The 144,179-nt window shown below is 31.9% G+C and overlaps 4 protein-coding genes and 2 long non-coding RNA genes across 8 annotated transcripts; 3 read left to right on the forward strand and 3 right to left on the reverse strand.

The window, feature by feature from the left end:
* The first annotated feature begins 1,865 nt into the window (after positions 1 to 1,865).
* On the forward strand, positions 1,866 to 10,730 carry LOC127734082 (uncharacterized). Its single transcript, XR_007997408.1, has 2 exons — positions 1,866 to 4,705; positions 9,134 to 10,730. It is a non-coding gene; the product is annotated as an uncharacterized LOC127734082 (long non-coding RNA).
* Positions 10,731 to 15,227: 4,497 nt separating this feature from the next.
* Positions 15,228 to 19,321, reverse strand: LOC127734080 (uncharacterized). Its single transcript, XR_007997401.1, has 3 exons — positions 19,181 to 19,321; positions 17,303 to 17,356; positions 15,228 to 16,732 (listed from the first exon to the last, which is right to left on the reverse strand). It is a non-coding gene; the product is annotated as an uncharacterized LOC127734080 (long non-coding RNA).
* A 7,046-nt stretch (positions 19,322 to 26,367) lies between these two features.
* On the forward strand, positions 26,368 to 39,057 carry LOC127734076 (lysM and putative peptidoglycan-binding domain-containing protein 3-like). Its single transcript, XM_052243701.1, has 2 exons — positions 26,368 to 26,771; positions 34,759 to 39,057. Exons 1-2 carry the CDS (start codon positions 26,490 to 26,492, stop codon positions 35,320 to 35,322), a joined length of 846 nt encoding a protein of 281 aa, XP_052099661.1. The 5' UTR covers positions 26,368 to 26,489; the 3' UTR covers positions 35,323 to 39,057.
* A 4,809-nt stretch (positions 39,058 to 43,866) lies between these two features.
* Positions 43,867 to 49,189, reverse strand: LOC127734078 (DNA-directed RNA polymerase III subunit RPC7-like). Its single transcript, XM_052243703.1, has 5 exons — positions 49,008 to 49,189; positions 47,470 to 47,662; positions 46,399 to 46,538; positions 45,156 to 45,287; positions 43,867 to 44,509 (listed from the first exon to the last, which is right to left on the reverse strand). The coding sequence occupies exons 1-5, from the start codon at positions 49,122 to 49,124 to the stop codon at positions 44,420 to 44,422; spliced, it is 672 nt and encodes a 223-aa protein (XP_052099663.1). The 5' UTR covers positions 49,125 to 49,189; the 3' UTR covers positions 43,867 to 44,419.
* A 192-nt stretch (positions 49,190 to 49,381) lies between these two features.
* On the forward strand, positions 49,382 to 66,786 carry LOC127734068 (ATP-dependent Clp protease ATP-binding subunit ClpX-like). Its single transcript, XM_052243694.1, has 11 exons — positions 49,382 to 49,686; positions 51,415 to 51,633; positions 53,269 to 53,399; positions 53,896 to 54,070; positions 55,357 to 55,407; positions 58,856 to 59,002; positions 59,534 to 59,698; positions 61,457 to 61,716; positions 62,657 to 62,947; positions 63,651 to 63,743; positions 64,608 to 66,786. The coding sequence occupies exons 1-11, from the start codon at positions 49,614 to 49,616 to the stop codon at positions 64,740 to 64,742; spliced, it is 1,740 nt and encodes a 579-aa protein (XP_052099654.1). The 5' UTR covers positions 49,382 to 49,613; the 3' UTR covers positions 64,743 to 66,786.
* A 9,565-nt stretch (positions 66,787 to 76,351) lies between these two features.
* On the reverse strand, positions 76,352 to 110,640 carry LOC127734087 (neuronal acetylcholine receptor subunit alpha-9-I-like). 3 transcript variants are annotated; one of them, XM_052243709.1, is made up of 7 exons: positions 110,406 to 110,640; positions 90,660 to 90,770; positions 85,426 to 85,589; positions 80,790 to 80,834; positions 79,977 to 80,086; positions 79,200 to 79,735; positions 76,352 to 78,070 (listed from the first exon to the last, which is right to left on the reverse strand). In XM_052243709.1, exons 2-7 carry the CDS (start codon positions 90,730 to 90,732, stop codon positions 77,472 to 77,474), a joined length of 1,527 nt encoding a protein of 508 aa, XP_052099669.1. In that variant the 5' UTR covers positions 90,733 to 90,770; positions 110,406 to 110,640; the 3' UTR covers positions 76,352 to 77,471. The 3 variants fall into 3 exon arrangements, with proteins under 3 accessions (XP_052099669.1, XP_052099670.1, XP_052099671.1); XM_052243710.1 differs by lacking the exon at positions 110,406 to 110,640 and adding an exon at positions 93,192 to 93,249; XM_052243711.1 differs by lacking the exon at positions 76,352 to 78,070 and having other exon boundaries at positions 79,192 to 79,735.
* Positions 110,641 to 144,179: the final 33,539 nt, after the last annotated feature.

Consider the following 144,179-nt stretch of genomic DNA (forward strand, 5'->3'; position numbering starts at 1 on the left):
AAATTTTGTAAATTTTTGTAAATTTTTGCAAAATATTTTCCACTGTAACTACTGGGCCAAGTTCATTATAGATAGAGATAATAGTAAGGAGCAAGAATGTTCAGTAAAGTAAGATCTACAAACACATCACCATCACCAAAACACAATTTTGTCATGAATCCATCTGTGTCCTTTGTTTAATATGCACATAGACCAAGGTGAGCGACACAGGCTCTTTAGAGCCTCTAGTTAGATATTACTGTTAAATGATGCTGATTAAGGGTTGTTAGCTATGTTTAGCCATGACTATGATGTCATTTTCTATTTTAATATCTTTATGATGTATTTAAATGGGCTTTTATGGTTACAAAGGAATTTTATTTTTAGATATTACTTTAAATGTTGCTGATTAAGGATTTTTGTTTATTTTTAGCCATGACTATGATGTCACTTTCTATTTTAATACCTTTATGATGTATTTAAATGGGCTCCCATGTATTTAGATTTTTGATTATTTATACATGTTACCAAATTGGTCCACATTGAACAAAAACGGTCCAAATTTCAACTTTATTACATTACATCAAACATTGAATTCTACATATTCTTTGATATATTGAAATTAACAAACAATTTAGTTTATGGATATTCCACCATAATAGGTAAATTAATTTTTTTCCAGTTCTTACACCACATTCATCCTGTGTCAGAAACCTATGTTGTGTCAAATATTTAATGACAATCCAAAGTCATAGCTGTATCAAGCTTGAATTTTGTGTCCATACTTGCCCCAACTGTTCAGGGTTCGACCTCTGCGGTCGTATCAAGCTGCGCCCCAGCGAAGCATTTTATTCTAATTTCAGAACAATAACTTGTGTGTAAGTGTATGGATCTTTATGAAATTGTACTGCAAGGTTCCATATCACAAAGGGAAAGCTGGATTTGAGTTTGGGGGTAATTGCCCTAAACGTTTAGGAATTTGGGGTAAAAAAACAAGCATTTTTCTAGTTTCCAGACAATAACTTGTGTTCAAGTGTATTGATCTCTCTGAAATTGTACTGCAAGGTACCATACCACAAAGGGAAAGCTTGGATTGAGTTTGGGGGTGATGAATCATAAGGGGGTTCAAAAAATTTTGGGGTTTTTTTTTTTTTCCTTTTTTTTCTTTAAAATTTTCCATTTTAAATTGGTTATTTCTGATTTATATATAAAACCAAATAATACTGATATGGTTTGAATAGGTAAATTAAAAATGTTTAAGTTCTTAGACCACTTTCATTCTGTGTGAGAAAGCTATGCTGTGTCAAATATTTTATTACAATCCAAATTCAGTGCTGTATCAAGCTTGAATGTTGTGTCCATACTTGCCCCAACTGTTCAGGGTTCGACCTCTGCTGTCTTATCAAGCTGCGCCCCAGCGGAGCATTTTATTGTAACTTCCAGACATAACTTGTGTGAGTGTATGGATCTCTCTGACATTGTACCACAAGGTTCCATATCACAAAGGGAATGCTGGGATCGATTTTGGGGGTAATTGCCTCAAAATTTTAGGAATTAGGGGCCAAAAAAGGGGCAAAAAACAAGCATTTTTCTAGTTTCATGACAATAACTTGTGTGTAAGTGTATGGATCTTTCTGAAATTGTACTACAAGGTTCCATATCACAAAGGGAAAGCTGGAATTGAGTTTGGGGGTAATTGTCCAAAACATATAGGAATAAGGGGCCAAAAATAAGCATTTTTCTAGTTTCCAGACAATTACTTGTGTTCAAGTGTATGGATCTCTCTGAAATTGTACTGCAAGGTACCATACCACAAAGGGAAGGCTGGGATTGATTTTGGGGGTAATTGCCTCAAAATTTAGGAATTAGGGGATAAAAAGGGGCAAAAAACAAGCATTTTTATACGACTGCAAAAAAATTTTGAGGTCGTATATTGGTATGACGTTGGCGTCGTCGTCGTCGTCGTCGTCGGCGTCGTCGTCCGAATACACAATGGTTTTCGCACTCTAACTTTAGTTTAAGTGAATGGATCTCTATGAAATTTTACCATAAGGTTCAATACTACAATAGGAAGGTGGGGATTGATTTTGGGGGTTATGGTACCAACAGTTAAGGAATTAGGGGCCAAAAAGGGGCCGAAAATAAGCATTTTTGTAACTTCCAGACATAACTTGTGTGTTAGCATATGGATCTCTTTGACATTGTACCACAAGATTCCATATCACAAAGGGTCAATGCTGGGATTGATTTTGGGGTTAATTGCCTCAAAATTTTAGGAATAAGGGGCCAAAAGGGGGCAAAAATCAAGCATTTTTCTAGTTTCATGACAATAACTTGTGTGTAAGTGTATGGATCTTTCTGAAATTTTACTACAAGGTTCCATTTCACAAAGGGAAAGCTGGAATTGAGTGTTGTGGTAATTGCCCAAAACGTTTAGTAATAAGGGGCCTAAAAAGGGGTTTAAAATAAGCATTTTTTAGTTTCTAGACAATAACTTGTGTTCAAGTGTATGGATCTCTCTAAAATTGTATTACAAGGTACCATACCACAAAGGCAAGGCTGTTATTGAGCTTGGTTTGGGGGGAAAGGGGGGTGGGGGTGATGAATCATAAGGGGGGCGGGGGTCAAAAAAGGGGTAATTTTTTTTTTTCCTTTTTTTTTTGTTTAAAATTTACATTTTAAGTTAGTTATTTTTTATCACGAAGAGAAAGTAGGAATTGAGTTTTGGGGTTAATTGCTCAAACATTTATGAATAAAGGGCCAAATATTGGTCAAAAATAAGGATTTTTTTAGTTTGCAACAAAAACTTGTGTTCAAGTGTATGGATCTCTGTGAAATTGTATTGCAATGTACCATTCCACAAATTGAAGGTTGTGATTGAGGTGGGGGATGATGAATCAAAAGGGGGTGGAAAAAATGTGTGGGAGGTAGGATTTTTTTTTTTCCTTTTTTTTTCTTTAAAATTTTCCATTTAAAGATGGTTGTTTCAGATTTATATATGAAAGAAAATAATAATGATACGGTTATATATCATGAGGAATTGAAATTTAAAATTATGTATATTGGAAATTTAAGTTACATTGGAAAGTAATAATTGGCTTTGGGGGGGGGGGGGGGGGGGGGAGGGGGTGGTTATGGCTCTAATGTTTAAGGAATAAGGGGCAAAAAGGTTAAAAAACAAGGGTTTCCATTTTAATAGACAAATAATTGAGTAAAGAACATTATTTAAAAGCAGTGTAAGGTTGGTAATTCAAACTCATTTAAATATCTCATCTACACTGCTTTTAAATTATGTAAATTGGAAATTTGCCAATAACTTTATTGTTAATAAATGCATTGGATATTTGCCAACAATTTTAGTGTAATAAACTTCATTGGAAATTTGCCAATATAAAATTTTGCTGATGAAGGTTTTTTGTTTACCTTTAGCCTTGACTATGAAGTCATTTTCTATTTTTATAGCCTTATGATGTAGTTGAATTATTTAATACTTTTATGATGTGTTTAAATGGGGTTTTATCATGTTTATGGTTGCAAATTTATTGTTTTAGTATAATAAACTCCATTTAAAATTTGCCAATAAAAAAACTTTTTGTTTATTTTTAGCTATGATTATGATGTCATTTTCTATTTTACTTTTATGGTTGCAAAGAAATTTTTATTTTTAGATATTACTGTTAAATGATGCTGATTAAGGTTTTTGCTATGTTTAGCCATGACTATGATGTCATTTTTTATTTTAATATCTGTTATGATGTATTTAAATGGGCTTTTATGGTTACAAAGGAATTTTATTTTTAGATATTACTATAAAATGTTGCTGATGCTGATTAAGGATTTTGTTTATTTTTAGCCATGACTATGATGTCATTTTCTATTTTAATACCTTTATGATGTAATTTCCATTTTTAGCTCACCTGACCTGAAAGGTCAAGTGAGCTTTTCTCATCACTTTGCGTCCGTCGTCCGTCGTCCTGCGTCCGTCGTCCGTAAACTTTTACAAAAATCTTCTCCTCTGAAACTACTGGGCCAAATGCACCCAAACTTAAACACAATCATCATTCAAGTATCTAGTTTAAAAAATGTGTCCGGTGACCCGGCCAACCAACCAAGATGGCCGCCATGGCTAAAAATAGAACATAGTGGTAAAATGTAGATTTTGGCTTATATCTCTGAAACCAAAGCATTTAGAGCAAATCTGACATGGAGTAAAATTGTTTATCAGGTCAAGATCTATCTGCCCTGAAATTTTCAGATGAATCGGACAACCCGTTGTTGGGTTGCTGCCCCTGAATTGGTAATTTTAAGGAAATTTTGCCGTTTTTGGTTATTATCTTGAATATTATTATAGATAGAGATAAACTGTAAACAGCAATAATGTTCAGCAAAGTAAGATCTACAAATAAGTCAACTTGACCAAAATGGTCAGTTGACCCCTTAAGGAGTTATTGCCCTTTATAGTCAATTTTTAACCATTTTTCGTAAATTTTTGTAATCTTTTACAAAAATCTTCTCCTCTGAAACTACTAAGACAAATTTAACCAAACTTGTCCACAATCATCAATAGGGTATCTAGTTTAAAAAATGTGTCCGATGACCCCGCCTGCAAACCAAGATGGCCGACATGGCTAAAAAATAGTACATAGGGTAAAAAGCAGTTTTTGGCTAATATCTCTGAAACCAGAGCATTGAGAGCAAATCTGACAAGGATAAAATTGTTCATTAGGTCAAGATTTATCTGCCCTGAAATTTTCAGACCAATCAGGCAACACGTTGTTGGGTTGCTGCCCTTGAATTGGTAAGTTTAAGAAAATTTTGCAGCTTTTGGTTATTATCTTGAATATTATTATAGATAGAGATAAACTGTAAACAACAATAATGTACAGCAAAGTAAGATCTACAAATAAGTCAACATAACCAAAATTGTCAATTGACCCCTTAAGGAGTTATTGCCCTTTATAGTCAATTTTTTACAATTTTCATAAATTTTGTAAATTTTTGTAAATTTTTGCAAAATATTTTCCACTGTAACTACTGGGCCAAGTTCATTATAGATAGAGATAATAGTAAGGAGCAAGAATGTTCAGTAAAGTAAGATCTACAAACACATCACCATCACCAAAACACAATTTTGTCATGAATCCATCTGTGTCCTTTGTTTAATATGCACATAGACCAAGGTGAGCGACACAGGCTCTTTAGAGCCTCTAGTTAGATATTACTGTTAAATGATGCTGATTAAGGGTTGTTAGCTATGTTTAGCCATGACTATGATGTCATTTTCTATTTTAATATCTTTATGATGTATTTAAATGGGCTTTTATGGTTACAAAGGAATTTTATTTTTAGATATTACTTTAAATGTTGCTGATTAAGGATTTTTGTTTATTTTTAGCCATGACTATGATGTCACTTTCTATTTTAATACCTTTATGATGTATTTAAATGGGCTCCCATGTATTTAGATTTTTGATTATTTATACATGTTACCAAATTGGTCCACATTGAACAAAAACGGTCCAAATTTCAACTTTATTACATTACATCAAACATTGAATTCTACATATTCTTTGATATATTGAAATTAACAAACAATTTAGTTTATGGATATTCCACCATAATAGGTAAATTAATTTTTTTCCAGTTCTTACACCACATTCATCCTGTGTCAGAAACCTATGTTGTGTCAAATATTTAATGACAATCCAAAGTCATAGCTGTATCAAGCTTGAATTTTGTGTCCATACTTGCCCCAACTGTTCAGGGTTCGACCTCTGCGGTCGTATCAAGCTGCGCCCCAGCGAAGCATTTTATTCTAATTTCAGAACAATAACTTGTGTGTAAGTGTATGGATCTTTATGAAATTGTACTGCAAGGTTCCATATCACAAAGGGAAAGCTGGATTTGAGTTTGGGGGTAATTGCCCTAAACGTTTAGGAATTTGGGGTAAAAAAACAAGCATTTTTCTAGTTTCCAGACAATAACTTGTGTTCAAGTGTATTGATCTCTCTGAAATTGTACTGCAAGGTACCATACCACAAAGGGAAAGCTTGGATTGAGTTTGGGGGTGATGAATCATAAGGGGGTTCAAAAAATTTTGGGGGTTTTTTTTTTTTCCTTTTTTTTCTTTAAAATTTTCCATTTTAAATTGGTTATTTCTGATTTATATATAAAACCAAATAATACTGATATGGTTTGAATAGGTAAATTAAAAATGTTTAAGTTCTTAGACCACTTTCATTCTGTGTGAGAAAGCTATGCTGTGTCAAATATTTTATTACAATCCAAATTCAGTGCTGTATCAAGCTTGAATGTTGTGTCCATACTTGCCCCAACTGTTCAGGGTTCGACCTCTGCGGTCTTATCAAGCTGCGCCCCAGCGGAGCATTTTATTGTAACTTCCAGACATAACTTGTGTGAGTGTATGGATCTCTCTGACATTGTACCACAAGGTTCCATATCACAAAGGGAATGCTGGGATCGATTTTGGGGGTAATTGCCTCAAAATTTTAGGAATTAGGGGCCAAAAAAGGGGCAAAAAACAAGCATTTTTCTAGTTTCATGACAATAACTTGTGTGTAAGTGTATGGATCTTTCTGAAATTGTACTACAAGGTTCCATATCACAAAGGGAAAGCTGGAATTGAGTTTGGGGGTAATTGTCCAAAACATATAGGAATAAGGGGCCAAAAATAAGCATTTTTCTAGTTTCCAGACAATTACTTGTGTTCAAGTGTATGGATCTCTCTGAAATTGTACTGCAAGGTACCATACCACAAAGGGAAGGCTGGGATTGATTTTGGGGGTAATTGCCTCAAAATTTAGGAATTAGGGGATAAAAAGGGGCAAAAAACAAGCATTTTTATACGACTGCAAAAAAATTTTGAGGTCGTATATTGGTATGACGTTGGCGTCGTCGTCGTCGTCGTCGTCGGCGTCGTCGTCCGAATACACAATGGTTTTCGCACTCTAACTTTAGTTTAAGTGAATGGATCTCTATGAAATTTTACCATAAGGTTCAATACTACAATAGGAAGGTGGGGATTGATTTTGGGGGTTATGGTACCAACAGTTAAGGAATTAGGGGCCAAAAAGGGGCCGAAAATAAGCATTTTTGTAACTTCCAGACATAACTTGTGTGTTAGCATATGGATCTCTTTGACATTGTACCACAAGATTCCATATCACAAAGGGTCAATGCTGGGATTGATTTTGGGGTTAATTGCCTCAAAATTTTAGGAATAAGGGGCCAAAAGGGGGCAAAAATCAAGCATTTTTCTAGTTTCATGACAATAACTTGTGTGTAAGTGTATGGATCTTTCTGAAATTTTACTACAAGGTTCCATTTCACAAAGGGAAAGCTGGAATTGAGTGTTGTGGTAATTGCCCAAAACGTTTAGTAATAAGGGGCCTAAAAAGGGGTTTAAAATAAGCATTTTTTAGTTTCTAGACAATAACTTGTGTTCAAGTGTATGGATCTCTCTAAAATTGTATTACAAGGTACCATACCACAAAGGCAAGGCTGTTATTGAGCTTGGTTTGGGGGGAAAGGGGGGTGGGGGTGATGAATCATAAGGGGGGCGGGGGTCAAAAAAGGGGTAATTTTTTTTTTTCCTTTTTTTTTTGTTTAAAATTTACATTTTAAGTTAGTTATTTTTTATCACGAAGAGAAAGTAGGAATTGAGTTTTGGGGTTAATTGCTCAAACATTTATGAATAAAGGGCCAAATATTGGTCAAAAATAAGGATTTTTTTAGTTTGCAACAAAAACTTGTGTTCAAGTGTATGGATCTCTGTGAAATTGTATTGCAATGTACCATTCCACAAATTGAAGGTTGTGATTGAGGTGGGGGATGATGAATCAAAAGGGGGTGGAAAAAATGTGTGGGAGGTAGGATTTTTTTTTTTCATTTTTTTTTCTTTAAAATTTTCCATTTAAAGATGGTTGTTTCAGATTTATATATGAAAGAAAATAATAATGATACGGTTATATATCATGAGGAATTGAAATTTAAAATTATGTATATTGGAAATTTAAGTTACATTGGAAAGTAATAATTGGCTTTGGGGGGGGGGGGGGGAGGGGGTGGTTATGGCTCTAATGTTTAAGGAATAAGGGGCAAAAAGGTTAAAAAACAAGGGTTTCCATTTTAATAGACAAATAATTGAGTAAAGAACATTATTTAAAAGCAGTGTAAGGTTGGTAATTCAAACTCATTTAAATATCTCATCTACACTGCTTTTAAATTATGTAAATTGGAAATTTGCCAATAACTTTATTGTTAATAAATGCATTGGATATTTGCCAACAATTTTAGTGTAATAAACTTCATTGGAAATTTGCCAATATTTACCTTTAGCCTTGACTATGAAGTCATTTTCTATTTTTATAGCCTTATGATGTAGTTGAATTATTTAATACTTTTATGATGTGTTTAAATGGGGTTTTATCATGTTTATGGTTGCAAATTTATTGTTTTAGTATAATAAACTCCATTTAAAATTTGCCAATAAAAAAACTTTTTGTTTATTTTTAGCTATGATTATGATGTCATTTTCTATTTTACTTTTATGGTTGCAAAGAAATTTTTATTTTTAGATATTACTGTTAAATGATGCTGATTAAGGTTTTTGCTATGTTTAGCCATGACTATGATGTCATTTTTTATTTTGATATCTGTTATGATGTATTTAAATGGGCTTTTATGGTTACAAAGGAATTTTATTTTTAGATATTACTATAAAATGTTGCTGATGCTGATTAAGGATTTTGTTTATTTTTAGCCATGACTATGATGTCATTTTCTATTTTAATACCTTTATGATGTAATTTCCATTTTTAGCTCACCTGACCTGAAAGGTCAAGTGAGCTTTTCTCATCACTTTGCGTCCGTCGTCCGTCGTCCTGCGTCCGTCGTCCGTAAACTTTTACAAAAATCTTCTCCTCTGAAACTACTGGGCCAAATGCACCCAAACTTAAACACAATCATCATTCAAGTATCTAGTTTAAAAAATGTGTCCGGTGACCCGGCCAACCAACCAAGATGGCCGCCATGGCTAAAAATAGAACATAGTGGTAAAATGTAGATTTTGGCTTATATCTCTGAAACCAAAGCATTTAGAGCAAATCTGACATGGAGTAAAATTGTTTATCAGGTCAAGATCTATCTGCCCTGAAATTTTCAGATGAATCGGACAACCCGTTGTTGGGTTGCTGCCCCTGAATTGGTAATTTTAAGGAAATTTTGCCGTTTTTGGTTATTATCTTGAATATTATTATAGATAGAGATAAACTGTAAACAGCAATAATGTTCAGCAAAGTAAGATCTACAAATAAGTCAACTTGACCAAAATGGTCAGTTGACCCCTTAAGGAGTTATTGCCCTTTATAGTCAATTTTTAACCATTTTTCGTAAATTTTTGTAATCTTTTACAAAAATCTTCTCCTCTGAAACTACTAAGACAAATTTAACCAAACTTGTCCACAATCATCAATAGGGTATCTAGTTTAAAAAATGTGTCCGATGACCCCGCCTGCAAACCAAGATGGCCGACATGGCTAAAAAATAGTACATAGGGTAAAAAGCAGTTTTTGGCTAATATCTCTGAAACCAGAGCATTGAGAGCAAATCTGACAAGGATAAAATTGTTCATTAGGTCAAGATCTATCTGCCCTGAAATTTTCAGACCAATCAGGCAACACGTTGTTGGGTTGCTGCCCTTGAATTGGTAAGTTTAAGAAAATTTTGCAGCTTTTGGTTATTATCTTGAATATTATTATAGATAGAGATAAACTGTAAACAACAATAATGTACAGCAAAGTAAGATCTACAAATAAGTCAACATAACCAAAATTGTCAATTGACCCCTTAAGGAGTTATTGCCCTTTATAGTCAATTTTTTACAATTTTCATAAATTTTGTAAATTTTTGTAAATTTTTGCAAAATATTTTCCACTGTAACTACTGGGCCAAGTTCATTATAGATAGAGATAATAGTAAGGAGCAAGAATGTTCAGTAAAGTAAGATCTACAAACACATCACCATCACCAAAACACAATTTTGTCATGAATCCATCTGTGTCCTTTGTTTAATATGCACATAGACCAAGGTGAGCGACACAGGCTCTTTAGAGCCTCTAGTTAGATATTACTGTTAAATGATGCTGATTAAGGGTTGTTAGCTATGTTTAGCCATGACTATGATGTCATTTTCTATTTTAATATCTTTATGATGTATTTAAATGGGCTTTTATGGTTACAAAGGAATTTTATTTTTAGATATTACTTTAAATGTTGCTGATTAAGGATTTTTGTTTATTTTTAGCCATGACTATGATGTCACTTTCTATTTTAATACCTTTATGATGTATTTAAATGGGCTCCCATGTATTTAGATTTTTGATTATTTATACATGTTACCAAATTGGTCCACATTGAACAAAAACGGTCCAAATTTCAACTTTATTACATTACATCAAACATTGAATTCTACATATTCTTTGGTATATTGAAATTAACAAACAATTTAGTTTATGGATATTCCACCATAATAGGTAAATTAATTTTTTTCCAGTTCTTACACCACATTCATCCTGTGTCAGAAACCTATGTTGTGTCAAATATTTAATGACAATCCAAAGTCATAGCTGTATCAAGCTTGAATTTTGTGTCCATACTTGCCCCAACTGTTCAGGGTTCGACCTCTGCGGTCGTATCAAGCTGCGCCCCAGCGAAGCATTTTATTCTAATTTCAGAACAATAACTTGTGTGTAAGTGTATGGATCTTTATGAAATTGTACTACAAGGTTCAATATCACAAAGGGAAAGCTGGAATTGAGTTTGGGGGTAATTGCCACTAATGTTTAGGAATTTGGGGCCAAAAAAGAGCCTTAAAACAAGCATTTTTCTAGTTTCCAGACAATAACTTGTGTTCAAGTGTATGGATCTCTCTGAAATTGTACTGCAAGGTACCATACCACAAAGGGAAGGCTGGGATTGAGTTTGGGGGTGATGAATCATAAGGGGGTTCAAAAAATTTGGGGGAGGGATTTTTTTTTCCTTTTTTTCCTTTTTTTTACTTTTAAATTTTCCATTTTAAATTGGTTATTTCTGCTTTATATATAAAAGCAAATAATAATGATATGGTTTGAATAGGTAAATTAAAAATTTTTAAGTTCTTAAGACCACATTCATTCTGTGTCAGAAACCTATGCTGTGTCAAATATTTAATCACAATCCAAATTCAGTGCTGTATCAAGCTTGAATGTTGTGTCCATACTTGCCCCAACTGTTCAGGGTTCGACCTCTGCGGTCGTATCAAGCTGCGCCCAGCGGAGCATTTTATTTTTCCTGATAAGAAGATTTAAAGTCCTAGTTTAAACCTGTCTTTTGGTAACCCCTCATATGTTTAATTCAACAACATTTTCAAATGGATCTCCTTTAAAAAAAATAATATATACAAGATTGCACACGTTGAAATGTCTCGCCTGCTTTACCTATCCTGATTGAATGTACTAGTATGTTGAAAATCTGTAATATGAAGGTTTTACTACAAGTATCAAACTAACTTAACATTATCAATGATCCATGTAAATGAGGTAAATGTCAGATGAACCCTGCAAGACAGACATGTATACCTTACAATCATGCTATACACCAAATATAGTTAGCCTATTGCTAATAGTATCTGAGAAACAGACCTAATTACGAAAATTGAACATTAACCAATTAAACATGAAAAAGAGGTGAAGGTCAGATGAACCCTGCCAGACAATATGTACACCATGCAATCATTCCATACACCAAATATAGTTGACCTATTGCTGAGAAACAGACTTAACCATGAAAATTTGACGTTGACTAATAAACCATGGAAATACATGTAAGGTCAAGTTCAGTTGAACTCTGCCAGACAGATATGTACACCTTACAATCATTCTTTACACCAAATATAGTGGCCCCATTGCTACAGTATCTGTTTGAATAGACAAAACCACAAAAAACTTAACATTGACCAATGAACCATGAAAATGAGGTCAAGGTCAGATGAAACCTGCCAGTCTGACGTGTACACCTTACAATCATTCCATACACCAAATATAGTTGACCTATTGCTTATAGTATCTGAGATACAGACTTGACCTTTATCACTCATCTATGAAATGAGGTCGTGGTCAGGTGAACGCTGTCCAACAGACATGTAGACCTTGCAGGGATCCCATATACCATATACAGTTATCCTATTACTCATTAGTGTTTGGTTCCATCAAGACAAGTTCACTTATGATTTTGAATTTTTTTTTCTGCAGCTTAGGACTTGTTGGTTGTTGTAAATTTGATAATAACAAGCATAACTAATTAACAAATCCGGTTTTTTTGTCAAGCCTGCAACTTCTGAGACATAGGGATAGTTACCCAGTGGCAGCTTTAAATAACTACTTAAAAGCTTTATATTTCAGAAGGTAGAAGAACTAGATGATCATACTTTGTATATAGATGCCTTATGTTATGAAGTTTCTATCTGTCATATGTCCATTGTCCTTGACCTCATTCTCATGGTTCAGAGACTACTTAAAAAAAAGGTTATGATTTTTTGTAATGTTAATTTCTCTTATTATGAGTAATAGGATAACTATATTTAGTATGTGCGTACCTTGCAAGGTCCTCATGGCTGTCAGACAGTTTTCACATGACCTTGACCTTATTTCATGGATCAGTGAACAAGGTTAAGTTTCATGGTCAAGTCCATATCTCAGATACTATAAGCAATAGTCTACTAAATTTGGTGTATGGAATGATTGTAAAGTGTACCGTACATGTCCAACTGGCAGGTGTCATCTGACCTTGACCTCATTTTCATGGTTCAGTGGTTAAAAGTTAAGTTTTTTTGTTTTTGTCTTTTTTCCTAATACTATATGCCATAAGTCAACTATATTTGGTGTATGGAAATATTTTACGATGAACATGTCAGTCTGGTAGGTTTTATTTGACCTTGACCTCATTTTCATGGTTCATTGCTCAATGTTAAGTTTTTTGTGTTTTAGTCTCTTTTTCTTAACCTATAAGCAATAGGTCAACTATATTTGGTGTATGGAATGATTGTAAGGTGTACATGTTTAACTGGCAGGTGTCATTTGACCTGACCTCATTTTCATGGTACAGAGGTCAATGTTAAGTTTTCCTGGTTAAGTTTGTTTCTTAGATACTATAAGCAATAGGTCAACTATATTTAATGCATAGATAGATTTTAAGGGGTACATGTCTGTCTGGTAGGGTTTATCTGACCTTGACCTCATTTTCATGGTTCATTGGTCAATGTTAAGTTTTCCTGGTAAAGCAATAGGTCAACTATATTTGGTGTATGAAATGATTGTAAGGTGTACATGTATTTCTGGTTTGGTTTATCTGACCTTGACCTCATTTTCTTGGATCATGTTTATGTGATACTCGTAGTAAAGCTTTATATTTAGGACTATCAACATAAAATCATTGGTCAGTAAAGCAGGCGAGATATTTCAGCATGTGCACTCTTGTTTTCTGTAAGATTACTTATAATTTTCCACATAATGTTAAGATTCATTTAAACAAGAGTTAGGTTTTTTCCACCTCATCCAATGAAATTTTAAAACAATCTTACATCGAATTAAAGCTCCCTCTATCCCTTTCAATTTTTGTGTGTTTATGTATTATGCTGCCTCTATCATTATCACTCTATGGTAGACAGTGGACCCCGTTAATAAACATATTGTCTGCTAGTTCTTCATAAAGGCTCTTGTGAGTGTGTTGGTTATTTTTAGCATTTCTTGATCAATACAAGTTCATTTTACATATTGTATAGCAACATTCCACTTGCGTCCAAAAATTTGAGTTTCAGACTTTATCTATTTAACTCTCTATTGGTATGTGTTTATTTTGGAAATCAAGTAGTTCATTAAGTCATTGTGATTCCCTCTGAGGTCAATACTTTTTTCACATGTCCCACAGTAACTTGATTGGTGATTGTAAAGTCAGTGAGAAATATTTCATGCACAAGAACAAATAATATAATAGGTAGGCTCTGCAAGGTAGGTCATCCAGAATGAGGAGAAATTTAGACTACCACTGAAAACTGACAGTATGTTTGATATGGGCCAGGGTTCTTTAATGTGCAGAGAGTGTAGCACACTAGCTACACAAGGCTTCTGCATCACCATTCTGACTGAATGCCTTACTTTAGCAAGGGTTTTACTGCTGGAATGAGTGATGACCATATTTCTACCCCAGTCAACCCTTTGGGTGTGAGCTTGCTTGGATCAATTTATTTCAAACTGAATTTAGTAGTTGGTATTGGTCAAGTAAACCGTTTTCAGATTTTGACAATTTTCAATTTGTTTTTCTACAACTATGGGACTTTAACCATTAGACATTTTTTATACACATAAGGATACCCTTCCATATTTAAGCAATCCTGTTTTATTGACTTGATTGAATGTCTTCTACAATATTGAAACAAAAATTTCAATAAGCACAGATTTTAAGATAATTTTTTTTTAAAACTAAACAACATTATTACTTCCAATTCTGGACAGTAAGTCTTTTAAGTATTAGACCTTGCAATATCTTGTCAAATGACAAACATGTACATGTATTCAGATTCTAATACAATAACATTCCTTTAATCAATGATTTATTGCAAGTACTTAAAAACATGCCTAATCCACCATATGAACGTTGGGAGTATTTTTGTATAAATAATATTTGAATATAATAAATATGAAAATTCTAAAAAAAATCACAGAGACATAACTAAGAGGAAGAGTGTTAATTTAAGAATGAAACTGAAATAAAGGGATTGCAATGTAACAAGAAATCAACTATCGATTGGTCTATTATGAGAACTTCTATGCATACATATCAGATCAGAAGCCTAAACATTTCAGAACATTGAAAAAATTCAAAAGATACTGAGTACTTGAGATAAGCATTATTTAGTGGTTGGTGCTGACATATTCTACTTGAAACTGAAATAAATGGACGCTAATGTAACCAAATATAAATGATTTACCCGGTAGTATGATTAAAGTGGGGAGCTTCATAATCTTTTAAATCCTATATTTGTTTGACTGTATTTATTAATGTAAACCTACCTATTGGCAAGGTAGAAAAATATGAATGCTGCTTTTCTATTAGGTGAAGATTTACAACCAAGAAAGAACATTAAAAGCATAAACAATTCTCATGTCCATGTGGAGAAAAATGTTTAACACAGCTTGGTAACAGAAAATATTTATTATAACAAATTCAACAGTGTTCCATATTCACAAAAAAAGTTTATTACATTTCCCAGATCCAGTCTGTATATATAATACACATTAAATAAGACCCTCAACAGAATCAGTTGTGAGAGGGAAACAGCAATTTTCAATTGTATAATATGTGCCCAATCCATTTTTCTCAGACAATTAAATATGTTAAAACTTATCTCTTCCAATTCATTCCTTAATATTTTCATGCTCACACTGGATTTCAATTAATACTAGGAAATATATGGAAATAAATACAGTACACAGTTGTGAAGTTTAGTTTGAATCATTGGGTAGATATTTTCATTGATTTCTTCTCATATTGGAAATACACAATTTATTACAACAGGAAATTCTAACATGTTTGTTACAGACAAAGTCTGAAATCACAAAAAAATAACAACAAAAAACAAACAATTATAAATATATTCCCCTGAAACCACAAAATTAGGATTCCATCCTAAAAAATACTTGGGTGTAATACATTTGTATATGTAGGACTTGTAGGTGTGATGGGGATGCTGAAGCGCGATGGTCATGATGAAGCGAGATGTTCTTCCATTTTAACTTATAACATGGACGAAGTGTTTGAGATAGTTATCTGAGATGGAACCATCATGATAGAGCGAATATAAAAAGATATATCTTGTGTCAAGACAAAGAATTTCATATTTCCTCCAGTTGCAGTAACAAAATACTAAGTTTTCTCTTATTCTGTGCTCTCATTCACATCAGCCAAATATATTTGCTGCTTATTTTATGTCGTTGTGACTAAGCAAGTAGTATTTGAATTTCTTATAGCTGCCTAGTTTTTCAGTATTTAAAATTAGTACTGGTTTGAATGGACAATAAACCTTGCATACAGTGTCTATAATGGTCAATTTCTTAAGGCTTGTATGAACGTTGGAAGTATTTTTGTCGAAGCAAATTTACAAAGTAAACAACAACGTTTCAGTTAAGATACGAAATGTAATGACTATTTATCATGATACTCTCTGTGATTTACTAAAAAACCTGAAAAGCTGCTTCTAACAAACACATCGACATTGAAACATGAGGAACATTGAAAATACAATGTATGTAATCCATCGCACTTCAGCGTAAACACCAACTCACTTCAGCATGATCAAAAACTTTTTATCATAAAAATCAAAAATACACCTGTATGTACACATCACAATAACTTAATATAAAAAATTACAATCAATAGAGTTTTTTTTTTTAACCTGTCAGAAGGAAACAAATCATTTTTATCTTTCGCTCCATTCATGTTATATTTGACTTTAGATTACAACCATGAAGTTCAATTAGTAAAAATACGAAAAAATTATAGATGACATATAAAGGTGAAACATATTTTAGCTGACAATGTATTCTGATTGATAATTCTATAAAGTACAAAATAAATATCAGTTTGTTTTCTTTGTTCCCCCATCTCCTGCTGTTACTTCACTCTTACTGGCTGTAGAATTCTAAAAAAAAAGATATAAAATTAAACAATATATATATATATATATATATATATATATATAATTTTGTCAATGAAATCAATATATATTTTTGCAAATTTTTTCCAATGTGGCCTTCCCATTTAAGAAAAAACTTCATTAAATGGGAGGTAACTCTTTGAAATGAAATATGATTTATAATTTATCATTTTTTAAAGGAGACACTGAGATCTACGAAACATGTAGGCAATTTTGGCTACATAACATTATGCAAGATGACAAAACATTCCATTGCACAAAAAAGTCTTTGTTTTATTTACTGGTTGATCTGAAAAAGTAGTTAATTTTTTTTTGAAACAGAATCAAAATTAAAAAGCTTCTCAAAATCTGATATAAAAAAAAACCCTTTTTTGCAGAAATGGAAACCATATACATTAATATTGAATACAGACTGTATGTTTACCCCTGGATGTGTTTTGTTTCATTGTTTTGTTGGATTGCTGTCTCATTTATGTATGTCCCACATCTCCTTTTATATATACTATACAGAAATCCTTAAAACACTGGCACAATATTTAAATCTACTAAAAATACCTCATTAATTTGTGTATCATCTGTCTTCTTCAGTGGACACTTCCCTTTTGATTCCTACAATATTTAAACCATGTCACATTTGTTAAGATGGTAAAATATTAAATAAGGTTCTTTAATTTGCCTTTAACACTTGTTTTCAATCTCAAAACAAAATTTAAAACTTTATAGTTGATGCTTGAAACTAAGTCAACCATTAATATTAATAATATATCATACAGTCTGTGTCAAACTGTTTTAGGGTTTGTCTGACCTAAAAAAGAAATTTGAACTTTTCTTCTTTATATTCAACTAAAAAATCTTAAAATTTCTGTCTAACCGAATGAATTTTTGTCAGACATTTTGTCGGTCAGACAGAGTTTGGGCTACACTGATCATGTATATGTTTGTCTTTTCATTTGGTCAGTGTTGTCTTTTAAACTGGTTCGAGTTGTCTATAAAATAGGTCTGAGTTGTCTTATTATTGGTCAAGTTGACTTTGTCAGACTTGTCTTTGGTCCAAGTTGTCATGTTTTCTCAAAGAGTATTTCAACTTATATATATACTGATCATGCTGATGTATATCACATATTTTTTAGAGGATTATTTTGTAATGTTAATACTCAATCAGTCAGGGGTACTACTTGTACAAGTTATTTTTATTTATTTGAAGAAGTAAATATTAATATACCTATATAAGTATTTTATTTACTTATATAGGTAAATTATTTTAATGGCATAGTTACATGTATATATATGTCCCTTAGACATTCAGATTTTTTTACTTATGAAAGTAAAAAAGTCATACTATCTTCTTTTCTTGAATTTCTCAGGACTTCTTTGCTCTAATAGTTTTTTTAATTGTCTGTCCATTGCAGATGTCTTTACTAATCATTTTAAGTGTAATTTCATGGACAATGAAAATCTCCTTTTGTTTGTTATCTTCCAAACACTGCTCATTTACATTATAACAAGCCTCCAAGGGGCAATTTTTGAAGGCCTTGCACAATTACTTAAGATCTTTGCGCAATTAGTTTCTTTGCTGAATTAATGAGATGAAAAGTTGTAATCTAATAAAAAAAATATGAGCTAACCAGAGAAAAATTGTATAAGGCATGTTTTTATATCCCAAAACTTGAGAATTTTAGGGATTGTGAAAAAAATTACTTATACAAGTAATTTTTTTTAGAAAATTAAGGGGAGATTATTCAAACCTTATAAGAAAATATGAATATAACAAATTTACTTATATAAGTATATTTTTATTTACTTCTTCAATTATATAAAAATAACTTCTACAAGAAGTACCCCTGACTGTCAATGTAAACTACATGTACATGTACTTGATGGCCCCAGTTATATAACTAAGGATGAATTCATACATGTACATTACAAAACCCTCAATAACAGAAATAAACAATGAAAAGAAAAATCAATATACATGTACTAGTGAATCCAAAATTATTAAATTTTTTCATGTTTTTACTTTAGACATGTTAGAAATTGTGGATTACCATATTGACTGAGGCTGCCATGTTAATACAAATTAAATGATATCATATTCCACAAATTTATAATATCTTATAACCTAAAAGTATCAAGAAAAATACATGTACTAAACACAGGACTCGCATAATTTAAGATTCAAAATTGTTTTATAAATTTCATTATGAAAAATATAAGTTATGCTTTAATTATAAACAGACATCGTCCTCGTTTACAGATACATCTAAGATAACTATAACAAAGGTGTTATAGAATATAGTACAGAGTACATGAAACACGTGCCGGGATTTGGTATCGGATCGTATATAATTATTTATTTATTTATCCCTTATCAATATTTTTTAAATTGGGGCCTGATCGATATGAAAGCCCAGGATTTTATTATTATTTTATTACCTCTCCTTCATTTTTCGAATTTCCTGGTAGGTATTTTAGCATTGAAGGACAAACCTTCTCCATTAATGGTCTTAAATATCTGTGAAAGAACCATAAAAGGAAAGGTATAACTATACAAGGAACGCAAACCATTTTTATCTAGGGTGTGTTTTATTGGTCTCTTCTGCACATCTCCAGAATGTCTTCTGGTGAAGAGTCCAAAAAAATGAATCTGGACCTCTTCTGGAGATATTCTACGGAAGATCAATAAAACAAAAATTCAATTTGCCGTCGAATATAGCAGATTTTTGTTATGTTGGATGACATAAATGAAGTTTACGATGATTTTATAGAAAGTTAAGATACGTCCGGTAGACATGACTGCAAGTGTGTTCTGTTCGTGACATTTTTCTTTGTTCTTTCCTCTAAATCAACTTAGCTAGACAAATCTGGCTTAAACCCCCACTATTTGATTTTTAAGAATAATCTTAAACTGCACAAAATTCGTCAATGTTTGTCTCGAATATGATCAAAAAGGACATCTTGTCTATCCATTTTTTTTTAAAGTAACCAAACTGGATTATTTTTGTATAAAGCAAAGATATCGGAAAGTTCTCAAAATCATTATTCTCTGGTGGTCCTTGAAGAAAATCTTCTGGTCCTAACTATTATTTCTATTGCAAAATTTCGATGGTCAAAACCTTCGGACCACCACTTTTCAAAAATTTTCCTTGTATATGTATCAATATGCAAGTATACAATGTATACCAGACATTTCTCAGACAGTTTTTTTTTCTTTTTTTTTTAATGAATCCGTTGGTTGTGTACTGATTGATACTTCAGTCTGGGAGAACAAGATTTATTTTAGTACTAGTTGTTATTAGCTTTGAACAAACTTCCAGTAATTGCATACTCTTATTTCGGTGCTTTGTGTCTTTTGTCTTAATGTAACTTTTTTTTGTGTGTCTCGTACCGATCTTTTGAGTTAATCTAATTGCAATTGATTTGTGCAGGTTGTTCTTATATTGTACTGTTACACCACTGTCTCAGCTTCGGGAAGGATTAAGCGCTCACAAACATGTTCTTGTACTGTTACACCACTGTCCCAGGTTAGGGGGCGGGTTGGGCCGGATCCCGCTAACATGTTTAACCCCGCCACATTCTGTATGTATGTGCCTGTCCCAAGTCAGGAGCCTGTGATTTAGTGGTTGTCGTTTGTTGCTGTGTTACATACTTGTTTTTCGTTCATTTTTTTGTACATTAATTAGACCGTTAGTTTTCTCGTTTGAATTGTTTTACATTTGTGATTTCGGGGCCTTTTATAGACGACTTTGCGGTATGGGCTTTGCTTATTGTTGAAGGCCGTACGGTGACCTATAGCTATTAATTGCTGTGTCATTTGGTCTCTTGTGGAGGGTTGTCTCATTGGCAATCTTCGTTTTTATATCAACCCTGCCATATTCTTTGTGTGCCTGTCCCAAGTCAGGAGCCTATAGTTTAGTGGTTGTCGTTGGTTCATGCCTCGACTTTGATATTTTGTAAATTATTTTGTTATGTAAAATTAGGCCGTTAGTTTTTTCGTTTGAATTGTTTCTCACACTTTTCACGTCGGGCCTTTTATTGACGACTTTTAATACATTATCGGGTTTTGTCATTGTTGAAGGCCTTAATTACGGTTGCCTATAATTGCTTACATCCACTTCATATTTGAACTCCGGTGGATAGTTGCCTCATTAGCAATCATACATCTCTTCGTTTTTATATCATATGCCTGAATTTTAAACTCGTGTTTTCCTGAACCGAGTCCTGAACATGCATGACATTTTTGTCACTGGGCGTTAAAAATTAGCAACAAACAATCAATCAATTTAAACTTGTGTTAAATAAGAAGAAAAACCATTTGATATTTATTCATTTATTGGGGTGGGGGACAGGAGGATTTCATATATAATATAGTCGCCTGATAAGAGCTGAAAAATAGGCATAATTAGCGACAGATTAAAAAAGTTAATAATGCCCTCTTCCCTTCCCCATCCTTGATCTATAAATTTAAACTGACCACCACGGAATAGCCCAACTTAGTGTTGAAAGTAGCGTTAAACAATAATCAATCAAAATCCCTTCCCTAGAATATCAAATAGTCGTCCCTTAACTGTTATTGTCCGTGCGGTTCTTATATTTATCCAGCTTATCGTCCTACACGGATGTCCTACTAAGACTGTCATACCATAAAAACGTTTATAACACAGCTCACATTCTAATATATCTGCATTCATAAATTTATTAATGTCATTTAGACTAAACGACGCCATGTTTGTTATGTGCCTCTGCCGTCTAAACTACCTATCAAAAAAGAAGAGATGGAAGAGAGCCAGAAGATCTTCCCTATTCAAAAAAACAGAAATGGACCTCTTCTGGCTCACTACCGAAGAACAAAAAAACACGCCCCTATAGTACGATGTCACAGATTATAACCGGAAACGCAAACGCGATTTTAAACAAAAGAACAGGTTGACGGAATGAAACCTAAGGTGTGTTCGAAAAAAATACTTGGGAAATGACAACTATATATCTCAAGATGTATTATGAATAGGGCAATATTTATTAGAATAAACACATTTATAATAAATTGTTAAGGCCATGATTATAAAGTCTAGACGATCAAACTGACAACAGTCCAGTAAAAAAAGAGAGTGATAGTGGCTTTCATATGAAGATGAAATATATATATATATAATGATAAATGACTACATTTATTGGCGTATTCTTAACTGATCATCAATTATCATGTTCAAAAATATTAACATACTAAGAATTTAGATTTTTTTCTTATTGAAAGACAATCATTAATGCATTTTGCAGTGATTTTGATAATGACTGGCGTGCTTCTGCTCAACAGTTTGGACATATGATTCAGTGATATTACTAAATGCAATTCCGTACAGTTTAATATGTATTTATTTTTTTGATATATGACCTCATTGAAAGCTGTAGCTATACTCTTTCAGAAATGACAATATAGCTGATATTCCCTTTTGGACAACTACCCATGGTTGCACTCAATCAGGTATGTAGAAGCCTCACTCTGAGACGCCTTTGGGTCAGTTTAGTAAAAAGTTTGGTTGGGAATTTGGAGCACACCTCGTGTCGATATTTTTCATGAAGATCTTAGTGAGGTGTAGAAGTTATATTTACAGTTATATACTCTGGTTTTATATTTTTGTTGCATACCTATCAAACTTGATATAAATGCTTCAAATTCTTTTAATGATTATCAGTTACTGCATGCATAGATATAAGAAGATGTGGTATGAGTGCCAATGAGACAACTCTCCATCCAAGTCAAAATTTATAAAAGTAAATCATTATAGGTCAAAGAACGGTCTTCAACACGGAGCCTTGGCTCACACCGAACAGCAAGCTATAAAGGGCCACAAAAATTACTAGTGTAAAACCATTCAAACGGGAAAACCAACGGTCTAATCTATATAAAAAACGAGAAACGAGAAACACTTATGAACCACATCAACAAACGACAACTACTGCACATCAGATTCTTGACTTGGGACAGGTGCAAACAATTGCAGCGGGTTTAAACGTTTTGATGGTACCAAACCTTCACCCTTATCTGAAACAATAGTGTAACATCACAACATAGAAAGACACACTATAAAATATCAATTGGAATGGCTTAACTCAATCAAAAGACATATTAGACACCAGTGAACATACACTGAACAAATAAATTTGATCTATGATACAATGTAAATACAAAATAAATAAACTAAGGGAAGAATAATTAAGTAACATGTTATACCGCTGTGAAATGTTAAACAATTTAAGAAAAACAATATGCTTGAACAAAAATATCAGCCATTTGCAATTACTTTAAACACAGGTAAATGAAAATAATTTTATTGTTAGGTATACGTGTACAGTCCAAAGAGAGAAAGGAAAAATTTTTACAAAATAAATAATTTTGATGTTCATTGTACGAAGAAGTGAAAATTTATAGTAAAACCAAACACTTATCAAAGCTGGCGTATAGACCAGATATAACCCTGAATAACATTAAATAACAAAAAAGCATTACAATTAGTATCAACAGGTCAAATAAACAAGAAAGTCATGAATGTCAGTTTATCTGCGTTTTATGTTTGCTTTTTTATTGCTTTGCTAGGCATGTGTATGTGTTCAAGTGATAAACTTATGTTTTTTCAACACACATACACATTGCATGTTTGTCTGATGTTATTTGTTATGCATGTAGTTTTAGTGTGTCGGTTTTATAAGCTCTAAAGAGCTTATGTTTAACCGTATTGTATGCTTTTTACCGACTTTAAATACATTTTATTTGGTTTTAAATGCTTTTATTTCAATTGAAATGGAACCCTACATCCACGAATTCCAAAATCCTTATATAGTTCATGTCAAACTTTATTTCAATAAATTGTTGAATGAAAAGACTTCATTCATGAGGGCATCAATATGTCTGGTAAAATACTGGAACTGACTGGATAGATTTATATAATTGTTTGCTTCAATCACTGGCTTATTAATTCAAAAGTGTTATAATTTTCTGTGCACTTTGTTATTAGTATTTATGCTATGCTGTTTTATACGTTTTATGCCTTGTGTTTATCATATGTATGTGCTCTACAGGGCTTATGTTGTATTGTTATATGTATACCCGACTTTAAATAAATCTTTAATGCTTGATGCTTTATATTGTTTGTGTCAAGACCATGCAGATTTGTCCCCATTTTTCATTATTTAGTTTAGATTACTAGTATTCTATGAATAGTAACTTTAAACAAAATTCTTAATACCTTTCCCGTCATCTGATTCCAGGGGATTCGCTAGGTATGAAATGAATCATATATATATATATAGTATAGGCACAAATTGCCGAAGTCTGTCTGGTGATCCAACCACCAAAGGCCTACGGCAGGTCCAGGCCAGAGCTCTGGTAGGGGTCCAGGTGAAGCGAAAACGGTTATCAGCAGTTAAGATGCAAAATTTACGAATTCACAAAATATAAAATGTTCTGGTCATTTTATCATGAAAAAAATCTAAGAATCATAATAATTTTACAATAACATCTGACTGATATAAGCGATATCAAAAATTGAAGCAGTACAATAAGAAATCTCAAGAATATGTTTTATACAATCTCAACCTTCACGGCCCAGCATAGACCTTTAGTTAAGCAGTAAATCCTGTTGAACACGTTCATATATCCGTTACGTTCTGATTGAGGTTAATTTCTATAAGGATCTAGAAGTAATTTTGAATAAATACGTGAATCATGTTGTAAGTACTACAGATCCTTCATAAAAAATACGACATTGAAATATTCAAACAATAAAGTATCGTTCATCAAATTGGACAGGGCTGACCAATCATTCATTTTTTGGAGGGGTTAAATAAACTGGTTGATTCCAAATTGCTTGAAAAAAAAATTCAGAAGGGAAGAGAAACCCCCCCCCCCCGTAACATCCCCATACCTGCTTGGGAATCAAGTTAGAATACTAGTAACTGAGGTTTATTTTATAGATTGAATTTTTTGTTAATGTACTGTGTCATCCATCTGAGAATGTCAATGTCAGTATGTGAGGTTCATTCAGGTATTTGTTGATGTGAAATCTGAACCAGAGCTGGAAGGCTTCACATCCGATTTATTCTATCCTTGCCGTTTAAGCTGGGACTATTATAGTCATTATATTATGCCCCAGCTTTAAGTCTAGATTAAGGTCCTGACATTTTTAACAATTCAATAGTCTCTTTGATGAAGTTTGAATATAATGTGCTTATAATTCTTTCCAACGCTCGATCCTTCTTCAATGACGACTCACTAGTGTATATTTGACATTCAATTTGGATAATTAAAGATTGTTTGCGATATGTGGTATGAGTGCCAATGAGACAACTGTCCATCAAAGTTAAAATGAAGTGGATGTAAGCAATTATAAGCAACCGTACGCTGTATAAATATAGCATTCAACAATGAGAAAAACCCATACCGTATACTAGTAGTCGGCTATAAAAAGCCCCGATATGAAAAATATGAAACAATTCAATTTAGAAAACTAACGGCTTAATATTTAAAACAATTTACGAAAAACAAATATGACAGACATGTAAATTAGAAATTTTACAGAATATAGGCAGAAACTTTTTTATGATCAAAAGAGTATCCAGAGCATAATTATGAAAATTTACTTTTAATTTTTCCGCATTTTACTGAAAAGAACATTGTTTTTATTAGTTAACAAGTAGATACTGTTTGTTACGCATCAATTACTTTGTCAATTTAAAACTTCATCGAATTTTATGTAAAAATGTTAACACCAACTGTACGATTTTTTTTGCACCAGATGCGCATTTCGACAATTTTATGTCTCATCAGTGATGCTCGAGGCCGAAATATTTGAAAATCCAAAACCTAATAAAAACATTGGAAGAGCTGATCAAAATAAAACATACCTAAAGTATAGCCAATTCCGGACAAAGAATCAGAGCTTTGCATGGGGGAGATATATTCTTTTATTTTTAAATGATTTCAAAACTTTTATAAGTCAGCAAATTTCAGTCTAAAAATTATATTTTTTTTCATTTTTCAGTATTTTATCATTTTTTTAGGGCAATTTGTACTGTACCCGCTGGGGACCCTCAAACCCCTCGCCGAGGTTCGGGCGTACACTTAAAAATCGCTTAGCTACGCTACTGATTTTGGACATAACATATTGACTATCTCAGGTTTCAATAACTATATTTTGAGAGTTTTCCCGTATTTTTCCTGTCTGAATGCTTATGGTTTATCGTTTTTGCCAATGACGTTATTTACATCAAATGAACAACTCGAGATTGGTCTAAACCCTATGGCGCGCGACAAAATGTCACAGAAAAGGGATCTGTTCGACTCGCCATACTGTTTTCTGTTTACTGGTAGGTTTCTCCTATCTAAGGAGCACTCCCAAAGGATAAATATATAAATAATTTGAACATATATTAACATTTACTAAAGACTTAGTTTTAACTTACTGTTATTAGCACCATCACCCATATATAGTCATATACACTGTACAATATATATTAACGATTGACATTAATTTTAGAACGCATCCCAAAGGTTTTTCGGAAGTAATTAATGTCACTCTATCTTTTGAGCTAAAGATCAGAAAAGTTCTGAATGAGTTATTTTGCCAAGCACTTCCGCTCAACTTTGACATGTCACTTGTCAGACGGATTAACTAAAAATCAGCACGATGACAGGATTTTGGATATTGTAACATCAGTTTAATACAAATTCATACAGTCTGCGATTGGCATGAGTAGAGGTTATGCTAGACCAAACACCCGGGATTCTCTCCTTAAAAAAAATGAAGATTATCCATATGCACAAATCCAAAATGTTAAAAAATCCCGGGTCTACGTATTTGGCGATGCAGACCTCGAGGAGGATGAAATCGTTGAATATGAGATGTCTGAAATGCGATCCAGGAACCAACAAACTAAAAAGAACAAAAAGAAAAATGAACCACTTTTGTTTGATAGGAAAATCACTGATGGAGACACATTACAAAGTCTTTCCTTACAGTTTGGATGTCCGGTGCGTTTATACAATTTTAATGTTTTTACCAAATTTTGCTGTGTTTAATGCACATTTCTTTTGATTCTGGACTTATCCTCTTCAGGGAACTCAGAACAAATGCATTCATAGAATGATCCCCAGAAACTTTGTTATAAACAATGTCGTAATCAAGGCTTCCAAAACGGTCATATATTCCGGACATTTGTATAATGTCCGGTAAAATTCCGGCTGGGCAAAGCATGAAACGGTCATCTACTTTTTAGTTTTCAAGGCTTTCTTAAACGGTCATTTTAACATAATTCACGATCTTTTTGACCCAACCATTTGCCTTTAACAGCCACACATTTCCGGTCATAAAAGTGACATGATCATTAAGTACTATCAAAACAACCCCTACTTTAATACCTTCTCTTTTAAAAAAAGGCTAATTAGTTGTCTAACAGCTGAAATTTACATGTTCAGGTGACAGGTAAACTATTTTGAACCGGACATTGATCGGTCTATTCAAAGTTATTTTCTTACATTTCAGCGGTTTGCATCTAATTAATTTAGTCAAAAAGATTTAAATTATCAGAAATACGTTTACAAATATGAGTTGATGAAAAAATTATAAAGGTGAAAATGAAAAATCGTGATAACCACGTTGTTTAAACCAGAGACATGTCTCTGTTTGAACTAGTTCACGTGTGTGCGTGTGCGCAGGTGTGAAATTTAATTATGCATCCTAATTTCTTCAAAAAATGCTTAAATTGTCATTGATACCTTTAACTCACGTTTATTTCGAATATTTTTTTGAAGAAATAACGTAGAAAGAGCTACTTACACGGAATTTACGTATCCGACTCTGGTCCATGTTTTACAATTGTCAAGATAACATCCGGTATTAGATTTATAAACGAAAGTAAAGTTTTTGACAACGTTATTTTGCACAAATAAAGAGTCTAAGGCAGATATAAGTACGCTGATGTTGCACACTTGGAATGATGCACTGCCAATTTAACAGTTTACGTCAGAACTTCGAATTTGAATCAAAGAAAGTTTCATATCGTTTTTTTTTTTCAAATTAAAATGTCAATCATTGGGATGGCCAACTCGGCAACTGATTACCATAATTGCCTTTTGTTTATTTAGTCTTAAGGAATTAAAATTGGGATAATATATAAAATGTCCGGCTGGCTAAAAATAATTTTGGAAGCCCTGGTCGTAATACATGTACATATATCTGTTGCTGTTGGAACATATATTTTATGCCTTTTTTTCATATGGAACAAATTATGTATATAATGATCATACCTGCCAACCCTCCTGTTTTGAGCAGGAGTCTCCCGAGCAATCGACAAAATTCTGGAAATCTCCCTCTTGCCCGTCCGCTCCCACGCGGGAGTATAGAATCTTCCACTTTCTGATATTTTAACCTGGAATAACCTGTGTTCGTAATTCTCTGGCTTTTTCATTACTTTGAATAGAAATAAATAAACAATCGGTGATCATTTGAAAACTTTCGTCAGTAGTTTTTATGTACGATGTAAAAGTATTTGAAATTCAGTTCTGCTATGTCAACTCCAACAAGATAGACTAGAGGTCTTTGTCTGGACTAAGCGGCAGTGTAATAAAGAAGAAATAGATAACTACAAATAGAAATGTCAAGCAGATTTGAATGAAAGATTTTAAATTTTTACGACCAAGTTCACTTGGCAATGAATCCTTTTGCACATAATGTTCAATCAACTTTTCGATTTCTTCTGGTTGTCTGTGTGATGTTTGAAAGCATGCTAAGTGTGAGACTAACAACAAAATCAAAATATGGAATGTTGTGAGTTATGAGACTTGGAGGTATTGAAAAAGGCTTAAAAAAAAACCCCACCTTGTTAGATTATAACCATGAATTGAAGAAATAAGTATATTTAGGCCACACCAATTTGATTAATAGTTCTTTGGATTTTCCCGCTCCTGGTTTGGAGAAATTGACTTTTCAATAAAAAAAAATAATTACCGCTTCCGCCAATTTTTGGGCCGCATGCCGCTCCAAAATTAGTTTATCCTTGACATTTTTTTCTCTTAGACGTTTTTCTCGTGCATATATTGCTCCGAGCGATTCAAACGCACGTGTGATAAATCGATTTGTAAATAAAAGGTCAAAAATCGGGATGCCAACATGAAGTTCTGTCAGATCATTGCCGAGGACACGTAGTTATTAAACACACAGTTATTTGAAATGCGTTTCGTTTTACCTGTTCTAGGAGACAAAAATAAAAAAATCTTTCGTTAGATGACCACGATCACATCAGTACTTGTTAGAACCATTGTCATCCCCGATCATTGTTTCAACAGACCAAGGAATTGTATATTTAGATATTTAAATATACAATTCCTTGAACAGACATAGTCCGAGACTACTCCGACGTCCAACAGCTGTTTGCCAGACAAGATGGGGGGCTGTTGTCCCACGGCCCCAGCTTGTCTGGCAAACAGCCGTTGGATGTCAGAGTAATCTCGACTACAACAGACATAGATATCTAGAGCTATCTGTCTTGGATGAAATTAATATTAAATTCACATGAATTTTTGAAAAATGACAGATTTATCTTATTTTAATGAAAACCCCATATCCCCTTGTTAGTCTATTGACATGCAATCAGAACTCTTTTGTAAGGGAAAATTTAAGAGTTCCAACATTCGAGACCAAAGTGGTGGTATTGGGATTGGCATGCTAATAATAATCATGATAATTAGGGATGTGTTATTGGTGCAACCACTTCCAGTTTGAAATACATTGCAGGTTTCAGGGGCAAAAGGAAAAAGTATTTTGCTAAGTCAGAATAATGCATGTGAATGTGGTTAAATGTATTTTAAGGGAAAAGATATAGGAAGATGTGGTATGAGTGCCAAAATGACAACTCTCCATCCAAGTAACAATTTATAAAAGTAAACCATTATAGGTCAAGGTATGGCCTTCAACACGGAGCCTTGGCTCACACCGAACAGCAAGCTATAAAGGGCCCCAAAAATTACTAGTGTAAAACCATTCAAACGGGAAAACCAGCGGTCTAATCTATATAAAAACGAGAAACGAGAAACACGTATGAACTACATAAACAGACGACAACTACTGTACATCAGATTTCTGACTTAGGACAGGTGCAAACATTTGCAGCGGGATTAAATGTTTTAATACGTATACATTGAGATCTACATGCATAGCAATATAATTATCTTACTCAGGATGTTGTTGAAATATTCACCTCACTCATTATGTTGATCCTATTATGGATAAATAGTTCAAACTGGATGTCAAGCAGCCAATAAACAATCATTACCATATAATGAAAACAACTATATCAAAAGATATTTAATATTTTTCAAGGGCATTTTTTTTGGAATACATACACATATTTTAATTGTATTCAACACATTTCATTTACCTAACTAACATAATTCCTCTTGCTAAACTGCATCTGATATGCTTCCTTAATATATACACATGTATGAATTTAAATGAAAATTCACACAGTCAAAGCTTATTTGACGAAAATAATCAAAATTATACTAAACCAAAGCGAACCAAAAAGTTGGGTATGGTACAGACTACTACAGGCACAAATACATCAAATTATATGCATAAGAGCATGTTTATCCTCCTTTTTCTTTGAAGTACCCCAGTTTTAACATGTACAAATATTCTAAATCGCACAATTTAAAAAAAAAATTATACCGCTCGCTCCACTTGTAGAGCACCCGCCTCAACAAAACTCATTTTCAAGAAATAAATACAATCAAAAAAATTTCGCTCGCTCGCCCCATATTTTTTGGAGCTTTTGTCCGAAGAACTAAAAATCAAATTGGTGTGGCCTTATTAACTCTTATTGGTGTTTTGTAGATGATCATGAATACGTTAACATGTCATGTATTTTACTTGAAAATGTCGTTCTCGCAAAATCTCCCCCTCAACTGTCATAGCTGAGGGGGAGATCTCCCTCTTTGAAGGTTTTAGAGGTTGGCAGGTATGAATGATATACCAGTACAGTATATTTATTCCACTTGGAGTGCAAATTTTATGAAGGAACTTCTATTTCATGACATGTTGACACTTCACTTACAAGCATCTGACAACACTCAGTTCTGATAACTATAACATGTATAACATCAGCCAATGAAATTTCTGCCTCAAAATTGATGAAGGTGTATACCTTTTCACTAAACTGGAGGATTTCAAAAAGTTTTTTTATCAAAGTAGAACAGATAGTGTCAGATTCTTGCACATTTAATCAGATTCCTATTTGGATGTAAGTGTTATCATACATGTAAGGTTTCCGGTGTGTATCAAAATGATTTTTGAGTAACATTATCACCTGACATATTGTATATTTTGTTCTCTAGACTGGTTCTGATTATTTGTGTCATTTCTATACCTGTCAACTGACCCGAATTTGTGAGCTATTAAGTGCATGACTTCACTTGACAGCTTTGGTGTCAAACTCACTGTAAATTATCATCAATTACACAATGTACCTTAGCCTAAGGTTATGAATAATTTGTGTATTTCAAAGATATTTGACTGCCTTGGTGGTCTTGTGTAGCGTGTTCGCCTCAAGTGCAGGAGGTCCTGGGTTTGAACCCCGGCAAGGTCAAACCAAAGACTTTAAAATTGGAATTTGCTGCTTCTCTGCTATTAAAGCACGAGGCATCAAGGAGTAAGAGCAAAGACTGTTCGGCTCAGAGTTAGAATAATGTGTCAGTGTAAGTTGACATGTCTTCCTGAGGACTGTTACCTTGTGAACTAGCACGTTAAAAATCTGGCTAAGCATGTCGGTCCAGAACAAAGCAGGGTAAATATTCATACTACATTAACATGTTCTCGTCCTGAATATGCATATTGATTTGCCGCTGGACGTTAAGCATCCATCAATCTAATCATTATCATCATCATCATCATCATCATCATCATCATCATCATCATCATCAAAGATGTTTGACAAAAAAATTGGAGTTGCATGTCATGTATACTTAAAGAAATTCCCTATGTAAATTAAATCCTTTTGAGTATCTCTTATTTTTATCCAGCTATTGATTTTGACATACATAACAACCACACACGTAAATAATAAAAGTTTGTAAAACTAAACAAAATAAAGGCCAATACCATGAATACTGTATATATAACTTTTAAAGTGACATTCATAAAAACAAAACAGTGTACATAGTGTGCTGTACTTAGTTGATTGAAATACAAAATTTTCTCTACAAAACTACCCTTATACTCTAATATTATTAGAGGTGTTCCTGTCTATAGGAAGCTAATACTAAGAAGAAGTTACTCCCCTTTTTTTACCCTTTTCACAGTATACTCCTTAAATAGATGTTTCTTAGTAAAAAGATTAAATTTAAGGCAAATTAAATGCAAAGATGTATAAGAATATTACTGAAAAGATTTTAACTTTCTTCGGACAATTAAAATATTAATGTTTTGAAATTTTATTTTTTTTTATCTCTACTTCCTTTAGGTACTTAGATTTTAGATTATATTATCTAACATAAACTTCTTTTAAATGGAATATAAAGTAAAGCAATTTATTTAATGATATTATATCTGTAATGCAACTAATAAGCTAGAACAAACCATAAGGGTTATGTTACAACATTGCAAGTGAAACAATAAGAGGGGTTATGGTCATGATGGTTTGAATTGAGATAGTATAATTAATTTATTTATTATTTCAAAGATCAATAAATGCAATATGAAAAGATAAAATTAAAGTATTAAATTATTTTCAGTAAATACTTTACCATGTGAATATGTTTTGGAAACTGGTATTTGATTTAAGATATAAATAATATCCCCTAAATACTTAAATTCAGCTGAAAAAAAATGTAAGCATTTTGACCTGAGATTTTCCTCCTCAATGCAGGTCAGGACCAGCATTTTCATTTTCAGAGGTTGACAGGTATGCATTTGGTTGCTATATCATTGATGTAAACCCCGCATGAGCTTATAAGCTCATCATCAGTATACCATATAAAAAAAGAAGATATGGCACTTTTTCTAGAGCACAAAACAGCACGCACAAAAAACGCCGCAAAGAATTGTAACCTTTGAAATTGTTGTCACACACTAAAACCCCATGGGGATTTTCAAAAGTTGGCAGGTATGCGCAACTCCATTTATTCTTGTGTTCAGTTAAAGTTTTCTTTGACAAGAATTTTATGATCAACAGAAACAATGTTCATCTCTTCTCTCAGAAATATCAAGCTCTTTGAATATGGAATCTGGTAGTATATAAGCTACAATTAAATATTGTTGAACAAGACTGAAAAAAACAATTGTTTTTGTTGATCTCAAAGAGTGTTAATTTGCGATTTATGAGTGTCTAGAAAGGAGGTCCTTCAATTCTGTAATTAATTTTTAAACCATTTTTCTCTATTCTTTATAAATTTTGTCCAACATTCTTTATTTTTAAGGCCTATTTTTTCTCTATTTTTTATATTTTTTGCCCTTTATTCTGCACATTTTGCCCATTATATTCTGTATTTTGTAAACCCCATCCAGACCCTCATTTATATAGATAAATAAATATTCTTTAATGTTAAGTTATAATAATCAACAGAACACATATTTAATTCTTCCAATCAAATCACTTATATATTTGATTGCACTTACTTACTTAAAACAAATTTAATATTAAGCACAGGTAAATAAAAGAAAAACTTGATAGCAATCATGTTTTCATGATCCTAGTAAAAGAATGTAATTATAAGTATTGAATGCTTCTTTTGGTAATTTTATAGGGTTGTAAAAGCGTTGACCATGCACACATTTTTGTGGAGCCTTCAACTTTTGTTGTAAAAGCGAGACATAGCGATCCTACATTCCGTCGTCGGCGGCGGCATCCACAAATATTCACTCTGTGGTTCAAGTTTTTGAAATTTTAATAACTTTCTTAAACTATCCTGGATTTCTACCAAACTTGGACAGAAGCTTGTTTATGATCTGACAAGATTATATTCAAAAGTAAATTTTGTAAAAAAAAAAATCCATTTTTTCCGTATTTTACTTATAAATGGACTTAGTTTTTCTGCCAGGAAACATTACATTCACTCTGTGGTTAAAGTTTTTGAAATTTTAATAACTTTCTTAAACTATCCTGGATTTCTACCAAACTTGGAAACAAGCTTGTTTATGATCATAAGATAGTATCCAGAAGTAAATTTAAAAAAAAAAAAATTCTATTTTTTCTGTGTTTTACTTATAAATGGACTTAGTTTTTCTGCCAGTTAACATTACATTCACTCTGTGGTTAAAGTTTTTAAAGTTTTAACAACTTTCTTAAACTATCCTGGATTTGTACCCCACTTGGACAGAAGCTTGTTTATTATCAAAAGCTAGTATCTAGAAGGAAATTTTGATAAAATTTTGTTCCATTTTTTCCGTATTTTACTTATAAATGGACTTAGTTTTTCTTCCAGTCAACATTACATACATTCTGCAGTTTAAGTTTTTAAAACATTTATTAGGTTCATAAATTATCCTGGATTTTTACCAAACTTGGCAGAAGCTACTTACAATCAAAAGATAGTATAGAGAGGAGTACTTTTTAATTTTTTTCCTCATTTTTGTTGAGCCTGCGATTAACAGCAAAAGTAGGCGAGACATTGGGTTCCGCGGAACCCTTACAAATTTTTAGAATGAAGTGCTTCTGCGCTTCATACAAAATGTACTTCAGTCAACGCTTTTACACCCCAATAAATTTACAAAAAGAAGCATTCAATTCTTAAACAAACTGAAAATACAAATTTATCATCAGTAATTTGGTAAAAAAACATGTACAATATATATTCCAAGAACAGACTTGTAAAACTGCTGTCAACGGAAACAGATATTAGTGCATGATTTGTTTATAAAATTGGATAAATACATGTAGCTACCATTATTTACTTTTATTATATTGTTAACATTGAAACTTATTTTGATTGAAACTAATTGTAATTGATTTTTCTATATATTTCATAGGTGGCTGAATTGAAGAGGGTGAATAATTTTATAACAGACCAAGACTTTTATAGCCGTCGTTCAATTAAAATCCCAGTAAAACAGTACTCATTTTTAACAGAAATGCTTGACAAACAAAAAGAGGAGGAAGTGGATGATAAGATAAAGAATGGAATGACTATTGTTGATGAAACAGAGGAGAATGTTGGCTTCATGGGATCAACTGAGACAGATAGTGAATCTTTACATGACCTTAGTGACCCAGAGACTCAGCTTCAAGTCATTAGAACTATTAGCATTAATGACACGTTTCGTAGCCAGTCAAAAGAAGCCAAAGAATTCTTGAAGAATATGGACAAAGATTTATCTAAAATACGGAACACAAGAGGTGACAGAAATTCTTTAGATGAGGTTGTGTCATTACTTACCAGTCGACGAATACAGCCTTTTCCTAAAAAGCCAGCAGCTGTCAACTGGGTAGACTGTGGGGTTCGATGGTGGACTATTGTTTTAGTGATTATTGTTGTAGCTATACTGGTTCCCTTAGTTATATTAGTATATTATGAGTTAAGAAGCAAGTCTTGATGGCTAAGTCATGTGATATTTTATTCTGGATAGTTTTTTTCCTGTCTCTCATCCTTTTTTTTTACTGATCATGACAGGCTGGTGTAATAAAGTTAAAGTCAATAAAGGGAATGGTTTTGTTATAATAAGAAATTTTTAAATGATGTACTTAATCTCATTTTTACAAATACACTGTACTTGATATACATGTAGTAAAATATATATTGCAACAGTTAGAAAGTGGGACATTTTCAAAAACAAAATCTGGTTTGTTTATACATGTAGCATGTGTATGTGATACAAAAATGTAATTTAGGTAAACAAAATATCAGTATTTCCACTTTTTGTAATTTGAATTTATTCAACTTCTTTTGTATATATGTAGTTCATGTTATTACATATAAATGAATCTGTTAAAATGAATACTCAGTACAAATTTAACATGTGAATTAGAATTTTTTTAAGTTATGAAAAGAAGAATTATGGTCAGATCATGTTTTCGTACGTCATATGAATTTGTCTATGCATGCTTTTTTAATGGAAATTGTGACGTCACAATGCATTCTTAATAGCACGAAAACTCATGAGATGAGGATATATATATGATAAGTGCTAAAGAGATTGTCTTGCTTGCAACAATTTTTTTAATAGCCCCCTCCCCAAAATAATTTGGAGTTGGAGGTCCAAAAATTTAGTCATGCTCTAGGGAATTTGCACTAATTGTATTATTCAATGTTTATAGTTTCAAAAGTATGCAGTCTTTAGGGGTGATAAATTTTATGGATGCTTTTAATTTTACTGCAAAGAAAGTGAGACATATCACTGTTACTATTTGTTTTATAAACATATATGTTATAAATATGTATATTTACTATGTTTTTATTGAACAACATGGTGTCTTTTCACTCATTTTTCAAAAATAAATAGTTTCAAATACGTTGCATTTTTTTCACAAGAAGATCGGAGAGCCTTTATCATTAAGTATTAATATTAAACACTCTTTTCTCTAACTTTGGCCCATTCCTGCCAACTAACCAGATCTAGGACAGAGACTCCCTCTTTTTCCTTTAAAAATTTGAAATCTCAATTTTTGGACCTGTTATCTGTGAGTAAGGTTAAAATTTACTGCTATGGAAAATCACCCTTTCATCTATTGAGTACATTGTTGTTTTGATAGGATTTTATTAGAATGATTTTCACTGTGATGTTAAAATGATGCTATTTGCAAAGTTTACGATTACCAATATCATCTGGAATGTTGTTTTAACTAATTAAATCCATTTATAGATAATTAAATTTTATCTGTGTGTGTGGAACTGTTAAAATACTCTGAACCTTAATGCAAAATTTTAAATGAAAAATGGTTTTTAGACAAAATCTCCCCCTTAGTGTATCTATAAAGAGGGAGATCTCCCACTTTGTATATGTAGCTCCAAAAGTTCGGCAACTTGGCAGGTTTGTGTTAGCATCAAATGAACCAAAATTTGTATCGATTTTTGTCACATTGTATTTTTGAGCTACCCATAGTTTCAAATGGAGAATTATTTTTAAAATTTTTTGTTGTTTATCCATTAAAACTTTACACATTCCCAGGTAGCAGCTTTTAGATCATATAAACATTCAGATCAGCCAGATATATTATTATTTATAAAGGTTGTTTGTAAAGTTCTACTTTCTTGGTGCTCATGTGTATGTAATGCTTTTCATGTGCAATACCAATCATAGTCATTGTTAGTGATTCACTATCTACAATTTTTGGAAGATTTTATATGAATATTAGGGCTAAATATTTTTGATAGATTGGAGTAAAATATATAATATTGGCAAAATGCACTGAGCTGGTTCATAGAGTGATTTTGAATACAATTCATCTGGAAGGAAGGTCTATTATTTTATAAATAATTTCACCAACTGTTCCATGAACCATTTGGCATTCAAGCATTTTTTTCAAAATTGATTTGAAGAACCAAACACAAAGTTGTAATTAAATATCAGTAGATTCTTCAACTTTGTATCCAAGTATCTTGATAATTAGGATTTTTTCTAATTCAAATTATCTCCCTTGTTTATTTTTTTGTTTGTATGACATCAATGCTCATGTTAGGTAGGTAGGTAGACAAGCATATGTGTATAATGATATAACAAACAAATTGAATGTCAAAATCAGGCTGATAATTTTGTAATATCAATATAATTATTTTATATCTAATTAGGATTGCATTTGTACAATGGCATTATGTGGCATACTATTGTACATATCTAGTCCTTTGGATTTACACTTTTAGATTTAATTTGCTCGTCAATTTTAGGAAGGTGAGAGATTTTTCTATGCATGTATTATATGACAAAGAAGACTGCTTCTCTTGAGAAAAAATATTAACGTGATGGACACATTGAAGTCACATTCCAATTATTTTTCAAACTCTTACCTTATTTGCAGAGATAAATGTAGAAGATTTTCCCTGTCTTTGTTATTTCCCATGGAATTAATTCATTTTTCAAAAAGTTATAAAGTTTAAAGTAGAAAATGTTAAAAAGTCTATATAATTAATTTTTTTTTATAAGTCATTTAATTTCAGTCTAATAAATTAAAGAGGGTCATGATAGCTTCATTATTCTGTATTTATAATTTTTGTTGGTGCATCATTTTGAGTTTTGAATGGGAATTTTCTAAAAAGAGAAAATGGCAATATATTGATGATTAAATTTTATGCCATTTTCTCTTTTTATTAAACTGACATTTAGATCCTCAGATCATATGTCTGTATAGGCTTAGTAAATATTATTTTATAGAGATGATCACTTCTGTCAGTGTAAAATAAAATTAATTGGATTCATTTGAAAATGTTTGTTTATTATAAAACATATCAAAAAGATGGTAATACTTACTATTGTACATGCAGAATGTATTTTATTGAATAGATTTTAGAAATAAATATGGTCATTATGGCAAATATGAATACACTAATCAGTCTGTTTCCTAAGAAACTTAAATTAATCTGTTACAGGTATTATAGAAACTAATTATTCTGTTATAGTCATGAAAGAAGCAAACCTTTGGCACTGTCCAGTTCATTTGGGCATAACTTATAGATAGCAAATTTCTATATAATCTTTATTAAAAACACATATAAAATGAACATTTCTATTAGAGATTTTAAAATTGGGACCATTCATGTATATCACTACTAATAATTAAAATTATTTGGTTGTGGTTCTAATGTTAGCTTTGATGTTTTGATATCTTTCAAGAAACTAAAACGAAAGAGAGGATCTCAGGTATCAACAAAATGGCCTGAAAAGCTATATTTTCTTTTCACATTGTTTTTTTTTTTATCTTGGAAAAATGGGTTCATGTTGTAAAATTGGCATTACTGTAAGTAATTAATCACACACGATATATTGAGAATACAACTTGTGTTCATGTTAGTGTTTGAATACTGTATTGTAATAGTCTTCACCATAAAAAGCTAGACCACTGACCTAAGACAGTGAAAATTCAGTAGCCAGGGTTAGATGATTCTTAAAAAGTAGCTACAAGCCGTATAGATATATGTATCTGAAACTGATTTTTGGGTCAGTTAGCCAACAACTTTTGAGAAGACTGAATTGTAATATATTTGTTATAATGGTGATGTGAGTTTATTATGTTGATAATGTTATTTCAGTATTATGTATCAAATTTACTGAAATATTTTAAAATTCAGCAATATTTTGCAGGACAAAAAATTTCAAATAAAAATCTTTGAAATATTACTTGATTTCTGTATGTCTAAATCCAAGATATTTATCATAAAAAAAATCATATTCCTGGCTATAGAAAAATGTAATTGTTGTGTTAGTTTGTTTGTTCATCCTCACCTTCTATCACAAATATAAACATAAGAGACAAACCAACACCAAACTTGACAACCACCAAGGATTGTAATAGTATTTTCAGTACTGTAAATTCAAATTATTGTGTGCACTAATAATTGCGTTTTTAAGCGGATTTTTGTGTCAAAAATGTCGGTTATTGATTTGGGGATGTACGGCGGGCGGTCGGTCGGTCGGGCGGGCGGCAACCAAATGTTGTCCGTGCATTTACTCATGAACCATTCAACCAAACCTTTTAAAATTTTAATATGTTGTTACTGACAACAAAATGGAGGTCAAGTTTAATAATGACGATTTTGACTTCTACCGTTCAGGAGTTACGGTTCTTGAAAGTTTAAAAAATGTCGTGTCCGTGCATTTACTCATGAACCGTTCAACCAAACCTTTTTAAATTTTAATATGTTGTTACTGACAACAAAATGGAGGTCAAGTTCAATAATGACGATTTTGACTTTTACCGTTCAGGAGTTACGGTTCTTGAAAGTTTAAAAAATGTCGTATCCGTGCATTTACTCATGAACTGTTCAACCAAACCTTTTTAAATTTTAATATGTTGTTACTGACAACAAAATGGAGGTCAAGTTCAATAATGACGATTTTGACTTTTACCGTTCAGGAGTTACGGTTCTTGAAAGTTTAAAAAATGTCATGTCCGTGCATTTACTCATGAACTGTTCAACCAAACCTTTTTAAATTTTAATATGTTGTTACTGACAACAAAATGGAGGTCAAGTTCAATAATCACGATTTTGACTTGTACCATTCAGGAGTTACGGTTCTTGAAAGTTTAAAAATTGTCGTGTCCGTGCATTTATTGCCTTTCCATTTGAAAACTATACAATTCATTCATTTTTTTTTTTAGATATTTTCAAAATCCTAGGTAGGTGGACTTAGTAATTTTTTTTTACTTTATGCATTAAGGGCACACAGTTTGTCCTGCTAGAGGGTCATTTTCTATCTAGTTTATATGTTGTTATTGTTGACAACATGGAAGTCATGTTTGATATTGATGATCATAAATTTTACCTATTAGGAGTTTTGGTCCTTGTGATATTGATTAATGCCAGAACACAAATAAATGTTAAAGAATCCGGTTTACTGTCATTTTGACAGCTCTTGTTTAAAAAATGGACAAAAATGCGAAATTACTGATCTATACTGAACATTTAGATATATGGAAATATATACAAAATTAGAAACGACTCATTAAACAACTACTGAAAAATCACTAATTAGTGAAATTTCAGGGAAATCTTCATACAGATATATGTATTTGATATCAGAATGGGGGTTCTTATTGCGATACTCACTCATTTCCATAGAGATTACTTGGCCCTGCCCCCTCAGTCATGGTAAATTGAATTTGAAACTTTGGCATAGTTAACATGTTAAAGTTTGTGATTAGGTTAGTTTAAGGTGAACCACTAATGATAAGTTAAGGGTATTTGCTATGTAGTTGTATAAGCACTGGCATATCTAAATATTACATACAGGCGAGACATATCTCTGTCAACAGTATATTATCTCTTGTCCAGTTGTTGTTTTTGATCAAGTGAATTATTGTTGTCCGTCTTTATGATAAAGTTCATGCTGGATCTTAAAAAGCATGCATGGTCTTGAATTTTTATACGACGGCAAAATTTTTATCCTCATTGTTGAAGGAATTCTAATAGTAATGATAACACCATATTTGTGACGCAGCTAGGTGTATGATGGTCTGTGTACTTGTTCTGATAGAAATAGACTCGCCATTTGTTGGAGGATTTTAACAATAACACCTTTTAAACACAAATCCTCTCTTAGAAAGCTCTCTTACTTGGTTGTATTGTTTGCAATCATATGTCGTCAAAACATATTATACAGTCATTTTGATCTGACCATTTTTACGGAAGTTATGGGACTTAAACTATTTTTTTTCAGTATTGTAAAAGTTTCACCTTGTAAATGCAAGTTCTAGGATACCACTTGACAGAAATCTCTCATACTTGATAGGATTGTTTGCCATCGTGTAGTTGACCACATAATACCATCATTTTTATGAAAGTTATGGGACTTATATCATATTTTGACTATCTTACCCCAAATCGACACACAATTTAATTCCTCATTTATACATTGCCAGGGACATTTTACAGAAGTTAAATATCTGACTTGATCTCTTTTGGTTTGACGTGATCAAAATTGATGTATTGAGAGTTATATATACCCCTGCTATTGGTTTTGTGTGAAATGGAATACATATATACCTAACATTGTGGAAGCAAACAATAGAAAATAGATAAGTACACAGATAGGCTTAGCATTATTAACCAAATTTCACGAACCTTTGATATGTAGTTACTATGAAAAAATTTCCCAAATACATCAATGTTTAAAAAATACATGCAAAAGCTAATGGCAAACAGGAAGTAGATATAACGTGATGGATCCCAGGATGTTTAACACCTTAATGTGACCTACCGAATTAGACTTATCACCGGGTTTGTACTTACATCAGCAACACAATTGGTGCCACATGTGGAGCAGGATCTGCTTACCCTTCCTGATCACTTAAGATCACCCCTAGTTTTGTTTAAAAGGGGTTCATGTTTCTCTTGGTTTAGTTTTTAGTGTTGTCCTTCGTAGTTTTATTTTTTGAATGTCTGTGATGTTTATATCGGTAACAGTCTTGTCTATCCTTTGTCATGAAAAAGTTGTTTCAGTTTCAAAATATCACATTCGGTCAAGTTTCAGGGTTACAAAATTTACAAGACTGTTGGTTTATGAATTTGGTGATGTCTTAGGGATAGGTAAAAGTCAATTACCAATCCGCTATTGCCTAATGCTAAATCATTTCATATAACTTATCAACATATTTTATAGAAGTACCATGACGGTTGTCACATGTGGAGCAGGATCTGCTTATCCTTACGGAGCACCTGAGGTCACCCCCCCCCCCCCCATTTTTGTGGGGTTCAGGTTGCTCAATCTTTAGTTTTCTATGTTGTGTTTTATATACTGTTGGTCTTTTTCTTTTGTTGCAATAGAGTTTTCAGTTGTTTTTTTCGACTTATGAGTTTGAATGTCCCTTTGGTATCTGTCGCCTCTCTTTAGAGCTTAAAAATTTGAAGTTTGGTACCAAAAATCTAAAATGCAACCAATATTTCTGATATTCTTATATGTGCTACAGTGTAAAGAACATACATTACAGTTTGTTCAAATGTCAACTGTTACACCACTGACCACAGTCTATAGCGGTGAGCCCAACAAACATGTTAAATCCTCTCTCTCTGCCTTCTTTATGTGCCTGTCCCAAGCAAGGAGCATGTAGTCCAGTAGTTGGACATTATTGTTTTTCATTTTATTTTAATAGCTTAAATTCTGCCATTCGTTTTCTCTTTTGAATAGTTTCACATTTTGTTATCCTCGGACAATACATGGTACGGGGTTTTGCTCATTTTGATTACATCCTTGTTCTTTGGTCTATGATGCATAGTGCTATTGGCAATCATATCACATCTCCCTGTTTAATACTGTAAATTGGGAAATTTTGGCGTCGGGATATTATGGCGGTTTTCTCTCGAAAGGCATGTGTTTTATTTTGGTGTGTGTAATTTTGGTGCTTCATCCAATAGATGTGTTAAATTTTGGAACGAAATTATTCCGTATCTCGGGGTTCAAAGCTGAAAGAAAATATGAAAATAAAATCTAAAACATTACAATCACTTTTTAAATATTTATTTTTTTACAAATTTTAATCATTATCTCTATTGCAGTACATGTTAATCTATTGACGATTAAGGATCTAAATTTTAATTCTTATGCCTCCGGCAGTACATGTTAATCAATTGAAGATAAAGGATTACAAGGAGTTTTGATATTTTAATTACCAATAACGGCGTCTAATCAACAATATATATGATTTCTTAACAATTTCAGAAAATTGACAATTAAGTAGAAAAAAATATAGTGGTGTTGTCAAATTATACCAGGTATTTATTTGCAGATTTGACTATGTATAGAATTGTAGGAAATATACGGACGATATAATAGCATGAAATATATTTCCCAATAATTAGCATTACGATATTATCATACAGATACGCGATTTCGGTGTTTCAATTTTTAGTGTTAGCTTTATTTTCGTGTGTTTTATTTTGGCACTTTCACTTGAGGCACCAATTAAACCAAAATAAAACTACAACCAAAATAACCCAATTTACGGTATATGAGACAAACATGAAGTAGATAAGTGAGAGATCTAAAAATATGTTGCATGGTATAACTTAGCAAATTAAAGCTTTGTATCAAATATCCAGATGCTCTGATTTATAGTTGCTGAGAAAAATGTGACAAACAGCTTTATATGCATCAACCTGAAGAACATACATGTATGTGGCAAAGAGCAGTAGTTAAGTGATGGATCTTAAAATGTGTCCAACAGTAAAACTTACTAATAAGAACCTTGCTAACAAATAAACAAGAAGATCTATTCTGTAGTTGCTGAGAAAAATGGGTAGAAAATTTTCTTATTTGAGTGCATCAATGTGAATAAAATACTTGTATGAAGCAAACAGGCAGTAGGTAAGTCACAAATTTGTTTTGTAGAAACTGATTAAAATGCGACAGAGATGTGTCACAGATGGAAGGACAACAGAGGTAAACCATGATACCCAACTTCCTTTTGAGGGGTATAAATAAAATAATAAATACTGTAAATTGTGATATTCTTGTGCTAGGGTGATTTTTGTGAACATGTAAAAATATCCCCCAAATAAATGGTATGTACAAATTAACAATATGAGGGTACACTTTAAATTCAATACACTAATTCAACCCAAACACGAAAAGTTTTTGCATTGAAAATCATGAAAATAACAACTTGTAAAAAATATTCAAGTATCAAGTTTACAGTACATATATTATGAATGAGGCCCAAATGAGAGTCCTCTTCTCAAATTTATACAGTGCATTTATAATATGACTGAAAACATTTTAAATAAATTAAAATCACAAACAGCCTTTTTGTTGTCAATTAGAGTTTTTATTTATATCTGAATGTATCAACTGCAACACATGAGCTTTTCATTTCACTCTACATATTTCATCATTTCTTCGGTTCACAGAGATGTAGTCTAATTGTGGATCTTAACCTGTGTACAGTTAATGTCAGAGGTGTTAATGACTTTCTGAAGTTTCCTCATCTTTTTTTACACATCCTCGTCACTGTTTATCTGAATCTCCCTTGGAGGGAAGTGTTGATTCAATATATTGGGCCATCCCCATCATCCTCATCATCATCATCACCATATGTTTCTCCATTGTCAAAGTAGGTCAATATATAATCTGTTTCCTATAGAATAGGTAAGCATAAAAAAGTCAATGTCTTTGTTTTATGAAAGAGTTGATGCATGAATTTAAATTCCTCAGTCCATCAATGTCAAACATATATAAGGAAGTTAAAAAATGGTGGAATTCCTGTGTATTTCTACTGAGTCAAAATAAGAATACATACAACATGATAGTGTGTCTAACACAGATATGTGGCTCCAACCAGGTCAAATCAGAGCTGCCACCTTAAGGGTTTGGTGGGTGACCTTGTAACCTTTAAAAATGTTCATAACCAAGATATCAGATCAAGTTAGACATGTATAGTTCGCTTAAAAGTGACCTGGTGACCTGAAGAAATTTTTAAACATGACCTTGTGATCTAAGGGGGTACCCTCCAGATATATCTTGCCTGTGTACCCTAATCACAAACTTTAATAGTTGTTGATGTTGTTGACACATCATCCACATACACATCCAATTTTATTATATTATTGTGACTACTTCTGCCCTTTAGATTCATGATAAAATTACAATTACTGTAGTTCCGCCCCTCTAATTTTATGGTAAAATCGTAACTATTTCTGATCCCTGTGTTATTATGATAGAGCCTTCAATATAAATGTAATTAACTATGACAAATTTCTTTCCATCTTATACACTGTTAATACCTCTTCTTCCTCGATATCTTCATCAGCATCATCTAGATCCTCCTCTATTTTCTTTTCTGGGTTTGCTCCTTCCTCTTCCTCATCTTCCTCTCTTTCTTTATCTGTCATGGCAGCTTCTTTTTTCTCCAGTTTCTGTCAACAAAATTACAGAAAAATGAAAAAAAACTTCAAAATTTTGCTCTAGTTACCGTCTTTTGATCATAAAAAACTTTCTGTCCTTCAAAAGTTTCTTAAAAATTCCATGAAGGTTTGGCAAAGTTATTGATGTCTAAAAAAATTGTTTATCACAGACTTAACTTACATGTTGAAACTAACAACAGAATGTAGGATCGATATGTCAAAATGTTGCAGGTGTCACACAAGTGGCAACACACATTGATTTTATAGATGTTTCAAGCTATATTCTTCCTTTATATTTTATTTATGAATTCTAAAATACTGATTGTCCATTTGAAATTGATAAAAAGTTAAGAAAATGCTATGAAATTCAGTCCAAACACCAGAAAATTATTTGCATTATCTTGTCTGCTTACTGTTAAGGGACTTAGAAAATCTCATACAAAATTGTTGAATCTAAGTATCAAACTTTAAATTATAAATAATTAACCATAATAAGACAGTATATGTATATTCACCATAGTAATTATTATTGAGTCAAGACAGTGGATACTTAAAAGATATCCTTTATCTTTTGTTTTGTGTTGGAGGCTTCATATTTTAAAATACTTTAAGAACATAAAAAAATAGAGGGTTTGGCACATTAAAAGCTAGCTTAACCTACCACTTTCTCATGGAGAATGTCTGTAACTAAGTCAGAAATGTGAGAAAAAATCATACAAAGATGAAAAATGACTTTTTTCTCTCAAGAAACTGAACCTTAAACATGTTAAACATAGTTGTCAGGATTGTCTGTTTTCTAGTAAGGTATCCTGTGACTCCCTCATGGTTTTTAGTAGGGTAGCTATATAGTTTACCAGTTACCATAGGTATCTTCTATTTATTCATTCAATTTGAAAATAGTTTTTAACTGTAAATTTCTTGCTATGGAATAATTCTGATAATATCTATGTATGAAAAAAGGAGATGTGGGTCATGCTCCATTAAGACAGCAACCCACAATACAATATAACAGGGTTAAACCAAACTGCCCTAAGAGAAAAATTTTCATACTGAACTTGAATTATGGAAAAGGAAATCTGATATTAAGTATTTACATCAAGAAATATGATTATCATGTCCTTACCTCCAAAGTTTTAGTTATTTCTTTTTCTACTGTCTTCAGCTTTTTAGAGGGTGTAATGTTTGGTTTAATAGTTTTACTGCTACCAAACTTATGAACTTTCTTCTCTGCAGGCTTCAATTCATCTGGAAACATTCTCCAATCTGCCAATTCCAATAAAAACATATATATTCAAATGATTTATATAGGTTTGAAACTAAGATCAATGACCATTAATGCACTTTTTTTTTTAAAGCATAAGACATCATTGTGAGTTAAATATTTTTATTCATAACTGTAATAGTTATCCAAAAACCTGTTCAACATCTTGTCACTTGCATGCTTCACTTTAATACAGTTCAAGTTTGGTCCACTGATAAGCAAGTGTTTCATGGATTCTTGCTTTTATTGCGCTTTTATTTCTTGTTTCACCTCTCTTTTGCTATTCTTGAGTGGTAATTTTGGATTTGTGAGAGAAAAAAACAATTTATGAGTAAAACAAAACTTTTTAAATTTTCATCAAACTCATTTAGTAATTTTTACATTAAATGTAACTTTTAAGGTCAATATTGTTTCAAGAGTTATGATTTATAAAAATAATAAAACAGCGACTTCCTGAAGAATTCCTGATATGGGTTCATCATGTTTCTGTGGTTATGTGCTTGAAAGTGATTATTATTTTAGATCACAAAGTATGAGAGACATTCAAGTTTGGTGCACTGATATGCAAGTTTTCAATGGATTCTTGATTTTATTGCTGTTATGTTTCTTGTTCTGTATAATATTTCCCATAACATTCATAACCCGAATAATTCAGTCGTTATATTCCACTGCTCTACGATTGCTACATTAATGCCTGAAGATCTTGTCAATAAAAAATCGTCAAATAATCATTTGGAATTGGCTTGGGATATATATATCTTGCTAACATTGAGCTATTAGCTGATTGGCTCTCTCTCACAGAGAGCACCAATCAAAATCCTGGATTCGTGATGCGTTTTTATTGTATAAAGAATTCAGGCACTCGCGAGTGGGAGAGTCGATCACGAGGAGGGACTGAATTATTCGGGTTATAACATTCATAAATATTTTTACCTGGATTCCATTGTCCCAATGTGTCTTGTCCTGATTGATATTTATCTGAATATCTATCAATATCTTTCCTTTTTTCCCTGGATTGTATGTAATAAGGGGACTTCTTCATAAAACCTATGAACTCTTTCTTCAATGCACAAATATATTCATAGTCTTCACTTTGTTTCAGTGGAACTGGTTTGAATTCTTGTGGCTAAAATACAGAGAAATAATGAAAAAAAAATCAATTCATATACATGGTACTAAGAGTAACTTGATAATTTATAATTAGCGATAAAAAATAACAATACACCTCCTCTAATTTCTACACTATCTGAAAAATCCTCAATGATGATATTCAAGTTTGTTTATGAGATGAAGTATATATTTTTGTGTTGTTGGGTTGCTGTGAGAAGTGTCTACAATAATTTATTTTTGAAATTTTGTTATTAGTGTCCATATCATTCCTCTTTACACATTAATTCTACGATCTACATTAAGGAATTGTGTGCATCTGCATGCACAGTGATACCATTTGAAATAGCTTAATTTCTAGACTTTAAACAGGCAAAAAAAATAAAACAGAGCCAAATCTGGGGTTAAAAACCATGTGATAAATGTATTTTGGAAAAAAGTTTTTTAATTTATCAAATTACAATATGTGTTGATTCTTAAAACACAGATCTGGTTCAGTTATTATTTGGAATGACAGTTAGCAATAAAAAATCTGAAGCTACAATGTACATGTATGAAAGAAATCATTAAATGAAATAAAACCCCTTCTTCTATTAGAAGTCTTAGTATCCTGCTCTGCATCTCAGTCAACCCATTATGCATATTCTGCCTAGCTGATCTGTTGTTTAATTATTTCTTGTACTAAAAATAAATCTTAATTTATATAGTTGGTACATGTACTTGTCTTTCTCTTATTTTCTTATAATGGCGAATGGGTGTCAAAAACAAACAATGATCAATCAATCAAACATTTTTAAAATGTATTGGCAAAAATGTAGGTTTCTTAATTGTCTGTCTTGTAATATCAGTCAGGGGTAATACTTATACAAGTGTTTTTATATTTACTGGTACAGGTAATTTATTTTGGAGGTAGAATTATATCCCTTTGACGTTCAGATTTTTAAAAACTTACATTAATAAAAAAATGATTTTTCTTCTTTTCTTGAATTTATTTCGACAGCATTGCTCTAACATGTTTAATAGAGTGTTTAATAGACAAAATCAATATTTTCATATTATCGACTTTTGACTCTGGAAAATTAAATTTTTCGACAGGTTAACTACTCTGTGGTAGCTATATATAGGACATTCTGGTACATAAAAACCATAAAAATTCACAGGGTTTTTATTTACCAGATACAGACAAAAAGATAACTTTGAGCCAGATAAAAAATCTATTTTTTTTTAGTGAAAAGGTGCTTCAACTGCAATAGATTAGGTTGTATTGTGAACATGAAATATTTGCCACTGGTCTTATATCAATCTATTTCATCATCACTTAGATAATTTTTCAATGACATCCATGCTTCCTAATTTCTATTTACCGGGAAGAGCGGTGGCGGTTGAAGAACCGGTCCTGAAAGTACTTCTCCCTTGTTGATTCCCAAAGCTTCTACGTTGAAGGATACATTTCTTCCTCTACCCCTGCCTCGGCCTGCCATTGGCCTTGTCAAGAATAAAATTGTTGACTGGTGGAAGCGGCCATCTTTCGGGAGAATTCCAAACACGCAATGTCGGAATTTATATTTTATTTAAAAAATGAGGAATATATTTAGTTAAACAACAGCAATCAATCAAATTTCAAAAGTATTATTTCTTAAAGTATCAAAACTCAAACATTTGCAGTCATAGTTTTTAAATATCTTTTTATATGTTTTTTTTTTCTGTGAACAAAACGGTTTCTCCCTGTAACCTTGACCTTAAAATGTCAACAATCGTTGAGATGGAAGACTAGTAGAATTCTTATATAAAGCTGTTTAATGTTGAATATTCTCTCTGCAAATCACAACATTTCGTTATATGCGATAGCGCTTAAGTACTTGGACTTGTATTAAACACTACTGTTTGAATACTTACCCATTGGCGATAAAGTTTATGCAAAGTAACATTTTTAATAGATAGCAATCCATTGAAATTTAATATCAACAAATATGTCGGCATCAATAAGACTTTGCAGTAGCCCTGTACGTCATATGGTTGCTTCTACCTTTAGAAGAAACATTGGTAAGTATTTTCCAAACTGTTATGAGGTAGATGTCAATGATGAAAAGTGAGGGAAATGTATCAACAACATGGGGAAAAAATGCAATTTTCAACTATTATTATTTTAACATTTATAGGCATAATTCTATTAAAAGCACACCCAGTCATGAATAAATGACTGATTATTTCTTGATTGTAGATATCTAGTAAAGGTCAATGGTGGCAGCACTTTAACTACACCATATACTACTAATATAATCAGTCTGGGCATGCTGGAGACACCGATATATGCTTCTTCGAATATACAGTATCAGCTTTATATGATTGAAGATTATGAACTGTTGCATGCAGAATATGTGATTAAAAATATTTAAATATAGATACACATCAAAGGAATTTTTTTTTTTTTTATTCCTACTGGTATCTTTCTGTTAAAGTAATTAGATGACGTAATGCTTGGTGATAAGGGTGCAAAGATTTTTCTGGAAGTTGGGATTGGGCCTTTATTCTTGCGGGAATTCAGGATTTACACTTAGCAGGACTTTGGATGGGGAATTGATGATTTTTTTTTGAAATCAGGAGATACTGCTTTATTTTTTCAGAAATTCTGGATTCAGCATTAATTTTTCTGTAAGTCGGGATGGCACCCCCTCCGACCCCTCTTTTAGGACATTTGTGGCTTTAATGGGCTTAAAATCTGTGTTAGTATATTGAGAAAGGGGATCAAATATCTTGATTTGGATGATTTTCCTATATACAATTGCAGCAGCTGAGATAAATGTGATGAATGATAAAATTGATATATTTGTCAGAGCTAAATCATCTATCGTAATATACAAAGCAGAAACACAACCATACTGTTTAATGTTTACTTCATATATATTTCTGAATGCTAAGGCTACGTCCCGCACTGACGTCAACCCTAGATACATAGGTAAAACGCGACGTCCACCATAAATGTCGGGGCTACATGTAAATCAACTATCATAAAAAAGACAGCAGAAATTTAACACAACCATACTGTTTAATGTACATGTATACATCATATATATTTCTTCAATTTCTCCGTCTGCAATATAATCCTTTGGTTACGGCACCATAAATGTCGGGGCTAAATCATATATCGTAATATAGAAAGCAGAAACACAACCATACTGTTTAACGTTTACTTCATATATATTTCTGAATGCTAAGGCTATGTCCCGCACTGACATCAACCCTAGATACAATAGGTAAAACGCGACATTGTGACTCCCGCAGTATTCTCAACAATATTTATGTAAGTTAGTAGGATTCAATATTGTACATAAGAATACAGACAAGTGCTTGAAAAAAATGGTGAGCGAGCACATTGACCTTGTTAGTTCAAGGATGCAGGGATCCAGTTTGCCCATTTAACATTTTAATGGAAATTGAGACAGAAGCTCAATAACAGAAGATTATAAAAGTAAAATACTGCTGGTCACAGACTGCTTCTACCAAGGAAGAACCAGTACAGATGCGTAGGGCCAATCTTTCTTTGCAAGGACCATCAGGAATTGGAATCTACCTGTTTCTACCAAAATCAGTATCATAGTCCAACACAGTTTAGGGATTCAGAGCTGCCTTGAAAGCAGGCTCTGAAATGAACTAGGCAACATCAAAATGTTTATAGTTTTAATTGTAAAACATTGCAATGTTTTTAAATGTTAATAGCCAAGAGACAACTTTCTGTGTTGCTGAACAGTTGTTTTATGTTTTTATTTACAGTTTGTGTGCAGAGGATATCTGATGTAAGAATTTTCAAAGTATGGCAACAAAAAAGTGCTGCACCAAGCAGTTACAGATTCATGTGTACTGGCAAAGATGGAGGAGGGGGAGAAGAAGGAGGTGGAGGAGGAGGAAAAAGTGGCAAACCACCTGGTGACATTAAATCTTTTAAGTGCCATAAATGTGGCCATGAAAACAAATATGATTTAGCTGGTAAAGGTAAGTTAATTATTCTATCCCAACCTTAAATGTCTGTTTACTGTTTACTCTGTCTTTGAATGACCTTTTCGTGAAATTTAGAATTGTAAATGACCAGTGTAGCTTTGCATTTATATGCAGACTTTTTTTGAATATTTTGTCATCAAACATGTCTTGGATACTAAGAAAATCAATACAAAAATTAGGACACTTAAACTGTATTCAACATTTATGGTTAATTTGTGAATACAGGTCTATTTATGAAATGAGAAGCGAAAGTAAAATCATATTAGTCAGCAAGGGATCTTTGATTATAAGATTCATACGAAAGTTCTGGAATTTTGGACTTCTTTGACACAAGCTATTCTAGTGTTTATGTTAATTAAGGATTTTGATTGAAGTGACTCTGCTATAAAATGAGTGAGAGAATTGTGACTTTCTTTATGAAAAGATGGTTTACATTTTGTCATGTCAGGGAGTTTTATAGCTTACTATGTGGTATGGGTTTGGAACATTTTTTAAGGGCTTATGGTGACCTATAGTTGTTAAACATCTGTGTCATTTGGTCTCTGGTGGATAGTTGTCTCATTAGCAATCTCCTTTGATATCTTATATTCTTATATTTGAAATGTGAATTAATATTGAATTTGTATTTTAGTACTATTTAAATTGTAATATAAACATAGTCCAGTAATAGTTCAGATACTTGTTGAGATCAATAATAGCATAAAACCTGTTTTAGAAGCTGCAGATTTTATTTTGAAACCATGATATGTTAAAACATAGACATACATGTACATGTATGTATGTACAAATTTGAAAATGCATAATTATCAATATATACAAAGTAAAATTGAGAATGGAAATAAGGAATGTGTCAAAGAGACAACAACCCAACCATGGAGCAGACAACAGCCGAAGGCCACCAATGGGTCTTCAATGCAGCGAGAAACTCCTGCACCCGAATGCGTCCTTCAGCTGGCCCCTAAACAAATATGTATACTAGTTCAGTAAAACAGACTACTAGCAGTTACTGACATGCCAGCTCCAGACCTCAATTAAACTGATTAAAAGATTATGTCTTCATCATATGAAGGTTTATTTAACAGTAGTCATATGACTTAAAATGTACTGTATTTGCTAAGTACAAATGTAAGAAATCCGAAATTTATTATTTACTGAATATATTAATGTTGTAGACAGAATTCAAGCTATATTTCAATTATATATTTGTTCTGGGACATATTGGGCCTCCTCGTAGTCTTTATGGCAGATTACAAGAATAAAAATTATAATGGATCTCAATTGCCATTGGTATGTGGCTTTTGAAAACAATGTATTTAAAGTGGAACCCTTTGTCTGTTTACAGAAAACAATGTATTTAATGTGGAACCCTTTGTCTGTTTACAGAAAACAATGTATTTAATGTGGAAACCTTTGTCTGTTTACAGAAAACAATGTATTTAATGTGGAAACCTTTGTCTGTTTACAGAAAACAATGTATTTATTGTGGAAACCTTTGTCTGTTTACAAAAAACAATGTATTTAATGTGGAAACCTTTCTCTGTTTACAGAAAACAATGTATTTAATGTGGAAACCTTTCTCTGTTTACAGAAAACAATGTATTTAATGTGGAAACCTTTCTCTGTTTACAGAAAAGAAATTTTCGGTATTGGTTTGCCAGAATGAGGACTGTAAAGCCAGCATCATAGTAGAACCAATTAGTTCTCCAGAACCACCAAAACCACCTAAACCAGAAATCACTGTCAACTATAAGCCTGAAGATGTAAGATATACATGTATAGAGACGAACATTCTTATAAAAAATATTGTTTTGACTTGGATATAATGAGTAAAAATTGTATTCTGGTTATAAATGTTATAGTGAGTTGATAGATGGCCAATTAGTATGAAAAGAATTAATTGTTACTGGTCATTTAAAAAAACACTAGATGAAGGTTATCATTGGTAACCATGGTAACAGATATAAGTCATACAAACCTACTTTGTTCAACAACAAAAACAAAGAATTTAAAAATCCTGATTAATTACAACAGATTAAAATCCCCCTGACTGACTTGAAAGTACTGTGTGTGTTAATTGTGTCTGGTTCTTGAGAAGGGTTTTATGTTTCAAAAGCATACTAGTTATATTTCCATGGTCTTAAAAAAATCTGATGACACTGTGTCCCTTTTATACCAAAGCATGATCCAGTAACAACTTACAATACTAAGGTAGAAATCAGTTTGTAATAACTGAAAAATGTTTATGTTATTTAATAGATTCATAAGTTTTTGGACCAGCATGTAATAGGACAAAAGAAATGCAAGAAATATCTTGCTACACAAGTGTACCAACATGCCAGAAAGATTCAGAAGATAATGAGTGAGCAACAACAGAAAACTTCACAGGTTGAAACTGATGTAAAAATGAAGGATTTTGAATTGCAGTTCAGAGGTATTGTACATTTGCTTGTACTGATGAGTCTTTAGTGGACGAAACATGCTTCTGGCGATCAAAATTATAAGCTTACAAAACATGCTTCTGGTGATCAAAATTATAAGCTTACAAAACATGCTTCTGGTGATCAAAATTATAAGCTTAAAAAACATGCTTCTGGCGATCAAAGCTTACAAAACATGCTTCTGGCAATCAAAGCTTACAAAACATGCTTCTGGCGATCAAAATTATAAGCTTACAAAACATGCTTCTGGCCATCAAAATTATAAGCTTACAAAACATGCTTCTGGCGATCAAAGCTTACAAAACATGATTCTGGCGATCAAAATTATAAGCTTACAAAACATGCTTCTGGCGATCAAAATTATAAGCTTACAAAACATGCTTCTGGCGATCAAAATTATAAGCTTACAAAACATGCTTCTGGCAATCAAAATTGTAAGCTTGGTATATGTGATGAGTTTCTTTTATATTTCAATGCAACTGCACTATGTACATGATGTAAAAGGGGATAAATAATTTGTACCTACAAGATTATGATAAGCAATATTTCTTTACAGGATTTTAAAACTGAGTTGCATGCTCACTTTTTAATTAGAAATTCATCAGCTGCAGCAGATAAAAAAAATAATATATTATATTCATTAGGAAATTGAAATAATTCTCATGTACTTTCAGAAGCAAATAAGTAAAAGGTTAATACTGATTTACATGTACATTTTGTATAAGGAATACAATTTCATTTGCACAATGTTACAGAGATATTGCTATCACTTGGCACCTGTCATCTTGTTTCACCATCTTATCAGTCACAGCCATTTACTTTAAAAACATATTTTTAAGAAAAAATTTTAAAAGTTAAACAAAACTGTCTGAGACATTTTTCTTGAATATGCAAATACACATATTTTGATGATATTGCATTTAAAATATCTCAAACAGCTAACTTTCATGACTTTCTTTTATTACTATGTGTTATATTTTGTGTTATCAAATACACTAGACAAACTTAATTTACCATATTGTTAGGCATATACAAACTGGGAGACTGAGATTGTGAAATTTTTTTCAGTTTTTAGGTGTTTTTTTTTCAATTGGTGGTTGGGTTGCTGCCTCATTGATTTATACCCCAAATTTCTAGTTTGGAGGTGTGAACACTAGGATTCTTCTATATATTTTGTCCAGATTGTTATTTTAGACTAAAGGTCAAGTGAAGGTGAAGATATGTTAACTTAACTAATAGTGACAAGGTTATAACAGGATTTATATTGTTTTTGTTTCAGCATTCCTAGGAAATTCAGGAAAGGTGGTCCCTTTCCAGACTCAGTATCAAGGTAAAACAACTTTTGTCAATGTTTGGTTGTGGATTGAATACCTGTAGTTCGTTTTTAACAAATTTTGAAATAACTAGCCAGATTTTATAACTTTTGATTATACAAATTACTTCCGCAAATCTACTTTTTCCCTAAGAAGTTAATAAATGCAATGCTAATTATATTTGCTCAAAGAGACAGAAAACCTTACTTGGTGGAATTTTTACTTTTTAAAGGATTGCTTGTATGAAAATCAATTGTAATCAGATATGATGCAAATTTTAAATGTTCTTTGTCAAAATATGATAATTTGCAAATAAACAAAATAAATTACCTAAAAAGAATTAGCAGCAAATCAGATCTTATATAAATTAATCATTGATGTTATATATCTATAATTAATTTTTGGCATCTTGACTTCTTGCAGTTGTAACAAGGGTTTGATATTTGTTCCTCCCTTCGAAATTCTTCATGTCTAGTTGAGGATGATAAGCAATCAACAATCAATCAATCATGTCCAGTTGAAATTTGTACTATCAATGTTGTAAAATTTCATTCATTTAGCTCTGAAATATTTTTTTTTTAAATTGATTGGAGATGTTTCCTTTTATTTCTGTCATTGTGTAATGACAAATTATTTCATTCCTGTTGATATCATTTTGATGGGTATTCATTCCAATGAAGTATAAAACTGTGGTCATACATTTCCTTTTTGTTGTGCTGTTCATTTGAGGGATACAGACTCTTTGGATTCTGTAGAGCAAGATGTATCTGTCTTCTTCTGTCTTGTCTATGACGGAGCAAATTGATATGTACATGTACTGAGTGAGTACATGTATGAATTTATTGTCTTTTTGTCTTTGAACAGGCGTGGATTCAGACAGGGTGCACTAGCACCTTCCCCACTAAATAAAGAAAAACAAATGTAACTTATAGGTAAAATTACAACCATTTTTTGTCAAAATATTGTCTTCAACTCCTTATTCTCATGAGCACTCCCCCTAACATTAAATCCTGGATCCATGCCTGGTGAATGTGACTTCTACCATACATTATGTCATTTTCTTTTTCATCATATTTATTTCAATCTTTTCATTTTTCTTTTTACTCTATATCATGCTCATTTCTTCTATTTCTAGGGAGAGGAAAGTCTGAAAAGTTTTCGAAACGAGAGAAAAAATTACTTGCACAAAAACTGAGTACGACTGATACTTCTGTTATTGCAATTTATCATTATCTAGGTTTATTATTTACTTTCATTTGTCATTCTTAAAACTAATCTGTTACATACTGAACCACCATAACTTCATATTACTTAATTTAAATGAAGTAGTCTTATCTAGTTTATAAAGATGCATAGATTTTCCACTTTCTTCATTGGAGGCTTATGTTGTTTTCTCGAGGATGTTGTTTAAAAAATCTCCTTTGATAGTGCAGCAATCTATATTTTCATAACCCAGATTTATATTTTATTCGCTCCTTTAAAACAAAAATCTGTATTCTTATGAAATATGGCAGAAAAATATCTCAAAAACATGCACATAATTATAATGGACAAATACATGATTATTTATCAAAATACATGAATATTTATCAAAATACATGACTATTTATCCAAATACAGGATTATTTATCACCCCAGCATTAAGTCCTACTTGAAAAGTAATTAAATGAGAGGGAAGTCATTATAATTTAGTCAAAACTTACAGATTAGTTTTAATGAAGCAAATAAGCTTGATATAATATCTGAGTTTTAAAAACATCCTTATAAAACTTAAAATTTACTTCTATGTTTATCATGTATTAAAGTTTCACTATTATATAGTAGAGAAATGGTTTACATTTTCAGTGTTTCACAAGTTCTTTACAGTAATGTCAGATTGTAAGACTCTCATAAATCACTTTAAAGATTTTTTCGATTTTTTTCTGTAATTACACTTCTTAATTTTTCTTCACATTTTTTTTCTCATTTCTGATCATGATTCCATCTTTACATTCTTTCTGATATCTTCATATACAGACTCATTGATTCTAATACCAGGGACAACAACCACTTCATCTAAGCTCATCACCAGATACGAGGATAAAAGTATGAACACTTTTATTTATTACAGTTCTCTTTTCTAACTTTCTCTCTCCTCTCTTTCACATCATGCAAATTGTTCTAACTTTCTCCCTCATCTTGGACATTGTTTTAGATATATGTATGCAGTATGAAATATGGGATCTGATATTTATTCTTCTTTCCAACTAGTTACAATATTTCTAAAATATTTGAACTTTTAAATGTCATTCCAGATGGGCATTTACTGTAGCTTATCAAGCCATAATTTTAACTCTTGTATTCTAACATTCAGAAATATATGTACATGTAATGCTATTTTTGTCTTTTGTGTCTGCATATTTTGAGGTGATTTGTGGTATGCTTTACATAATAATGAAATAAAATAATCCTTCCAAATTAGATACTTTTGAAGAAATCACACCATGTGGACATAGAAAACTTTATATGCCATTGGAATTGTCAGGATTCTTTTTGTCTTTCTTGCAGTTCTAGTTGTCAATTTTTGGGTATTAAATGAATTACAGACAGGGTATACATTCATTCAAGTTATACATATTTAACAAAACTATTGCCTAATGTACGAAAGAAGGTTTCATTAAAATTATAATTGTCTACACTTTTCTGTTGTATCTGCAGATATTGAGCTGAATTTTGTATGAAGTTAATTCTGTTTATAGAATTAATGCAATTGTCTACATCTTATATTTTGAGCTGTCAATGAATTCTCTTGATTGAATTATTGCCGTTGTCCATTTCTTATATTTGGAACTGACAGGGACATAATTTTATATGCCACACTAATGCATTAAATTCTCATCTATCAGTCCGAACTTTGCAGAAGGAAAAAAAATTAACACTATTACTTTCATCAATCTTTTCATTATTATTCTTTCGAAATGAGAGATGTAGTAAAACCATATTTTTAGTAGCCTAAAGATTATATGTAGCTAAGCTAAATAAAGTCTGTTCTGTTCACAGAAAATGTCTTAGAGTTAGCCATTCCTAAAATGAAATTTAAATCAGGTCATGACAAAAAGTGAAAAAATTCAAACAAAAAACCGACAATCTGATTTATGACAAAACAATTCACAAAAAACAAATATGACACCGTTATTAGATGTTATCAGATCGTACACGAGTGACAAATTAATCTCACAAAGCAAAGTGAAAGATCTGGTTTTAATCAGTTTGACAGAATATGCGCATATTTCAAGTTACCAAAACCTTATAATGAATTACAAGATTTTAAACAGCTCTTTTGATAAATTTAACTTAAGAGTATGCTGCAGTAATAGTAGTCACACACAATGATGTAAGGAAATATTTTACTGAAAATACCGTATACACACAGTTTTTGTTATGTTTCGAATCATTTTCCTTATCAAATTCCTTTGTTTCTTACAGAAGCTCTTCAGACAAGTCCACTTGGTTTAGGAACCACTCCACAGCAGCAACAACCATATCCAAAAATAGATATCATTGAAACAAATAAAGAAGTAGAAACATTCATTAGAAAGAGTAATATGTTCCTGATAGGTCCAACAGGAACAGGTAAGTAAAATATACTTAGTTATTTACTTCTAAAGTTAAAAAAATATTTTTCTTTCAGCATTTCCCTATTGATATTACAGTATCAATTTTTTGTATCTTTACTATCTCTTTACTAGTAAATGTTACACGGTGCAGAAATATATATCGCATTGTTTCTACTGATTTCCTAATCTTAGAATTTCTCCAGTTAAATGTAATAACATTTAGATACTTGCAGAATAGGTCTGCCAGATATATATAGCAAACTTTGGCCTAGCTATATTGGATATTCCGATTGTTGTGGTGTGAAAATTTAGATAATTAAGGCTGTGTTTTCTTTTTTAACCTATATCAAATGTCTGAATGTTGATTCTAATTTGGTCAATGCATCATAACTGTTATTTGCCTGACAGGTATAAATATAATCTTACTGATGAGATTTGAAAATTGAAGTTCTGAAATGACCTGCTTTAAATATGCAAAACATATTTCAATTTGACATCTCAATGTAACCAGTATAAATTTAAGTCATGTAATATTTTGGTCTTTCAGGTAAAACACTTCAAGTAGAAACCCTAGCTAAATGTCTGAATCTTCCGTTTGCGAAATGGGACTGTACAAATCTGACATCAGCTGGGTATGTTGGTGAAGACGTAGAATCTGTGATAGAGTTGTTGTATCATAATGCTGGACAGGATGTACAAAAATGTCAAACTGGTAAGTGTTGTCTCCCTTTGTTTAGTAGACAATAAAAGATATGGGCAAAATGTGACAATGTCTTGTACACATGGCTAGAGGACAGAATGATAATTTTCTGTAAGATCTAAACCAGTTAAAGAATCTTTACACCAGAAAGCTAGTACTATTAAAGGATATTTACACCAGAGAGCTAGTAAAGTATCTACACCAGAGAGCTAGTAATTTATCTACACCAGAGAGCTAGTAATTTATCTACACCAGAGAGTTAGTACATCATGATTTATCTCTACAGTTATTCCACAGGGGATTGGACTGTGACCTCTAGGACAGAGGTAAAGGAGTATATACCTTAAGTCTTTGGTTCGATCACTTCTGATAAGGTTGTTATTTCGGAAAAGAAATATCATACTGTACTGTTACAATACCAAAACACATAATTTAGATTGAGTACAAACTGTTGTCTGAACTAAAAAGTACATACACATTCAAACATATGTTAACAGTGAGGATATGGAATTGCAATAGTTCATATATTTATTTAAGAGTTGAATGTTACTTTTGTAATTTTATTGGGGTGTAAAAGTGCTGACCGAAGCACATTTTGTATATTTCTGCGCTTCATTTTAAAATTGTGCACATAATCAAGGGTTTTACAACCCTATTAGATTATAAAAAGAAGTGTTAAGTTCTTATAATTATATTTTTATGCTACAACTATGAAATTAAGAGTTGTATCAAGCGTTTCGTTTGTTTTTTAATGCATTATTCAACATTGTCACGAATAGCATGTGCAGTCAGCTGTTGTATTTTATAGTACACAAATAAAATAGGATCTTGCAGGGCCTCACGATTGTTGTCAGCAAATCAAAACTACAATTCTAATGAAACATACATATAATGTTATTATTTTAAATTAGATATGTGGGTAAATATCAAGTAGACATGGAAAACACTGACAAGATTTCTAACTTGGGACATGCACACAATAACTGTGGTAGGATAATCTGATTAAAGTAGATTTTCTTGCACTCAAACCCATTCCTGCCTACTCTATCATTCTTTGATCTTAATCAGTAAAGGGCTAGTCAAAACATACATGGGACCCAGGGAAGACATATGATTTTTATAAATATAAAGTACAGATGGGTGTCAAGTGAAATTCTTAATTTGCCTCAATAGGTGGTTTCCCCATTTTGAAATTACTTCCCTTGGTACCATGTATGTTTACATGCAACAGCCCTTTTACTGTTTTGACACTTACTACCTTTAAATGAGTTTTAATGATGCACAAATAAATGAAAAACTTTTATCAGCTGACTAATTCTAAGACAACATCAGGCAATCAATCAGTATATATATATATATATATATATATATATTGGTGTACAAATTTTTGCACCTCATGTTTGCGGTATACCATCTTTTCCGCAAATTTATTGTTTTCTGTTTGGTAATAAATCAATAATAAGATCCATTTTGTTACATCTGGTGATCCGTTTATTTGGCAATCGCCAATGGCAGTCAGCAGGGTTTAAGAACATCAGTTGTTCGACCTGCTAGTCAAATGCGTTTTGTTAAAATATACTTTTTCACTTTTTTGGTCTTTTGGAAAATGTTGTTTGTGCTGTATTTAGACCCCTCTACCAAGAGATTTGTTTTGCATGCACATGTATAAAAATTGCGGTTTTTATCCAACGCAATCATAGGTTTGAACGTTGTTTTCAATTTAGATTTGTTTATATATATATATATAATAAAGGATTAAATTTCTTTTAGGTATTGTGTATTTGGATGAAGTTGATAAGCTGAGGAAGACAGCAGGTTTAAATGTTAGAGATGTAGGCGGAGAAGGGGTACAACAGAGTCTGCTTAAAATATTGGAGGGTAGTGTTGTTAATATTCCACAAGATAGAGGATCCAATAAACGGTTAAAAGACAAAGAAACTGTTCAGATAGATACTACCAACATTTTGTTTATATTATCTGGAGCCTTTACTGGAATAGAGGAAATAGTTCGGAGACGAGTTACTAAAGATGTAAGTCATAAGTCAGTTCTCAATTGGAGTCAAACTGTAAATGGAAATAACTCAATTTAGAGCAGTTCATGATTCATAAAGGTTGAGTCTTAGGGAGCAATATACATGTCATATATGTGCATACTTATGTAATCAGTATCTTTCATTAATTTGATTTACAGTAGTAAAAATGGGTAAATATAATTTTTTAGGTGTATCCATGGCAACAATCTACATTTATTTCCTATAAAATATTGCAAAAAGGGGTGCAAAGATGTCACATATTTCCCCAAAATTTGACCAAAAGTAGAATTTCAATCCCTTACAGTGATACCTTTTCTGAAACTATTTACATGTATCTATCAAAAAATCAAATAAATATTAAATGTCTTTTGTCTCATTTTTTCATAAAATTGTTCAAAAAGTTTATTGGTAATCATTACAATAATTTCTGGCCCTTTGACCTGTCTGGATATGAGAATACAGACAGTCAAACATAAAATAGCCCATAAAACATGTAAAAAAACAATCTTAATGTTCATATAAACCCACTTTAAAGGCCTAATTAGTCATCAGCTGTCTAAAAATCTATTGCACAATAACTTTCATATTTGAAAAATCCCCCGGCCTAAAATGCGAAACCACAATCCCAACTTTGTATCGCTACCTTACGAGATAAAAAGAGATTTGGTCTCAACTTTCTTAGTATATGTAATACAAACATTGAATGCAAGATCAATTTCAAATTTTAGGTCATTTGAAAATGCATGTAAATTGAAAGGTTATCTTGAGAATTAATAAAACCTTTAAAGCTTATTAACAGTTGGTTACAAGAAGGTTACAATCAATCATAAATGTACACACATAACAATAAACAGGGGATTTTCAGTTGTTAAGCCAAAGCTGACAATTTTTATTCCAGTATATTAATTATTTTGTAATACATAATTCTACATTTCAGTCTAGCTTTGGTCTTGGTGCAGCAAAAGTTACAAGTGAAACAGAACTAAATGCACAGAAAAATAAATCAATCATTAGCAAAGCAGAATTAGAATTTCAAGAGAGAAACAGTTTACGTGAAAAATTAGAAGAAAAAGATATCATAGACTATGGATTCTTACCAGAATTTGTGGGACGTGTAGCAATCATTGCAACAGTCCAAGATCTGACTGTAGAGGATTTAATAAGAATATTAACAGAACCCAAGAGTTCTATTGTAGCTCAGTATAAACAGATGTTTGCATTAGATGATGTAAGTAGCCTGTATATTGTAGGACCCTTAAAACACAAACTAGCCACTCAAAACTAATCTTTGCAAAATACATTTGTTTTTTACATTTTTTGTTTTGTACATAAATCAGGCCCTTAGTTTTTCTCGTTTGAATTGTTTAACATTTGTCATTTCGGGCCTTTTATAGCTGACTATGCAGTATGGGTTTTGCTCATTGTTGAAGGTGGTATGGTGACCTATAGTTGTTAACTTCTATGTCATTTGGTCTCTGGTTGAGAGTTGTCTCATTGGCAATTATACTACATCTTTTTATTTTTGTATTGACCAAGATATAATGTATGAAATTTCACATAAAATATTGGTCATTGTTTATTCTGCTAAACAAATGTGGGAGTGGACTTGCCACAGTATTTTTCTATGAAAACACACATTTTAAGCTACATCTGTGTGTGTATGTTCAGTAGGTTGTTGGGCTGTCTGTCTGTTATATTAACTTTTAAGCATTTTTGCATTGTAAATTTTGTTTAAAAATGCAAGGGGGGGGGGGAATTCTTCTGAAATTAACAACCTAAATGATAAGTTAATAGAGCAACGAGTTCAATCTCTAAGGTATAGTATTTTTTGTTTGCAATACACAAACATTTATTAGAACCTAACTTCGTTGAAAATGTTTTTGCTTGGTAAAATTATATAAATCGTTTAATAAGAAATTGTCTTATTACAGTGTGATCTTGAAATAGAAGCAGGTGGCTTAAAGGCAATAGCAGAGAAAGCTTTTGAAAAGAAAGTTGGTGCCAGAGGATTGAGAGCTATTATGGTAAGTGAATTGATTTGAAATAGAAGTGATTTTTTTTTTATTTATCAGAATACACTTAGAACATATTAAAAGAAAAAGAAGTCTGATTAAAAAAACTTTTAATCTAATAAGGACCATTGCTAGAAGGAAAAGACAAAAAGACATGCAAAAAAAAAACCAAACATATCAACCCCCTTCAAAATCATGGATGGAAGTAGTCGTTTCCATTGTTTTGGGTATTCAGCTGAATTGTCTCCGAATGACCCTAGATCTGTCTTTGAATTACATACTGACATCATAAAACATTCGCTTCTCAATTATGATGTAAAATGTTTAAATGTGATGCACTATTTTGCAGGAACTTGAGTGGTTTAAATGAAATTGCAGACAAATTTGCATACAAGTGTAAATACATCCATCCCAGCTCCTCTTTTCTTTTGTTGTTTTGTTTATGACTTGCTGAAATTTGTTCATAATATGTATTCAGTTTGAAATTAAGACCAAGCAAATGATGTCATAAAATTCTAATACCAATATAAATTTGATTTGAATTATACACAAAGTGTTTATGTTTTAATGTCTAATTCATATTTAGCAAAAAAATAGACACATTTAAGAAAATGGACCTTTGGAAAGATTCTCTTGTAATTTTATGTTAAAAAAGGTAACATTTCTTAGTAAAAAAATGTATATCATAGCTAATGCAATTCCTCAAGGGTTTAAAAGTTTGTATCTATTTTTAAAACGAATAAACATTTCAACTGAAATTCAGTCTATGAATCTATTTAAGTCCAATTCAATGCAGGTCCATAGCTAGGATAGAAGGTCTGTTGACAACTTGACAAATTTGTACTGATAACTGATCATATGTTTCTTTCCTTTCAGGAGTCACTATTTTTAGATATTATGTACCACCTTCCAGATTTAAAATCCGTGATAATTACTGAAGACTTTGTGAGAGGGAAAGCTGACGCTATCATTGTTAAGAAGCCTGATGAAGCAGTTGAAGTGTATGGATAACTCACAGATATAATAAGAGATCATGTATTCATTATGTGTATAACAACATTTTCAGGGAAATTTTATAATTTTATTAGGACTAAATAAATTTGAAATGATATTGTAAAGAGACATTATCTCATCTTAAATTTGCTAACAAAGTTTTGCATCAAATGAAAACATGTCATAAGGCTGTGATAAATATGTTTCATAAGTATTCTTTTCAATTTATTTAGAAGAAATATTTTCACTGAAGAAAATTGATATAAAAAAGTTCGAATAAATATATAGGTAAGCTTTAATGTTTTTAGTTGATACTCCCTTTATAATCAAGATATAAGAAAAATTTAAATTTGCAAATAAAGTGAGATAATTACAATAGATTATTTCTCTCTATGTTTGATTTTTTTTAAACAAGAAAGAAAATGGTTAAATTGTAGAACTAAAATTTATCTAGAATCAAAGAAATGCCATGGCTTTATAATTAAAAAAAAGAATCGCGATTTCTATATTTTCAAAGAATTGTCTAAATATTTTTAATCAGTATAATCCAATGTAAGTCTTTTTATTTCAAATTCAGTTTAATCCAAGTTTGATTTCTGTTCTCTATTTGTAATACATGTTAAATTTTTTATCACAAATTTTATCATACAGCACCAGGCATTCAGTTCAAACTTTGATTGAAGTAATATTTTTTTATATACATTGTGTAAATCTGCATAATGAAGTATAAGTGTTCATTTTCATTGTTGGAAATGGGGATGGGGTTATGTGTGGAAGTGTATAAGGTATGTCTTGTCGTATGATGTCTTTCATGTTTGAAGTGCTGAAAACAAGTTTATTTCATGTGTGGATATATGTAAATTTTATTCCATGTCTGAATCATCTTACATACATGTTTTTAATGCTTTGGATAAAATTCATATGTCAATGTTTGTGTTTTAATGTGTGTCTCATCATTGGTCTTGCATATAGCTTGAAAAAGAAAAAAAAATTCTTAAAGAATATTTAAAAAAAATATATATAATCTTCAAGACTGGTAAAAATATACCACTATTCTTTATTAAAATGTAAAAAATGTGTGAATTTCTATGAAAAATATAATTGTACTGTGGACAAATTTCCACATGCTGAGTGTAAATCAACGAAAATGGTTTTATATACATGTATTTTAAAGAATTGTTTGAATTGCTAGAAGTTTGATTGACATGTTGTTAGTTTCGAAAAGTGATATTATTTATGGTAAATAATTTATTGAATTATGAAAATTGTAAAAATGTCCTTTTGTGGTATTTTATTCCTCAATTAAAATGTTAACTTGTTTTTGACATTTAAATTTTTCTTTGTTGCTTTCCTGGAAATTAATTGTGTGAAGAATTTAGAAAAATGTCATCAAATAATTGTATACTTCACGTTTTTCATATTTTGAAATAAATGAACAGAGAGTATAGGATGTTTAACTATATAAAATCTTTATTTTGAAAAATTTACTGGAATTATTACTCTCCTTTAAACTTCAATACAGATTAAGATACTAATGTTTAAAAAAAATTTAATCATGATATTGGCAAGGTCACAAAATATTTTTACACACGAAACATCCAGTGAATATAAAAAGGAAATATTATTTTGTTATCATTTTCTTTCTGTGCTGGTTATTTAAGAAATGCCTTTTTTAGTGACACGAATGCAGTTTTTAAATTTTATGTCTTTCCATCTTTGTTCATTTCAGTAATATGTGTACCCGGTTATATGTGTATTGATGTATAGCTCAAATCTGCACTGATTTCTGTCAATGTAACCTGATCTTATATTATATGAAATGAAAACTTAAATTGGTTTTGGTCATTGTATAAAATACTTTCAGTGCATACTTTTTAACAAAGCTTTTATTTTTTTTATTAAGAAAGAAAAAATTGTTGAAGCAAATATGTTTAATATGGTTTCTCATATATAAGGTAATAGTGGGCTTAAAATATTTATCAGAGAATAAGTAAGTGTTTTATGATTTGAACATCCATATTTGTTAAAAAAAATTGTTACCAATAAAATATACTTAGTAATATGTGTTCTTGTTGATATTTGTCTCAATACTGGTGGCTGTTGTAGCAAACGATAAGGGTTACATTGTTAATATGGCTTTTGTCCTTGTCAAAAATAAATGTGCAAATGAATAGGCTAGTTACAGAAAATCACTTGTGTGACAAGTAACTGGATTTTGATGTGCTGTTATTTTAACAAAAATTTATCTAAGTGCTTTACCGAAAATGTGTATATTTTTCAAATGAGATGTGTTCATGAAGATGTAATAAAAATAAACCATTAATATTTGGTTTACTGTTGAATATACTTCTGTGTCTGAAGTGAATCTATATATGACTGAATTTTCCATCCTGTTATTGTTTTATTTTACCAGAGAAATTCACCAGCCAGGGAAAATGATAGTTTTTTGACAATCTGGTGTAGGATTAGCATGTAATATTCGGACATCTAATGGTACACAAAAAGTAAGGAGATACCATAGAGGTCAATCAGACTACAAGTTGACAGCATTGCCAAAAATAAAAGACAAAGAACCGTCCTTAAAATAATGCACAAAATCCTAAGATTTCGCGAAATGAACTAAACAAAAAAACCAGGGATACACTCAGGTGTACTGGAAGTGTAATCAGTACCTGCATCTTTAATGACACCCATGATATAATCTAATGAGTGATATATTGTTGCAAGGCTTTAACCACAGCAGATTAATCTAGAAACCCAGCATTATAAAAAAATAGATTAAAGTAAGCAATGCTTATTTTGTTAAACTTGAATTCATTGCATTTATAGAGGTAAATTCTTTAATAATATTATTTTGAAATGGCATAAAAAAGTTATGTCTAATACTGCCGATCCCAATAATACGATTTGCCCAGTAGCCAGTGCTTCAGTATTTGCATTCAAAAGAAATTAAATGATGAATTTTCACTTAAATTACAGTATTTAAATACATGTAATGTGAATTAATCAGATTTAATATGCAACTTCCTGAAGCAGTATTGACCATGAATATTAGTTCTGTTAAGACCCAATAGATCTCAATTTTATAAACGTTTTTTGTTCCAGCTTTGAAAACAAGGTCCCAAGAATACCTCATGGGAGTTATTTCGTGTGTATACCGAAATCTGTATGCTACATCTATATTTGCCCAACGAGAGGCTCAAAAAGTTGTGCTATATTCTTTTAATTATCATTTTTGTTTCAATATGATATTGATAATCAATACCTTTGTATCTTAAGATAGTATAAGAGTATAAACACAAAGAAATACACTTTTTTAATCTTACCCAAAATGTAGTTTTTATGGTCATATTAAAGAAAAAAATATATATCCAACATTATAGGTTATTGACTTTGATTTGAAGACACAGGTTATGCAAGTCATATTTGAAATGATTAAATAGGGGGAAAACAACATGTGGCTAAAAAGAAAACTTAGATTCATGATTTTTTTTATGCACCCCCCGTAGCGGAGGGGGCATTAAGTTTTACCCTTTTCCGTCTGTACGTCCGTCCGTTCGTACGTCCCGAAATTGGTTTCCGTTCTCTAACATTAGTTTGTCTCAACCAAATGTTATGAAACTTATATACACAATGCTTATTTCCACAAAACACAGATGAAGTACGAATTTGCGTAGCGTCACTTTTAACGTTCTTGATTTATGTCCCTATATAACGTTATATACAAGCGGGGGCATCCTCTGTGTATCATCGACACATTCCCCATTTATTTATTTGTTGTTTTTGGCTTTGAACTAGCTGTCAATAACTGCGAGTACTCTCAGATCTGTACTATGTGTCTATTTTGTTGTTAGGGATTTATAAATACCCTACAACGTCAGGTCTGTGTTTTTGTTAGATGTTTTTCTGCTTTGTATCGATCTGATGAGTGAGCCCTTTTAACTGATTTTTATAGTTTGTTTGAGAAAAAAAACATTAAAAAAAGTACAATATAAAGAGCTGAATTTAATATAGATGTTTTGAGATTGAAGATTTGAAAGAGTCTACTGGTGTGCTATTTATGATGTTATCATGTAGTTTGTGCCAATTTGTTATTGTTCTTGAGGAAAAACAAGATACTTTCCTGTGTTTTGCAGGAGATAAACTATTCGAATTTGAATGAATTGGTTATCTTTTAAAAGAGTTGATTGTTTTTCTTAGGAATTGCAAGTTTTTCATGTTCTATATTTATATATTAACTGTTTACAAAACTTTGAATTTTTCGAAATATTAAAGAGTTTCTCTCCCGGGAATAGATTACTTAAGCTGTATTTGGCAAAGCCTTTCGGAAATATAGGTCCTCAATGCTCTTCAGCTGCGTACTTTATTTGGTATTTTAACTCTTTTGATTCGAGCGTCACTAATGAGTGTGTTGTAGACGAAACGCGTGTCTTGCGTAGAAAATGTTTATCCTCATATCTATGATGAGTTTATTGTACAGCATAAGCAGATGGAGTAACTTTTTCTTCTGTCAGAGAGGCTGTGTCATTCAAGGTGATGTAACATATCACCAAAGAATGAGGTGGTTCTGTATTTGTTGGTTTCAAATACTCTAGCGATGGTCTTATTAGGGACTTCCATGCCTGCTCTTAATGGACGTTGAGCTAATGTTCATGTTCCTCATTAGAAAGCCAAGCGTGGTATTAACATTCTTGCATATATTGTTTATGTGTACATCTCATTTAAGGTTATAGGTAACGTTCACCCCATATATTTTGCTGTTGTTACATGTTCTAAAGAGTGATTTTGCAAGGTGTAGTTCGATGTGATTTTTTTTAAAATTTCTGGTGACTGAGATAACATTGAACTTATCTGGGTGGGACGCCCTTTTCCATGTAGTTTCCCATGTTGCTAATTTGTCTAGATCTTTTTGTAGAGTGGAAGCGGAACCACTGACGCAACTGTTACATGATCAAAATCTCCCTCCAAAACTACTGCTTGCTTGCGATTACTGAAGAGATTTTGTATCCCAAAATTCAATTCCCTCTGTACTCGTAATGGTGAAGTTTAAGAGAATGTAAAACTCCATGACCAAATGTTTGTTTACCATTTTCCATGTTAAGTGAAACATCTATAAACTGTAAAAATTGTGTTTCACAGATTCGACCTCTGCAATATCCATGTTGTAAGGGATATCAGATGTTAAAATTATCTGCATGTTTCATGATGTGTGACTACAAAGTGTTCTTGTAGTTTGCGAATGATACCAAAGGGATATTCAAACTCAAAAGTCGAAAACAAACTGACAATGCCATGGCAAAAAACAAAAACGACGAAAAGATAAACACAACTACATTGAACATACCAAAGATAACTAAAGACTGAGTAACTCGGACCCCACCATAAAAACCGGGGGTGATCTCAGGTGCTCCGAAAGGTAATCAGATCCTGCTCCACATGTGGCACCCGTCGTGTTGCTCATGCAACATATACATGTGAGAGATATAGGGCGGTTGTATTCAACGTTTTATGTCTGACCTTTTTTGTATACAGGTGAGACTTGTTAAACTTTCCAGTCTTCTGGAACAATACCTGTTCCAACTGACTTCTCTAAAAAGTAAAATAACAAAAATACCTAACTCCAAGGAAAATTCAAAACGGAAAGTCCCGTATCAAATGGCAAAATCAAAAGCATAAACACATCAAACGAATGGAAAACAACTATCATATTCCTGACTTGGTACAGACATTTCCTTATGTAGAAAATGGTGGATTAAACTTGGTTATATAGCTAGCTAAACCTCTCACTTGTATGGCAGTCGCATATAATTCCATTATATTGACAACAATGTGTGAGAAAAACAAACAGACATAACAGGTAATAATATCTAAAATTGGGGTACAGCAGTCAACATTGTGTTATTATCTTAATCACTATAAAAACAAATAACTATGTAAACAAAGAAAAACAAAAAGGCGTATAGATACTTTATAGAGAATGCACAAAAGCAAAAATGAAAGACAAGATTATACAAAAAATGATCATGACAATGACAATAACACAATGGCTGGATGTATAAATACTGAGCCACTTCAAAAGGATATTATCAAAAAATGACTAAACAATAAAGGTTAAAATTATACAAAGCCGATAAGAACACTATAACACGTAATTAAGATGATAATTCAATTCAGTACCTAGAAGCTATACTTCAAGACCATCATGTATTATTTGTGAAGTTGATACGGAATATTTATCAACAATGTCTTAGTATACTCCGATGAACTTTTTTAGAAAAAAGACGAGACGTTCTTTGACATAACCTTGGTTCATCAACTTTCTGCACAGACACTGGTGATGTTTTATAAAGTCTAATTAGTAGCTGCAAGCTCTTGAATACCGAATGAGTTGGGAAATGTATATCCCATACGCAGGTGAACCTGGTATATTGCTGCTAAGGTGGGGGAAATTGATAATTTCTAAATTAAAATCGTCTCGTTTGTCATAGATTTTGGTACTGAGATGACCACTTTTGTCCAATTCGAGCTATAAGTCTAAAAATGAGGTGGAGGAAACCGTGTCAGTTGCTTTTTTAATTTCTAGTTCTGGAGGATATATTAATGGAACCCAATCAGAAAAGTTTGGATTGTTAATGGAAAGAACATCATCAATATATCTGAATATGTAAATATAATGTATAAATGATCTGGCTTCTCTGATTTTCTTGTTTTTGACAAGTGTCCGAAGGAACTCCGACTCATATGAAAATAAGAAGAAGTCGGCAAGGAGAGACGAACTGTTCCCATAGGAATGCCGACCATTTGTTGAAAATGTCTACCTCCAAATTCAACAAATATGTTGTCACTAAGAAACTCCAGCATATTAATCACTTCGGTGTAGCATGTTTTACCTTTTTGTTCACTATCAACAGCATATGCCGTATTTCTGAGTATTGGTGAAACTTCGTGTGATATCTTTTTTAAATCTTGGTTTAATTTCACCTGGTCCTGCTGCCTTGTTTGGATTTAAGTTTTGTAATAAGTTTTGTTCAGCTTCTATTTTTATGAATAATTTTGAAACTGGTGGAAATTTAGTATCCTTTGGCACGTTGCACTGCTTGACAAATTCTATATGAGAGATATCGGTTGCCAATGAGAATACTGAATGAATTAAATTGCTTGTTAAGTGCAACAGCTTTTTTGTAGTGGATCAGTTAGGAGTTTGCAACTTAATTTGCTAAATTTCCCCCTGACCAAGTATTTTTGGTCATTTGAACATGGCAATCATACCACATCTCCTTATTTTCATATTGACAGATAACTCTCATTACAGACTCTCAGGCGATTTTCTTGATTTACCTTCACCAGGAACGCTCAAACTTAAACATTTAAAAGCCACGGATGCGTAAATAAGCTGAAACGTTAGGAGCTATATGAATAAAAAGGATATTAACTAAATAGTCAAATTCATCTAGGATCAACGTTGCCTGGGGAAGTTGGAAAAGGGAGACAAAAGATACCAAAGGGACATTCAAACTCATAAGTCAAAAATAAACTGACAACGCCATGGCTAAAAAACAAGACCAACAGACAAATAATAGTACACAAAACACAACATAGAAAACTAAAGACTGAGCAACATGAACCTCACCAAAAACTGTGAGAGATCTCAGGTGCTCCGGAAGGGTAAGCAGATCCTGCTCCACATGTGGCACCCGTCGTGTTGCTCATGTTAGTACAAACCCGGTGATAAGTCTAATTCGGTATGCCACATTCGGGGAACGGGATTATAGTTACGACATTTGGTACACATGACACTTTAGTTATTTGATAATTTCTTAATTAGATGAAACTGAGGTTTTAACTCCCTCAGGCAAAGTGGACCTTAGATGGATTTGGCTATTTTTTTTAGATCCTTTTTGGTCATATTGATCTTCAACTGTTTCGGTTCAGGAGAGTGCATGCAATTTTTAACGTTTTATTTTATTTTTTTGAGGATTGGGAAATTTTAAATACGTATAGGTTATAAATCATGTCAGTGCCGAAATTCAGACGAATGAGCTTATAATTCCCTCGGGGACGTACAATCGACCAGCAGCGGTATCGACCCAGTGCTAGTAAATGAAATGAAATATTTTAAAATCTTATGCATTCGAATCGCTTTTCTAGATTTACCTTCATCAGGAATGCTCCAACCAAAAAAAACTTAAACCAGGAGATGGAATTAAAATGCATTTTTATGGTTCTATGTAAAACTTAAAGCATCGTGACACCTTAAATATGGGTAAGTAATATTATAATAATAATTTTATTAAAACCTTTAATCTGACTATGCACATAAAATCATCCCAATCATGGTGTGAAGTGGTTTCATGGAAGATTTTTTGCATGACTGTAAGTAAAATCCTGTTCTTTGTGGGCTGCTATTTTGCAATTTGTTCAATATAAGAAAAACAACAGTTAAACAAAGGACTGTTATCAAGTTATGATAACGAAGCTAGTTCATTGATTCGACAAGCTATCCACCCAAAAAAAAAATTTATTATCTCTGTCGTATGATCACCCAATGTGACTAAAAATGATATTAGTCAAGATTTAACGTGACGTCAAGTTAACTTATTGCTCAATACTTATTTTTCTGTGGGCTGTTTTTGTCTGTTCATCTATTTTAAACAACTGTAATACCAATGGGAGGTTTAGCTAGCTATTAAACCAGGTTCTACCAACCATTTTCTTCTAAAATTGCCCGTACTAAGTCAGGAATATAACAGTTGATTTCCACTCGTTCCGTTGGTTGATAACGTTTGGTTTTGTCAGTTTTTATGGACTTCCCCTTTTTGAAGTTACATTGGATTTCGGTATTTTCGTTAGACTTTTTTCTATCGACTATGGTGTTGTCTGTCCTTTTTTTCCGGTTTATTTCTTTTTATTATCACAATTGGTATGTCTTACACGTTTTACAACACAAATTCACTGAAAAAAAAACTTTGTTTTGATGGATTTCATTGAATTTTCAAAGATGTAAACGATGATGAATATTTCGTCATTCCCCAGTTCATGATATCTGAAAAAGAATAATATAATTTCTTATTTCATACTGTTTCTCAATTTTTACTTTGATCGAATTCCATCAAATTTTACAAGATCACAAGATGTATGGATGTATGAAAGAAATTCTTTTTACTTTTCAAGCATTTTTTAAAATGTCCATTCGGGATTTCTTTTCTATAAGTTTTTTTCAACCTGTTATGGTTGGACATCCTTTTAAATATAACTTTCCGGACAAAGGGAATAGCAATTTAAAAAAAAATGTAATAACTTGACATTAAATAAAATTTTTAAAACATATTTCAACATAAAACAAAACAATATCTACAAGGCAAGATATTTACCCCACCGACCGCTCATTTTTACGTATACAACTAGCAAACATGTTACAATTTATTAATATAAAATAATAAATACATGACGAATAGTCAACTTTGGCTTAGTATTGTACTAGTAAGGTCACATGAATATGTGTCATATAAAAGATATAAATCAACATATCGATGTCTAGTTATACGAAATACATATCCGCTAAAGTAAAAAGAAGAAGAAAACGATTTTGAAGATTAAATATACAGAAACAAAAACTCATATGTTTAGAATTTAGCATTATCAGGCAACCGACACTTCCATCACATAAAATTTTGCCCAGCATAGATCTCCCGACAGTGATATACTAAATCTGAATAAAATTCACCCCAAGAGCTATCGTCGTACTCACATGATGATAACGAGATCAGAGATCTATATTTTAATTAGATTGAGATATACTCAAATAAGAACAAATCAGATATACATTATTTGTTCGTGAAAAGCCGGGACGAAATAAATTGAACAGTGCTATGCGATTTTTATACAATTACATGAACAATTCGGAAAACATATTATGTTTGCACAGATCAATAAGTTCACTAAGCCCTAGTCGTAATATAGTATGATTTACATATCAAATCATGCTCCCTGCATATTTTTACAACACAAATTTAGGTGCTTAACAAATTTTTGAAATTTGCCAATAATGACATCTATAGGTGACAAAAAGTTAAATCACAAAAATACTGAACTCCGAGGAAAATTCAAAACGGAAAGTCCCGTATCAAATGGCAAAATCAAAAACACAAACACATCAAACGAATGGAAAACAACTGTCATATTCCTGACTTGGTACAGGCATTTTCTTATGTAAAAGAGGGACGAAAGATACCAGAGGGACAGTCAAACTCATAGATCGAAAACAAACTGACAACGCCATGGCCAAAATAAAAAGACAAACAGACAAATAATAGTACAGATGACACAACATAGAAAACTAAAGACTAAGCAACACGAACCCCACCAAAAACTGGGGGTGATCTCAGGTGCTCCGGAAGGGTAAGCAGATCCTGCTCCACATGTGGCACCCGTCGTTTTGCTTATGTTATTACAAATCCGGTAAATAGTTTAATTCGGTAAGTCACATTCGTGAAAAGGGAAGGGTATTGTAGTTACGACATAAGGAACATATCCGATATCATCTGTGAAACGGTTATTCCATAACGGTCAACCAACTCGTGATGGCGTCCGTAAAATTTACGAAGGGATGATTTCAACTTCACCATTTGGAACTCTTGGCTTAATAGCTTCCTTGTAAACAGCAATCCTCTATCAAGGAAATCATGATAGGAAACACAAGCTCGGGAATATCGTATCAATTGGGAGATATATACTCCGTATGCAGGCGCTGCTGGAATGTTGCTACATAGAAATGGAAAGTTCACAATTGGGAAGCTGAAATCATCTCTTTTGTCGTAAAGTTTTGTTTTCAACCGACCCTCATTGTCAATTTCTAGATGTAAGTCAAGATATGAGGCAGACTTAACTGTATCTGTAGTATCCTTTATCTCTAGTTCGATGGGATAGATTCGTTCAACATAGTCACCAAATTTTGTATTATTTAAAGAGAGAACATCATCTATATGGTGGATTGAACCTGGTTTTATAGCGTTAAATCTCTCACTTGTATGACAGTCGCATCAAATTCCATTATATTGACAAACTATTTAAACATATGACCGTAGCTAAAAGGGAAGAATACTACCGTTCTCCGACCACATGGATATAAAGTGAGCGTTGCATCTTAAGTATTAGTACTAAGTGGTATGATTGGTTAATGGATGAATATTACAGAAATGATCGGAAACAAGATGACTTTAATATTCTACAAATATGTAAGTCTATAAATTTTACACAGAGCTTTAAAATGCTGAAGAATATCTTCTTTCATTAACATTTCATGTTTTGTTACCCTAATTGCCCCTGTATATATAATACAAGCACGTCTCTGTACATGTACATTGATAGCCGAATGAACGCTAGAATAGTAACGCCATAAACATATAATAATTATTATGCATATTTGGCTAAAATCTGTCATTATTATGGATGGAGTATGGTAAAATCAAAGCAACAGCATAACACAAACAGATATTTTAGTCATATCAGGATCTTTATAAAAGACATCTTGAAGCAAAATATCCTGTTGTGTAACGCTTATGTTTGTACACGTATATATCAATGTTACGAAAAGATGTCAAATCAGAGGCAACAGAAGTATACCAATGTTCAAAATTAGTAAATAAATTTTTAATATACAAGATCAAACTTACGGGAATTGCATGCACTCGAAGCGGAGCTAGAATATGTGCATCGTCAGGATAAGCGGTTTTTTTGCTATGCATACATCACCCGTCATGCAATCCACATTCAAACGAATCAAAAGATGAAGATTTTCAGTTTTTCCTGATATGCACTAACTTAGACGGTAAAAAGGAACAATGCAGTAGATATTTGACTTTATCTATTAGACTAAAGTCTTGGGTAGATCTGATAGATTTATGGCATATGTATTGTTTTTAAAATCTGATTGGCTTCATCAAAATATGTGCTTTTGATAAAAAGGTGAATTCCTAGTTGTCGATGTTTAAAGCTGTACGATTATAGTGTTTCGTAGTTTTCATTTTGAACCAGAAAGAGTGTAATATATGAATTCATTTTAGTTATTGAATTAAGATTCCATCTAAGCATAATACAGACTTACAAGAGAACATATTTATGTACTTTATATATCAATACAATAATATCGTTACATTGTCGCACATATAAATGTGCTGAACATTTGATTAAGATAATTTCATGAGTTTACTGTATGAATTTTAGACCAGTTACGTATAGAAAAGACTACCATTACTGCCAGGAAATTACCGTGAAGAGCCTTATAAATTGGAATGTAAATGTCTCGACAAAAACTGGCGCGAAAAATGTGAGTTTCGAATAATTTGTTCTTAAAATAATCTGAAAATGTTGAACATTGAAGAATAAAATATACAGTATATGAAGATACTTTAATTATTTTGACACGTTATGCCTCAAGTAGCGTAACTCTAGAACGGAATCCCCCAAAAATATATGTTATTTCTTATGTTCTCTTGTGATTCAGTTCTCCAAGTTTTTGTTCTGGATCTGATTCCAAAATAAATCATCTTTAAGTATCTTTGAAGAAATGCATTTGTCGAAATGGATATCAAAATTGATGTTCAATAACGATGGTGTCATGTGTCTTTTTATCTGATTTTTGCATAACTTTTGGTATATCTTAAATAATAAAAACATTGTATAATAAAGCGTTATATAAAGTGGAAGACAAGGGATTATATCACAATTTTTAAGCAAAACTGAACCAAACTATGAAACTGGAATTTCTCCCTCGATACTGACTGATTTGATCATAGGCATAACAACTAAAAGCAGCACAGAAGATAATGTTGTTCCGAATATAAATATCAAGAAAAAGAATCTGTCAATGACTTCAGCGGCTTCAATCCATCGCTTTGAATAAAAATCAATCCTTTCCTTTTCATCATCTTTATCTATTAAAATTTTTAATCGTCGTAGTATTTCTTCAAGTTCCCAATTACCTTCTCTGATATTACACTGCGTGGCAGTCATTTTTTGATTTTGTTGACTTTGATGATTCTGATTATTTGAATGACAGTCGCCATTCTCGTATTCAATCAAACTACACCCAGAATCGTTGGAAAATGTATTTTTCATTGTATGTGTGTATCCTTTTATATGCAATGGGATCATTTGTATATCCTCGGGAGTTTCGTTAGTCAGATGTATCATTTGGAAGCACATTACACGTCCTAAAGCAATAACACACTTTCGAAACCATCGCGGAACGTCCACTTCACGAAATCCTCTCTGATTAATATTTGATGTCACTACAGCTAATATAACAGAGACTGATGTTAAACTCATCACGGTAGTAAGATAAATTCCTACAACAAAAACAAATATTTATTAAAATAAGGGAGAGGAAAGGTTACATTTATATGATGTGTATTTAGGGTTTTTAGTTTCCATGCCCAAAAATGCTGTATGTGTATTTTGTCTCGTACATGATGCATATGAAGTGGTGTCATTTTCAGTTTCTCCTCTTATATTGTCAATGATGGTTATGTTAATTGTATTTAGCCATAGAATGATAATTGAAGCAAATATTCCATTTCATATTCTGGCCAGCAAAATTATTTGCAGAAATGGTAGTTGAATGTCAGAATACTGCTGAAGTCGACGGTAAAGTCAAGAATGAGTTCTTCTGCTCAGCAACGATCGAAGACGGTTAAATGACATGTAAGGTACAGAACAACAGAACATGCTTTGTTCAATTTATTTTATTTTGAAGTTGGAAAACTATCTCGTGTACATCAAGCCAAACCTCTTCGCCACCAAGCTGCAACGAGTAGGTGTGCTAAGTATTTGCTTACTGGATTAATATACATATTATGTTACTAGGTTAATGCCACTAACATCTAATGTGTCTTTATACTAAATAGACTTCTATGACTTTGGCAACACAATGTCTGAACAGAGTGTTTTAATGCACCATTACTAAAGTCGTGTGATTATAACTAATATATCTAAATGTCTGGGACTTGGATTCGTTAAATGTCGGAATCGCTTTATTACCATTTCCCTTGTATTCCATTATTGCATATCTATAAAATCTAAAGACGTTTACATCACTTAATATTCCCAATTTTGTAATTGATAATAATGTTATGTCGACAATAGGTAGGATATAAATCTGACAAAATCAGTCAGCCATAAATAAGTGAATTCATTGGTGGTGAGGGAGGATACTATTTCCTTTGATTCAATGTAAAGTCTGAGATGTATTATACAACATTATCATCATTAAAGAAAGTAAATATTCCTTTCCGTATGTTTGTAGAACGAGTGTTGCAAAGTTATATAAAAAGATTGGAATCTCCCTTCATCTGTGCGATAGATTTAAAACAAAATTAATTATCAGTTTTTCATTCACGGAAAATTTTAAAAACTTGTTATTATGTTTTGATAACCTATGCATAAACAACTTATTATCTATAGATTTTATTTATTTACCTATTAATGGAACAAAATTCGATGTCGCTGGCATATTGTCTGCAATAAGTAACATAAACACGGAAAAGGCAAGAAGCACAGTTAATCCGAGCGTGACCTTTTCACCACTGTCCGGTCGCATCCAAAATCCAAGTAAAGTGAGAATTGATAACATAATGCATGGAATTATGACATTATATGTGTAGTACAGTGTTCTACGTCGAATATGTAGCATAAACGTTACATCCGGAAATGGTTCAGGGCAACATGTATACGTTATAACATTTCGAACTGACTTGACGCCTACAAGTTCCCATTCACCATTACTGACAAAATTCGATAAATCTATTCCTTTTTTACTATTAAAAACATCAACCTGAAATCCATCGTATGCCCATGATCCCATTTTCATTTTACATATCTGATCATCAAAAGGGTAATATGTGATGTCAATGAAACATGTACTCCTGAGTTTAACAATTGGAGGCCAGAACACGGATCCGTCATAGGATACCATAGCAAGCGCTTCCATATAACCATCAGTATAGTCTTCAGCACTGAAATAATGAAATTGAAAGTTGAAGTGTATATAAGCAGTTTTCAACTACTGACGATATAAAACGTGCATTTGTATCATGTTTATCAATCATCATGCATGTCTCCTAAAACTAAAGCAGCACATGTGACAACTCTGATAACTTTATTGGTTGTTTTTCTGTCTTTTCTTTTCAGTTCATGATCATCAATATTGATATAATACAATTCTACTACTCAAATGTGTTTTGTATGTATTACTACCTGTTGTATGTTACGATATCTGGTAACCACAGACTTTTACATGGCATCCTTAATACTGTTAACCCATTGTAGTCTTTTGGATCCCACTTAATCTTTTCATCTATCCAACTCTGTAATATCAATTCGTTATTTGAAAAAAGAGTTAAAGTTATAAAAGTTATAAAAAAAATATAAAACCAATGACAAAGAAATATGTAAAACCAAAGGACCAGGCTTAAATAATATCAAACCTAAAGTGGTGTCAGATGATCTGAGGAATGACTAAATGTTTTTTTTGGTAGACGAAACGCGTGTCTGCCATACAAAATTATAAGCCTGATATCTTGATGAGTTTTTTCATATGTGTTTCCAGCATTGTTGTTGCACCTTTACTTTGTAATTCAAGAAATGTCTTATATAGACAAACTAGGTCTATATGTTTATCATCGCAAAATGAACAAGAAGGGCATTCTTACTCAAAACCAAGACTCTTTCATATTTAACAGTAGGTTACAAACTTTGAATTTTTCGAAATATTAAAGATTGTCTACCCCAGGAATATATTACCTTAGTTGTACTTGGCAAAACCTTTCAAAATTATGGGTCCTTGATGCTCTTCAACTTCGTTCTTTATTAAGCCTTTTCAACTATATATATTCGAGCGTCACTGAAGAGTTTTTTATAGACGATCGCGCGTCCGGCGTACAAAATGTTTTGAGCCTGGTATCTATGATGAGTTTATTTTTAACAGTTTTCAGTTTTGACGCTGTATGTGAAATGAATTCAGCTCTAACTGATATAACCATACTATTATATTTACTGTCGAATTCTTACCTGATCTAGCCATATATTTGTAGTTATGACTTGATTCTTTTCATCCTGTAACATTGAAATTAAAAAAGTATAACTATAAAGTAAAATTGTTTTAAAGTCAATAGCTTTTTTACGTAAACCGATTTATCTGTAATTTTAGTTGAAGTTCCAGACTAAATGGTTAGTTCTATTGTTTTTCGATAGATGGGTTGGTCAAGAGGATACTCATTTATTCTATAATGTATTAATAGTATGATAGTGTTTGTTTGTTGGTTGGTTAAAGTTCAGTGTCCAATGCAAATGTTCATAGTTAAGTTAAAAAAATCTATAATACATGCAACCGACAATATGTAAATGTTATTCTTTTCATTAAGATAAAAAAAAAGCAACATATAAAATGAAAGCAATAAATTAACATTCTAGCCTTATTGTCCAAAGTTCACCAAGTTCAAGTGAAAAAAGTGCATCTAAAGCCCGATCTTTGTATAATCTATACTTTTTTCGGATCTTTCGGTTTTAATGTATTCAACTTCGTGTTTGATTTGGCCTACCAACTGTTTTAGTTTGAACGTAAATGATGAGTCTTGTGTAGACGAAAAGCCAATCTGACGTAACAAATCATAAACTTGATATTTTTTATGAGTTTTTACATTGAAAAGAAGATCCCCATTTCATTTAAACCACAATGAAATCATATTCTATAGCTTGAATGATCTAGAGAGAATTGTATGCAATGGATATTTTTCTTATTCTTTGTCCTTTTTGTATACATTTACATCTGTATCTTATCATTTTTAATTATACATGTACTACCACAAGTATGATTTTCAAAATAGTGTAGTTGCGAAAGTCACAGTATATCCATGCCCAAAAAGTCAACTGAGTAAGTAGTTCTCTAAATGAACCTACAGAATGTTATAACAACATTCTGCTGTTTATCAATAGATTGCTTTATTGAATATCTGAGATAACCACAAATCCGTCTTTCTATCTTTTGTACAATATAAAAAGGAGCTTGAAATTATCCCTCCCTGAAGTTGGATATTAATACTTCACAAAATGCCATATAAATATACAATATTAGGTTAATGTCAGAAAAATATAAACGTTTTTGTGTGAGGCTGAGAAACTGGGGGTGGGCGAGGTTTAATCGAGCCCTTCCCCAGTTTTGTGCCGAATACAAAGAAGTTTATAGTTTTCTGACATTGACCTAATATTGTTTTTATACTGCAACTTAAATTCATACCTTGATAGCTATTTTAATTGTAATACAAATTTCAAACTTATTTTTTATTACTAAACGAACCCCTGATTGTGTAAAAAGTGATCCATGATGAAATTGATGTTGCACAAAATATAGCTGTGTTTCTATATTTAGGAAATAAACACAACTAGTTGCAGTATAAAGAACGATATGTAGAAGGCTCGTCTAGATGTTCAACTAAACATCTTCCTAAAGTTCATACAAACGTTTTTTTTTCAACAGTGTAAAGAATGGCCTTCGAAAATATCATGATGAGGTATACTTAACAAGCGGTGTCAATCAGATAATAAATCTTAAAAATTCTAAAGATCCACTCCAAAATCACTGTATTATATTCAGAAATATTGTTACAAAACCTTACCAAAAAGAAAGACCATTTCACGTTCAGATATATTTATAATCGTGTGTCCATTTAAAAATTGGCATTTAGGATACTGTCTATACTAGAAGGTCTATTTCATGTATAGACTTGTTGCTAAAATTTGACATAAAAAGATGACTTCAAAACTAGGATGGATGATACTCGTAACGATTTCTTTTTCTCGTTATCCCATTTCTCAGCAGCATTTACCATAACCTTTGTCCTATCGTACGGCGTTTACATTCTAAATTGATATGCTAAGCGCATGCATTTTCTCATTATACGAAATTCACTAATAGGGGTATTATCCTAACGCAAAACTTCTCCAGCAGGGTTATGATAAAGAGTGACTGAAATCGACACTTCACAAGTTTTACAGTCACAATCCCGAATTGATTGATCAATCGTCGTGGCTGTCTCTCAACTGATAGGAAACATGTTTCACGTTGCTTAAAAATAATCCCACCAAAATTGTCGTCTGATCTGTAAATTTATCTATTGTTTCTTATTCTTTATCGTGACATTTTTACTCGATATGAATTCGCAAGGCGGGTGATTCATGAATAGTAGCAGACGATTACCCTGTAGACACATCCGGTTTTGCTTCATTTTCTCTTTTCCATTTAGGTTTGTACATTCAAAATTGATTTATTAGTTTTGAACATCGGTTTTGCCTATTATTTAGGGTATGTTAATTGACGTACAGTGACAAATTGGTCATTTTGCTGTTTTTTCTTTATTAATTTGTTGATTTTTTTATGGTTTGTTTTACGTTTAGTGGCCAATAGTTCACATTTTTGGTCATGGATTGGATTCGTTATTTTCTGGGATTAATGTCCCTAGGTCAGTGGTTTTCTTTTGATTTGTTGATTTCTTTTGAACAGTAGTTTATTCTATTGTTAACTGGTATGTTTTGTATGCTTGTTGAATTGACTTCCGGTTGTTTATTTGAACTCATGATTCTCAAACATTCAAAAAGTTTAAGCCGATAATTGAAATATACCTTAAGGTAAAGTTACAGCAAATGGTCTATGTCATAGATTTTGATAACATTTGCATACAAATTTGGCTCTTTGAACTATAACTGAAAATAAAAAAAAAAATAATGGATTTACCTCTTAAATTATCTGAAATATTACTGCTTGAATTGTTTCAAAATAGGTGAACAAGTCTCCAATAATAAAACATAAATTTTAATGATATAAAATAATAATAGGGTCATCGACTTCTTTTTTGATCGATTAGCCAATCTGTTACCTAGTTGGTAGTGAAAAACGTTAAAAATCGACGTTTCACGGCCTACAATGCGATGACGTTTTGATTATTTTTTACACCTAGATAACCACTTTGAGTGAAGTATACCATGAAAACGAAGTCGTTGGCACTATTAATATTTAAAATCATTAAAACAGAAATGTATATATCAACGACATATAGTTTTTTTAAGAAAAATATATGGATTCGAAATTGGAGATTTGATGATTTAAAGACATATCTAAGAACTTTTTTGTCGATTTTATGTGCTTTCTATACAAATGTTCATCTATTTTGAAAGAATTCAATCAGTAATATCTCAGATACTAAAAGAGATATATGCATTATTTATCATTATCAGTTATAGTTCAACGAGCCAAATTTGTTTGCCAAATATTACCTTAATCTGAGACATAGCCCATTTACTATTCCTTGACCTAAAAGATAGAGATATTTTTTTATATCTTAAGGCCAAGAAATCAAGCACATATTCTCTGCTGTACGAACCCATAAGATTGTATGTGATTGTATTATCTAAATTCCTTCTTATCATCTATTACATAAGTGATTAGAACAACCAACCACAAGATGTAATCAATCCAAAATTACACTTCAACATTATTTAAATCATGATATTAAGGAAATCCCATCATGATATGATACTGGTTGTAGAAAAGATCAGATACCAAATGCCAGAGAACGATTGAACTGCAGAGGTTTAAAGCAATTTTTTTTCTGGAAAAATATTGTTCATTTCAACCTCTGTATATATGGACAGGTTGAGAACAGCAAGCTCTTCTTGCTAGATTACCAAAATTATAGATTCTTTAGGACACAAACCATTTACACTCTACCAACAAATGTTTATATACAAACCTTATTATTAGGTAGGGATCTCTTCAGTAAGGAGGAAGACGAACATATTTTAAAAGTTGTACAACATTTGATTATGGAAACCGGGAGATTTTTGCTTTTAAGTCTGGATTTTTATCTCAATTTATAACTTGAAACTTTGTAATTGAATTTGAAGAGCAACTAATCTAGAAAGGGGGAACTTATTCGGTGGTTACCTCCGGTAAACCCCTTTCATTTTTCCTGTAGTCATTAATTTTGTTTATGTGTTGCGGTATCACTAAAAGATATAGATACCAAATAAGTTTATTATACTTTTAAAATGATTTGGTTAAATTACTACACCTAGACTTTTATTGTGTGAGCTTGCATGGTACAAGTTCAATTCAGTGTGTAGCAACAAGCTTCATATTATATCGACATATCGTCGTTCCCTACGAGTCTTTTGTAGACGAAACGCACGTCTGGCGTACAAATTTATAATCCTGGTACCGTTGGTGAGTTTTTATTCAAATTGGGTTGATGTCAGTGCTGGTGGAGACTTCCTCTCTGAGGGTATCACAAACCCAGTAGTCAGCAGTTCTCTGTTGATATGAATTATTATTGATATAATATTATCAATTAATTAACTATTTACAAAACTTTGAATTATTCGAACAACTAAGGATTTTCCACCAGGAATAGATAATCTTAGATATATTTGGCAAAAATATTTGGTCCTCATTGCCTTTTTTCTTCGTTCTTTATTTGACCTTTAAACGTTTTTACTTCGAGCGTCACTATGAAACTTTTGTAGAGGAAACGCACGCGTCTTAAGCCTGGTACCTTTGGGGAGTTTTTGTCCATAAGATGGAAAGATTGTACGCTGAACTTCAATATCTATCCATCCATCTATTCACCCTACAATCCGTCAAATTCCAACTTACCACATCAAATATCTGTGTTAGTGTAATTCCGATGGTGACGTTAACTGGTTGTGAAGCATTAAACACTGGTCTAGTATTGCTGTCATAATTATTCATTAATACCATATACAATCTCTGTTCATCTGTTAACATTGGAGTTGTCGTATTAATACAAATCTGATATTCTGAAAATTGAAACCATAAACAACCATTTCAATAACTGAACGATCAAAAAACTTTTGATATACAATATTTATGTGACAATTGTTGTCTCTGATCGTTTAAATGGTCTCTTCATTCATCTTTTGTACACATTGTATCATCACAATTGAATTTATTCTATAAGATATTCGTTGGTCCTAAGTGCAATATAGTCGTGGCAGACCGGGAAGATATTAATGAAATTATTTAAGATTCAACTTTGACGAAAAGAAGCATTGCAAAACGTTTTATTGGTGCCTTTCGATGCAATTCTTTTTGGAATGCACCATAAATTATAATAACTAACCATTTTCCTTTTAGAACATCTATTTCATATCATATACAATAAACAACAATTAAGAGCTCTTAAAAATCCAGGGAAAAATTATATACAATAAACAACAATCAAGAGCTCTAAAATTCGGGAAAAATTTAATTCAGTAATATGTATTGCAAACATTATCTTACAACATAAAATTGTTGTATCAATAAGGAAGTTACGTAGGATGTTTCATTGATAATTTATAACTTATTCTGAGATAAATGACAGTTAGGTACAGTTGATATCATGATATACTTATTTTTCTGAGTACCCCTCTAATACAACTCTCTATCTTTATGGGAGTTTATGTGTTGCCAAAGTTATGATTGAAGTGTTGTTTGTTTAGATCTATGCATGTCTAAATTATAAATTGTGTCTAGGTTTTTACGTTTTAGTGTTGTTCCATCTTGTTATGTCTTATGAATTTTCGGCATTTCACTTTGACATAAAAGTATTTAGTACTTTGCCAGAAATTTTGTAATTTTGGGATATGATTATCAGAGTTAAAAAAAAATGAAATACGGTCCTAGATAATTAAAAACGATATAAAATACAAAATTTAATGGATAATCAAACTGAAACAAGTTGTTTGTTTCGTCTGCATTCCGTACGTGTTTACCTTATTCTTTCAAGAAAAGTGGGTAAATTTGTACCATAAATTATTCCTCTTATTTTCAATGTATTTCATATGGACAGTCTCAAAGTTTGTTTCAGCAATGTCGCAAATTATTTTCGATGCTTATATCATTTGTATGACCACGGGAAGACACATAATAAATATACGTAATAGATAAATTACCCTTAAATTATTCCCTCACAGGTGCAAAATGTAAAAGATGTTAAAACCACATAGATTTTGAATATCAAGGAATTAACGCCAATGCTACCCTAATCCATAAAATCAAAATGTTGATTTGCGCTACAAATTGTTGTTGAAGTCGGTTTTGATACAAAATTGCAAAATTTCATATGTTATTTGTAAAAATTTGAATTGAAGGACATTTATTTCCAATAGAATTTTGGTTTTGGCAAGAATGTCTTTTTAATTCATATTTTTCTACCAAAATTCCAGTTTTGTGCCATCTTTAGGTATATGTAAAAATTGAGTACCTGCTCCGAAACACGCCATAATGTTGGTATTATTTAAATGTACATACGTAAACTGGCATACTGTGAAATTTTAGTTAATATTTTCTATTTAGAATAATGGACAGCTGTAAGATTACATCATGGTAATGAGACAAAGGGAAGGATATTTTTTTTATTATCTTTTAAGAACTTGTTTCTATGGTATGAAAACGGGTACTCTACTTTTTACAGACCCAATGAATTACCCATAATCCCTGTAAGTCACTTTATCTTACCTCCTATACATATGATTAGTTAAAAGCAACCGCGTGGAGACCGTGTATATTTTATATGGGGTTAGTAGGCGTGGTTTATTTCAATACACAGTTAGTAGTGGTGTTACGTCCCTTTGTAAAAACATCCCGGTTTTGAGAAAAAATCTGAAAGGTTTCAACAGACAAAGGAACTGATGATGAACAGTTGAAAGAAATGCAGAAAACACATTAAAAGCTAAGAAGTTGTTATTGTTGGCATTTGTTTTTGTATAGACCAATGGAAGACGGTTCTTAATATTGAAGACTTGATCACTTATTGACAAATTCGTTACACATTTTGCTAGTGACCTAATACGATTATATATGGGTTCAGTAAATTCCCCATATATATCGTATTAGGTCACTAGCACACTATGTAACTAAAAATATAACTAATATTACGTATAATTCATACTTAATTTTTTTTATTTAAAGGGGCACTAGCTACGAGATATATAAAAAATCTCATATATTATTTTTTTTGCTCAATCATTAATGAAATGGAAATAGTGAAATAATAATTCGCTTTTAGCAGCCAGTATGGTTCAATTTTGTCAAAATAAGCTAAAAAACATTGATTATGAATTATTCACTTGCAAGTGAATAATTCGACCTCATTGCATCCGTATTTATATGAACTTCAATTCAACCCCTTAGCTTGAGATGGATAACACGTGAATTGAATGTGTAAAGTTATTTAAAGGAAAAGAATGTTAACATTGAAAGTGAAACAAAGGTAAATCATTGATTGACTGGTTCGATCCACAAAAAATCATTCTTATACAGGTAAAAACGGTGATAAACATTTATTTTTCATCAATAATATGAAATCAAATAGACCTAGAAAAACCCAACAGCACGAGTTTGCTTAATCTATTTATATCTATATTTATGTTTACATCGCTTATATGGTCATCGGATGACTTGAGAGGTCAACTCGATAGTTAATTAGATGGCGTCTAGACTAAAATTCACACGAAACGAAGCTAAGTATTTTCATTCCCGTGCCCTATTAATTGTTTATTTTAGACTTTTGATAATTTGGATAATTGTTTTACATTGTTATCAATCAAAATGAGAATTTGATTAAAATCGGTGAACATGAATTTGACAGCTAGTGCCCCTTTAAAGGGGCACTAGCTGTCATTTTCATGTTCACCGATTTGACCCAAATTCTCATATTTGATTTATAACAATATAAAACATTTATCCAAATTATAAAAAGTCTAAAATAAACAATATACCGGGCATGGGCTCGATAATATGTAGCTTCGTTTCGTGTGTATTTAAGTCTAGACGCCATCTAATTAACTGTCGAGTTGACCTCTGAACACCTCTGATTGCCATATAAGCGATATAAACATAAATATAGATATAAATAGATATCAGACTTGCGCATTTGGATTTTTGTAGGTCTTTTTAATTTCATATTATAGATTAAAAATATATGTTAATCATCGTTTTTACCTGTATAAGAATGATTTTTTGTGGATCGAAACAGTCAATCAAATGATTTACCTTTGTTTCACTTTCAATGTTGACATTCTTTTCATTTAAATAATTGAACACGCACAAAGCATGCGGTATCCATCTCTAGCTAAGTGGTTAAATTGAAGTTCACATGAATACGGATTCAATGAGGTCGAATTATTCACTCGCAAGTGAATAATTCATCATCAATGTCTCTTAGCTTTTTTTGACAAAATTGAACCATACTGGCTGCTAAAAGCGATATATTATTTGACTATTTCACTTTCATTATTGATTGAACAAAAAAAATCATATTTTATATTTTTTATATATCTCGTAGCTAGTGCCCCTTTAATTGTCATCTAACATTTTAGTTTTTTGATATTTGGATCAAATGATGAGGCTCTAATTGTCTCTTTTTTTGTATCAGTATTGAATGTACACAAAAATTTTACTACAGCAAAAACCAGATTAGTAACGATAATTCAACAAAGGTTGCAAATATATCTATAGATCCCACTTAACAATTGATAACCAAACGATGAGTATCTGTATTTACGGAATGATATATGGACAGGGTCTGATTCGGTCAGATGATTTGATTAATTATATTTGTCTTGTGATTCAAACTGATGGAACAGATAGGATACATTGGTCATATAGTACATGGAGATCAAACATTTGGCAAACAATTCATACTTAGATATCATAAAATTTGAGTTGGAGATCAGTTTATGCTACTTACACATGTCAATCACACAGGTTAAAAAGTAGATTTAACGAATAATGTTACTGTGAGATAGTTATATATTTGACTTTTATTGTGAGATAGTTATATATTTGAATTATACTTATAACTTTTTACATTCCAATTGTTTATATCTCAGAATTTCCAGTCTGGTAAGAAATAAACGCAGCATGTAGTTAACAGAATCTTGGTAAAAACTTTGAATTTTTTTTCGAAAAACCAAGGATTTTCTACCCCAGGATTAGAATACCTTAGCTTTATTTGGCAAAAATCTGTCGGAATTGTGGGTCCTCAATGCTCCTCAACTTCGTACTTTTTATGGCCTTGTAAATTTTTTTAATCGAGCGTCACTGGTCAGTCTTTTATAGACGAAAGGCGCGTCTGGCGTATAAAATTTTAATCCTGTTATCTATGATGAGTTAATCTTATACACGTACAATCAGGCAAAACTTTAAATGAAAACGCGGTGATTCAGACGTACCAATAGGACAAGTCACAATATTCCATATTCATACTATCTAGTTCCATGTATCAATGAACAAAACAAACCGGTAATGGTGTTTAATTGGAGATAGTCAGCATGTTTATTATATGACACAAAGCAAGTACGTCTCAAGTAATGTTTGATAATTAAACAGTGTGACCAATTCCTGATGGCGACAATATCATTACTTTTTATAGATATAACCCTGTTGGATTAGTTTTTGAAGTAAAGGTATACCTCTCTTTTTCAAAAGGTCATAATGAGGTTAACTGATTACGTGTTTGGAATAATGAATGTTTTATGTTATACAAGTGTTGAAACTTAAATGAAATATTGAATCTATATAAAATGAGATACGTAAAGGCATCAGGCTTGATAGTATCTATAGATTCTACTTAACGATTGATGAGCATTATTTCTATATTTGAATGTAAAATTAAAGGATAAATGGTCTGCATATTCCAATTGATTTTTTGTGATTTCCATAATAGTAAATACTTCAAAATGATATTAAGAAAGAAAACGAAAATCCTTAACAATTCAGTCACAAATTGTATCGCAATTGTATATGTGGGAATTGCAAATTTAAAACTGAACTTATTTTACTATGACATTAATTGGGAGTTTCTGATAACCCAAAGGTCTTACCAGTAGACACGACAGTCAGAATCGCCGAAATGGACAGAAAACACAGTATTCCGTAACCAATATCTCTCAGCATTTCTCTACATCAAATAGTTTGATCGTTGAACGCCTTTTCTGAAATAATAATAATAATAATAATAATAATAATGCTTTATTCCAAAAGCAAGTAGAGCTTATAGAATACATACATATTGTGATTATAATCACATGTGGTCATACGTGTATATTTAGATAAAATGGGTGTCTTCTGGTTATTCCTACATTTTGAATTTTCATATTCTGTTTATTCCTACATGGAAAGAACAATTGATGTTATTATTGCAAAATGTTTTGTTTTAGTCATCAGTGTCTAATTAAATAACAGGTAAATTTACCTGTTGAAAGTAAAGGAAAAATAATAATTTATACAACATTAATGGATAAAAACTGACAACAAGTTAATTTTTCAGGGTAAACCCATTTAAATTTATGTTTAATTTATGGTTACTTGTAAATAATAAACAAAATATTTTTTTGTTCTAAACTAACACAAATGCAAATTTATTATTTAAAAAGAGGGAATTCAATCATCTTATAGTAATTACTGGTTTATTAAGCACCAAATAAAAAGCATTATTTATTACAACATTCAACAACAACCGAGAACCATGTTTCTCGACTACGAGACTGCCATCAGGAATGTAGCAACCTCAGTCTTCCCTGATTTTAACATCACAGGTTGTTTTTTTCACTACACTCAATGTATGTGGCGGAACGCACATGGTTTGAAGACAGCATAAACTGAAAACGACAACATCCATCTACTTGTTCGGAGAGCTGCTTGTTCTACCAATTTTACCACCCAACACAGTTTGGTTTAATGCTCGAGAGGACATTAATGATGCAGATAATAATATACCAACACTTGCTTTCATATACTATGTTACTAGCTACTGGGTGGAAGGCAACCAACGCCTTTTGAACCATTTCGCAACAGAAGGTCCTAGAGCAACAAATCATCTAGAAGGCTGGAATAGCACATTAAAGAAGTTGGTCAAGACATCCCACCCAAACATCTTTAGTATGATAAAGTTATTAAACACGAAGAAGCCATTCACGCATGTACCCTTCTCCAATACAGAGCTGGTGGGAAACGTGTTCCCAAGAAAAGAAAACTTCAAAATGAAGAACTCACGCCAATTCAGTATGCTGACCCTGCTTCTCACCTCTTGCACATTGACTAAGACTTTGTAAACTCTCTATATGTTTAACAATTTAGAGCTACTGAAATATGTACTTTGTCATAATGAAAATGTTGTGCTACCATGTGTTCAATTTGTGCTAATACTATGTACTATTTACAAAATATGCTATACAATTATCTAATATAATACGTTCAAAATTAAATATTTAATTGAATTAAAATATAAAAAAAAGTTTGCATTCTCTTTTTTTCCCCACAATTTTTACCTGTACTTTACCTTGAATAATTAGTCATGTGTTGTTATAACATAATCCAACGTAATTCCACTTAATCTCTTTGTTAACAAAATAATTCTGGTAACTCCTACATGAATTTCTTAATATTTTACCTATAAAAATTCAAAATGTAGGAATAGCCAGAATAAACCCTTTGCTTACATATTACAAATATTCATTTCCCATGATAATTATTTGTAAAGCTTCAATATCTCTCCGAGCATCTTGGTAAGATAAGAAGGCTCGGGAACTATCAAGTGAAACCCATAAAGTAGCTCGAAAAGTCCTATACTGTTTTTTGAAAACTTTGATATTGAAATACAATTCATTCATATGATTCATTCATATGAATGAATTCGTCCTATTCATGATTTCTTTATAACATTGTTATTAATGTACCGGTATAGAGGGTTTATTTATTAAATCAAAATTAAGAATTTGACCAATGGGAAAAGATACGAATGCATTAGATGTTCCATTACAATAGATTAAGAAAACTAACTGTAAATTATCTACTTTACTATGTAGTAAGAAAAACAAGATCTGAAGGCCCATTTAAATAGATTTAAAACATCAATTATAAATCTACCTTCTCTAATTTCATGTCAAAGTTCCTATGTGAAGTTTCTTTTTTTGGCAAATAAACCAGTTTTCCCTATGCAAATTGTGCACACATTGTGACAACATTTAAGCTAAGTACGAGGTCAGCGAAAAGTCTTTTTTATTATATTTGTTTTTATAAACGATTAAAATGTATATTTTGCATTTAAGTGTGAACAATTTTACGTTTTAATAGTTGAGTCCGCCACGTCTAACGCCGACTTCGCAACACTAATTACTTCGGGAAAATGTAAAAGTTCAACCAATCTCTGCAGCAAAATTGAATAATTCAGCAGACGTATTACATTATGGGTACGTCACTAATTTGGACATCCTAATTAGTCTGAACGCCATTTTTGAGGACGCTAACATTGCTCTGCATACAAAATGTAGTTTACGAGGACGGAAAAAAGTTGAATATCTGAATTTTTCCTTCGAAAGTATGCTTCACACGACAATAATTCATACTTTACTTACCTGAAGATAATTACATAGTTATACATTTGTACTTCTTTAGAAATTAATAATGGTTCAATGCACATTCATAACAACAAACAAGCCAGTTTTAATCAATGTGATACAGCTGTTTACTTTGTGTTGGAATATTTAAAATCATTAATTTTTGCTAACTTTGTACTCTGCTATCATAGAACCTAACGAGTCAACAGATGGTCACCTAAAGTGTGCTTATTCACTATTCAAATCACAGGCACTGTATAGGTTAGGTATATAGGAAACATTTTTTTTTCATAGACAAGTGCCTGTGATTTGAATCTTGAACATATACTTTTACATATGTCTTGCATGTCTACATTCAATGTTGCTAAACTTTTAATATTTTGTCAATATTTGTGATTTGTATAATTTCTATCGATCTTTTTGTTACCTTTAATCTGTTTTGTCTTTATATGAAAAATTGACAAAATCTGAAAATCGTTACATGAAGAGTTACTGTATAACACTGAACTTGTCGCCATAGAAAATACTACACATTGAATAACGAACTGAACTTTGTAAAGGGGGCGGGGTTACTTCCTTAAAAATGAGGGACTATGGGGTGGATCAGGGCTCAATTCCTAAACAATGAGTGATATTGAGGAGTCGTATTATCAAGCTTTTTAATATAAGAATATAAGGGTAAAAATTGACATGAAATATATAGGATATTGGTAATACTATTGGGTAATACTATTGGGTAAAACTTTTATAAATACACACAACTATAGTTGTAAAAGCATTGTCAGACCAGTCTAGGTATTTTCTTTCTTTTTTTCCTATAGATTTCTGGACAGTGGTGGTAAAAACAAAAATCAACAACAAAAAATAAACGAACACTCGATACCACGGAATCTGCTGCTGGATTTCAGTTCCCGAGAGTATCGTCCTACATGTTGCCATTGCGCTGGCATGAATCAAATTTTCAGTTTATGAACTAAGTTTAAGTTAAAGCTTCCACAAATGAAGTTGATCCTATAAACTGCTGTTTTGCTATAATAATTTTGAGTTTGATGCTTCTAAATATTTTTGTGTTTGGCTTCATTAACATCTATTCTCGAGATTATTTGATATTATTTAAGGTTAGCTCGTGTCCAAAAGTCATGTAAAGAAAATATACATCCATATGAATTTGTCGGCCTTTGAGTAGGGTTAATGACAATACAACTGACATTTTTTTTACTAAAGTATTCCTTGTATATTAACTTTTTCATTTTAATCAATAAAATTAACGCAATTCCAGGGGTCAAATAATGTCCTTTATGACACCTCCTAATCGGTTTTAACTTACTGCAATTCACCAAAGCAATGACAGGCCGCGCACGGTAAACTTTTCTAAAACAAAATCATAAGCTGACATTGAAGAATTACGGCTATCGTAACGAACGAAGACTGCATAAGGTTATGAAATAATAATCAGTGTTTTACAGCTAAACTTTACGATTTACGAAAAATGTCGTCTTATCCGTTGTTTTACCATTTGTGGCATTTTAAATGAATGTGGATTTGCAGATGCATGCTTAGATTGAGACACTCATCCTGTCGACGCACCCGGTCACGCTTCAATTTGGAGTTCATATGCTTCCCTAAGCTTTATTTGTCCATTGTTGATTTATGAGATATGAACATCAGTAACTGTTGCATAAATTCATTAGTGCAAGCAAAAAATACTCCCTTAAGATCAAATACGAATTCATTAATGTCAAGGTTTATACGGAAGGGGTAATAAAAAAAAACTAACAGTAAACATAAAATTATCAATATTTTATTAGTGTTTGTGCAGAAGCAAACTCGTAACAAGAAAACAGAAGAACAATGCGTTTTTATTGGGAAATTGAATGTTTTATTCCTGTAAAGCTACTTGTCGCCAAAAAAACTATAAATTTTATCAAGTTGCAATATCTTTGTTACAAAATATGTTACTTTGCCTAAATGCATTAAATACTGAATAATTTTCTGAAGCTAAACAGAGGCTTCACGGTCGTAAAATGTGATAAATGAGAAAAACTTGTAGACCATATACAGTCAATCTGGCTATTCAATAATATCGCTTGTTAGTTAATTAATAGTTTATCAATAGGGGATAATTTACAAGACATTTTCTAAGAAGATAACTACATTTAATTGGTACATCTGTCTACAGCTATACAACACCAGGTATTATAGATTTCTTGGAATATCTCTAGAGTATTTTTGTTGATTATGTGACATATTTTCTATTATATCTAGACACTTCGTCTTTAGAGTCCTCTGAGACTGCACACTATAGTATTTGTTTGAAATTTTCTGCTACGATGTGTGATTCTTTAACTTATAATTAAATTGTTTTTTTCGTATGTTCGCTAATTTAAACACTTGTTGATCTCAAGTCTGTTTTGGACTATTTTTCATCTTTTTTCGCTAACATGCAACTAACTTATAATTTCCAGACTCATTAAAATACTGTCTTTAAATTATGTTTGCATAAAACATTTATGAATTAACTAATCGAAGATTTCAAATATAGAAAAATTAGTAACTTCTTAATTTCTTATATGTACTGACGGAATAGAAGCTTTACTTAATGATCTATGCACTACAAGCTACCGTGAGAATGTCAATATTTATTTTACTGTGACTACAACAAATATATCTAATCTATATAAAAATTCCCACCGTGCACATTGTTTTTTGAAGTATAGCACGTTTTGCACGGTAAAAAGGAGATTGAAAGAAATGTCTTCGTCACTTTTATGTCTTTTTATAACATTTATGCTAATATACCAAAGTAAACTATGATAAACGAACAGTGATTTCAGTTTACTTGTTCTAAATCCTCAGTACTACCATTTAACATCTGTCCATGTCTATGGGATTCTGTTAATACGAGTTATGATTATATGTTTCTGCTCCTTTATGTTTAATATTCAATTATAAAAATAACGTTTTGTTTATTCATGAATTTGTTCACTTGTTAAGTTACGATTGACTGAACTGCCCTATCCATGGCACCTTGATTTGCTTGGTAAAATATGTCTATGCTTATATGTCTATTCAAAAAAGATGCGTAATGATTGCCAATGAGACTATCCACCAGAGTTAAAAAAACGTGGTCACTGTACGGCCTTTAACAATGAGCAAAACCCATACCGTAAATTCAGCTATACAAGATGACAAAATGTAAAAAAAAACAGCTCCTAACTCCAGACAGACACATATATAATGTGGCTGGGTTAAACATGTTTGTTAGCGCTCAACTCTCCCCTAAATGCAGTTCACCATTATGTTTTATATTTAGCCATGGCGGCCATGTTTGTTGTCTGACTGAACAAAACAAAAGCACAAACTTTATACCACATACCATATGGATCATTCAACCCATGTTTGGTTCAAATTGGTTAAGGGTTTTCAAAGGAGAAGATCTTTGAAAAAGTAGACGACGTACACGAAAATATGAAAAAAAAATGATCGTCGTTTAAGGCTATAACTTCTTAAAGGGTCATCCAATTGTTTTAGTTGTGGCATTTTTGTTGAACTTTTATTTCTGATTATTATTTACCTATCTATTAAAGTTTTGAGATAATAGGCAAAAACATTAAAATTAGTGAAAAAAATGTCCTGTATGGGTAATAACTCCTTAATGAGTCATCCAATGATTCCAGTCATATTGCTATTTTTGTAAATCTTGAATGGCTGATCATTTTTGCCTTCCGAGGTTCTACCCATCTAACATAGTTTTCGAGTCAATGGGCAAAACATAAATGTTAGCCCATAATTGTCGTTTAAGGGGCAATAATTACTCAAGGAGTCATCGGATAACTTTGGTGCAAACAGGAAGTAGGTAGATTTTGACGTTTTCATATTTACAACCCCCTCTCCCTCCCCCTTGATAGTTTTCTCTATCTATTATAGTTTTCAAGATGTATGACAATTAATTATTTTACTCTTGTGTTCTATTTATAGCCATGGAGGCCATGTTTGTTGACTGACCGGGAAATAAAACACAAACTAGATACAATTTTTTTACTACAAGGATCATTCACCCCAGGGTTTGTTTGAAATTGGTTCAATAATTTCAGAGGTGAAGATCTTTAAAAAATCATACGACGGACACGAAATTAATCAAAATTGTCGTTTAAGGCTATAACTCATCAAGGGCCATAGCCTGTTGTTTGGCATTTTTGTAGATCGTGTGTACTTCTGATTGTTTTTCTGTTTACAGTTTCTTCTTATTTATAATATTTTTTTTAGATAATAAGCAAAAACACTAAAATTAGTCAACAATCGTAATTTACGGGTAATAACTCATTAAAGGGTCATCAAATGGTTTCGGCGGTAATGTAAGCATTTTTGTAGATCTTGTATGGCTAATCAGTTTAGCTTTAAAGAGTTTGTTCTTATGTCATATTATTTTTGAGTCAAAATGAAAAAAATATGAAAATTATCAAAAATAGTCATTTAAGTGCAATTACTTGATATCGGATAATAATGCAAACAAGAAATAGGTATATCTTGACATGCTTACCATTTTTGACCGGCCAGATTTCTCTATTTAGACTTTGTAAAACGTCATCGGTGTCTGAGCAAAACATTAATGAGCCAGCGTTTTGTTAAAAAATGTCTCGTCCTTTTTTCTCAAAGCTATTAATGCAGTTTACCCGTATGTTTTATTTTTTAGCCATGGCGGCCAACTGACCAGAAAAAAACACAACATTTATACTAGATACCAAAAGGATCATTCTCCTCAAGTTAGATTGGTCAGAGCAGATATTTACGACGGACGTCACGTGATGGCTATAACTCACTTGGCCCACAGCAATATTAAGCAAAGAAAGCAATAACAAAACCATACCAATACACATGTCTTCAACTATTCGTAATCAAAATAAATATTATTATTCGTGATATCTATTGTTTAGATTCAATTTTCTTTTACCACGAAACATTAGATCAACCGTGTTAAATTAGAATGGCAATGTTATTTATGTAAGCATATAAAAAGAAAGAAAAATACTAAAATTTCTAATTAAATCGGTGTTCCTCTATTATATCTGAAATTTGTCTATACCATTTAATCTTTCACTTAGACTTAAATATGTTTATATGTATATATTGTGTCTTAAAAGTCTCTCATAAATCTTTTCAAGATTGGTGCATGCCTTGCAAATGTTTTAAATGTTTTATGCTTATTTCTGTGAATCTTATTTTATGTTTGTATGTGGTGAGACTATAATAAAATATTGAATCTGAATCTGAATCTGCCAAGTTTAATTTCACCATAAAGCGAACACTATTTCTGTTATCCGCTGGACTATATAAAGAAATTATCGATTTGTCCTTATTTTGTCGATTTCATTAGAAACAACGTTCAGCAACCAACAATCAATCAATCATTAGAGACACAGGGCATTTAACACGGAAGTTTATACAAATGTAATCAAAAGATTTTCCCCAAAGTTTAATTTAACTAAACATACACACCTGTGGTTCTGCTTTCTGTCAATAATTATATTTTTATATTTTCCAAAAAATTTAATATATAAAACTTAAATATTGGTATACAGTTTTCAAAACTTATTATCCTGTATCGATGATAATTTTATTTTGGCATTGCACAAGGTCATGTTTTTGCTTATGACGTCTTTAACCTTAATCCGTTGGAAGTGTATTAGTCTTGGAAAGCATGGTATATTCAGAAGTTAAAATCGGGTTTTTTTCAAACAATGCATATAAAAGATGGTTATTAATGGCTGATAAACGTCCAGTGGCAAATTAATTGCATATTCATGACGAGAACATGTTAATGTGATTTGAATATGAACCCCCTACTTTGTACTAGATCGCGACGGTGACCCGGGGTTTTAACATGCTAGTTCATTTAGACAACAAAAAGATATGTTACCTTATCCGGACATATTTGTATGACTCCGGCCCAACCAGTCTTTGCTTTTACTCGAAAGCCGGGTGCTTAGTGGAAAACATCACAGAACAATTTTCAAGTCTTTGGTTTTATCCGGGCGTGAATCGAACCCACGACCTCCTACACACCTGGCGAGCACGTTACCACGAGACCTCTGAAGCGGTAATGTTTTTGAGGTATTCAATTCAGACAGGAAAATGTTACTATAAAAACTTGTGCAGTAAATTTCATAGAGTTGAATCGACGCATTTTTCAGTTTGATTCGCTTTTGTTCTTGATACACCTATAGTTTCTTTCATAACTTCAAATAACGTTCATTCAATTCTTAAATGCATTTCATATACAACTGTACATAAGTAAAAATAACCGCCCACCAGTCAAGTTTTGGCGCCAGCTACGAATTAAATACATATTAAGTTACAATATCAAATTGTAGTCTTTACAACATTAATGTTTCAACTCCATAAGTTATAGTTAATGTTGTTTGCGATTGATTTCAGGTAAAGTCAGTGTCCTTCTCCAACATCTACATCTTTGACATTCCAAACTAAACCTCTAAGAATATATACAAAATGCTCCAAAGCAAAATATATGCTGCAAGTTTGATTTGCCTATTAATTAAAAACAATGCATATATGATTGCAGGGTTTGTTGCTCGTGCTGTGTGGCTGCTGTAGACAGTGTTCCCGTGCTTGTGGTTTACGCCCTATTCGATTACATTAATGTTTTGTCTGCTTATGTAGTATTTTTTATAACTATTTTGGTTTACATATTTCTTATCTTCAACCTTTTCATGCTCCTATTTTCTTAGACGAAAACAGTTTAAGATGAAGTATTTGACAAGGTGGGCTGGGGTGATTATCTTTATACTATGAGATTTTTTAGATCAATTAACTATGTATTAAGAACCCTTTTAACTATATTCGACGGTCATTTGGTATGAGAATTCATCTGACTTTATGTTGTAAGGAGTATGAAGTTTGCTTTCCAGCATGCAGTCTGATAGAGAATATTTCTTATTTAGTTTAATTTCTACAATGCCAGTTGTCCATATTATTAATTTTCTCTGATTTTTGTAGAAGTTATAAATTTCATATTTCATTTTGACTTCCAATTTTTCCCTCAACTGAAAATCATACCATGAACTGAATTGCATACATGTTACCAATGAATAGATTAAACAGTTTTAAATGTTATCGTTGTTTTCAACAATGAATGATCACATTGAAAGCAAAACGCTTTTACCAAATTTAACGGCACAAACAACCAACAGACATCTAAAAGTCAATAGACATCTAGATGTCAACATGCATTCACAACACTCATTCTTGTATGATTATTGGTAACTATGCTTTTAACGGTGAACCAATAATCCGGTAATAAAACACTTTTGTATCAAGGTTGAATTTTTGTTGAAATTGTTATTTATTTCAACATGTTTTATAGTTCATCGTAAAAAAAAAGTCTTTTTGAAATGCGATCATTAATGTTAAATATCATTGCATAAATAAGTTAGTTTCACTCTGACTACAGCTTGGATTAAAGTCACACATTGACGTGCGTTTAAATCATCAATAAGGGTAGGTTTGTGATAAATCCGATAAAGTTAATTTTCACTTTAGGAAATTTCAGTTTTTATGCAGTAACATTCTAGCAGCTTCTACATATGGAGTATTTCTCTAACTTGACACGATACTCTAGAGCTTGAGTTTCATATTAGGATTTCCACGATAAAAGGTTGGCTCCCACAAGGAAGCACCTGATCGAGCGGTTCTTTATGAAAAAGTTGAACACATCGTCTCAAATGTTCTATGGTTACCATCATGATTTGGTTGACCTTTACTGAAGATCTGTATCAGATGATCACGGATATATTCTATTTTTGTGAGCCACAATCATGTCTTTCTTTAGAGATAAATTATACCCTCTTAATTCTTTGTAAACTTCTTACTTCAGCATTGGTTTAATATTTTAGGTTAGCCTAAATCTAACCTGCTACTTGCATTGTATGTTTCCTTTTAAATTCCATATAATTGCAATACTTTGTTTAAAATTTAAATGTGTAAGACAAATTGTAGTTTTTTAATTATAACAAATATTTGAAGTTTAATGTATATATATTTTCTTAGCAGTTAGTAATCAAAACTTAATTTTGATTATGTATCCATTTGTCTAACATTGACTTCCATTTATGTTTTGATTTGTTTGAAGCATACAACTAACTTCAGACATAATCAATCTTGTGTCAAGACGTATTGGAGAAAAGTCACTTGACAAATATGTTCATTAAAAATATTAAATACAAAATCAAAACTACTCGTCATATGTTAATGAAAACTTTCAAATCATTATTGAGCATGCCATTTTTGGAGTGGTAAAAATTCTTTGGATGTTTTAGATAAATTACGTGCTTTTGATGGTCCTTTTAATTCGGTTGACAGTTTTGATTTTTCCACTCTTTATACTACACTTCCACACAATCTTATCAAACAAAATGTTTTCTATCTAATTAAATGGTCGTTTGACAAATTTGATTGCAAATGTATATGCTGCAACTCATATAAAGCCTTTTCTCCAATGAGAAAGGTAACTATGCTAGATATACTTACTGAAGCCCTAAATTTTCTCCTTGACACATTTATGTACGTTTCTGCAATAAAGTTTATCGACAGGTTGTAGGTATTCCTATGGGCACCAATTGTTCTCCTTTTAATAGCAGATTTGTTCCTATACTGTTATGAATCACATTTTATAGCCAAATTCAGTAAAGAACCGTCTAAATTCCATTTAATTGATAAATCCAACAACACTTACCGTTATCTTGATGATATTTTTTCGTTAAATAATCAAGAATTCTCTTAATATACTGCTGAAATTTTCCAAAAGAAACTTACTTTAAATAAATCAAATATTAACAGCAATTACTGTCCTTTCCTAGATTTAGATATTTCAGTATTACATCAGAAACTCTACACAAAAATTTACGACAAAAGGGATGACTTTTCTTTCCCTATTGTTAATTTTCCTTTTGTGTGCGGTGATGTTCCTTTGGCACCGTCTTATGGTGTTTATGTATCCCAACTCGTTCTCTATGCTCGTAGCTGTGACGTTTTGGATTTCAATGCGCGTAATCTATGTATTTCTAGTAAATTATTTAGTCAGGGATTTCGTTACCACAAATTACTTAAAACCTTTACTAAATTCTTCCATAGATACAAAGATTTAGTTTGTAAGTTTGGCTGTACCTGTAGAAAACTTATTTCTAACGGAATAACACATCCTAAATTTTACGGTGATGTTGTTAACCGAGCCCGGAAATTTAGATACGATCCGGGTAAACTTATTATAAAAGGTTACCTATTCAACACTGTTATTAAATCTTTGAATATTGTTTTTCTTGGTATAAATATTTATTTTGTTATCAGTAAATTAAAACCTTATTAACTATTACACATATGTACTTTCACGGTACTACAGTCTATCGATACCTTTATTTTGGCATTGCTCAAGGTCATGTTTTCTCTGACTATTAATGACGTCTTTACACTAAATCCATGTTTGTTGACCGACCGGGAAATAAAACGCAAACTTTATACTAGATACTACAAGGATCATTCACCCCAGGGTTTTTTTGAAATTTGTTCAGTAATTTCAGAGGAGAAGATCTTTAAAAAATCATACGACAGACACGAAATTAATCAAAATCGTCGTTTAAGGCTATAACTCATCAAGGGCTGGCATTTTTATAGATCGTGTGTTTTTCTGATTGTTCTTCTGTTTACAGTTTCTTCCTATTTATTATATTTTTTTTGATAATAAGCAAAAGCACTAGAATTAATCAACAATCGTCATTTACGGGTAATAACTCCTTAAAAGAGGGACGAAAGATACTAGAGGGACATTCAAACTCATAGATCGAAAACAAACTGACAACGTCATGGCCAAAATGAAAAGACAAACAGACAAATAATAGTACAGATGACACAACATAGAAAACTAAAGTCTAAGCAACACGAACCCCACCAAAAACTGGGGGTGATCTCAGGTGCTCCGGAAGGGTAAGCAGATCCTGGTCCACATGTGGCAACCATCGTGTTGCTTATGTTATTACAAATCCGGTAAATAGTCTTATTCGGTAGGTCACATTCGTGAAAAGGGAAGGGTATTGTAGTTACGACATAAGGAACATATCCGATATCATCTGTGAAACGGTTATTCCATAACGGTCAACCAACTCGTGATGGCGTCCGTAAAATTTACGAAGGGATGATTTCAACTTCACCATTTGGAACTCTTGGTTTAATAGCTTCATTGTGAGCAGCAATCCTCTATCAAGGAAATCATGATAGGAAATACAAGCCCGGGAATATCGTATCAATTGGGAGATATATATTCCGTATGCAGGCGCTGCTGGAATGTTGCTACATAGAAATGGAAAGTTCATAATTGGGAAGCTGAAATCATCTCTTTTGTCGTAAAGTTTTGTTTTCAACCGACCCTCATTGTCAATTTCTAGATGTAAGTCAAGATATGAGGCAGACATAACTGTATCTGTAGTATCCTTTATCTCTAGTTCGATGGGATAGATTAAAGGGTCGTCAAATGGTTTCGGTAATGTAAGCATTTTTGTAGATCTTGTATTGCTGATCATTTTAGCTTTAAAGATTTGTTCCTATGTCATATTGTTTTTGAGCCAATATAAAAAAAAAAGAAAATTATCATAAAATAGTCATTTAAGTGCAATTAATTCTTTAAAAGGAGTCATCTGATAATAATGCAAAGAAGAAGTAGGCATATCTTGACATGCTGACCATTTTTGACCTGCCAGATCTTCTCTGCTTGTTATAATATTGAGACATTGTAAAACGTCGTCGGTGTCTGAGCAAAACAGTAATGAGTCAGAACGTTTCGTTGTTTTTCTCAAAGCTATTAATGCCTTTAACCAGTATGTTTTATTTTTAGCCATGGCGGCAATGTGAGTTGAATGACAAAAAAAAAACACAAAATTTATACTAGATACCAAAAGGATAATTCTCCTCATATAGGTTGCAATTCTGTAAATATAGACAATGCAATTTCCCTTAGGAACTCCCTTTACGGCTAAAACTGTGCCACTATTACTATGAAGTTTCGTGAAAAATTATATCCCAGAACGGAAAGTTGATTTGCACTACTATTTTATTCAAAGGTCAAAATATAGGGCTGTGCGGCATATTTTCAACATTTATATGCCCTGAACTTCTAAGAGTTTATACTTATACTAAAATTCTATACTACCCCCAACCTCCACTTTTGGACCTCCTAAGAATTAAATTTTAGGCGCTACCATGTTTTACTATACTGGTAACATTCCCAAGTTATGTCTCCATGAGATGAAACACAGAGATCATATCTGGGAACCAGTACGTTAACAAATTAACATATCTATGAACATTATATATCTCCCCAAAAGAGGCGTGGCTTGTGAAACAGCTGTATTTACAAAGTGCAACCTCAAATTAGATTGGTTTCGGTTCAGAAGTTTCAAAGCACGTCAAGTGATGGCAATAACTCACTTGGCCCACAGCAATATAAAGGAAAGAAAGAAATAACAAAATCATATACCAATACACATGTCTTCAACTATTTAGTTAATCGCATCTAAAATAAATATTATTATTCGTGATATCTATTGATTAGATTGGTTTCGGTTCAGAAGTTTCAAAGCACGTCAAGTGATGGCAATAACTCACTTGGCCCACAGCAATATAAAGGAAAGAAAGAAATAACAAAATCATATACCAATACACATGTCTTCAACTATTTAGTTAATCGCATCTAAAATAAATATTATTATTCGTGATATCTATTGATTAGATTCAATTTTCTTTTACCACGAAACATTAAATAAGCCGTGTAAAATTATAATGACAATGTTATATATGTAAGCATATAAAAAGAAAGAAAAACACTCAATCTAATTTGAATCGGTGTTCCTCTATTTTATCTGAAATTTGTTTATGCCATTTAATCTTTCACTACGCCAAGTTTCATGCTTTTGCCATAAAGGAAACAATTGTTCTGGTATCCGCTGGACTATATATATAAAGTTTGCATGCAAGCTATTTTTCACCTGTCAATTCAAATATGTAATAACAAATATACCTTCATGTGCTTCTTATAGAGATAAATGGGGTCGAAATTTTATACATTTACTGGAAATTTCTGTTTCTTGGACATTTCTATCCTTTGGAAAGACATACTTAACTTTTTTGTTTCAAAAGATACAAAGCAAGCTGATTTTTGTAAAAGCATCTGGAATATCATCCCTACATACATGGTCAACTTCATCTTTAGTGAAAGTATGAAAAAAAGTTTAATTGTGAAACTGTGATTTTTGTCATGATAGCCCAAAATTGATGAAAAATGGGAAAATCATTAAAAATGGGATATTTTCAAATGACTGTAGCAAAATAAGAAGTGCACCACCATATGATTTTTTCTTCACCAAATATATTTTTACAGTCATATAAACCCAAAAATCAGGTTAAGAAAAAAAGTTTAATTCTAGAAATGTTTTGCTCCTCAGAGGTGTACATCCTTAACACAACAGTTTATACAAATGTAATCAAAAGTTTTTTCCCAAAGTTTAATTTAACTAAACATACATAGCTATACAGTTATTTATAACACGTGTGGTCCTGCTTTCTTTCAATACTTATAAATATATATATATTTATATACTTCTAAAAGTTTAAATATATATAACTTAAATATTGGTATACAGTTTTCAACACTCATGATCCTATATCGATGATACTTTTATTTTGGCATTGCACAAGTTCATGTTTTTCACAGACTGTTTATGAGGTCTTTAACCTTAATCCGTTGGAAATGAAATTTGTCTGGGAAAACATGGTCTATTTATAAGTTAAAATCGGGTTTCTTTTTTCAAACAATGCATATATACGAGGGTTATGAATGGCTGAGTAACGTCCAGTGGCAAATTAATTGTATATTCAGGACGAGAACATGTTAATGTGATATGAATATGAACCCCCTACTTTGTACTAGATCGCAACGGTGACCTTGGTTTTAACATGCTAGTTCACAAGACAACAGGAAGACATGGTGCCTTATCCGGACATATTTGTATGACTCCGGCCCAACCAGTCTTTGCTCTTACTCCGAAATGCCGGGTGCTTAGTGAAAAACATCACATACCAATTTTCAAGTCTTTGGTTTTACGCGGCCGTGAATCTTACGCACGAACTCCCACACTCCTGGCGGGCACGTTACCACGAGACCTCCAAAGCGGTTATGTTTTTAAGGTATTCAATTCAGACAGGAAAATGTTAATGTATTTCATATACAACTTTACAAAACTCATATTCATAAGTAAAAATAACCGCCCACCAGTCAAGTTTTGGCGCCAGCTACGAATTAAATACATATTTTGTTACAATATCATTTGTAGTCTTTACAACATTAATGTTTCAACTCCATAAGTTATAGTTAATGTTGTTAGCGATTGATTTCAGGTAACGTCAGTGTCTTTCTCCAACATCTACATCTTTGACATTCCAAACTGAACCTCTAAGAATATATACAAAATGCTCCAAAGCAAAATATATGCTGCAAGTTTGATTTTCCTATTAATTAAAAACAATGCATATATGATTGCAGGGTTTGTTGCTAGTGTTGTGTGGATGATGTAGACAGTGTTCCCGTGCTTGTGGTATACGCCCTGTTAGATTACATTTATGTTTTGTCTGCTTATGTAGTATTTCTTATAACTATTTTGGTTTACATATTTCTTATCTTCAACCTTTTCATGCTCCTATTTTCTTAGACAGTTTAAGATGAAGTATTTGAAAAGGGGGGCTGGGGTGATTATCTTTATACTATGAGATTTTTTAGATCAATTGACTATGTATTAAGAAGCCTTTTAACTATATTCGACGGTCATTTGGTTTGGGAATTCAGGTGACTTTATGTTGTAAGGATTATGAAGTTTGCTTTCCGGCATGCAGTCTGATAGAGAATATTTCTTACTTAGTTTAATTTCTACAATGCCAGTTGTCCATATTATTAATTTTCTCTGAATTTTGTAGAAGTTATTAATTTCATATTTCATTTTGATTTCCAATTTTTCCCTCAACTGAAAACCATACCATGAACTGAATTGCATACATGTTACCAATAAATAGATTAAACAGTTTTAAATGGTATCGTTGTTTTCAACAATGAATGATCACATTGAAAGCAAAACGCTTTTACCTAATTGATAAAATGCTAGCTTTGCCCTCACACGGTTGATTACATAAGAGTTACAAGACATTAACCACAGGTTTTACTAACAACCAACCAACACATTCACATTAATCATGGCGAATAAAAGTTTAATCAGCATCAACAAAAACAATACTTCCCTGACAAAATACACATACTGAACGGAACAAAAAACTCATCAAATATAAAAGTAATATGATTTGGTACGACAGACGTGCGTTTCGTCTACATAAGACTCAGCAGTGGCGCTCGTATCAAAACAGTTGAAACGCCAAATCAAAGACGAAGTTGTAGAGCATCAAGAATCGAAAGTTCCGAAAGGTTGTGCCAAATACGACTATTATCTTTCCATATAAGTTCTTAAGTTACATTAAATTCATTTGAGGAATGTTTCAAAGAAGAATCAATTAAATGTCCCCCTCAACTCTTTCAAAAGACAATCATTCTTCTCCTCAGTCATAAATTTTAAACAAATTAGTAAACAGATTTTCTGTACTAGACAAGCAAAATTGCGCCTTTGAAAAAGGTGACAAATTGACATTTAAGAATTATTCCCCATGGACTTTTTATAAAGACCTTTATTGTAAGCAATCCAACATCTATATAAATAACAGGAATCGGTTAATATACGTCAAAGATACAGCAACCCAACGATACAAACAACCAACAGACATCTAGAGGTCAATAGACATCTAGGGTCAACATGCATGTCACAACACTCATTCTTATATGATCATTGGTTGCTATAATTTAAACGATGAACCACTAATCCGGTAATAATACACTTTTGTGTCAAGGTTGAATTTTTGTTGAAATTGTTATTTATTTCAACATGTGTTATAGTTTCACAGTAAAAACAAGTCGTTTTGGAATGCTATCATTAATGTTTTTCTCTCACTTGACACTTTTCTCTAGGGCTTGAGTTTCATATTAGGATTTCCACGATAAAAGGTTGGTCACACAAGGATGCATCTGACCGAACGTTTTTTTTATGAAAACGTTGAACACATCGTCTCAAATGTTCTATGGACACCATCATGATTTGGTTGGCCCTTACTGAAGATCTGTATCAGATATGTTTTATTTGTGTGAGCCACAATCTTGTCATTCTTTCCCCGTCCTTCAAGCTGCCATGAGCTATCACCGTATATACGACGTATTACCGGACTGTAATCGTCCATGAGCTATCACCGTATATAATGCGTATCACTAGACGGTTTTCGTCTATGCGTTTTCAACGTTCATTGGCCATGAATAATATGGCAATTGTTAAAGTTTTAGAACAGGAAACATTCAACCTTTCAGTACATCAGCGTTTACCTCTGGTTTTGAGCTGGTGTCATCTTGCTCAATCTTTAGTTTCTTTTTATGTTTTCCTATTCTTTTAGTCGAGGTGTTGAAAGCTGTTCCAACCATGATTTATAGATTGCAATCTTGATATATTCTTGATTAACTATTGTTAAAAAAAGTAAACTTAATTGAGTGTGGTAAAGGGGGGTGCTTGCACGGAAAAAAAAAAGGTGAAATAAGATATAATTTCACGCTGAACGTGAAATAATTTCTGTCACGAACGTTGCACGAAAAAGAAAGTTTTTATGTGAACCTTTTGTGACTGATTCACTGTTTTCCTGTGTATATAACGTCTCTTTACTTGATATTCCCGATTTAGTACACACATTTGTGATATAAATGGTTTACGGCTTTTAAAAGTGTATATAACAATCTTCTTAATTTTTAAAATGCAAATATCCCGCAGACATATGCTGTTATGTTAGCCATGCCACCAGCTACCAGGATTCGTAGTTCAAATTATCAGAAATAGGAAGTTTGAACTGAAAGATGATGAAAAGTGCAAACACGTTATAGCTCATTACTGTTAAGATGTCGATCTTATTTAAAGTCATTATAAATTCAAAGAATCAACAAAGAGAAATCATGTATCTAAGAGATCCAAAAAGTATTCACAAGTTAAAAACATATCAGATTTTAACTTAATATGAAGTCATTATATAGAGTTGTTTCTTAGAAAAATCAAAGACCAAAATTGAATCTATTTTTCTTGATGCACGTACAGTTAAATAAGCAGAACACGTTGAACGAGGCACCTGTATTGCATGACTGAACATCAAATAAAAAAGTAAAAACACGTTGAACAAAATTAACCCTTTACCACCCTCTTAATTATTTGTTAACGTCTTACTTCAGCATTTGTTTAATATTTTAGGTTAACCTAAATTTAACCTGCTATTTGCATTGTATGTTTCCTTTTAAATTTCATATAATTGCAATACTTTGTTTAAAATTGAAATGTGCTAGATATTGTAGTTTTTTAATTATGACAAATATTTGAAGTTTAATGTATATATATTTTCTTAGCAGTTAGTAATGAATACTTATACTTTGGTTTAGTTTTGATTATGTATCCATTTGTCTAACATTGACTTCCATTTATGTTTTGATTTGTTTGAAGCATACAACTAACTTCAGACATAATTAATCTTGTGTCAAGACGTATTGGAGAAAAGTCACATGACAAATATGTTCATTCAAAATATCAAATGAAAAATCAAAGCTACTCGTCGTTTCCTTTTTTTTTTCTTTTTGACATGGTGTTTTCTGTTATTATTCCACTCAAGGTTTATGATTGTCCCCTTTGTTTACCCCCCCCCCCCCTTTTCACACACACACACACAATTTATATACCATATCATATAGTTTTTATATATTTATTTTTTCATTTCATTTATATACACATTATGTACGGGATTTACTGTCCATTATTAGGCGAGGTTTGTTTTATAATTATAAAATCATTTGTATATCAAAAATTAAAAACACTAAATAATAAAGGAACAAACTAATCGAATTTAGACTGAAGTTGTTACAATGATTTTAACTTTAAGGATTAACACCTTCTGACATAATACCTGCAAATTTTAGATTAATGTAGGGGTTTAAACATCACTTGAAATAGAAAATGACAAATATATACGTTTTAAACATACAAAATACTTTAAATGACTTACCTTACCTATACAGTGACATGTAAATTATTTATAATGACTACTTCTGAATGGCAAAATTATTTCAGTCTTCTGTCTTCATATTTGAAATCTCCAAACTTTGTACTTTTCACTCATTTCAAAAATATTCATAATCTATCTTATTCTAAATTAAAAAATATGATTATGTTATTTAAAAGATTTAAAATCCGAACAAACAGCTGTTTTCATAACGTTTAAATCACAGCACAATGTCGGAATAAAATGCGGCCAGATCAATTGTTACGATGCAAGTTATATATATTTATTGATATACACCATTGAAATAGTCACAAATTACTCGGGTAAATAGATTCATTGTATGTTCTACATATCTTATGATCAACAAGTTGTTATTGACTATTTAAACCAATTATATAGAAAATAAATGAACATTTAAATCTCATTGATGAGGTTGTAGTAAAATTAAAGTCGGCGTAGTGCAACTTCAATAGAATTTTATATTATACGCAAAAACGCTTAAGAAGCATTAATTGATTATTGTACCCTTTGACTGAAACAAACTCAATTAAAAGAAAGGAATTTCTCGTTTCTTACCACTCTTCTTGTAAGATCGTACTTATTCAAGAAAAGAAAGATATCATTAAAATAAGGCCAATAAGTTCAGTGTCTGCTTTCATTTAAGTGAAGTACATGTGTACGGTGCATAACTCAGTTGATATACACTTTTATTGCATGATGCCTGGTACAGCATTTAATCGTATAAAATATGCATCACTGGCATGACACGTGGAATGACTTTCATTTGGTATAAAAAAAAAGCAACAAAGATACCATGCAGGTCTATTATTTTGCATGCCAGACTCCGAGTTTCCTCTACAAAAGACCCATTTGTGACGCGAGAATAAAAAAAAAGTAAAAGGTCAAATAAAGTACGAAGTTGAAGAGCATTTGTGACCCCACAGACTAGAATGTTACGGGGAACCAGGACCAAAAGGGTTTAAACTAAAGAGCCTTAATGTTTAAGGTCAGTTTTGCTTGAAGAATTGCAAACCAAGTATTAGTACATAATCGATAAACCGAATTTATTAATATACATAAAAGCATTTACACCTAGGAAGTGAAGTACGCGAAGAACACTATTATATGCATTTGAGACAGCAATTTCTAACCTTACCTGAAACAGAACACTAACATGCGTTTGAGACAGCAATTTCTAACTTAAACTGAAGCAGAACACGAACATGCATTAAAGACAACAATTTCTAACCTTACCTGAAACAGAACACTATTACATGCATTTGAGACAGTAATTTCTAATTTTACCTGAAACAGAACACTAACATGCATTTGAGACAGCAATTTCTAATCTTAACTGAAGCAGAAAACTAACATGTATTTGAGACAGCAACTTCTTATCTTAACTGAAACAGAACACTAATATGCATTTGAGAATGCAATTTCTAATCTTAACTGAGACGGAACATTAACATGCATTTGAGACAGTATTTTCTAATCTTAACTGAAACGGAACACGGACATACATTTGAGACAGCAATTTCTAATCTTAACTGAAACGGAACACTAACATGCATTTGAGACAGCAGATTCAAACCGTAACTGAAACAGAACACTAACATGCATTTGAGACAGCAGTTTCTAATCTTAACTGAAACAGAACACTAACGTGCAGACAGCAATTTCAAATCTTAACTGAAACAGAACACTAACATGCATTTGAGACAGCAATTTCTAATCTTAACTGAAACAGAACACTAATATGCATTTGAGACAGCAATTTCTAATTTTACCTGAAACAGAACACTAACATGCATTTGAGACAGCAATTTCTAATCTTAACTGAAGCAATAAGTACATGTACATACCTAGTTATTAAATAAGCAAAAGTGCACGATAAATGTAAAGATTATTAAATAAGTGTAAAAATGTCTGTAATTTACCAACAATATCACGAAAGGAAAGATCTATATAGATACGAAAACAACAACTGAAGGTAATATGTAAAGCGGCTCGTACTAAGGAACGCGAAAATAAAGATGAAATGTCATGAATTACTAAAACTATCGGGAGGACAATGTGTTTTCATTGGTTAAGCTACTTTTGGAAAATTCTCACAACGGCAGTATGTATTTGCTTTTCTAAGTATTTTGTATGTATTTCATTTTCTAAGTTTTGGGTCTCGAGGATACCCGATGGTGGTTTTGCTAGAAGCTAATGTCGCCCGAACAGAAATTAACTTTTGTAAATCTCTAACTGAACGGCAAATATTGGGATCAGGATCAACTAATAGATTATACAATATATATAATAAAACATCTTAAAAAAAGTTTTTTGTACTAGGTAATGATATATTTTATTGCCGCAGTATAGAAATATGGTACTATGACAACTGATGTAAGGATTGGAATATCATAATGAATAAAAACTTTGGTATAAAAACGTTTTCTTAGCTGCACTTATACACTTAATTCATAAAATGACCAAGCTGAGGTCATCTCCGATTCATTAGGTTTGAGCATTAATAATAGAAGGTAGGGGAATGAGATCCTAAACTTAGGCCTCTATTTTTGTAAACGAATTTTTCATTGATATATTTTATAATATTCACAGCAGTGTTTTGTCATTCTATGGATTTGTTCTAACCAGTCTTTCCGTTTCTATAATGATATCTGTACATGTTCAATTATTACAAAACAGCTATGTTGCACCTAGCAGGTGAAGATAAATATGTCCAATCATTCCTTTATTCAGTTTTAATTCACCTTTTTGAACATAAAGGTTACATTTTGACGAAACACAGAAACTAATTATTTTACTTCTTGTGATACGAGAGCAGTTTCATCTTAGAATCATGTATATGCATCTATTTTTGCAGCATTTATTTGGATTTTGTATTAGATAAACCGCTTGAAATTGAAAAGACGATATGATAAATGCAAACATTCAGCCTGTAAGACATTAATCTTTGTCTTTTAACACTTTTGCCGATTAGTATATTATGCATGCTAATGCAAAAAAGAGGTAATAATAATCTGAAAAATTATGAAATCTGCACTATATAGTTCCCCAAATGAATTCATTCAATAACATCTCCTAATCATCGTAACCTTTAACAAATACAAAGCATAAACTAGTTAATAATTGAGAATGGTGTACATCTGTTCTAATTGTGATGTAATATCAAAACTCTTTTATTTTTTGTTATTCGAATGCATGTGGCTATGGGCAAAATATTGATCCAAAAATTTAATAATTTAACCAAAGCATGATGATGATGATGGATGGCTGTTTAACGTCCAATGTCAAATTAAATGCATATTCAGGACATAAGAACGTGATAAGAATATAGACATTGCTTTGTACTATACCGACACCTTAGCCGGATTTTTAACGTGCTAGGTCAAAAGATGACAGTCCGCGGGAAGACATGTCACCCTACCCGGGCACATTGTTCTGACTCTGAGCCGAACAGTCTTTGCTCTTACTCCTAAATGCCGCGTGCTTATCGGAGAAGCAGCAAATACCAATTTTCAAGTCTTGGGTTTGACAGGCCTGGGTTCGAGCTCTCGGTCTCGTATACTCTAGGCGAGCACGCTACCAAGACACCACCGAGGCGGTATAATAACTATAGTACCCCTGACAATAAAGAAACTGTAAAATTCTGCAATTCTCAAAATTGTGTTAATTTTATTAATAATAAATAGGATGATATAATCATAATCTGGACACTACGGTGCAGCTTTAGATACAACAAACTTCAAGTATATATGACCTTAGATTTTTTTAGTCAAATGTACTGTGAATACAACAATAATATTGAATGCAGATATTGTTAGATTTAAACGATAAGAAAGCAAGTGGTGTCAGCAAGAATTGCTTATCTGCAAAATGTACTACGTCACTTACATTCATGCAAATTAATCAATTCCTGTGACGTCATCCTATTCATTTACCGCGGTTTCCTTTTCTAGATTCAAGGCTTCTTAAATCTTAGAATTCTTAAAGTACTTTATGATTCTTAAGATACTACAACGATAGTTGTCAATATGAACAAGAAATTAAATTTCCGGTTATTGTCTAATGAGTTATACCACTAGGAAAAAGTAAAATACTAATAAAAAAAAAATACCAAACTCCAAGGAAAATTCAAAACAGAAAGTCCCTTATCAAATGGTAAAATCAAAAGCTCAAACACATCAAACGAATGGAAAGCAACTGTCATATTCCTGACTTGGTACAGGCATAGAAGCGTGCATTGAAAATAGGTTTTGAAAACGTAATTTAGTTTTGCAATCATGTTTGAAAGCCAATTGAAATGGTTACTATTAATGTCAAAACTGAAGCCATTTACTTGCGTTTGCAAAATCAAAACCGTGCTTTGTATTATATATCAGACAACATATATGACATGGCATCTTTAGTATAATCTTAAATAGGTCAAAGACAGATGAAACAAAGAGAGAACAATATCATAGGCCTGTCCAGGGCCTGTCTAAAAGATATTCATCAACATGCAATTTCAAAGTACACATCGAAGTAAAAAAAATTATCGATAAAGAGAAATTTTTTAAGCTGTATTCACTCCCTTCATGTTGTTCGTATGAAAAAAAAGAAATGCCAAACTCTTGTTTACAATGCATAAACAAAAAATTATATCACAACTCTGAAGCTCATTCTATTTATGCATTGTGTTTTAACATATTTTGAATATAGCAATACATTGTCTTCTATAGTCATAAAGGTGTTTTGAATATTGCGATACATTGTCTTCTATAGCCATAAGGTGTTTTGAATATTGCGATACATTGTCTTCTATAGTCATAAAGGTGTTTTGAATATTGCGATACATTGTCTTCTATAGCCATAAGGTGTTTTGAATATTGCGAAACATTGTCTTCTATAGTCATAAAGGTGTTTTGAATATTGCGAAACATTGTCTTCTATAGTCATAAAGGTGTTTTGAAGGAGTTTATTGGTGTGTAGAACTCGGTCGACTCATCTACAAGCTTAATTAAATCTGAAGAATTTTATGATTAGTTCGTGAATGAAATGCCGAGTTAACATAAAACTCCGTAAAATAACTTTTGTCATCTGTGACATAAAGATCTTACAACAGTCAACCAATATTGACGGTGTCCGTAAGTCTTTCGAAAAGATAACCAGCATTATTATTAAGAACCATTGGTTAATTAGCTTTCTTATAGGTATAGGGGAGGGTTGAGATCTCACAAAACATGTTTAACCCCGCCGCATTTTTGCGCCTGTCCCAAGTCAGGAGCCTCTGGCCTTTGTTAGTCTTGTATGTTTTTTAATTTTAGTTCATTTATATGTTTTGGAGTTTAGTGTGACGTCCATTTTCACTGAACTAGCACACAATTTTATTTAGGGGCCAGCTGAGGACCACCTCCGGGTGCGGGATTTTCTCGCTGCATTGAAGACCCATTGGTGGCCTTCGGCTGTTGTCTACTCTTTAGTCGGGTTGTTGTCTCTTTGACATATTCCCCATTTCCATCCTCAATTTTAATCATGTAAGCAGCAACCATCCGGAATACGATGTAAACTAGGTGTTATATGTTTAATATGCTGGTGTGTTTGAAATGTTGTTGCTTAAAGTGGAAAGTTAAAATTAGAAGTCATTACTTTATTTCTGAACCGACCATGATGAAAGTCCATTTATAGATCAAAGTTAAGATATGAAAAAACCCAACTTAATTGTATCTATAATAGTATCCTTTATTCAAGGTCAGATGGATAAGTGCAATGTTTCGTTCTGGCAGTAACAATACATATTGTAAAACATCCCCTAATTAACGTATCCCGCTCACATTATATCCTTAAACTCTTTGCCATTTTAAAGACTGGTATTATTGGCATTTTCCAACCTGTTATTGACTACGTACACATAAGTGAAAGAAGAAGTGGTTTCTACGTCAATGAGAGAGCAACCTAATTATACAAATAACCAAAAGGCATTTAGAGGACAATATCCTGTCTTCAATAATAGAAAAGTGTCTAAAAAATATGTCAAGCTCTAAATCGTCGCGAGTCTTCATATTAGATGTTTTTTTTTTTACTGCTGTTTTTCTTTTTTTACAATGGTTTTTTCTGTTTCTTTATGACTTTTGATAATTGTTAATTACCGCCCCCTTGGCATCTTCCCTTTCTATTGTGAATACATTATGTGAATGAATAAACAGAAACTATTAAAAATAAGTGCCACCAAATTCTAAAAAATTACATTAACATCAAGAATTGACATAAGACAACTAAAATTGACATAAGACACCTAGTCAGACTTTTCAAAATACTGAGGTTTTCTAGCCCACCCCCAGACATAGATTGTGCAGGCTTGACGTGAAACAACTATAGAACTTGGGGTTTTTAATGCTCATCAACTTTGTTATTTATTTGGCCTTCCAACTATTTTGATTAAAGCGGTATTGGTTTGTATTATGCAGACGAAACGCGCTTCTGGTTCGCTTCATTATCAATCTAATTAAAATATAGAACTCGGATTTCTCGTATGCAGTATAACGAAATCCGAGTTCTATATTTTAATTAGATTGCTTCATTATGAGTCCTGTATCTTTGAGATTTTGGTTTTCAGTGCTCATCAAATTCGTAATTGCTTTTGACCTCCAACTGTTTTGATTGAGTTATGAGTTTTATGTATACACAATACGCATCTGACTTTCTATATTATAAGCCTGGTATCTATAATGAGTTGTTGGCACAGGCCCAATATATACCAAGGTCAAACAAGTTTTTGAGATTTCTACCCAGCATTTTTTTTAAATTCGACAATGGACTAACAAAATATACATAAAGATTGAACAACTAACATCAAAATGATGCCCTTCTGCAGAAGACGCTATTTATGGCAACTGAATGTGCTGTTACAATTGCCTTTTTCATGGCAATAAGCATGATTTTAGTTAGTAAATGTTGGTAATTGTTTTTTACTTTTGGTAATATTTTGACCTTCAATCAAACAAGGAATTGCCCATCTGTCCTTGAGCATGTCTTTATTTGACGGGAATTACTGAATTGTTTTCGTAGGAATATCAGAAGACCATGCAGGTAACATACATGGTTTATGTGATTTGCTTTAGAATAATATATGATATTCATGTATCCGTATGTAAGTTGGGTGTAATGTGTATTCATATCAAACTATTTGTCTGATTTTACTACACTATAACTATACGTGAAAGGCAAAAGAGTTTATGTGGACAAAATCACGTCCAATTCTTAATAAATCCAGGGAACTCTTTGACGTTTCATTTCAACTTTTCTTATAAACAAAAATAGCGATTGTTATATCAGAAAAAAATCTTTTGCTACTAACATGTCATTTAACTCATAAGACCAAAAAGAAATCAAAGCTACATTAAGCTTCATTATTTCATATATGAAAAATTACATTAAAGATCAATTTTAGGCCAAGGATTTCAAACTGTAGCATGCTTTGTTCTTTGACGAAAATTATATCACATCATCAATTGTGCAATCTCCTGGGACGACTATGGACAGGACGAACTCATCAAGTGATAAAAGATAACACTGAATATCTATTTAGGGATATCTGTTAAGCTCGATCATACAGTGATATATGATACTGGTTCATATCAGCAAACATCATTTGGCGCTATTCTATAATAGGTATAAATCGCTTCATTGCTCAAACAGAATTTGTTAAATTAATTCAAATGAGTCAACACCACCAATTTTATTCAACTTCTGACAGTAATTTGACAATATTCATATAACCTGATTTCGTAAACCTTGTCCATAAAGGAGATGGCTTTGTTAATAAATGCTGAAAGCTGTAGAAGTTTGTTGATTACCTGAAAACCAACTAACAAAGAATGTGACTAATTGATTGCTTGACGAATTATTGAGTACAGTCTAGCAGTAAAAGTATACTCCCTGATTTTTATAATTTAAAAGTGAAATACAGACAAATCCGTTCGGATTTAAACGTGCAAATTCACAGTAACAAACCATATGAAGTCCAGTTTTTTTTTTTATTTCGAAAGAATGTAGTTCAATAATTTGGACGGCTGCTTTACTACAAGTCTGGATGGTGATATATTAATATTATGTAGAATCGGCATTGTAGATGTTAAACAAATATATCAGTTCCCAAGAAGATTAATTTTATTGATATTGTCTTTCAACTTGGATAAAATAAAAGAATATATTTGTATTCATTGCGATTGAAAGGAAAATTTTCAATTGATCTCAATTGTTTTCAAGTAATTTTATTGAATAGAGATTTATGGTGTCGCAACAATTGACACAGAATTCATTTGATTTTACAATTTAAAAACATTATGAAAATATAACATTTATATCCAAGCGGGGCTTCGGTTGCCGAGTGTTTTAGTTAATCTATACACTGATTACTACCCTGTAAACTCTGAGGCTGTCTCGCATTCAAAGTATATAACTTAAGGTCATTACCTTCTACAACGAGTAAAACAAATGGTTAGCTATAAAAGGCTCCGGGATGACAAAATGTGAATTTTTCTAAAAACAATAAACGAAAATCAGTTATGGCAGACGGCAATCAACGACAACCACTGGATAAAAGGCTCCTACGTTGTACATGAACATAAAGAATGTGACAGGGTTAAACATGCTTTTTGGCGCTTAATCCTCTCCCTAACATTTGTCATTGTTGTAACAGCTAGACATGAACACACTGCTTGAAAAATCAGTTCAAAAGGGCTGAAATCATCAAATCGTACACTCACAACTAACAAAAAGCAAAAGACACAAAGTACGGTTCTAACGATAATCGCAGTTACTGAAAACTAATACAAACCACAATTTCAACTACAAAAATGTATGCATGTAGACAAAGTATTTGCAAAAGAGAGGCGAACGATACTAAAGAGACATTCAAACTCATAGGTCGAAAATAAATTGACAACGCCATTTGCAACATAGCTAATTTAAAGTAAAGATTATTACTTTTTAGAAGAACGTCGTAGGTACAAATTATTTAGACATCTATTACGATTTACAATACATTTCTTTATACAATACAACTTTTAGAATTATTTCACCTATTAACCACCATGTAGTAAACGAGGTTTAAAGAGCATTACATGTCAGGATAACTATTACATAAATATTTACTACATTAAATATCTGCAGGTTAACGCCAATAAATGGATAAAACTTGTTATAATTGTATGTTTAAATTGGTTTAACAGTTACAAGTTGCAGAAGTTTTAAGATATGTAAACAAACATGCAAGCTTCTTGCCGTCTGATAATCAAAAGTACTTAGTAAAATGTCCAAAATAGAATCCAAGTTTCATTTCCAGAACCACATGACCGGCGTACGGAAATTGGCATCATATGGGTTTATTCATGTTGATGTGATCTGCCAGGTTTGTATTGCTTAAAACAAGTGGCAGTTTCAATTAACTTGCATTGCCAATGACATTTGATAACTATACACTAACAAACCACCACATTTTCTTCAGCAAGAGCTCATAGGTTAAATAAGTCTGTAAATCCTTAGAATCTTAGGTAGACACACCTTTGAGGGTTGGCTTATTTTGTTTACGTTGTGATTAGTTTAGCGCGACTGATAATTTCTCAGTGATTTCTCTCGGGAACTTTTAGTCGCTAGCCTAGATGCAAAGTACTTCCAAACATTTATCGGTCTTCCCCCTCACATATTCTCTAGAAAGAAAAGATTTTTTTTGCTTTAGAATTGTACCAATAGAAATATCAATTGACAGACTCCATGGTAACATCAAAGTCTTATTTTATTGGCATTACATGAAACGTAACATAAAAAGAGACGACTTTCATATTTCTGGCATTGACGGACAATGGTATACATATGTTTATGATATAAAAATTATAGTGAAATTATCACAATTAAGCTGAAACTGAAATCTACATGTAAATGCAATGAAAAAAAATATATAACCACCTCGTACATTGTATATTTTTTTATAATGCAGATTTTAAAGTTTGTGCTCAAGATTTTGTTACGAACGATTATCTACTTTTCAAAAAAAAAAAATCGAAACGGTAAGATATCCCAGTGAATTTCAGTTGTGGCATTTGCTATGAAACAAAGAAATTCAATGATAGTTAATTCAATGAATTACATTGTGTCTATACTGTAGTATCAAACACCTATATAAGTAGTGTCTATACTGTAGTCTCAAATACCTATACAAATAGTAAAAAATGAAACCGTGTCTTCACTGTAGCCTCAAACACTAAAAAGACATTATGGGCATGAAAATCAAATGTGGTTTTGCTATGATTTTCAATTTAATCTTTCGTGCAACTTTGCTTCCCTGTTTTCTTATAAAACCTCATGTGTTCACATGATATGCAATCGTTTCCATTTATACTAGTCTATTATTTAGATTTTGTAGATTTGTTCCATACATTGGTTTTACTGTGTGATAGGTCGAGTGTGAAATACGAGTATGAATGAAAGGAGATATGGTGACAACAAATTAAGGATTCAGTAACACAAATTCACAAAAAAACAGACATCTTCTTCTATAGGTCATCATTATGGCCCTCAATGATGAATCACATGACAAGCTATAAATCATCCCCGAGTCTAGTTGTGAATTTGTGAATGACTCCAACGACCAATAATTTGACATGAACAGCAAATACATAAAGGTAGAGCCACAACAACTAAGGGGATTTCTAACTTGAGACAGTTATATCAAGGTTAATCAGTAAAACCTCACCAGTTACGTCGATCAGTGGAATAACAATTGACACATTCAAGATGCATAATACAATTCTAACCAGCAAAATAATTATTTCAACTATATTTGTTTTATAGAAACAAAAACAATGTGACATAAAAACAATAACATTGGTAAAATAAAGAAGTATTGTTTCCATCAAGGATCATAACAAACACACCCATTTCAACAAGTGTATTTATTTAATTAATTTCTAAAGCAATATTTACTGTTTTTATATGTTTCGAACACGGTAAAACAGTCGTTTAAATAGACAATTAGTAAAATAATAAATAAATAAACATATAGATAAATATAAGTCAACGTCATAGGTACTAAACACTAAATCTGTTACAGATATGAATTGAAATTCCAGATCCGGTTATAGATCTATCAAAATTTAAGATATTCACCTGTTTAATATTCGTACTTTTAATTAAAAGAGAAACATAAATTGTAGCGTGAACTCTTGATGTCTTATTCCAACTTTTATTTCAGCTGTGTTATTGACCACTATTGTAGTTTTATTACATATTATAATAAAAAAACAAGTAGAGTAACAAATGTTTTTAGCATAAAAATTAATTCAAGACACCATTTCAATCAAAAGCATCTTAATACAATTAATTTAAGCAATCAAGAAATATGAAAATGAACTCGTAAACAGTTGTCGAATAATTATTATAACGGGGTTTCTCGTTTTTTATCTATTAAATCGAAATTTACAAAATCTTAAAAAAATTATAACTATCGTTTAATCTTTTTTTTTACTATTTTCTACAAGCGATTTACTATTCAATATGGAAAATATGTTTTTAAATGTAAAGAACACTATAAATACAGTCGTACAGAAACTAAGAATTAAATCTGATTGTCTAAACACGGAAAAGTATCACTTACCCCTTTATGAATTAAATTTCTCTATCGAGCATAGTTTAATATTAATCTGCTTCAGTAAATGTAGGAAAATGTCTGGCTAATCGAACAGAATAATGGCTAATCGTTACGTCGTATTGAATCCTTGAAAATGTAGATCGGTAAAGAATTAATCAGGTTCGTGTGTGTTTATTGCGATCACAAGGGAAGAAATGGTCATAGGTTACTCTTGGGTAATTTACAGAACTTCATTATAATGTCAGCATGATCAATTAATAATCAAATTGCAATATCAATAAACAAATCCTAGAGACAATTTTATGCCATGCTTTTTCTGGTTTATCCCAAAATAACGATCAAGGAGCGTAAAAACTCATGTTTACATAATCAAAGGAAGCAAGATTCACATGTACTGAAGGATTGAAGAAACAGGAGGGAATCATATAGATCTCTAATGCTTTTTAAAGACGAAATCATTAAATATATCAATACAAATACATATAATAGTAAGATATTTCGTGATAAAAACTACATTCCACGTCATGGTTTGTAATAAAATAGACGTTGAGAGATTTTGCTACAGAAAACACGGTTGATCTGATCAGGTTACGGCATTATATGATAATATTCTGGAAAAAAATCTTCGCTCGATTATCACAGAAAGTCAATGTAAAAAACATCCGACGTCACTTTAAATACTATCGATTTATATATCAAATTGTTTAAGAAAGAGTTGCAGAAGGAATGCTTTCAATTCACTTTCAAATCAGAATACCAAATATCATTTACCAACAATTAAATATGCGACGCCAAAAAAGATATAATTTAGGTTATACCCAGAATATACAAAATATGGCAAGATTCTTATGTAAAATCAGAATTATTGCCATAGAAATGACTTATGGCATGCATATAATTAGCTACATACAAATGTGTAAATTAAAATTTTCTAATAAGTAAAGGAAAGTACCAAAAACATTGTACGATGTCATTCACGGTGTTAGCTGACTCTACACCGACTGCAACAACAACAAGAAGAAGAAAACTTCTAAATTTTTTCTATATTTTTTTAAAATAAAATCCATTTTTGATAAAATATACGTACAAGCATGCTGAAGTGAAATGACTTATTCTCTCTGTACAGATATTTTGACATTTGGCAATAAATCTTTTAAGAAATGCTTCTATTCGATTGTCAATAATTATTCCATTAACCAATGTTTCAATAGTTGTTCTAAGATAAAGCTCTTTTCTTACATTGATATTTTTCTTGTATATTGATGATATCTCAATATACAAACACCGGTTTGACAAGCAGTTTTAGGTTCATGTTTTAGATGAATATATTACAAAATACCAAAGCTAAATTGATGTTCCATGTTTGCACTGCTGAATTTTTATCTTATCAGGTGCTCTGAATCAGATACTAGCCTAAGAAGTACCAAACCTAAACGAAGAACAGCACTGAACTCTAAATAACACCTAATAAACGTCAACACCAGCTAATGAATACCTGTTCATAGTAGACATTAGTCAAAGACCAATTGGTAGCCTTGGGCTGTTTTCTGCTCTTTGGTCGGGTTGTTGTCTCTTTGACACATTCCCTGTTCCATTCTCTATTCTATGTTATTTTCACAACGTGAGGCACACTTTATTTTGGACCGACTTGTATTTTCCCGAACAAGGCTCAAAAATATTGATTCTAACCTTTAATTACAAAAATCTAAATTTATTTTGCAATGAAAATAAACTTAACTTATGAAAGCAAACGAAATATAGTAGTAGTATATGTGGCCTCTAAATCCTAATACCAAAGTGCAGCAAAGTTTATACATTTCTGATTGACTTGCTTAGCATAATTCACATTACAATTACCAATCTTGCTGCAACACCAGTACATTTTGGCTACAATTTGATGGTCTCAATAGATTTATGATATTTGAAGAAGTGACGAGACTGTCTCGAAATGACGTAGTAAATAGATGTCATTGTATTTCTATATTGCCAATCTGCGAACACTTTAATATAATAAACTGCAGACATAGATTATCAGCCTTTAAAATAAAAGGAAATTCGTTTTCCGTTCAATCAATTCCTCGATTTTGATTCTCGAAGTCTTGTAAGCACTGTTATCGATAACTTTATTTACTTAATGTTATTTGAGTAATGGCTATTACCACCATACAAAGTATTGGTCATTATCACTTCATAAACGTGTTGTTATAAATGACCATATCTCCAAGGACAACTTTATTGTAATGTTACCCTTTCCTCGGGAGCCCTGACTTAGACCAAGTTATAACTGAGAGGTATTTTTGGTTCCTCAGATTTATATATAATTGCAACGATATGGCTTGTATAATGCTCCATATTGCAGTCGTTCTATTTGAGCAGTAGATATACGTTGAATGTTTAAATTAAAGTGATCTACGGTCATTGAACATAAAATCTTTGCCCAAGCATCAGTAAGGAGTTACATTCCTGTACCATTTCTTTTTGTGTTTATTAAAAAAAAAGTTTATTATGCTGTAATCTAACCCTTGTCAAAATAAAAACCTTATTAAATCTTCATTCTAACTTAACAGGAGATAAGCGCCACGTGTAAGCTCTATGATTTTCAGCACACAATGTATTAATTTTTGCGCACAATATATTAGTTCGTGTATTGAGCGCACAATATAAATATATTGAGCGCACAATATAAGTATATTGAGCGCACAATATAAATAGTTTGTGCGCACAAAATATATATTGAACGCACAGTTTTTTTTCTGTATAGGTCCCTAACTTGGCTTCGCAGCCTTGAGTCACGCCTACCACCTTAACAATTCGTACTGATATGTACTTACTTAAGCGAAGCAGTCGCCGACATAAACTCAATATTCCACATTTTCTCAAGAAAATATTAAACAAAAATTAATAATTTTAGTCTTTTTTCTTGATAAAATTGTATAATTTTTCGTTCATTGCTTATTGGTTATATTTTGTTCTGAAATCGTCCGTGCTTGTGCTCCGAACGACACGGAGAAAATGCTCGACAAAGCATGGCATTTTTCCCGTTTCTAAGCCTTAAGCTTGTCCTCATATGGTTATCATGTCAAGAAGTAAAAACAATATTATTGTCTATACACGTACCAATCCCCTAACATTAGTCGACCCCATTCTTGCCTTATTATTTTATTTTTCTTATACTTATAGATGATAATTTCTAAATATTATCATTTTTTATCATTATGAATTGGGTTTAAAAGCGTTGACCAAAGCACATTTTTGCTTCGCATCACGGTGCGGAGCTATTAGTTTCAGTTGATATACACGCCATCTTGAAATAATTACTTATCACATATAGATTCTGATGGGTTGCTTTGTGATGTGGTTGAGATACAGCAACAGCCATTGGCTTAAATGAGATAAAGAATGACTTTTCTCGTCTCAGGATAAGACATCAAATGCCGGAAAATTAACTATGTGTATTTCAGTTCCGATCAACTGTCATTAATTCATGTTCGTTTTATTATGCATATATTGCACACTGAAATTCAATATTGAAATATCAATTATTAATACGTATTTTTTTGCTTTGTTAATCTGCAATATGCACGATTTGTTTTGCTAAACAATGTTCCTATACAATGTTTAAAAAAATGCATTATATCTGTATTTCATAACTTCTTCCAATCTAGGCACACCTCCAGAGAGACACACCTCCAGAGTCGTGTCTATTTGTAAATGTTTTAGGTGTTGTAGACCTGGAGATATAAAGGTAGCCTAACTAGTTGAATTAAGACAGATCTTCTTTGGCTCAATTGGTTAGAGCGCTGCCTTTAGATCCCGACATTGAGGGTTCGAATCCCGCTGGTACCATCCATGAATTTTCACAACATAATTTTCAACAAGTAAAGTGAACAAAAGTTTAAAAGAATGGATGTATAGCGCACACTCTTAAAGTAGAACAACATCATTTTCACTGAAACTAAATATTTATTGGTGCTTACACTTATATGTTATTAACATACCTAAACAATCAAATATATCTAAATAAATTATATACAGAGCTAGCAATCAAAATCGCACGTCAATGACCTGCTGAAAGAACTAGAAAACCACTCTCCACAAAAACACATTGACAACTAAACACTGAACAGCCAGTTTAAAATTTCAGAAAAGTTCATCTTAATATATATACAAAAATTGATATTCCAAGTCTAAGACATCCATTTTATATCAATCAATACTAAATCAACAACCACATGCACACATATTACCTTAAATTAGGATAGAACGAAGCAGTCCACAGCTTTTTAGAAAGCTCAAACTTGTACATATAAGTTTCATGCGATTCCGTATTACGGTAAATTTAATTGGTCGAGGAATACCAAGAGTTATATTTTATTTCCGTATAAAATGCAACATCTGTGACTGCACGTGCTCTCTGTGACAACATTAAAACACTGCATAGAAAATCAAACGAAAAGCTTGATTTAACTCGTAATTTCATGGTTGTAGCAAAAATGTTATTACAAGGATTGAATGTTACTGAATGTTTGTAATTGCATAAGGTTGTAAAAGCATTGAACGTACGCACATCTTTAGTATGAAGCGCGATGAAATGCGCTGAGGTTGACGCTTTTATACTCCAATAAAATTACAAAAAGAAGCACTAATTTCTTAAATGAGGTATTTTAATTTTCTCTCTTGTGATTTATACCATCCGAGATAATTGTTCAAACAGTTTATCAAGTCAATGTCAAATATGTTACCATGTATTGAAACAGTATTTTCTATCTTCCTATCACGTTTGAGGCAGAAGTTTACATTCTTTCAGCAATTCGAACAGTTTTGTATTAAACATGCTTGAAAGAACAATAATTCATGTCAGTTTGAAATACAAAATTTCAGTAAATAATCCAAACTTCTATTAATTAAACCTAGTTCTTTTGACACGTAACAGAGTGCAATGGAAGGCATTTCCTGCTTAAAGAGACTTATCCAATCAATTATACATCTTTCACGACTGAAAATAATGTTGAAACAATCAAAATATTTTGAAAAAGTGATTAGTTTTGTTTAGACTTGTGAATTTGTTTTTTCGGTAACATAATAACAGAGACTGAAAGCAAATTACTATTTAGTATCTTTGAAATTTTGATCATCACATTGCCATAACTGGCATACAATTAAACTTTTTTTAATGAAAACTTTCAAAGCATTAGTGAGCATGCTATTTTTGGAGTGTAAAAAAATAATGGTCCTTTTGATTCGGTTGACAGTTTTGACTTTTCCACTCTTTATACTACACTTCCACACAATCTTATGAAACAAAATTTTTTCTATCTAATTAAATGGTCGTTTGACAAATTTGATTGCAAATTTATTTGCTGCAACTCATATAAAGCCTTTTTTTCCCCATTGAGAAAGGTAAATATGCTAGGCATAATTACTGAAGCCCTAAATTTTCTCCTTGACAACATTTATGTACGTTTCTACAATAAAGTTCATCGACAGGTTGTAGGTATTTCTATGGATACCAAATGTGCCCCTTTAATAGCAGACTTGTTCATATACTGTTATGAATCACAGTTTATGGCCAAACTCAGTAAAGAACCGTCTAAATTCCATTTGATTGATAAATCCAACAACACTTACCGTTATCTTGATGATATTTTTTCGTTAAATAATCAAGAATTCTCTAAATACACTGCTGAAATTTACACAAAGGAACTAACTTTAAATAAATCAAATATTAACAGCAATAACTGTCCTTTCCTAGATTTAGATTTTTCAGTATTACACCAGAAACTCTAAACAAAAATTTACGACAAAAGGGAGGATTTTTATTTCCCTATTGTTAATTTTCCTTTTTTGGACGGCGATGTTCCTTTGGCACCGTCTTACGGTGTTTATATATCCCAACTCGTTCGTTATGCTCGTGTCTGTAGTGACGTTTTGGATTTCAATGCGCGTAATGTATGTATTACTAATCAATTGTTTAGTCAGGGATTTCGTTACCACAAATCACTAAATTCTGCCATAGATACAAAGGTTTAGTTAATAAGTTTGGCTGCACCTGTAGAAAACTTATTTCAAACGGAATAGCACATCCTAAATTTGACGGTGATGTTGTTAACCGAGCCCGGAAATTTAGATACGATCCGGGTAAACTTATCAATCCTTTAAAAAAACTTATTAGAAAAGGTTACCTATTCAACACTGTAATTAAATCTTTAAATAATGTTTTTATTGGTATAAATATTGATTTTGTTATCAGTAAATTAAATATTACACATATGTACTTTCATGGTACTACAGTCTGTCGATACCTCTATTTTGGCATTGCACAAGGTCATGTTTTCTCTGACTGTTAATGACGTCTTTACACTAAATCCAATGGATGTTGGTGTGTACTGGTTGATATTTTAGTCTTAGATACATGATTTTTTTAATTAGTTGTTATTGGCTTTGAACTAACTGTCAGTAACTGCGAGTTCTCTCAGGTCTGTACTTAGTGTCTTTTTTGTTGTTAGGGATGAGGGATAGATATATACCCTGCCACGTCCTGTCTGTGCTTTTGGTTGATTTTTTTCTTTGTATCGATCTTATGCGTTAAGCCTTTTTCAACTGATTTTTATAGTTTGTTCTTATGTTGTGCTGTTACACCACTGTCCCAGGTTAGGGGAGGGTTGAGCGCTCACAAACATGTTTAACCCCGCCACATTCTTAATGTGCCTGTCTCAAGTCAGGAGCCTGTAGTTCAGTGGTTTTCGTTTGCTCATGCCTGTCATATTTGTTTTTCGTAAATGTTTTGTTATAAATTAGACAGTTAGTTTACTCAGTTGAATTATTTCATATTTTTCATGTCGGGGCCTTTTATAGCCGACTATACGGTATGGGTTTTTAACATAGTTAAAGGCCGTACGGTTGCCTATAATTGCTAACATCAACTTCATTTTAACTTTGGTGGAGTTGTTTCATAAGCAATCATACCATATCTCCTTATTTTTATATGGTCAATATCTGAGATATTATAGGAAAGGGATGTTTATGAGCATGGTTAATAAATGAGATAGCATGCGAAAGGGTTAAAATGGCAAGCCGTTTTACTATTTATTCTAACTTCAAGATATCTAATAAACTTGTAAAGATATCTCATATATTTTATAAGATATCTTATATAATTTATAAGATATCTTATATATTTTATAAGATATCTTATATAGTTTATTGGATATCTTATATAGTTTATAAAATATCTCATATAATTTATAGGATGAGATATCTTATAAACTATACGAGATATCTTATAAACTATATAAGATATCTTATAAAATATATGAGATATCTTATATACTTTATAAGATATCTTATAAACTTTAGAATATATCATTTAAAGTATATAAGATATCTTATATATAATATAAGACATCTTATGTATTATATGAGATATCTTGAAGTTAGAATAAATAGTAAAACGGCTTGCCTTAGTTAAATGTGTCATTTATAGTCAATAACTGAGATATCATGCGAAAAGGTTATCATGGTCAGTAACTAGGATATCATGGGATGTGTCTTTTGTGAACATGGTCAATAACCGAGACGTCATACAAAGTGGTTTTACGTTAGCATGGTTGATAAATGACATATCATGGGTAGGAGTGTATGTTATTAACCGATGACACAGTTATCTACCTTTAATTTCAGTGTTTTTTTTTTCTTATTTTTTTTCTTTATCTTTTTTTTTTTGAATTTTTCATTATTTGTTTGTATTTAGGTGAAAGATAAGACTTCAAATAAACTGTCTGAAAAAATCTTTTTGAAATTTTCTGTAGAAATGAGTGATTTGGTCAGGTAAATAAAGGTGTAATTTCCTCTTCTCGGAAGCTCTCTGGCTTCATCCTCACCGGTGTCCTTATGTTTGTGGTTACCAGGAGAGAATGAGCTGGTAGACTTTTCTGGATTTTTTATATGTTTTGGGATAAAAGTCAAACGTTATGCACACCAAATCTTATTAGAATAGAGCAGGTGGATTTTTTTTAATTGCCATTATGTTTTAATAGACACAAAGGGGGAAATAACTGTGCTCTATGGCCATAGGAAGGCGATGTATGTGATTATGGTCAATAACTGATATATCATGGAAAGGAATTATTTGCGAACATGGTCAATATGTGAGGTATCCTGGGAAGGGGTTATGTGTGACCATGTCAATACCAGCGATATCTTGAAAAGGGGTTATGTGTGACCTTGTCAAAAACTGAGATATCATGGGAGGGGTTATGTCGACCTTGTTCATAACTGAGATATCACGGGAAGAGGTAATGCGTTACCTTGTCAATAACAAAAATAATTTTATCATTGGAAGCGTTTATTTGTGACCTTATCAATAACAGAGATATCTTGGACAGGGGTATTGTCTGACCTTGTCAATAACCGAGATATCTTGGAAAGGGGTACTGTCTGACCTTATCAATAACGCAGATATCTTGGAAAGGGATATTGTCTGACCTTGTCAATAACAGAGATATCTTGGAAAGGGGTACTGTCTGACCTTATCAATAACAGAGATATCTTGGGAAGGAGTTATGTGTGACATTGTCAATAACTGAGATTTCATGTGAAGGGGTTGTATGTGAGCATGGTTTTAGTTTTCCTCTTTTACTTTCCAAAATCTCATATTACTGTAGCTTTTATAATAATTTATCAAGGATTCATTTATACTCATCTATATATTAGTTTTATATGCGCTTTCTTAATTTGATATTTTACTGTCATCATATTGGATACAGGACTTCATTAGTTGGAAAAACGTGTGTCTGATCATATATGTATCATTGATCAAATAAAATAATCATAAAATTAACATGAATATATGTAAATTTCAGAGTGCTATAGCATGAACAACTCTTTTATTGAATATAAAAACCATATTGTTCGCAAAATTTGTCAGACGAAATGAACATAAACATTTATTTTGCTGACATATAGTGATAAAATATGCCATTTTACAAACCTACAAAAATATGTACGAACTATCTAAACAGTCTATTTTGGTTGTGTTTTAACTTCCAAGTTTAGACACATAAATTTTGTCACATGGAAAGCTACCAGTGAAATAAATGTGTAAGCTGTCACGATTGATGGGATGAAATTAACAAAGGCTAAAAAAATATCTGCAGTAAAAGCTTTTATAAAAGTTAAATTCAATGATAAACGCTGTACCAAAATGGAGCGGTTATTGATTTAGTTTTTGAAAGACAGTTATATGGAAAAAGTTAATTGGTATAATGTCATTGCACTTTAAATTAAGTTACTATAGTAATCATAAAACATAACATCAAAAATAGTTTCGAAATTTTTGTCAATTTCAATGCCGATTAATTCATCGATTTGGTGAATCTGAAGCAAACGTTTAAAATGAAGTGCCATAAATTGGTCAAAAATTTACAACATGTCTACAGATATTGCTTTTGTGCCAAGGAAACAGCCACTCATCAAAGACCAGACAGGAAGAAGAAGTAATTCTAACGGTAACAGGTCAGCATCCAACAACATTGTTTAAAGGCTCATTCAATATCCATGAAAGGAAAAAAATAACATAAAATCACTTGAACTAATTTTGACACATCTAAACCTGATCAGAAGTATAACAAATTGATTTTCTCTGCAAATTATAAAATATCATATAGATTTTGAATATTCTGATACACTCTGATTTCTCCATTCCAGTATTGCTTTTTCTCTTTGAGTCTTACTTATTCAACAAGATTGATACTTGCTTTCTAACTGAATTTTGAAATTGTGGCAATCACTTCCCGCTGACTTGAATGTTGATTTAACTGAAATAATAACATTAAATGAAGTAAAAGCATTGTCTATTCACATTATCTAATTTTTTTTTTTATTATTATTTTTTTTTGCCATATGATTTTATTCGTATGACTCGTTGACGTTTGCTTCAAATCCATATCGAGGTAATACAACACCACGCCTGCAAGAAAGATTTAAGGAAATTGATACATGATATTGGTCATCCGAAGTTCGCAAAGACAAAAATAACATAAAAGGAAAATCGGACAGCTTTCCATCAAAGTGGCCTGTGATATAATTGTTTTAATATTATTAAAGCTAAAAAAAGAAGCTTACATAATGTAGCGACAATATCAAACTGTAACAAACTTTGTACGTTTACAACCAATAAGTCATTTTTAGAAACTATTTCGTAATAATAGCTTTGATTATATGTAAGATAAGCCTGTTTTGAACTGATATTGCCGTCACTTAAAGAAACACCCTTTACAGTTACAAAGTTTGTTGTGAACCATTAAGGTTGAATTGCATGTTTGTAAATAATTAAATTGTCTTTGGCAGTTTCCGTTTGGTTGATTTAATAATTGACGAACAATTCCATTATTTTGGATACAAAATGTATCGTACTTTATTGAAATCCTTTTATTCCTTAAACGATTTATTGCAGAAATGTTGCTGCTCTCGTTTGTGCTGTTTTAAGATCAAATGCATTAGTTGACAAGCGAAATAAAAGGATAATAATGCTTATTTTAGAACTGAAAAAAATAATTACTGAATAAAACATGACGTAAGCAAAGTCTCAGCACTGTCAATTGCTTTTAGAATATTTAATTTTAATAGACTTAAGAATTACATAAGAATTATGGGTTTTGAACTGAAACCACTTTATTTTGCTATCAAGTTGAAAAGTGGTAATGACAGCTACAAAGAATTAATTTAAAAACTTAATTGTCATCAAGCTGACGTGATATCGCTACTGGATGCATACAAAAATATGTTTTCCCCTGTATAGGAAAAAATCATTCTCCCTGTATGGAAAAATTTCATGCTCCTTGTATGGGAAAATATCATTCTTCCTGTACGAAACAATTTCATGCTCCCTGTATGGGAAAATATCATTCTCCCTGTATGAAAAAATTTCATGTTCCCTGTATGGGAAAATATCATTCTCCCTGTACGAAACAATTTCATGCTCCCTGTATGGGAAAATATCATTCTCCCTGTATGAAAAAATTTCATGTTCCCTGTATGGGAAAATATCATTCTCCCTGAACGAAACGATTTCATGCTCCCTGTATGGGAAAATATCATTCTCCCTGTATGAAAAAATTTCATGTTCCCTGTATGGGAAAATATCATTCTCCCTGTACGAAACAATTTCATGCTCCCTGTATGGGAAAATATCATTCTCCCTGTATGAAAAAATTTCATGTTCCCTGTATGGGAAAATATCATTCTCCCTGAACGAAACAATTTCATGTTCCCTATATGGGAAAATATCATTCTCCCTGTATGAAAAAATTTCATGTTCCCTGTATGGGAAAATATCATTCTCCCTGTACGAAACAATTTCATGCTCCCTGTATGGGAAAATATCATTCTACCTGTACGAAACAATTTCATGCTCCCTGTATGGAAAAATATTATATTCCCTAAAAGGAAATAACATGTTCCCTGTAAGGGAAAATATCATTCTACCTGATTGATTCATGCTACCTGTATGGAAAAATATTATGTTCCCTATAAGGAAAAATCGATCATGTTCGCTGTAAGGAAAAATATCATTCTCCCTATTTGAAAATATTTCATGCTCCCTGTATGGAAAAATTCCCTGTATGGAAACATATCATGGTCCCCGTATAAAAAAGTCATTTTCCCTGTAAGGGGAAATATCATGATCTCTGTATGGAAAAATATCATGTTCCCTTTATGGAAAAACACCATATCCCCTTAATGTAAATATCATACTCCCTGTATGGAAAAATATCATGTCACCTTGATGGAAAAATAGTATGTCCCCTGTTTGGCAAATTAGCATGTTCCCTGCATGGAAAAATATCATGTTCACTGTATGGTATGTCCCCTGTATGGTATGAACTTGAGAGGGAGAAAAAAACGAGACTTTTGCTGATAAAAGAATAAAAGAACACATTTTTATATTAATGACAACATTACATTAATAAATGATTTCACCTCTAAATAACTGACAATCAGGCGCAGATCCAGCCAATTTGAAAAAAAGGAGGGGGGGGGGGGGGGATTCCAACCCCTGAACACCATGAAAAGTTCACATAATTAATAATAATAATAAAATAAATAAAAATCGGAAAAAAGAGGGGTTCCAACCCCCGGAACTCTCCCCAAACCCCCGAGTAGTGAATTAGACGAAATGGTAGACGGACGATATCGGTGAAAGTTTATGTTTCCTAAGGTGAACTAGATTTCTACATTGATGGCAAAATAAGCTACTTACATCTTTTATTCATAGAAATATGAAATACATACTAGACATAAACATCTTCTTGAAAGTAATCAGGCTACTCTACGATATAACTACTGATACAATTCATATTCTTTTGTATTCGTTGTCAATGTTAAACATATCTGTTTCACTAAGATGGTCAATGTCTTTGAAACTTGGCAGTGTATAACGTTCATGGTCTGGTTAAAAAACAAATGACATTAAGATTTTGTAATAAAATGAAATGTGTGCATAGTACTCCATTATATAAGTTTTGATGGATTATAAAATCACAAATGAAAAATCATTGAATGATGAATCAGTAATGTAGTTCAGTTTAACTATTTCAATTTATTAATTAAACTTCATAGTTTAGAACCAGTCTGTCTTATACATTAGATCTAAATTTTCCCAACTGACAAAAGCAATACGATATTGCAAGAGACAATTACAGACAAGGTTCCTGAGGACAGGCACATTGACACGTGGCATGTGCATCTTGCGAAATAACAATGCGAACTGTCAGTAACAGCAGTAAGAATGAACAATTGAAACAGACATTTTACATGATTTTTTCCTCTTATTATTTGTAGATTTCAACAATGAACATCCTTTAAATAACACTTTTGACATTGGGTTTAGTCCTTTAGCCCTTTCTTAGCTCCCATTTTCATAGTAATAGCATTTTGTCATGAAAACATTTAGCATAGAAAGTGAATTTTTACTCAATAGTAATAAGAATAGAGGAAAGTTGAAAAAAAGCATTTAAGAAAATAGATGTTTTTTCTCGTTTTTATTGGAAAGTACAAATTTGAAATTGCAATTTGTTGATGCCTAAGATTCGTGAATAGCAAATGATTGTGCAAAACAACTATTCTATCAATAAATCAGAAACACATTAATATTACTGTTAAAATGTTAGTTTTCCCTGGAAACGGACTGGTGTCGAGTACAGCGTCTGTAAGAAGAATTATTGTAATGGGAGGGAATCATAGATTATTGATACGAACTTCTTGCAATTGTCATAAGAAGCTAGCAATCGGTAGGTAATCTTGAAAAAAAACCCAGTTTAAAGGAAATTGAAAAACAAATTAATAGTCGTTATGTTGAATGTGTAGAATTATTTTGTGCAGCACACATGTTTATATATAGAAGTAAATGGCGTAAATACAATAATCAATAGAAGATTTGTCACGAAACGTATGCCGCACAGAACAGACTCCTATGGGAAAAAGGGTGAAAGTTTTATAGCATAGGCTTTACAAGCCATTATTCATGTCGCAAACAATCAATTCCGCTACAGCGATTGAAGTAGTTATCTTAGATAATAATTCCTGATACAAGCTAATACAAATGAGTGTAAAACAATTGACGCATTAAGGAATTCAATTGATTATTGCATAGCTTTGTGTATTTAAAAAGTTTAATTTATCACAGACATATTTATCATGTATCTTTCTTGAAACTGTTACACTGTGGATACTAATGTCTCAAAAGGACAGCAAAAAGGACATATTTTTGTTTTGTTTTTCGTATCTAAAACCGGTACGGTTTAATTGTGTACCTCTTATATATGTAAGAAGATATGGTACATCATTATTATACAATAAATCATTGGCTATTTTATACGTTTCTAAAAAAATATGTTATCTAACATGGAGCATCTTTTGAGATAGTCATAATTATTCTGTACATTCATTACGCCCTGTGAGTATATCGCTACACAAGTGTACGAAATAACTTTATAAAAGACAATATCAATCCGAAAAGTACTTTAGTAATATGACTAACTGAGTTACATCAATTACATGCTTGACTATAGTTATATCCGTTGCCTGTCCAACAATAGTTAAATTTAATGTCCGTCTGAATACAGTTATATGTATTGCCTGTCTGACTAAGCATTTCTAGCCTGTTCAACTATGTATATTTTTATAGGCTGTCCGACTTTAGATATGTATATGTCCTGTTCGACTATAGATATATTTGTTGCCTATCCGACTATAGCTATTTTATTGCATGTCTGACAGTAGATACATTTATTGCCTGTCTGACTATGAGATATATTTCTTACCTGTCTGACAATTAGATATATTTATTGCCTGTCTGACTACTAGATATATTTATTGCCTGTCTGACTATTAGATATATTTATTGCCTGTCTGACTTTTAGATAAATATATTGCCTGTCTGACTGTATGATACATTTATTACCTGTCTGCTAATAGTTGCATAGTATTTCCTGCCTACCTGCAATTACCTTTTTTATCTGTCTGACTACAGTTACATTCATTGTCTGTATGACTACAGCTACGTTTTTGCTTGTTTGACTAAAGTTACATTCGTTGCCTGTCTGACGATAGTTGCATTTATTCTCTGTCTGTCTACAGTTACATGTGTTGCCTGTTTAACCATAGTTACATTTATTGCCTGTCTGACCATAATTACATTTATTGCCTGTTCAACTATAGTTACATGTAATGCCTGTCTGACTATAGTTACATTTATTGTCAGTCAAGTTGAAAGAAAAGAAGTTCACGAGAGGACATGTTTTAACTGTAACTCTATTATTGAAGATGAACTTCATGTCATTATAAAATGCCCATTATATGTAGATTTAAGACAAATCATGATACATGAAGCTGTACGTTTTAACCTACTAACAGATAATGAAAAATTTAGATTTTTATTTAATAATGAGAATGTTGCTACTGTAGTTGCCAAAACCTGCAACAACATTTTATTGAGGAGAAACAGTATTTTATTTCACTAGTTTTAAAAGAAACAAAATGTTTTACATACATTTAGTATTGATAAACATTGTAAATTTCAAATGTAAATGTGTAAAAAGGTTTATATGTATATATATATTGTGTCTTAAAAGTCTCTCATAAATCTTTTTAAGATTGGTGCATACATTGAAAATGTTTTAACTGTTTTCTGTGTTATTCTGTGAATCTTATTTTATGTTTGTATGTGGTGAGACTCTAATAAAATATTGAATCTTAATGTATAGTGATTTGTATTACCGGTCTTTCTACAGGAATATCTATTTTGCATGTTTATACTCTAGTTTCTTTACTAGCCTGTTTTAAAATAGTTACATTTATTGACTGTCTGAAGTAAACATTTGACCTGCAACGTTTATCGTTGAATTTGATGTAATGATCTTAAATTTTACATCTTATTTTTTATGATCTTTAGCACTCTATTGTATGAAGCTTTTTGAAGGTTTTCAAATTGTCTTATTTACGATTTCTGTTTTGAAAGACAAACTACATCTAGGCCTATACTGTATCTTTTTAATTTAATAATCATAGTCGTATACATTCTTAATAAAATGGTTTACCAAAGTTCATAATTCAATCGATCTAAATGTGTTAAACCCGTAAAACAATAATCTTGATATCCAAAATCTGAACTTTCTGTTTAAAAGTACAAATTATCATATTGTCAGATGTTGAAAAATAAAACATTTTTTGAACGTGTCGAACATAATATGTAGATAAAATTATATCATATAAATATTTGATTTTTTTGTAAGAGTAAATAGAATTGTGTAATGTAAACAGAACCATACCCAAAGAATTGGAATTAAATATTGTATCAACAACAATTGTCATAACACCATCTTGTTTGGTATTTACACATTAAAAATGTTTCTGTGTGGTTCAATAGTGAGATACAATTGAATGTAAAGTTTTCTGATCGTTACTCGCATACAACGAAAAATACCACACGACGAACATTAAATAATCGAGAAATCAAAATATTCCATTTTTGAACATATGTCATGCCCATAAAATAATCTTCATTAGCGTACATCTGTCACACATATTATGTAAATATTGAGTTTTATGTTAAATTATGTAATCTAAATAGTATCATAATTAAAAAGATTCAAATTAATAGTAATTGTATCAATTCCATCACATGTCAACACATCATCTTGTTAGATGCACCGAAAGACTGATTAAAAGTATTCCAACTCGTATTTATACCTCTTTGTAATATCGTTACAAATGCTTGATATGACCTCAGAGGATTCAATAAAATGTAAGCAATAAATTATAAAGATATGGATGATAAACGTTAACGTTACAAAATTACAAAAAAAAAGGGGGAAATATCAAGCTCTCAATCGCCCAGAGTCTATAAAAGTTATAATAAATAATTTCTTCAAAATGGGACAGTACACTGTAAGGCTATTTCAAGATTTTCAAATCGACATCGGAATGTTTTTTAATGTATCACTGAATATAGAAGGTCTGCTAAATATAAAAGTAAATAGAAATAGGACAAGTGAGAGATGCAGTAAGGCCTTGAACGCTTGAAATGCCTGGCAATCACTATAAAGTGGTCCAAATCTATAAAAGATGGTTCTAGTACAAAATCCTACAGACATTCAATTCGTACGTGGTAGAGTCCTGAGTCCCGAGTGGATGTTGTTTAGGGAGTGGTTAAGCCGATACGAGTATTGCTAGTTGGTGACAGACGAAACAAAAGAACATCAAAGTGGTATGTTTGTCAAAAAGCTTTTACATTGATCAAAAGTTATCCTTACTTTAAGGACCAAATTTATGGTACTTTATTATTGAAGTATTATATTTTCATGGTCAATTCATTATATCAAAATCATCATTTTATCCTAATGAAACAATTTCAACTTCTTAAAGGTGACACAAATATTTTGTTTTCATATAAAATGTTTTTGAAATGAAATGTATTTTATAACAGTAAACAAGACAGAGCTAACTTGTTTTCCACGTGCATCGAAGTGGATAAGAGTTCAACTTTTTGTATGATAATTTGAATATATATTTTTTTTCCGGTTTCGTCAGGGTTTAGGTTGCCAAACGTTTAGTATTCTATGTAACGGTTTTGTGGACTGTTGTTTGTCTTACCGCCGTATTATTGTCTTTGACCATGCTGTTGTCCGTCTTTTTCTTTACTTTATGCACTATAAATTGAAATGAGGAATATTATGTACAGGGTAGAGAATTCACAAATATTTAGTTGCGCTAGGGGAGGGATTCAGATTGTTTGCTCTCTAAGGATCTTCGGGTGTTTTTAGTATATACTCATGATTCACATTGTCTAGAGTAGGAAATTTCACAGCAACTCTGAAGCCATGTTTTGAATGCTGATAAGATAGGAATTCACAATTTTTTAAGATATTTAGTGGATTATTTGTTAGATTTAGCATAATAGAGATTGCTTGTAAGAACACTGTTTAGATATCCAGTATTTAGAGTGTGTACAGATGTAATCATTACTTCTGAATGCTAGGATATCGTTTATTATTCCAATGTAGTGTATAGATAGCATGTACAACTTCCGTTTTTCCTTCCTTGTCACCGACTACAACTTATCTCCCGAGTTTCCTCGTCTTCAACGACAGAACGGGTGTCACTACGGGAACTGCTAAATACTTGGGTTTCTATGTGTGATATATGTATAGTAGTTTTCTGATTTGTTTCTATGTGTGATATATGTACAGTAGTTTTCTGATTTGTTTTATTTCATTTTATCTTTTTTTTGTGTATCTTCAACGTAAAAAAACGCTCTTGGAGAATACAAATTTTATCTGTGCCAAACGAAATAATTTAGGTCACCTTAAAGCAACTACTCATATTTGCTATATCTGTTTAACACTTTTGAAAATGTTTGAAGTCGGCATTTCTCAATATATTGTAAAATAAATTTCATCATTTCCGATAGTAATATTATCTCACTTAAAAAAATGAAAGAGAAACCAAAGTAAAGAGTCAAATTCATATCTATTTGTAATCTTTCTGGTATATCTCCGTATCATGATAGATACCGCATATCAACAAATGATATTTAATCGATCGCTATAAAAACAGAAACAACACTATTTGAGAATTGCAAATATTTAAAAGACAATATTATTTCTGATAGTATCCTTCCTTATAAAAACATCAATGAATAGCAAAAGATAACAAACCCATAGATAAGTATCAGTATTGATAAAACTTATTCTGTAATAAACAAAGCGGTCAATTTTCATTAAAGGGGCATTAACTACGATTAAGACAAAAAAAAGTATAAATGTTTTGTACCACGTATTAATCAAATCGGAATATTGAAATGGTTGCAAGACAATAAATCGATCTTATTCAGGTCCGTATGCTTGCAAATAATGATTTGAAAATGGGCCTTAAAGTCAGTGGCTAAACTGATGACCGAGAACAATAGAAAATTCTCTCCTCGAAAAAAAGTCGAGAAAATCAATAGTAAAACGTAGCCGGTGACGATACTGATCAAAAGTTATTTCGAATCAACAATCGTACATTTTAAAGAAATTATTTGTTTAACTGTGTAATTAGAAATATACATGCAAATATACAATGTATTATAAAAAGTAAAATAACTAAAATACTGAAATCCAAGGAAAATTCAAAACTGAAAGATCCTTATCAAATGGCAAAATCAAAAGCTCTGACAAATCAAACGAGTGGAAAAACAACTGTCATATTCCTGACTTGCTACAGGCATTTCCTGATGTAGAAAATGGTGGATTTAATCTGGTTTTATACCTAAAACTCTCACTTGTATGACAGTCGCATATAATTCCATTATATCGACAACAGAGTGTGCGCAAAACAAACAGATATAATAGGTAAAAATGTCAAAAACTTGGGTACAGCAGTCAACATTGTGTTATAATCTTAATCACTATAAAAACAAACAACTATGTCAACAAAGAAAAATAAAATGATATACAGACACTCTATAGATAAAGCACATAAGCAAAAATGACAGACAAGAAAACAAAAAAATTAACCACAGCACAATAACACAATGGCGGGATGTATAAATACATAGCCATGCCAAAAGGATATTAGCAAAAATGGACTAAACAGTTGAGGTTAAAAATATACAAAGACAAATAAAAAGAACACTATAACACGTAATTAGGATGATAAACAATATCAGTACCTAGAATCTATACTTCAAAACCATCATGTATTATTTGTCAAGTTGATACGGAATATTTATCAACAAGGTCTTGGTATCTTCCGATGAACTTTTTTAGAAAGAGGACAAGACGTTCTTTGACATAATCCTGGTTCATCAACCTTCTGCTCAGACACTGGTGACGTTAAAAAGATATAAAGCCCGAGTAGCAGCTGCAAGCTCTTGAATACCGAATGGGTTGGGAAATGTATATCCCATATACAGGGATCATATTATGTTCATTATTCATCGGGATAATTGCATTAGAAGCCTGTGAAACTGAAATTTAAAAAATGTTAATCTTTGCTGCATATTGATTAAAAAAAAAAAATGAAAAAATCATGTACTTACAAAATCTAAAGATCTTTCAGGTCAAACATTTTTGTGGTGTTCCACATAGTCCTTGGCAGGTTACAATTTCCCAAAAAAATATACAGGTTTTTTAACGTGAACTTTCAATATAGAAATATTGTCTTTTCGTGAATACAACAATTTTGCATATATCTACGGATAATTGGCATGTTCCAGAGAGGTATACATCCAGTAGAAAAACAAACTGAAGTTGGTACTCCAGGAATTTATTCGCATAGCAACATTTTAAACCAATTTTACACAAAACGCATATAACCTGCTGTACTCGTCGTTTGCTATTTTAGGAGGGAAATGATAACATTACTAGTATATGGACATTTTATTTTTATTAGGTCTTTCCACTTTTCCGTGGAAAGACCTATTGATTTTGTTCTGATTATTATATTTTTTCTTCCGCCTAATTTTTTTTCCTTCGCTGTTTTTTTGTTTCGCAAGATATCGCTTAGACATATAGTATATGATATCGAACAGTTAATACGCTTTTGAAACTGACACCACGTAATCAAAAACTTTTCGATGTAAGAGTTACCTACCGAACACTGTTTTTCTTGTTATTACTTATACGTCGCAACCGCATAAGAAACCGACTAATTTATTTTACCAGATTGCTCGTTATATCCTCAGGATGATTTGATCAATTTTGACCGAAGCTATCCGGAGACTCCATATGAGAGTTATTTCCCCTTATGCATTTGATATAAGTGATGTGCATTTGTTACTAAAAAACCATAACTTATAGAGACCCGAGGTCTTTTGATTTGAGGTCCTCGGTCCAAAAAAAAAAGAAAATAAGGTCAAGGTCAACGGTCAAGGTCATATTCTAAATTTTGATTTTGGCTTGTTATCACTTTTTTTCAGAGATTGTATAAGATATCGACAAAATATTTTTACAGAATTGTTAGTTGCGTAAATTTTAGTTGAAAGGGTACGTAGACATTTAATGGGAGTTTTTGCCCCTTTTATATCTTTTATATCTAATATTAGCTGTATGGTAATATAACTCATTAACAATATATAGTAGAGACCTAGAGTGTTTTGATTTGAGGCCATTGTTTCATGACCTTGAAATTGGGGTCAAGGTCAAAGTTTGATTTGACGTTCTAGATTTTGACCTTTGCTTTAACTTTTAATGTATGCCTGATAAAGCTATGGTATTTTGTGCATTAAGTTGCAAGCCATATGACCTTGAAAAAATCAACCGGAAATGACCTTTTGTAAACCGGAAGTAGCTATTTCTTGTCCATATTTAATGTAAAAGTACATAGAACCATATATTTTTGGAATCAGTGTCAAGTAAACTATCAAATGATACCAGAAGTGACCTTTTTCAAACCGGAAGTAACAAATTATCTCCCTTATTTCAAACAAAAATGATTAGAAACCATATATTTTTTAATTCAGCGTATAATAAGCTATCATTTGGCGCTGAAAATTACATTTCTAACCGAGTTTTAATATTTTTCACATCAAAATATATCGTTTCGGGTGGAAAGACCTTCAATTGTTCTCTGAACAATTGGTTTTTAATTTCGATTTGATTTTATTGTTTCTATTTACCAGAACGTTTTCTAGTGAATTTATAATTAATAGCGTCCTTGTCAAAACTCGAGAAACATTGAAAAGATGTAGATGTCTGTGTTAACAGGAGAGGTAATACTTTGTCACTAGATTTCCCACTGAACTAGCTTTCAATAACTGTGAATACTCTTAAATCGCCATTCTATTGATTAAATTGTTTTGCTTGGTATCTATTGAGTCGTACCTTCTTGACGTTATTTCCTATGTTGTACTGTTACCCCACTGTCCCAGGTTAGGGTGGATGTGTTGGGATTGCTGAGCACTTCTAACACATGTTTAACCCAAGCCACATTCTTTATGGAACCTTTTGTTCGGCTTTTGTCTGTCATGATGTTTTGTAGTTTGATGTAATTAGCTGAAATCTGGTCGTTTTGGGTTTCTCTTGTGTTTTTTTATATTTTTTTTTATCCTGGAGCCTTTTAAATCTTACTATGCCGTATCAGTTTTGCTGGCTGTTGAGGCCTTACGGTGACCTGTAGTTGCTTTCATCAGTGTCCTTAGATCTTTAATTGATTGATTGTTGGTTGTTTAGCGTCCAGTGGCATATATGTTATGCATGTTCAGGACGAGAACAAATTAACAATAAACACAATAGGTAGGTCCTGTAATAGAGGCCTTTCGGGATAAAGGTCGGGGAAATTTGGACTACCACAGGAAAATTGGGGTATATTGGATATAGGGACAGAAATTTAGTCTTACAACAGACCAACTATGGACCCCTCAAAGAGTTGTTGCAAGGGTTCTTAACGTGCAAAGAGCGTGGTACTCTCTTTACACGAGGCTTCGGATTTAACGTCCCTATTCTGACCGGACGTTAGATCTTTGATAAATTTCCCGAGTTGATAAGTATACCACACCTCTTTATTTATATATTCATACATTTGGTATTAATATAGTTTTTCTTTTATCTCAAAAATATTTGCATCGGTTATTTCTCTCTATTTTAGAAAGCTATATAGAA

This window comes from Mytilus californianus, unplaced genomic scaffold (genome assembly GCF_021869535.1).
Source record: "Mytilus californianus isolate M0D057914Y unplaced genomic scaffold, xbMytCali1.0.p SCAF_3, whole genome shotgun sequence".
NCBI lineage: Eukaryota > Metazoa > Mollusca > Bivalvia > Mytilida > Mytilidae > Mytilus > Mytilus californianus.

Bases quoted from the DNA above. Each gene is read 5' to 3' on its own strand.
- LOC127734087 (XM_052243709.1), bottom strand. From the start codon at position 90,732: ATGCTGAGAGATATTGGTTACGGAATACTGTGTTTTCTGTCCATTTCG. The intron at 80,835-85,425 runs GTAAGTTGGAAT...TCAATGTTACAG, and splicing joins TAACACAGATATTTGATGTG to GATGAAAAGAATCAAGTCAT. The intron at 79,736-79,976 runs GTAGTAATACAT...TCATTATTTCAG, and splicing joins GATATCGTAACATACAACAG to TGCTGAAGACTATACTGATG.
- LOC127734076 (XM_052243701.1), top strand. From the start codon at position 26,490: ATGAGTAGAGGTTATGCTAGACCAAACACCCGGGATTCTCTCCTTAAA. The intron at 26,772-34,758 runs GTGCGTTTATAC...TATATTTCATAG, and splicing joins CCTTACAGTTTGGATGTCCG to GTGGCTGAATTGAAGAGGGT.
- LOC127734078 (XM_052243703.1), bottom strand. From the start codon at position 49,124: ATGGCAGGCCGAGGCAGGGGTAGAGGAAGAAATGTATCCTTCAACGTA. The intron at 45,288-46,398 runs GTAAGGACATGA...TTTTGTTGACAG, and splicing joins AAATAACTAAAACTTTGGAG to AAACTGGAGAAAAAAGAAGC. The intron at 44,510-45,155 runs GTATTAACAGTG...CCTATTCTATAG, and splicing joins AAGATATCGAGGAAGAAGAG to GAAACAGATTATATATTGAC.
- LOC127734068 (XM_052243694.1), top strand. From the start codon at position 49,614: ATGTCGGCATCAATAAGACTTTGCAGTAGCCCTGTACGTCATATGGTT. The intron at 59,003-59,533 runs GTAAGTAAAATA...TTGGTCTTTCAG, and splicing joins GATAGGTCCAACAGGAACAG to GTAAAACACTTCAAGTAGAA. The intron at 63,744-64,607 runs GTAAGTGAATTG...CTTTCCTTTCAG, and splicing joins GAGGATTGAGAGCTATTATG to GAGTCACTATTTTTAGATAT.